Source organism: Erpetoichthys calabaricus, chromosome 14 (genome assembly GCF_900747795.2).
Source record: "Erpetoichthys calabaricus chromosome 14, fErpCal1.3, whole genome shotgun sequence".
In the NCBI taxonomy this organism is placed as follows: Eukaryota; Metazoa; Chordata; class Cladistia; order Polypteriformes; family Polypteridae; genus Erpetoichthys; species Erpetoichthys calabaricus.
In genome coordinates, this window is record NC_041407.2 from 76,721,260 (window position 1) to 76,865,438 (window position 144,179).

A 144,179-nucleotide genomic window follows, 5' to 3' on the forward strand; every position below is an offset into this window, starting at 1 on the left:
TGAACTCCGCTAGGGCTGCCCTTTGTCACTGATCCTGTTCATAACTTTTATGGACAGAATTTCTAGGCGCAGCCAGGGTGTTGAGGGGGTCTGGTTTGGTGGACTCAGGATTGGGTCACTGCTTTTTGCAGATGATGTTGTCCTGTTTGCTTCATCAGGCCGTGATCTTCAGCTCTCTCTAGATCGGTTCGCAGCTGAGTGTGAAGCAGCTGGAATGGGAATCAGCACCTCCAAATCCGAGACCATGGTCCTCAGCCGGAAAAGGGTGGAGTGCCCTCTCAGGGTTGGGAGCGAGATCCTGCCTCAAGTGGAGGAGTTCAAGTATCTCTGGGTCTTGTTCACGAGTGAGAGAAGAATGGAGCGTGAGATCAACAGGCAGATCGGTGCGGCGTTCGCAGTGATGCGGGCTCTCATCAGTCTGTTGTGGTGAAAAAGGAGCTGAGCCATAAGGCAAAGCTCTCAATTTACCAGTCGATCTATGTTCCTACCCTCACCTATGGTCATGAGCTATGGGTAGTGACCGAAAGAATGAGATCGCGAATACAAGCGGCCGAAATGAGTTTCCTCCGCAGGGTGTCTGGGCTCTCCCTTAAAGACAGGGTGAGAAGCTCAGTCATCCGGGAGGGGCTCAGAGTAGAGCCGCTGCTTCTCCGCATCGAGAGGAATCATATGAGGTGGCTCGGGCATCTGATCAGGATGCCTCCTGGACGCCTCCCTGGTGAGGTGTTCCAGGCACATCCAACCGGGAGGGGGCCCTGGGGAAGACCCAGGACACGCTGGAGGGACTATGTCTCCCGGCTGGCCTGGGAACGCCTCGGGATTCTCCCGGAAGAGCTAGAGGAAGTGGCCGGGGAGAGGGAAGTCTGGGTATCTCTGCTCAAGCTGCTGCCCCCGCGACCCGATCTCGGATAAGCGGAAGAGGATGGATGGATGGATGGATGGATGGATGGATGGATGTTTTCCTAGTTTTATGAAGTCACTTGTATAAGTTTCACTTGATTGTATGCAATGCAATCTTTGCAAATAAAATAAAAAAAGAATGCAGTGTCAATGTACAAAATGCTTTTCTGTCTTATGATTTAGCTGACATTACATTTGATATAAATTATTCTTATTGTTTCTTCAGCTGTTAATAATAATAATTAATAATTCTTTGCATTTATATTGCGCTTTTCTCACTACTCAAAGCGCTCAGCAATTGCAGGTTAAGGGCCTTGCTCAAGGTCCCTATTGGCATTTACGGGATTCAAACCGGCAACCTTCTGATTGCCAGTGCAGATCCCTAGCCTCAGAGCCACCACTCCGCCTGACTTATCTTGAGATAAATTATAATTGTTGGCAGGTAGTTTTTTTCAGTTGTAGCACAAGTAAATGACTTGCCTAGGGACAAATCTTGTCTTAGCCGCTGCACCATATGGACTGCCCTCTTGCTGTAAATCTAATGGACATTCATTTGCCAGCCAAGATCACTGTGTATATTTACAAATGTGTCCATCCGGCCATCTGTTTACTGTTTTCTTCAGGTTTACAGCCATGGAGGGCTATAGTTGGCAAAATCAAGCAGAAGGTAGGACTCAGCCGCAAACAGGTTGCTAGTCACCCTTACCATTAACCATCTGCCCATCTTCTTACTGAACCCATGTTATCTGATTTTACAGTCTTTGTGTCCCAGAATCTATAGCAGCAGAATCAAATGCAAGAATCAAGTGGAATCAGTCCTAGGTAGGCACCAATCCATCACTGGTCATCCACATAACAAACCTTAAATCATCACACATCAAGTTATCCATGCATTTATTAAACCTACTTTCTCTGATTCAGGGAAGAGGAGGAGAACCAGATTCTACTTTTTCAGCTTTAGGCACAGCACAGGAACTTATTCTAGGGAACTAATCATTTACTGGACCCCCTCATACACCCCTCTCACTGCCACCCAACAACTTATTTTTTTTAATTCACTTAAGTCAATGGTGGGTGATATTAGCTAGGTTCTACTACTGCATTATCCAGTACATTGCAGGGCACACACACATGCATGTATGCACCCTCACTCGCTGTTTAATCCACCTGCAAGGAGATGTGACAGGGAATAGGGAACCAGAGAAAAGTACTACACTGGCACAGGAAGAACATGCAAACTCCACACTAGTCATTGAATCCGGATGAGAGCCCAGTCTCCCATTAGTTCTGCCACAAATACAGCATAACATAGCACTATCAAACCAGTTTAATCCAATTCACAGTCACGGTGGACTTCAACCTGCTTTGACAGTATTGGCACAAGACGAGTACAAGCCTGGATAGGACACCCGTCCATTACACATCCCGTTCACATACACACATGGGCCAATTCAGAGTCATCGATTAACCTGACACTTGCATGATTTAGTTAGGAGGTATTGAAAATGACCTAAGAAAAAGCAGGGAGAACATGTGAGAGAGTGATCCAGCCAGGATGTACACCTTGGATGATGGATCTGGGAAGCAGCAGTGCCAACCCTGAACTTTATAGAAAGAAAGACAGTCTGGTTGTGTAGCGCATACATAGAAGTATACAAATATAAACACAAAACTGGAAACTTTCATATCTGATGTTCTTAATATATGTAAATAATAATAATGAAATAAAGGGCAACCAAAAATAGAAAAAAGGGAAATAATACTGCATTATCAACAGGCTGTGCTTGTCTTTGGGCAGCACGTTGCCCTTTTCCTCCACAGAGAATCCATCAATGTTAATGATCTAGGTAATGAAGTTGCATTGAATTTGAAATAAACTAGATAAGCACTACATGATAGATAGATAGATAGATAGATAGATAGATAGATAGATAGATAGATAGATAGATAGATAGATAGATAGATAGATAGATAGATATGAAAGGCACAATATAATAGATAGATAGATAGATAGATAGATAGATAGATAGATAGATAGATAGATAGATAGATAGATAGATAGATAGATAGATAGATAGATAGATAGATAGATAGATAGATAGATGTTCACTTTTTTGAATATCTTTTTTTATTCATTTTAATTTTCTGAACCCTCTTAATCCATGTTTAGGGCCACGTGCAGCCCATGATCCTTCTTTCTGATGTTTGTGTATTTGAAAACTATGTGAAGTAATTTAAACACAATCTTTGAAACTGGAAATTATATTGATTTTTAAGAATGTCAAATATGCCAGTGCTGCTCTGGACCCCCTAGAGATCTCTGATAGTCCCCCAGGTGGCCACAGCTCTGTGTTTGAAAACCATTGATCTACGTAACCATAGAGAATCACAGAAACAGTGACTTTAAAGGGGTTATTAAGAAGCTGAGCATTCCTTTGACATTTGGAGAAATAAAACACTAATTGTCATCCACACCATGAAGAGCGAAGGTTAATGTAGCATTCCAAATTGTGAAGTCAGTTCTGAAACCCTACTTCCTGGAACCTGAGAGATTAATCACAGTTTTCCAAGAAGGAAGAGCAAAGGAACATACCAGCAGTAAAGCGTTCTTCAGTCTAGGGTGCTTCTGCCATTTGTTTTAGTAGAAATATGACTCCAATGTAGTCCTAGACGATATCTTGGGTTACATGTTTGCCACCGTACTTTTAGGGAATGAGAGCCCTCCTGTAAGATCTGAATTTACACTGGTTATTAAAAAAAGGCAAGCCTTAGTGGAGAAGTAGAAACAGAAGTAGTGGAGAATTTAGACTCCTTATTCATGACACTGTAAGTGCTAAAAACGTCCCTCAAAGTTCTATCTTGTAGCCTTTGCTTGACTCTTTGTGTGTGTAACTTACAGCATGTGTCACAAGAAACAGGATATCATATTTTTTCTCCCACAACCCCTCCCAAAACTACTTATATACCGAGGCAAGTTCCTTTTTGCTTCTACAGACTCCTGATTTCCTTCTCAGCAAGGAAGACTTGAGCCTGCATACTGAAGATGTAGAAAACAACAAAAGCAGAGAAGAACTATAAATAACAGAGCACTTCCTTCAAGTGAGAAACTTTTCTTGAGTTAAGCGAAAGTCTGACACATCAATACACAAGTGGACAAATGAAGCACCACACCCATTAAATCCCACACTTTAAATAACAGGTAAACAGCAACCTGAATCACACCACTTTGGATTGGGTGCCACTTCACTGCCCTTTAGCTCTCCATCCATTTTCCTAATCGTTTTCCTCCAGTATAGCTTCCAAAGATGAAGTCTGTGACAGCTGAATTTAGCACAATACAGAAACAAACCAAAAACAGGGCGCCACATTACAATAGGGTACAATGACATACATATGCAGACTGATTCATTTACCTGTACATCCATCTTCTGTCCCGTTTAGTCTAATATATGATCCTGGAGTGTCAGAGCTTATTCCAGAATCATCAGGAGCAACCTTGACTTGTATAAACTCCTATTTGTGATCTACACATTTCAATATAGCTTGGTAAAGATTCATAACAGCATCAGGCATAAGACAGAAATAAACCCTGGAGGCGTCACTACCCACTTGCCAGGCGTGCTCACAAGCATATCCAAAGTCACTCATCCTTCCACCCATTTTCTTTACTGGCTTGTTAAATTTGTATGGTTGAGAAAGGAACTGCACTTCACCACTGGAAAATGTTGGGGCACCAACCCAGTCATATCCATTTAATTTCAACCAAAAATATATGAGAAAAATGCAACAAATATTATGGCCCTTATGCATGCCAATAGAAAGAACTCTTTAAATAAGATCTAAGTAATGAAAAGACTGTTAGGAAGGAACTCTGTCCTGCAGTAGGTTCGGTGGAAGACTGACCACCTCCTTCCAGCAGCATCAGCATTTACAGTTCAAGGACCAGAATGGATGGAGCCAGTTGCCCATACTGGTTGCCTTTTCTGTGCTGCAGAGGGAACAAGAGAGGAGAAGGTTAGTGTCAGTGCCCCCTCTTGACCCAGAGTGGTGTTACATATCTCAGATGAGCCTGGATAGTGGTCCACAGATGCACATGCATGACACTTGGTAGTACTGCATGCTACACAAGTACAAGCCCTAGATAGGATGTCAGTTGATTGCAGGGAAATGTACCCAGCACTGAATGAGATGCCAGTCATTTTGCATTTATTTGCTCAGCAGACACTTTTATCTAAAGCGGCTTACAAAAGAGATCAGTATAATCATGTAAACATCAGTCTGGGGGACTTTCTGGGAGCAAGTGCTACTAAATTGATGCACAAGTGAAGAGCTCGGGACAAAATAAAAGTGAGTTACACTTCACAGGTTATTAAAACCTAACAGCTGTTACCAGTTACGCATACAGTAAATTCACCAAAGAAGAGAATCTTTAAATGCTTCTTAGAAACTTCAAAGGATTCAGAATTTCTATGGGAGGTGGACAGCTTGTTCCATTGGCCAGGAGCAACACATGAGTGGAGTCTGGGCTGAGATTTGATACCACACCAGACATTGTTCATCAGCAGACCTGAGTGGTCAAGAAGGAGCACAGGACCTCAAGAGTGTCTCCATTTTATAGGTGCTCACCTATTGACTACTCTGTAGGCAAGCATCAAGGATTTGAACTTAATATGTGTCACTACAGAAATTCATTGTAGGGATCTGAAAAGAATTATAATGCACAGCATCCAGCCCTGGATGGGATGCCAGTTGATTACACAGCACATTCTCTTCCATACCCACAATTACATTGGGTCAGTTTACATGTGTCAATCAATTTAATTTGCTTGTCATCGGCAAGAAAATCAGAATTGCTAAAGATAAACCTTGTGGACACAAGAACGTTCAGACTCCACACAGACTTAATTGGGCCAGTGTCTTGAAGCTGTATGAAAGCAGCTGTAACAGTCCTGGCTAAGTGACATAATAACATCAACTTTTAAATTAAGAGGAGATCATTTGAAAAAATTGATGACTCTTAATGCAGCAAGTTGTTGATCATTGTTTCACCAGTGAACCTAACATGTCCATTGACACTGTGGCACCCGGACGGGGCTCATGCCCGGCCGGGATGCCCAGGAGGACCGGAGGAGGGCTTGTGCCTCCTCCAGACCACGAGGGAGTGACCGCCCTGGTTACTTTTGGGGCCACGGGTACTGGGCTTAGAAGCTCAACCCTGTAGGGGCCCGTGGTCACCGCCAGGGGGCGTCCCCATGCCTGATGGACCCTGGACCCCAGCACTTCCGCCACAACAGGAAGTGCTGGGGGGAAGAAGAGAGGGAACACCCGGAGTGCTTCCGGGAAGACAGCCGGCACTTCCGCCACACTGATTGCCGGTGCACACCTGGAGCACATCCGGGTAGAGATAAAAGGGACCACCTCCCTTCATTCAAGGCTGGAGTCGGGTGGAAGAGGACGAGGTCCGGAAGGAGAGAGAAGGAGGCGGTCTGAAGGAAAGGTGTTGTGGTATTGGCCTGGACTTTGGGGGAGTCTGTGGGTTGTGTGGCACAATAACTTTGTAAATAGTGTAAATAAACGTGTGTTGGGTGACAAAACAATGTCTGTCTGTCTGTGTCCGGGCTGTTCCCCACAACAACAACAACAACATTTATTTATATAGCACATTTTCATACAAAAAGTAGCTCAAAGTGCTTTACATAATGAAGAGAAGAAAAATAAAAGACAAAATAAGAAATTAAAATACATTAATTACAACATTAATTAACATAGAAAGGAGTAAGGTCCGATGGCCAGGGTGGACAGAAAAAACAAAAAAAAACTCCAGAAGGCTGGAGAAAAAAATAAAATCTGTAGGGGTTCCAGGCCACGAGACCGCCCAGTCCCCTCTGGGCATTCTACCTAACATAAATGAAATAGTCCTCTTTGTAGTTCGGGTTTTTCACGGAGTCACTTGATGCTGATGGTCATACAGACTTCTGGCTTTTAATCCATCCATCATTGTTGGAACATCATGGTGCTTTGGGTAGATGGTGGTGGCGCACGCCACCACCAACAGGACACCGGAAAAGGAAACAGAAGAGAGAGTAGGGGTTAGTACAGATTTTGAATGAATAGTTATTATAATGAATTGGATATACAGAGTATCAGGATTAAATTACAGTGAAGTTATGAGAAGGCCATGTTAAAGTAATGTGTTTTCAGTAGTTTTTTAAAGTGCTCCACTGTATTAGCCTGGCGAATTCCTACTGGCAGGCTATTCCAGATTTTAGGTGCATAACAGCAGAAGGCCGCCTCACCACTTCTTTTAAGTTTTGCTCTTGGAATTCTAAGGAGACACTCAGTTGAGGATCTGAGGTTACGATTTGGAATATAAAGTGTCAGACATTCCGATATATAAGCTGGGGCGAGATTATTTAAAGCTTTGTAAACCATAAGCAGAATTTTAAAGTCAATTCTGAATGACACAGGTAACCAGTGTAGTGACATCAAAACTGGAGAAATGTGTTCGGATTTTCTTTTCCTGGTAAGGATTCTAGCAGCTGCATTCTGCACTAGTTGCAAACAATTGATGTCTTTTTTGGGTAGTCCTGAGAGGAGTGCGTTACAGTAATCTAGCCGACTGAAAACAAACGCATGAACTAATTTCTCTGCATCTTTCGATGATATAAGAGGTCTAACTTTTGCTATGTTTCTTAGGTGAAAAAATGCTGTCCTAGTGATCTGATTAATATGCGATTTAAAATTCAGATTACAATCAACGGTTACCCCTAAGCTTTTTACCTCCGATTTGACTTTTAATCCTAATGCATCCAGTTTATTTCTAATAGCCTCATTGTATCCATTATTGCCAATCACTAAGATTTCGGTTTTTTCTTTATTTAATTTGAGAAAGTTACTATTCATCCATTCTGAGATACAAGTTAGACATTGTGTTAGCGAATCAAGAGATTTGGGGTCATCAGGTGCTATTGATAAATACAGCTGTGTGTCATCAGCATAGCTGTGGTAGCTCACGTTGTGCCCTAAGATAATCTGACCTAATGGAAGCATGTAGATTGAGAAGAGCAGTGGACCCAGGATAGAGCCTTGTGGAACACCATATAGAATATCATGTGTCTTTGAGTTATAATTACCACAACTAACAAAGAATTTTCTCCCTGCCAGGTAGGATTCAAACCAATTTAAGACACTGCCAGAGAGGCCCACCCATTGACTAAGGCGATTCTTAAGAATATTATGATCAATGGTGTCAAATGCGGCACTCAGATCTAAGAGGATGAGAACAGATAAATGGCCTCTGTCTGCATTTACCCGCAAGTCATTTACTACTTTAACGAGTGCAGTTTCTGTGCTGTGATTTGTTCTAAAACCTGACTGAAATTTATCAAGAATAGCATGTTTATTGAGGTGCTCATTTAACTGTATAATGACTGCCTTCTCTAGAATTTTACTTAAGAAAGGCAGGTTAGAGATGGGTCTATAATTTTCAAGAGCAGAGGGATCGAGATTATTTTTCTTAAGTAGGGGTTTAACTACCGCAGTCTTAAGACAGTCTGGGAAGACCCCCCGTATCTAATGACGAATTTACTATGTCAAGAACATTATCACTAAGCACGCCCGATACTTCTTTGAAAAAATTTGTTGGTATTGGGTCAAGGGCACAGGTGGAGGGTTTCATTTGAGAAATTATTTTATGTAAATCAGGTAAATCTATCCTAGTGAAAGACTTTAATTTGTTTATTATGGGGTACTGGGGTTTAGGAGGATCCTTAGTGTTGGGGAGATATACTATGTTATTTCTAATATCATTAATTTTTTGATTGAAAAATACAGCGATAGCCTCACAGGTTTTACTGGAAGTACTTAGGAGGCATTCCTTTGAGTTACCTGGGTTTAACAGATGATCAATTGTCGAAAATAAGACTCTGGGATTACTAGCATTGTTATTTATAATCTTAGAGAAATAGCAGCGCCTCTCAAGACGGACTGTGTTATTGTATTCTGTTATTTTAACTTTTAATATTTCATAGTCAATAGTTAGTTTAGTTTTCCTCCATTTACGCTCAGCTCTACGGCATGTTCTCTTTAAATCAGACACTCTTTGGGTCTTCCATGGTATAACAAAGCTAGAAGATTTTTTAACTGTCTTTTCAGGTGCAACTAAGTCAACAGCAGCCCTCACTTTAGTATTAAATCTTTCCACCTTACTATTTACATTCTCCTCGCTATTATAGTTGGCACTATAAACGGACTGATTGGTTAGAATGTTTGAAAGTTTTAAAGCTGCTGATGAGTCAAAGAAGCGTTTTTTAACAATATGCTTCTCATGAGTGTTTTCTATCATTATTTCTATATTAAAGAGTAGAAGAAAATGGTCTGATAGACCAATATCAATGACCTGCTTTACATCAACTTTTAGTCCTTTAGTAATTACTAAGTCTAACGTATGACCTGCTTTATGTGTAGGCTGATTAACGAGCTGTCTCAAATCAAAAGAGTCCAGGAGGTTCATAAATTCTTTTACTTTCTGGTCACATTGATTATCTATATGAAAATTAAAGTCGCTGACTATTAAGAGTGTGTCATAGTTCGTAATTAAGATTGACATCAAGTCAGAGAATTCCTCAAAGAAAGACGCGTTGAATTTTGGAGGTCTATACACGGATAATACTAGAACGTGAGAATCTCCCTGAATAATAATGGCGAGATACTCAAAAGACTTGAATTTACCAAAACTGATATTTTTACATTTTAACCTGCTTGAGTAAATGTTTGCTAGCCCTCCACCTCTCTTTCCTTGGCGATCTGCACGAGTAAAACTGTAATCCGGAGGCGCTGATTCGATTAAAACAGCTGCGCCATCTGAGCTAAGCCACGTTTCACTTAGTGCAATAAAATCTATTTTTTTATCACTAATAAGATCGTTGATAAAAAACGTCTTGTTAGTTAAAGCTCTAATATTTAAATGCAAATGTACACCAAAACTGTGTACTTATCACAGGCTGGAAACTGAACCCTTGTCCCTGAAGATGTAAAGTAACCATTGTGCCACAGTGTAGCAATACAGCAGATTTTAAGTAGAATGTAGTCAAAGGGTAACAGCCTAGTTGGCTTTATAACAAAGTGTTGCTGAATACGATGAATAACTATTGACACAGAGTTTAGAAAAAGGAACACACATGGTGCCTCCTACTGTATACCACACCATGACCTTGGATGTTTAAAGATTATATGAGATGCCAAAATCAAAATCCAGGCCTTTAATGACCGCTTGGGCACAGCCATCGGCAGTGTGTCTTTGCGGGGAGAGTGTCCACCTTACTTACATCGGCAGTGATATTCATGTCTCTGGTGACAGTGATATTCATGTCTCTGGTGATTATTTCTATGAAGTCAATAGACGGATTGGGAAAGCATGTGGGGTACATGAGATCATTGGACAGGTGTGTGTGGCTCTCCTGATATCAATACAAAAGGACAAAGGTCCAAGACTTTAGATTTGTGGTGCTTCCTGTCTTGCTATATGGTTACGAGACATGGACACTATCCATTGACCTGAGTTGAAGACTGGACTCCATTGGTACTGTGTCTCTTCAGAGAATCCTTCAGTACCACTGGTTTGATTTTGTGTCGAATGAGCAGTTGCTCATGGAGTCCCGAATGAGGCACATTATCTGCATTGTGAGGAAGTGTCAGTTACAGCACTATGGCCATGTGGCATGATTCCCCAAGGGTGATCCAGCTCACAGGATCCTCATTGTTGAGGACCCGAGTGGCTGGACCAGGCTAAGGGGACACCCACATAACACCTGGCTGTGGTATATAGAGGGTCATTTCCAGAAGGTGGGTCTTGACTGCTTGTCTGCCTGGTGGGTTGCCAACCAGGATCCCAAGCTGTTGCGTTGTGTGGTGGGTGCAACAATGCGCTGTACCAATGCATGCTCCCCAACCTGACCTGACTTGACCTCATGAAGATCTGACCATAAAACTGATGATGAGTTAGGAAAGCTGAAGGGTACATATTCTGGCAAGGATTAGAAGTACTTGGATTTGAAAAGACAAGAGAGGGTTTCCATTACTTTTTCACTTATTAACATTAAAATGGAGCCTGATTCATAGAATGATGACCCTGAATTAGGCAGATAAGTGGATACAATTAATGCAGGGTAGACAGGCCTGGACAGAATTTAGGTATCAACTGTTATACCCTGTCCATCAACCCAGTTAAGGTTACTAAGATCCAACCACATTAACAAACCAACCCTACATGGGACATCAGTTGTCACAGTATATAACAGGGGAATTGTGTTTACTATATCTGTGTGGGTGTAATTATTGCATGACAATGTTTGTCAGATGTCTTATGAAAAGATCAATAATGAATCTTACACTTGAATTTTCAGGGTTAGGTTCTTATATTGTCCAATTGGTCTTTCATTGATGATGTTGTTTACTTTTTTAGCTTTATTTTTGTTGTGACATACTGAATTGATGTCTACAACATTGCTCAACTATAATATTAAACTGCTCTTTTATGGTGGCACAGTATATAAATAAAGAAAAGTGAATTTAAAGTGTGATATACGGAAAGAGAAACTGTAAGATGTTGGTTTACAGGCAGACATTAAATGGCTGTGAGAGACCTGGCTGAATATTCACTTGTCTCCCAAGTTTTGCACATTGTATATTATTGTGCCTGACACTAGCTGGTGCGTCTATTGAAGCCTTCAGAGTAACACACCACTTTAGTATACAAAATCACTTTGTTTTTTGGGACATGGACATGAAACATTAATTAATTTGGGCTAAGGAAATGGGAAGATCCAACATCAAAGGCAGTGCCAGGGTGAAAGCAGCGTCCCCTCCATAGTTGTTACCTGCTTTGTGTCCAATGCATCTGGTAGTGGACCAAAAAATGTGGGGATATTGAAGATCTGGAGCAAGATTGCATGGAGCTCAAGAGCTCTGCCTCCCAGTTTCCTCCTAGTGTATACCCTAGAAAGATGAAAATACGGTCCAAGTACAGGAGGTTAATAGTAGACATTTCTCTTTTAGAACATTAAGTTAAAAAACATGTGAGGTACAAAAGAGTACCGTTGGAGTGCTTCAGGCTTACGATTACAATCTTCAAAAGTGATTGAGATACCAAAGCATTTGAAAGCTGTGTTTAGTACAAAAAAAAGGAAAATGCTGGTCCAAATTAGCTGCTAGGAAAATAAAAGAGCTACTTAGAGTCTGCATGACTCAACAGTGAGCAGACTGCCTCAGACACCTCGGTGATGTCAGCCAGCTGGCAACATCTGTTTTCTCCTTCTGAAAGAATCCCCTTCAGTTTTATAATTACGCAATGAAGGATAGTAAACATTAGAAATAATAAAAAAAGTACAGCTGCAGTGCCGGGACACCATAAACAGTCTCCTAGGAGTCACTTCAGAGAATTGTGAGAATGAGGTGTGGAAGACGTGACTGGAAAAGAAAAGGCAAAGGTGTAGTGAGGTGTATCTGAAAAATCAAGAAATTCATTTCATCAGATACATTCTTAAAAACACTGATTCTTTAATGGCACTTTATTGTTCTTTAGTGGGTTGTGTAGTTCCTCATACAGCCATTGCTTGAAAAAGAACCATTTCATTCTGGGAAGGTTTTTTTGCATATGAAGCTGGTTCTTTGTGATTTGGAAAGCCTCCTAATATGTAGTAAAAAAAATGGAAACCTTCAATGTATTGTAGGTTACCTAGCATGAAAACCTGGACTTAGCCATGTTGTTGTAATGCAACAAGAGTTTTTTTTAAATCATCAACCAGTTGGTATTTCACAAATCTGTTGCCATCTCTTCATGGTTACTTACTGTATGGAGTCCAATAGGGATCTAAATAAATAAATGGTTCTGGCTGGGACTTTCATGTGGATGGGTCATGTCCATCCATCCATCCATCCACTTCCACTTATCCGAGGTCGGGTTGCGGGGGCAGCAGCATGAGCAGAGATGCCCAGACTTCCCTCTCCCCGGCCACTTCTTCTAGCTCTTCCGGGAGAATCCCGAGGCGTTCCCAGGCCAGCTGAGAAACATAGTACCTCCAGCGTGTCCTGGGTCTTCCCCGGGGCCCCCTCCCGGTTGGATGTGCCCGGAACACCTCACCAGGGAGGCGTCCAGAAGGCATCCTGATCAGATGCCTGAGCCACCTCATCTGACTCCTCTCGATGCGGAAGAGCAGCAGCTCTACTCTGAGCCCCTCCCGGATGACTGAGCTTCTCACCCTATCTTTAAGGGAAAGCCCAGACACCCTGCGGAGGAAACTCATTTCAGCTGCTTGTATTCGCAATCTCGTTCTTTCGGTCACTACCCATAGTTCATGATCATAGGTGAGGGTAGGAACATACATCGACCGGTAAATTGAGAGCTTTGCCTTATGGCTGAGCTCCTTTTTCACCATGACAGACTGATGCAGAGCCCGCATCACTGCGGATGCCGCACCGATCCGCCTGTAGATCTCACGCTCCATTCTTCACTCACTCATGAACAAGACTCCGAGATACTTGAACTCCTCCACTTGGGACAGGATCTCACCTCCCACCCTGAGAGGGCACTCCACCCTTTTCCGGCTGAGGACCATAGTTTCGGATTTGGAGGTGCTGATTCCCATACCAAGCTGCATTCCGCTTGGCCTGCCGGTACCTATTAGCTGCCTCCAGAATCCCACAGGACAAAAGGGTCCGGTAGGACTCCTTCTTCAGCTTGACAGCATCCCTCACCGCCAGTGTCCACCAACTGGTTCGGGGATTGCCGCCACGACAGGCACCGACCACCTTACAGCCACAGCTCCGGTCAGCCGCCTCAACAATAGCGGCACGGAACATGGCCCATTCGGATTCAATGTCCCCCACCTCCCTTGGGACATGGTCGAAGTTCTGCCAGAGGTGGGAGTTGAAGCTACTTCTGACAGGGGGCTCTGCCAGACATTCCCAGCAAACCCTCACAACACGTTTGGGCCTACCAGGCCTGACTGGCATCCTCCCCCACCATCGAAGCCAACTCACCACCAGGTGGTGATCAGTTTACAGCTCCGCCCCTCTCTTCACCCAAGTGTCCAAGACATGTGGCCGCAAGTCCGACGACACGACCACAAAGTCGATCATCGAACTTAGGCCTAGGGTGTCCTGGTGCCAAGTGCACATATGAACACCCCTATGCTTGAACATGGTGTTTGTTATGGACAATCCGTGATGAGCACAGAAGTCCAATAACAAAACACCACTCGGGTTCAGATTGGGGGGGGCCATTCCTCCCAATCACGCCCTTCTAGGTCTCACTGTCATTGCCCACGTGAGCATTGAAGTCTCCCAGCAGAACGAGGGAGTCCCCAGAAGGTATGCCCTCTAGCACCCCCTCCAGGGACTCCAAAAAGGGTGGGTACTCCAAACTGCTGTTTGGTGCATACGCACAAACAACAGTTAGGACCCGTCCCCCCACCCAAAGGCGGAGGGAGGTTACCCTCTTGTCCACCGGGGTAAACCCCAATGTACAGGCTCCAAGTCGGGGGGCAATAAGTATGCCCACACCCGCTCGGCGCCTCTCACCGGGACCAACACCAGAGTGGTAGAGAGTCCAGCCCCTCTCAAGGAGATTGGTTCCAGAGTCCAAGCTGTGCATCGAGGTGAGCCCAACTATACCTAGCCGGAACCTCTCGACCTCGCGCACTAGCTCAGGCTCCTTCTCCTTCAGAGAGGTGACATTCCACGTCCCAAGAGCCAGCTTCTGTAGCCAAGGATCGGACCTCCAAGGTCCCTGCCTTCGGCCACCACCCAACTCACACTGCACCAGACCTCCTTGGCCCCTCCCATAGGTGGTGAGCCCATGGGAAGGATGGGTCATGTGGGAACCAAAAATGGTTCCCTTATGGCAACAGTCAGAAGAACAACTTTGGCACCTTTACTTTTAAAAATGTAGGAAGGCATTTATGTTAGCAAATCTTGGCTGTCATTTTTCATTTTTTTTTCAATACAATAATTGTTTTCCACTCTTCTTATAATTGGTATGGTAGTTTTGAGAAAACAGTACACATATTTATGATATTATCACACTCATATGTGAAGTCTAGAGTTTGAAATGACATTCATACAGCTAGTACAACCTGATCTGAGGTCACTTCAGTGCTTTATCAATAAATTATTTCAATAGTAGTTATGAAACCACTGTCCTGCTTCTTGGAAACCTACATCTGGAGCTGAGTATCTACAGCTTTTGACAGTTTCTTGTGGTGATCCTCTTGTAAATTGATCCTGATATATAACTTTTCTGTATCAGTGATATAACCTCTGTCCAGAACATTGTCCAGTATACTGATGAAATATAAATAGACTGCAAAGTCTAAAATATAAAATATGAATATAATAAATAAAAAATATAATAAATATAGGCACTTCTATGCATGGAAGGGGATGCTTGTGTTGTTCTTAAGTACCATGTTGATTATGCTTCAATTATCATACCACTACATTCAGTTTGCACACTTTTGAGATTTTACAGGTGGTGGCAGCTCTGGCTCAGCCAGACTTTCCTTATTTACGTCTTTTTTATGTTAAGGTTTAGGCCGCTTATTTAACATATAATAACTGTTCATGCCAAACTGACTGTTGTCATGCTTTTCAAACATTTTTAGTTTTGCTCTGGATTTTGGAATTGCTTCCTCGATTGACAGATACACGTTTCTGGTTTTCATCTGTACTGTATCTAACTGTAATGCTTCCAGCACGTCCTGCATGCTCAGCCTATGTATCTTTGCAGGCCAAGGCATCTAACTTTAAGGATGAAGCTGCCAATCCATGCAACTTCTCTGAGGCAGTTCCACGGTCCCAATGCTTGATAACGTTTAGTAATTTCATCTTGATACGCACTCTCCTAACCTGTTCTGCTTTATCAATTTATTCTTGGTCTATAAAATATGGTCCATATCAAACATCCAGAATGCTGTGTCTCCAGTGAACACATCAACAGTTTGCATTTTAGATAAAACACTTTTCGTTTGCCTTTTTCATGCCTCATCCATGCTCAATATAGACAACAGCTTCTCATTGAATGTGCTCCATATTTATTCAGGTTTCTTACTTTATCACAATTTACTTGATCTGTTTTCAGTCTCTCTATTTTTTCTTAATTCTAGGAAGATGAAGGGACTTCCTTTCAACGTCATCTTTAAGCTCATGTAGCAGTGAGTTGCTTTCTGATGACACTGTAGCACTGACATAACTACACTCACTCTTCATTGTGGTGGCCTGATGTCTGCCTTGTGGCATCATTCTCCAAGAATGCAGATTAGATGACTGTCAGCTTCATTACAATTGCAATAGTGATCACCAGAGCAAACGACTTTACTCCAATTTGGGAGTGTGTGTACAATGCCGGTCTATTGCTCTTTTGCATTTCATTCTGATTGGCCAATCAGCCTCACATACAAGCTGGTGAGTAAATAAGTGAGGCCACAGTACTTTGGATTGTCACCGTTTTATTGCAGATCCTTTAGCCCTTTCCGTTATATTAAGTTTTAGTGAAATGCAATGGAAAAGATGGTTCACACAAAAATTAAGAGAAAAACAGATAACGCACAAAGAAAATAACTTTTTGCTTGTGATGCTTCAGGTTCAGTTTGACATCTTAAGTTTCTTCATATTATTCTGTATTTATGTAGATCATATTGTGTACAGGCATAAAAAAAATTGTACGCCTCCATGCACCTACATTTTTAAGTGTATCTATGTGTCTGAACTACTTCCTCTGTTACATCACCTATGTTGTTAGGAACGCTTCATTAGCACATTAGCTTGTCTAGATATAGAAAACTGGACGCGAACTGCTATAAAGACAAAGAAGAAGATGTAGCATCCCGGCCGGGGTATAGCCTGAAGAAAAAAGAACTGTTGAGTCTAGCGAGGGGGGCGGAGCGACGCGGAGGACTGCCGTCGGGGATATGATTAACAACAAAAGGGAGAGATGGGGTGGTGCCTTGAGCGGAGGTATTGCTGAAAGGGGCGATAATTTCTGGACGTTTCGTCAGATTCTGTGGGGGGAACCGAAGTTTTTTTTTTCCTTAGTCTTTGATGGCGTTTGTCAGGGTCATGAGGGGTTTACAGATACTGTACTTGTAAATCGTTCTAATTCAGTTTCGTCCGTTTTACAGTCGTTTATTCTTCTTAGACGGTTACAAGTAAAATGTTCTGCAATCATTTCTTTGTCATGCGTGTCTTCCTTTTCGAACCAGTTACGATGAGGTCGCTACAATGATATATGAAATCATAATCTGTTTCATTGCCGGTTTCTTGCTTTTTTTGTTCACTAAGTTTTCCATGTGTATTGCAGTCGAGCCTTCTTAAATTATAAGCGATTAGGCTGTAAACGGGAATGCAGCCCAAACACCTGTGCCAATACGGGAATGACAATTCCCATCAGGCAGCAGGAGTGGACAGGGGATGATGGGAAGGCTCCGTTATACCCGCGCCCAAACTTGTGCACTGGTCAAAGCAGCAGAACCTCAGCTAATCCAGGTACGGCGTTTTCTTTTTAGCTAATTTGGGTAACAGTTTTATTCTCTTGGGTTGATTACATCTTGTGTCTAAGAGTAACACGTTTGGTTTACCCGTGTATTGTGTGTAGTCATGTCGAATTTCCAAAAGGCTAAATTGTGTAAGCCCGTTTAATAAGTTTTGCGGATGCAAAATTGCATGTGAAATGAAGTTTAGTATTGAATTTGCAAAACTGTGTACAAATGTAAGTTTGGCAGTTTCACTCACCACTACCCGTTTTTTTTTGTGATGTTATATTATAAGCAGGTTTAGAAAATGGATGGATGGATTTATTATAGATAATCAGTGGACAAGGCTAAAGCTGCCGGACAATGACACGGCCTGTTGTGCTTTGGTCAAACACTCAGATAGGAATTTCACTGTGTAGTCCTGGCAATAGTTCCGAAATAAATTGACAACATTACTTCCATCCAACCATCCATTGCCTAAACCTGCTTTATCCTGAGCAGACCATTGCCGAATGAAGACACAGACACACAAACTAGGGTTGCCACCCGTCCTTTAAAATACGGAATCGTCCCGTATTTGAGAATGAAATTGCGCGTCCCGTTTTGAATCAACACGTATGCGTCCCTTATTTTTTTGTATTAAAAGTGGTAACCCTAACACACACACACACACCATACATTTTTTTATCAAAGCAAAACCGTACATTTTTGAAAGGGCCAGTGTTACTGTACACCTGCATATTGTTAGTAAGTGCAGTAAACATAAGCCACAATGAAACAGAATTTGGTAGAAAGAGAACAACTAATGATGATGCTAAGTAACTTGAGCTTTCTTGTTGGTAGACATTTATTCCGTTCATTATGAATAGGCAGTTTTAATTTTAGGCTTTGACGCCAATATGCCTTTGAATAATCTGAATGCCACCAGTAGTGTTGTCTCCTATTATACTATGGAGACTTGCAGCAATGTGTGTGAACCCCAAACCCCCTACTGTAGATGCTTTCCATGGTCCATGGATTCAGTTATTCAACAATCATCCACCTTAATAATGTGAGATTAAGCATCTGTTTGTGAACTCACATTAAACCAGGAAATACAAAGCAGCAGCATTCATGGTTCCAACCCAGCAAGGAGATGCCACATTTTTGGAATCCAACAATACACAAAACAAACAAATTCTCGACTGGGGTGAGCAGAGACATTGATAGAGTGATCGTATAGGTGAAGGATGAGACAATAGCATTTCAGCCAGCAATGACAAAACGGTCAACTTTTGAAAACACAATAGCTTACATACTTATATAAATTATTTCTCCAGAGGCCTGTGTTCAAATTCAAGGCCACGTGGTCTTCTGTGTGGAGTAGTGATTTTCTCACTTTGTCTGTGTTTCTTTTTCTCTGGATATGGCAGGTTCCTCCTGCATTTCACCAAAACATAAAGTTTAGGTTAATCAGAGGGTGTATGTGTGAGATGTGTGCCCCGTGTTTGTCCGGTGTCCCATTCAAGACTGACATCTGCCTTGCACCTAGTGTTCCTAAGATAGCTAATTACTCCCTGTGACCTAAACCAGATTATAACTTGCTCATTATTTGGCTGATGCCTTTATCCAGGATGACTTATAACATTTGAGATACATTTTTTGTTTGTTTTTTTTTTCCAGTCAGAGAACAGGCAGATGAAGTGACTTCCTCATGGTTACAGTGTCAGTAGTGGGATTTGAACCCTCAGCCTCAGGGTTTGAAGTCCAAAGCTTAGCCACAATTTAAAATGCTCATATTTCATTAATAACACAAATAACCTTTTTTTTTAAAATAGTAACTCCCTTTATTTTAACTCATCTATCTATATAGGCGTTGTGGTTAAGCTGTAAATTTCTACTAAAATGCACACTGTAATATTTTTGTCTGTTTCCCTGTTCCCTTATTCTTTTTCTTTTTTTATGTATCCTGGGGCAAGTCAAACACTCCTGGTGAGTCATGGATGGTGTGTGGCCCCAGGTGCACTTTTCTTGTGTTGCTTCACCAACAAGCAGAAACACATGTAAGCCTTGTTTTGGCAAACAGACACCCAGGGTGGGTGGGGCGGGGTAGCAGATTGGGGAGGTGGGGGGTGCAGTCTGATTGACAGGTCCTCTCTTTTAGAAGCTTAATGTAAAAAGCACAGTGTTTGTTTCTGCTGCTGATATGGCCACCCACCCAAGTTTCCAGTGAACACAAAGTAACAAACCCCTATACTAGCGCGACTCACCACTCGATTACGACGACTCGTTCATTAAAGGGTGAAGTATCCATTCACAGACCAAGGGTTAATGTCGCCTCCATCTGTCCATTATCCAATCCCTCTATTGAAAAAGAACTGAAATAATCTGATCTGATATAAAGTGGCATGGATTCGACCAGGTGCTTGAAACATACCTTACGGCTTTTGGTATGCGTTGACTTGATAGCATCACACAATTCCTCTTTTTTCATGCCCCTCATTCATCCTGAGAACCTTCTGTTCCACTTCATCCCAGTGGTGCTCTACTGGATTGAAATGTGGGGACTGCATGTACCACTGGCCTAAACTAAAGTCACTGCCATATTTGTGGAGGTGGTTTGAGATGATTCATGCTTTGTGATGCCCCACTTTTACATGTGAAAAGGGTATATTGTGTCAAAAAAGGACTACACAACAACACTAATGTGTGCTGTAGTATTTGAAAAATGCTCAGCAGCTATTAAAATATACTCCCACAAGCCATCACACCACCAGCCTTCACCACTGACACAATGCAAGATGGGTCCATACTTCTCACCCAAAATTCCAGTCCTACTATCTGTATGTTGTAGCAGAAATCGACTGCAGTGTACCCCTCTTCTGATAGCTACTTTGTAATAAAAAAGGTTTTCTCTGTAACAGGAGAAGGGATGAAATAAAGGAGTAAGAGGGGGGATTGGTCGCTTCAGTGCAAAACCAGCTACAAAGATTGGAATGTTTGGGATGATAGCGAAAGAATGTGCAAAAACTTGCTTCTCATAAAGAGTTTCAGAATGTTATGGGAATACAGTCAAGGCCATGTACTTGTTTTTCACTTCGAGGGGCTTCATTGCAAGCAACGCTTGTTATTGTGTGTCTTCTGATACTAGGCACCATCTCAGTGAGGGCCAAGTAGAAGAAAAACAATACTGCGTCCCGTGGAAGGGTGTGTGCTGAAACTGATCACTTCTGTATACACTGCTTACACATAAGCCATTTTGGGTAAGGACACTCAATTAGTATATAAGGGAAGGTTCCGCCCTCAGTTTCTTCGGAAGCTCAACCGTGGGGAACGTGCACACCGCCCGGTATTGGACCAGGCTCACGAGTTGATCCTCTGACGAGACTGACACGTGGGCTCCCTCAGTCTACTGGTCTAGGATGATGGCTCTGGGTCTTTTGATATTACTGTAAGTATAGTATAATTCATATATCTGTATTACTGTAAGTCAATAGTACAATTCCTATATCTGCATGTATATTGCTATTATATTGTATGTAACTGATATTATATTTGAACAAGTAAACACAATTGAAGTATTGGACCTTTCCTCTCTGATTCCTGCCTGCTTATTTTCTCTTAAAACCTTGGAACCATTTTCCCAAACTAAAACATACTTCCAGCAGGATAACACACCGTGTCACAAAGCTCAAATTTTTCAAACTGATTTCTTGAACATAACAATGAGTTCATTGTACTCAAATGGCCTCCAGTCACCAGATCTCAATCCAACAGAGCACATTTGGGATGTACTGGTATGGTAAATTCGCATCGTGGACATGCAGCCAACAATTGTGTAGCAACTGTATGATGCTATCATGTCAGTATGGACCAAGATCCTTGAGGAATGTTTGCAGTGCCTTGTTGAACTTATGACATGAAGAATTATGGTAGTTCTGAAGCAAAAGGGAGTCCAACCTGGCACTAGCAAGGTGTACCTAATCAAGTGACTCGCAAGTGTATATATACACAGTATATTCTGAACACTTACCAGAATGACTATAAAGGAATACAATTTAAAAAGAAAGAAAAACGTATGACTTAACTGTTACAGTCCCAGTGAAGCATTTTGGAGGTGTATTGCTGTTGGTATAAAGGAGCCCCAGTCGTGTTTCTTGACACACTTCTACTGAATGATTTGTTGGCTGAAGTCCTCAGTGTTAGTATGTCAGAGAGAGGATGTGCAACATTGCTCATAATGGCACTAATTTTTGTATTTTTTCTCTCCTTTGCTATGGCCTCCAGGGGGTCCAGAGTGTGTCCCATAATTGAGCCTGCCCTTTTAATCAGTTTGTTGATTCGGTGGGCCACTCTTGAAGTGATGTTACCAGCCCAGCACACCACCGCATAGAAAAATCATATTGGCCATCAAAGAGTTGTAGAAGATGTGAAGGATGAAATTTCTCACATTAAAGGAATGCAGTCATCGGAGGAAAAAGAGCCTGCTCTGCCCTTTCTTATATAATTCCTCTGTGTTCTGAGACCAGTCGAACCTGTCATTAATGTGGACCCCTAAGTACTTTGGGCTATCTCTACATCCACTCCTTGAATAGTGACTTGATGTAGAGGTTTTTAGGTGTGGCAAACCAGTTCTTTAGTTTTGCTGAAGATAAGATGCAGACAATTTTCTTTGAACCAAAAAAAATAAATAATTGTGATAAAGGGGTTAATTTCCCCTTGGGATTAATAAAGTATCTATCTATCTATCTATCTATGAGTTTTCAGAGAGTGAGCATAGAAGTACAGTGGTTAGAACTTCTACCTCACAGTTCCCGGAGAGATTTTAAATCCTAATCTGGATTGTGTTTGGTTGAGTTTTCATGCCAAAGACATGTGTAGTTGGATAAACTGCCACCCAACAGTTTTTCAGTATGGGTGACCTCTACAATGGCCTGGTTAATGGCTTGTGCACAAAGCTTTCACTGATGCAATTGATCAGTCTGGTGCCATTGTGAATCTTAATTGGAAGAAATGGAGTTGGAAAAAGAATAAATATTAAGTTCACATTTGGTAAAAATACAAGCTATTATTAATTAGATACTTTTTTACAATCTTTGCAGCAAGATTGAAAAGAGTAGATAAAACAAACAAACAGTGGGTCCAACAGTGCCAACTCACTCTAACCCTGTGGGATCCTAATTGAGGCAACTAAAGTTGGCACTATTTTAAAAAATTGATTAACAACACTCCTCAGTGTTCAGCATCCTCCAACCCGGTCCGAGGAGATTATTGGGTAGGCAGACAGAGGGTCTAATTAATCTTGTATACTACTGAAATCTGTAAGACCTTTTAGGCTGTAGGGGGTCAGTAGAATAAATAAATAATAAAACATCCTTGAGGTCTTGTGTGCTTATCCACCAATAAACACAACAAGTTACATCCATCCAATTGGTAAGCTTTCTATATCCTGGTCAGGGCACATGGAGCCAGAGCCAAAGCTAGCAGCAACAGGTAAGATTCAGCCTCTGGAAGGAGTGCCAGCCTGTCATGGCACACATTCACATCCATTGTAGGATAGTTTCCAGATGCCAATCACCTTGGTAGCATATGGTAGCTTTGAGCTGTGGAAGGAATCCAGAATACCAAAGGAAATTAAATGTGGACATAGTGAGAGCATTCATTCTGCACATAGATAGGGGAAGGCCAAGAGATCTGAACCCTGAGGGTCCTGGACATATGTAAAGCAGTGCTATTATACCACTAGACCGGAAAACCATCAGACAGGAAAAAAATCTGTGATGTTGATTTAAAATATAAACAAGAACATTTAAAGGTAATTTTCTTAAAAAAACAACTTTATTTTAAAGTCATACTTTATATATACACATATCAATATATACATATATTTACTAAATAAAATAACCAACTATCTAACAAAGATTCTGGAAGAGTAAGATTTTTGTCTGCATACTAAAACCCGGAGCTTAGAGGCTCGGGATGGTGAGTGACTGAAACGCTCCACACTTCAGTCACTCTGTTAAACACACAGAAGGTCCACCGGAGAAGCAAATCGATTAGGGCGTGAACAATTTAAACTGACATTGTGCCCCCATTTGATGGAAAAAAAAAAAAAAAAAAAAAATTCACAGTCAAAAATGAAAACAAAACAAAAAGGAAAGTGAGAGGAGGTGCAGTGTGTGGTGTACACCACAATTACCGCCAAGGTTGCCATTCACGTTCAGCTCAGGTGGTGCTTCTTTCCTTCTGAAAGCGCTCAATTTGCATGCTGCCTCATTAATATACAAACCACACCCACTTCTATGAAAAGTGAAGACTGCAAGAGTTGACAAAGAAATGATCACACATAAAAGGCAAAAAATGTTTCAGAGCTACATGTAAATAATATTTCCTTATAGTGCATCTGTAAATTCAAATAAACATACAAATGTCATACTTAAATACTAATTCCAGATCTAACTACATTTACAGATTCAGCTTATCCAGCCATCACACTGTGGACTCTTTTGGGGTTTCTTTTGCTTTCCGGCAGCCGTAGAGCCACTTAATAACCCGAGCATTCCGCTCAATTACCGACACCACGGAGGGGATTTGTTCAGTCAGTTCTTCCTCAAACAGTCCTTCTCCGCTCCGTCGGGAAAACTCACTCATCTCCGAGCCATCCACACTGACACTACGCAGAATCAGTGAGACGGTGTCAGAGTTGGCAATGAAGAAGTTCTCCAGGCCCAGCCTGTCCACCATCTCTAGGTCCAGCCCACAGTAATTAAAGAAGCGTTCTTTCTCAGACAGTGCCAAGGAGTACCGCAAGCGAAGATCAGACTTGGAACGCTGTAAACCTCGTCGCCGTAAAATGGCGGGTTTGTCCGCCTCAGTGCCACTGGTGGTCTTAGAGACCTGCTCTGAAGACCGAATCAGAGGGCTGCCTGGTGGGGACTCAAGTATTCGCCTGTCCTCCTGATCACTTTTGGAGACTTCTTTCTCATTGGTCCAAGACATTCGAGAATCCTCTTCTTTAGCTGGGACTTTAACCTCGACTGTTGGCATCTTGGGGATCTCTGGGTGGTTCTTCTCTCTCATGGATCCCTGAAACAAGCGCCTCACAAAGCTGTACCCTTTAGTCTCACTGTTGGGAGTTTTGCACTCTCGCTTCTGCCTGTAAATGATCAAAGAGTCAGGCCTCAGCATTCGTTTAGCTGATGTCCTCCTCATCACAGGGACAGTTTGGTCAGTAGGAGTAATTGGGGAATTCTTTTCATTTTGCTGGAGCAAAACCCGATTCTCTTTTTTGGCAGTGAGGTCTTCAAAAATGTCACTGTCCTCAAAGAAGAAAGGCTTCCTCAACTGGAGAAGAGGTGTATCATAAGGTACAGTGAAAGGCCTTCGGGGAGGAGGTGGCGGTGTAGCACATGGCACTGTAAATGGCCTCCTGGGCTGGGGAGGTGGTGTTGCGCATGGGATGACCACTGGCTCCTGCTTATTGTTGATGACCTGCTGACTTTTGACATACTTGGCCTTGTCTGCCTCCAGCCGCTCCACGGCGCTGACAGAGCGTGCTCGGCTGCCACTGTCCATTTGCCTGCGGAGGTACTCTGGACCCTTGTTTAGGAGCCTCAGAGGAGAGGGAGAACCTATGGGTGTCAGAGGCTTCATTTTCAAGTTCTTGGGATAAATACATCAAAGCAAAGAGAAAAGTGGAGTTTGTAATCCTGCAAAAGGTGAAAATATGTAGAAGGAATATTTGGACTGCTTACATCCAAACCATCCAACAGCAAGCAGATGAATATTTTAAAAAATCCAGGATTATGCAGAGATCACACTCTTCTGTAACCTCCAAAAAACTTCTCCCAAATGTCAGACCTCAAAATTAAAGAAAAAGAAAAAAAAATAGAAAAAACAAACACATAAAAGTAGCAATTTGTGCAACCACAATTTCAGTGTGTCGTTTCTAAAATTAGTCTCTTTGTAGAGTGCTTGAACTGCTCTACAAATTGATATTTGTATCCAGTGACCAGAATAGCATTCTGTTAATTACACAACAGGTCTTTTTTCCTCCTTCCCAACTATTTCAGAAAATGAGCACTCTGTTTTCCACAAAAAAAGGAAAAAAAAATAAAACAGGAGTGTCTGGAATAACCAAATGTTTTAAAAACAAAAATCCACTTTTCAGGCGTTTCTCCTGCTTCCTTATGGTTGTGTTTTCTTCACAGATGAGTGATTTCCTTGAATTGGAGGTTACTGTCAATTACTTTAGTGCAGCGCTGCTGCTGTATGCCATGGGCCAGTCAAGGAGATGTGTGCAAGAAAGGGTGGTATTCTCTTTGCCTGTCCACTGCTATGTGTCCTTCCTACAAATAAAAAAAAGACAGCCATGTCAGGTCAAAGCTCTTCAGAGAAGTGAAATACAAAGAGGAAGGAGAGGCCCTTATGTTTACCTGTCCGGTAATGTGGAATAAAATGCAGTTTCACAGATTATATGCACACATATCTATCCTTTTACTTGACCTGCTTAGTAAATTTCTGTCCCAGCAGCATCACGAACGAACCATAAACGAAGCCTAAATGGGGTGCAACATGTGCACGGACATTTCGTTAATTTAAACGAAAGTACAATGTTTTTATTCAGATCTTTTAGAGCAGTACAGTTATCACGTTTATACAGTATGTGCTTCAGTATCTCAATTTCTAAAATGCCATGTAAACCATTTATTCCGAATAGGGAAATTGAGTTATTGGCCTTAAAAGAATCCTGATAAACAGTGGTAGATTTCTCTGCAAATAATCATATTATGTGGACATGCAAACTCGGTCAGCCTGTGCATGCGTTACCTCCACACACGCTTTCAGTAGCTACAGGTAGAAGAGTCTATAAAATACATTTCCAGAGGCAAATGTTTGGGCGATCGCATTATTTCTTCCCCTGGTTGAAATAATCTGTGTGAATATTTCAGGAATCACTAAATTTATATTTATGAACTGAATGTACAGTGCTAAGCTTAGCAACACGATTGCAGGGGCAGTAGTGTAACGTGTTACTTTTAATGTGCTATGTAGTCTGATAACTTTTTGAAATATCGAGTAACATAACACAATTCTGATCATATTGAAGTAAAAATACCTGCACAATTTGTATTCCAGCATCATTGGGTGTAAGGCAAGAAGCACACGTTCTGGGGTTCTTTGTAGGACTCAATCGCACAGCCAAGAAAAGAGTGTGCTGCATGCAATCCACTAACAAAAACCTATAAATAAAGCGCATTTTAGGTCAAATTGTTTTATTAGTGGCGGCATGGTGGCGCAGTGGGTAGCGCTGCTGTCTCGCAGTTGGGAGACCTGGGGACCTGGGTTTGCTTCCCGGGTCCTTCCTGCGTGGAGTTAGCATGTTCTCCCCGTGTCTGCGTGGGTTTCCTCCCACAGTCTAAAGACATGCAGGTTAGGTGGATTGGCGATTCTAAATTGGCCCTAGTGTGTGCTTGATGTGTGGGTATGTTTGTGTGTGTCCTGTGGTGGGTTGGCACCCTGCCTGGGATTGGTTCCTGCCTTGTGCCCTGTGTTGGCTGGGATTGGCTCCAGCAGACCCCCCGTGACCCTGTGTTCGGATTCAGCGGGTTAGAAAATGGATGGATGGATGTTTTATTAGTCAAATTGACAGGAAAATGATCACGTGCGTCATGCTTATTTTTCAATTCATAGTGGTCGATAAAAACGCTTAATTCTTTTTGCATAATTTAATGACGTTGGGAGTGTTTTGCCAAAGGAGGACTCCAGGATATTACTTTCCCATGTAAACACGGATTGTTAAGAATCCAGGCTTCTGCCTTAATTGGGTTATTCATCTTAACCTGATTATGTGTGTTCATGTAGACACACCACATGAAATACATCTTATTTTACATTCTTAAACCGAGTTGGTCCAATTCAGGGTAGTGGAAATCAGACAAGATGGAAACCATTTCCAGGTTGTTAAAGATTATGATTAAATTGAAAATACATTTATTCACTTTTATTTTTAGTATTTGGTACACTGTATTAATCCCAGAGGGGAAATTGTCTTTTCATGTGACTTTTGGAGGTCAGAGCACAATGCCAGCCATTGTACAGTGCCCCTGGAGCAATTTCAGGTTAAGGGCCTTGCTCGAGGGCCCAACAGCAGTAATAGGATTTGAACTGGCAACCTTCCAGATTCCAGTGCAGATCCTTAGCCTCCAAGCCACCACTCTGATCACTTCTGTGTTCAACCATTACCAAACCATTATTAAATCCAGTTCAGGGCTGTGGGGACCGAAGCCTATCACAGCAGGAGCCAGCCTAGGATTGATCCCCATCTGACATAGGGAACAGTCAAACACACACTTACACATGGGCATTTAGAATAGTCAGTTAACGCTAACAGTCACTCTTTGGAATATGGGTGGAAAACTCTTAATACGTAGAGAAAGACATGAAAAGTCACTATATAAAATAAGCATGGATAGACAGAATGTAGAGATACGCAGAATCCATGGACAATGAGTGGCCTGTAATGGTGATCACAGCATCACTATGTGGCATAATATACTAACAGAGGAGTCCTGGGGGCTTTAGGAGGAATGTGGATAATACAGTCCATCCAATGTGACACGTCCCTTACTGTACAGCGCCCATGTTGAGTTTTTCATAGCCACTGGAGCCCTAGACATAATGCAATTTCATTTGTCCTTTTCACTTACATCTGTGCCCATGGACACAAAAAAGTCACCGAGATTTGGAAACTGCCCTGAGGTAATCATCCTGACAACACACATTTCATTTGTGGTATGACATTGGAGTCCCAGGATAAAAGCCATGTGAGCACACGGTAACAGCGTACAGTTCAGCTAACATGAGGCAGCAGGGCTGCATGTTGTGCCTTTGTGCTGCCCAGCCTATCATGTCTTATCAAACTGTACGAGGAGGAGTTCATCCCTAAATGTAAAGTGGAAAAGGCCTAGGCCTGCCCTAAATGACTACATGCACACTCTCAAAGATGGCATCACTAACATGCCTTCACACTTTACTACAATATTAGCTAACCAGACAAGGTGGGTGGGCTGAGTGACCTCCTCTCATTTAAAACACTTCACATGCTCTTATGCTTTCTGTTAAAGTGCCTTTTTATGTTATTATTCTTGTGGCAAGTGCTGGTGTCCTATGCGGTATTGGTATCTTGTCTAATGTCCAGTACTCCTATTGTCCTCACAAATGTGTATTCGAGAAATACATTCAGAGAAGAGATGGATACCAAGATTAGGATAAGAGGCCACAGCAAAAAAAAAAACCAGCACGCAGTTCAGAGCAGTAACTTGCCTTGCACCCAGTGCCGAATTAACTTGTTACCTACTGATTTTGCCCAAATATAAAGCCTAAGGGATGTGTGAGAAAGAGGGGTTACCAATACAGCTGTTCCAATTTTTGTATCATCATTTTGACACACATTAGAATAGCTAGCGAGTTTTACACAAGTTTCCATTCATCATACTTGTGTAATAGTCTACTCACGTACCGATAAAGCTGTATCCATTAGCAAACATACCTAAGCCAGACTGGGGTAATGGGGTCCTGCCCGGGCAGTATCAAACAAAAGGACGGGCCACCTTGGGACACACTCATACGTACACACACCCACCCACAGTGGTCCAATTTTGGGATAGGTTAGGAAAACAGGAGCATCCAAAGAAAAATCAAATCAAAACATGGACATGGGGAGAATGGACTGACCAGCCCCACATTCAGGCATATTCTCCAATAAGGTAAGGCCATAGTGCTAACCACTGTGCCTCCTGGTTATACATAAGGTGAAGCACCATGGGAAGCACCATCAGTTTTAGTTAACTACATTCTAAAAAATTAAAAGTGATTATCTGCACAAAAGCCATTAGAAGATCTGGTGTCATGTATTAAGAGGAGTATTTTAATAAAAATGGACGTTCAACCTTATTAGTGCGTTTATGGCTTTTTAGTTTTCCAGAGTGCTGATGTTAAATAAAGCACACACTTGGACTTGATCACAGGTTTCTCTTCTTAGACTTTACCTACACTATAAATAACAGACAACAGGTTGAAAAGGCCTGTCCCATGACTGTGTTAGCTGGCATTGCTGAGCTCAGCACAGGTGGGCTTCATATTTCACATAGTGGGTATAGCGTGCCTCATGTTAATAATAAAAGCTGAGCAGTCGTGTTTTTTTCTTGGATTTCTCGAATGGACAAGTTCATTTCAGGCTGCTAAAAGGATTTTCCCCTCTAGTTTATAGATCTCAACCACAGAGCAATGTTCTTCTTTAATATTTACCTTTATAACATTTTGAAAAATTACAATAAGTTACCATAAATATTTTAATTACACTGCTGTAGAAACTAATGATCTTCAGTTAATCCAATTAATCTTAATCTTTAGTTAATGTAGTATGCATGTTTTAGATACCATAATGTACAATACTATTCTGAACCCCACTTAAACCAAATCAGGGTTCCAGGGCAAGAGTCTTTCCCAGTAGAACTGGGGTCAGTGTAAGCACCAGCCCCAGACAGGGTGCTGGGCACACTCATGTAATTTTGAACCTTCATTTAATTCAGTGTATGTGTCTTGGAGACCATACCATATCACGCAGCAATCATCCTGAAACCCGCTTAACCCAATACGGGTCTTGGCAGCATTGGATCAAAGGCTGTAAATCACCCTGGCCAAGGTCCAGTCCATCCCTGCGCCCACTCACATGCATAGCCATACTGAGGCCATTTAGAATTGCCATTCAACCTAATTTGCACGTCTTTGAGGACATGGAAGGAAAACCCACAGAGACAGAAGCAGAAGGTGCAAACTCTAAAAGGCCAGTGACCAGGTATGGGATTCAAACTCAGAATGCATGGCCGCCATAGGAAAAAAAAAAAAGAAAACAAAAACACAGAGGCACAGGGATAATGACTTGACACAGGCCTGCAAGTGGACATCAGATTTGAAACCAGGATTTTGGATTTGAGAAGCTGCAGTGCTAGTCACTTTGTCTTCATATTCAATACAAATTAAAAATCAATCCCTTCATTTTCTGAACAAGCTTAATCTAAATATTAGTCCAGAAGGATATGCATCCAATCCAAGCAGCATAAAAAAAGGAACCAGTCCTGCATAGGGCAGCTGTCCAGTACAAGGCAAAATTAACCAAAGCATTAAAGGGGCTAATGTTTCAGTCATTGAAACTTTTATTTTTATTACTTTGGGTCATTTTCTGAAAATGCTCCCTTGTAACCCGAGTGTGGAGTCATGCAGAGCAGCAATTTAAGAACCGGCCAGTCCGTCTCAGGGTATGCCGACACACACTAGTTTCAGTGCAGAGCAGGCAGTTTATCTTAACATGGCTCAAGGGTTAAAATCCACATGAACATGCAGAGATTGTGTGAACTGCATACAGACAGTACCCAGGCCAAATGAATTCAAATGGCAGGACTAAGCACTACATCGCTCCTTCACCAGGAATATTTCCATCTCTCCATATTGTTGAGCAGGTTTATTTCCATTTTAGAATCACAGAAGGCAAGGTCCTAACCCAGGAGCACAAAGTACAAGGCAGGATATCACATTTAAGTAAAGAAAGGACCTCCATTCTTCCTGGAGCCAACCAAGATGTAGGAAAATCCCATGTGAATATGAGGAGAACACTCATTTGAAAACTTCATAAAAAGGAACAACAATAATCCCACATAAACAACCCATTCATTCATTTTTCTTTGCCTTGTTGGTTTTTACTATAGATGATGTTATATAGAGTATATTATTATTTTATGATTTACTTATTTGTTTGATGCCTTTACTCAAGGTGACTTACAACATTTGGGATACAATTGGTTACACTTATTTTGGTTTTTCTAATTGGAATGCGGGCAGGTGAAGTGACTTGCTCATGGTCACACTGTTTCAGTAGTGGCTTTTGAACCCACAATCTCAGGGTTTAAAGTCCTAGGTCTATTTAGAGATGAAATTATTTAACACATGACTACGTATGGTGGCGAGTTGTCAGATTTTTATTTTTATAACCAACTTAGCCTGAGCTTTTTTTGGATAATGGTTCACAATTTCCCTTCCGACAGAGAGCTTATTTTTGTAACGCTGTGACCCTAAGAGGCATTGGACGGTAGATTCCATCTAATTGGTAATAAATACTGTACATTGTCAACTAAGTGCACTTTCCCATGTGATAGAAACAGCTTATTAAATAAAAGGCAAAAACAACACAGAACAGGACAAGGTGGGTGCTCAGAGACGGGAAAAGGTTAAGCACAGGATCTGGCACTAGGAAATGAGCCTGCCCTAAAGCTGCAACAATTAGAACACCAACACGCTAATCCAGGAAGAAGCTTCACTGGAAAAAGTCTTTCACATCTTAACAATAACAGCCGACTTGCACTGGATTGGGCCACGGGTGAACTTTGCTTTAGTGCCTGGACCTGACGGTCTGTCCCCACCCTTCCCATGCGGGAAGTATTCTTCAGGTATTACTGTAAGGCTTTAAAACGGAATCCTTTATAGATCTGGTTTTTGATAAAAACAAAAAAAAGATTGCAGGGTGCGAAAAACAAAAACAAAACAAGGTGTCCAGCTCAGTGGTTCCAATCTCATTACTGGGCACTCCTTGTGTCTGGAGGTTTTTGTTCCTACCACTTTCCCCAATCAGGCAGTCATTTTCCCTCTAATTCTTCTCATTGTTTAATTGGCTAGTCTATTTTTATTTTTCATTATTCTGCATTTAGAAAAGAAAGCAGTGCGAGATTTACATTCATTAGAAATGTAGACATTTTCATAGTTTCGACAGTTTTTTGCTGTCTTTTGTCATTTTCCCATTCACCTTTTCCTGTTGTGTTTGCTTCTTTAATTGGGTCCTAAAATTACAACGAACAGCAAGCAGAGTAAGCAAATGACACAGAATGCTGAAAAGCTTGACAGCAGAAACTTCAAAGCTGGGTCAGCAAAATGTTCTTGGACTACAGGAAGCATTAATGCGTGTTACATGGAGGAAGCTATCATAAGTTACATTCTGCTTTTCTAGGCAATCTGGTCATTTAAGTTACAGTATTTCCTTATGATCTCCTGGTAGGTCTGCTACCGATTTACAGCTGTTTGCCCCCGTGTCTACTATGCTCAATGTTAGGGAACAAACACAGCAGAAATAGGAGAACTAATAAAAAAAATGACAAAAGACACAGTTAAGAACTTAAAACTATGACAAATAATATTTATAAAATTTCTTATGACTATAAAACTTCACTATACTGGACATTTCTAAATGGAGACGAGAAAAAAAAAGACCAGCTAATTAAACGATGAGACCAATTTGAGGAAAAATGACTCGCCAAGTGGGAAGCTGGTTGGAACAAAAGCCTATAGCCATTAAGGGTGCCCAACACTGGACTTTGGGAACCAATGATCTAGAAGGCTCATCGTCTTTTATCTTGTATTCCTGGTTAAGGAGCCAGCAGCAATGGATAAAAGACAGTAGCCATCCCTGCATGGAATGGTGTCAGTCTATCACAGGGCTTATTACTGGATCGGGCCCAGGTTATCTTGCCTGGTGATGCAGCTAGAAATGTTGCACAGCGGGCAAATCCTTCTTGAAGTTTCACTCGTAATTGAGCAACTTAACAGGAGTCATATAGAGAGGTTGGGGAGGCAGAGTAGCCTTTGTGGCTTCGCGTGTGACTGATGTATCTGGAACTGAAGAGCAAATGGGGACTGGAAAGTGTTCCCGATTAGAATTTTGATTGAGCAGAAAAATGTATGAGCAATTGAGGAGTTGCCTTACCAGCAGCCCTCTAGATCCGGCCTTTCCACAGTCACTCACCAGGTAAGGCCCAATATGTAATTATTGTCCTGTGGTGCACAGACATCCCATCTAGAGCAGGTTTTAACAATATGCTCTCGCTCCCCAAGACCATGTAGTGAAAATATATCACATATAATTAAACACACAGTGCATATTGTACAGAAATGCTTATTTACAGAAGCTCAAGAAAAATAAAAACATTATTCAAAACTCAAAAAACTTTTGGCTTGGGTGGGAGCTGATGCGGACACAGAAAGATGTTCAGACCTGCCCAGTTGTGCTACAGGTTTATATTTAAAGGCATTGACATGTAAAGACCGGCTTGTTGTACTCACAAATGGAACATGCTGATAGACGTTTGTTTGTTCCAATGTTCTCCTGGTAAAAATGACCAGTATCCTAGGGTCAGAATGAATCACTCATTAGGGACCGTAGTGTCCATGTAGCCTATAGCATAGCCCGATGTGCACATTGATGAAGACCCTATCGGACTCAGATTGGCGACTACTTAATTTTCTGAAATGCATTTTCATCCATTTCTGGCTGTTCTGAAGTAAAAATGGAGCAGACTGAGGAAAGACTTGTTGAAGAAGCTTAGTAAATATACCTGTACATATTTGTGCGATACCTCATCACAACACTACAAAGACATTCAAACAACAGCCAATTTGTAGTGAGAAATATTGGCTAACATCAGCTTAGAAGTTGATGAATACATTTAAAAAAAGTGGAAAAATGTGAGGTAGCAAGAGGAGCAGTAATCCCAGTGGGCAAAAACTACCTGTATTTCAATGGATCATTCACTTTTCTTGTGCGCTACAAATACCACCAACTAGCATTCAGGCATGTGCCTTCAGTCTGTGCGATGCAGAAGTATAAACTGGTTTCGATGGCATAGGCTCAACACAGAGGTGTTTATATAAAAAAAATAAAATAAATAAATATCAGCCTCTTGAGTCTTGGTAGCATAGTGAATCATTTCTATTGCTACTTCAGTAAACTTTAACAACGATGATGTAACTTATCTCCTTAGGCAGTAACGTGGACTAATTCAGTTATTTTTTCAATGTCTGCATTACACTTTTTACGTAGAATTGTATAATGTCTTCCTTTACAGGACCCCATGACACATAGACTAACTGGTAACTTTAAATTAGTTCTAATATGCACCTGTTTAGAAAGTGAGAGAAACTCAAAAGCACTAGGAAAGAAATCCACACAAACATGGAAGAACTCCACCCAGATACTGGCGAGCCTGTAAATCCATCCAGCCATCCAATTTCTGAACCCACTAATCCAGAGCAGGGTCACGAGGGGGCTGGAGACTATCCCAGGACAGGATGCCAGTTTATCAGGGTGAACACAGCAGTGGTAAACTGTGTGCTACCATGCAGTCGGCCAATCAAGTCAAATAATTGTCAAAAAATATAGAGCTACCCTCCACAATGCTGGAAAAAATACTGCTCAATTTCGAGGAATTAAACACCATTTCCGCATTATATAAAATCCTATTAGAGTCCCTACCTTTCAAAGATCCAAGAGGACATTGGGAAGAAGCTCTCAATATATCAGAAAAGGAGTGGAAGGTAGCAAAGCAGAGAATTCACTCAAGCTCCATATGCGCAAAACATAGAATTATTCAACTAAAAATTATGTATCAAGCTCATCTGTCTCGCTTAAAACTGTCCAAAATGTTTCCAGGGCAAGATCCAACCTGTGAACGCTGCAACCAAGCTCCTGCCTCACTGGGTCACATGTTCTGGGCCTGCACCAAATTAACATCATTTTGGACAAAAATTTTTAAGTGCCTTTCAGACAGCCTTGGGGTCACAATCCCTCCTAACCCATTAACAGCTGTGTTTGGGGTTCTTCCAGACAGACTTGAAGTGGAAAAGGATAAGCAAACGGTGATTGCATTTACTACACTTTTGGCACGCAGACTTATTCTGTTAAATTGGAAGAATCCTCACTCTCCTCTGATAAGTCAGTGGGAAACCGATGTTTTATATTATTTGAAATTGGAAAAAATCAAATTCTCAGTTAGAGGATCTGTACAAAATTTTTTCAAAACCTGGCAGGATCTGATTAATATTATTTTAGAATAAGAGAAATAACTATTACCGCATTTAATTCCCGTCTCCATCTCTTAATTACATATATATTTATTTCTCCCTTTCCTTTGCTTATTGTTGTCTTATTAAAAAGCCCTAAGCAATTCTCCTTTAGCTAAGCTCTCCTTCTCTGGAGTGGGGTCTGATTTGTCTTTAATTTGTTTGGTTATAAATTGATCTATTTGTATGGAATGATTACAATAAAAATTAATATAAAAAAAAAAAAATATATAGAGCTGTATTATAGGATTTATTTCCAAAATAGCTCTAATTTCCTCCCAAGACTCTAGAAAGACAGACAGATTTAGAAAGGTCATACAAATGGAATATTCCACAGCCACCCACATCATATAGGTTGACCTTTCCAACTCTGTTTGCCCGCTGAAGTAACAAATACATACATACAATGTCGGAGGCGCATGACAGCAACAGGGGCCATTATGGTTAAAGGCTTGTCAGTGTGGTGTGACCGATAAAGACCTGGAATTTAATTCATTAGTTTACACTTGTTAAGTGCATTGGGAAGATGTTAGCTGTCGAAAGGTGTTTTATACATTAATGGGTATTATGGATTGTTCGGCAGCCACCTTTAACCAGGAAAACTTACATTTAGAGGACATTCAGATACATTACAACTATTTACTTTTATCTTTTAAGCACAGGCTGGTTAAGTGACTTGCTCGGGATCACACAGCAAGCAGAGGCGTGAATTGAACCGACAGCCTGGTATTTTAAAATCTAATGCCTTAGTGACAGCAAAGACTGATTTGTTACTTGATTTATGTAGCCTTTGAAAAACCTCCAGCGTCTTATTTCTCCTAGTTGAAAGGTGCTGCTCCTCAGCCTGTCTTTAAAGCTAGCAGCGACCCCCAAATGAGTTGTAATATTTGGAGGCGGGTCTCCAAGCCTGTCCATTGTTTACAATGCAAGGGAATCCCATCTCATCTGATAAACATCCAGACAGCGCTGACCGGGCTGCACCTCTGTCTGGGTGTCAGTGGCACCTGCTTAGAAGATCTCTCTTGGCCATCTTCGGATCAGTTTCTCAACCTGCCCACCTCTTCGGGACAGCTGGAGTCTGTTAGGGGCCGCTTCATGCCGCAGAGGCCTGCTAATGGATATTTGAGAGAAGCTGAACAGCTCAGTTGTACGTCACACTGATAAAGTGGCAGGGCCCCTGAATCGCCGTTTTAATGATTTTGGTATTTAGTGATTCCTGTAAGTTCAAACTTACATTAAACAGAAAATTGCACATTACCATTTGTGAAAATAACAACTAACCAGGCTGACTGCTCCATCCACGAAGGATTACTTGGTTGTGTTCATGTCAGGACTGAAATTCTGATATAAAAACTGCTGTCTGCACAACAATTCCCATTCAATCTTTCTCTTAATTCATCATTAAATTTACATTATCCATGTTGGCCAGGTGTGAGCGAGTGCGGCCTATGAAAGCTTGGCAGTTCCCAACTTGCTCCTAAATGCTGCCAAGATAGGTACAAGCCTCCTGCAACCGTGAAGTGGAAAAGTGGGTGTAAACAATGGACAGACGGATGTAGAGGGATGGTATGGCAGCCTAGTGGTTAGCAGCACTTCCTCACAGCTAGTCCTAGGAGACATCTGCATGTTCTCTCTGTGTTCAAATGGGTGTCCAGTTTTTTGGTACAACCTTCATGTGAAGACATGATATTGATGAGACTGGATAGGTGGGTGCCTTACTGTACAATTAATAGACTTTCCAGAATTGCCTGGAGAATGCTTTGTGCTTACTGGGCTTCAACCCACCTGAGAAACCAAATTGTAATAAAGGAGTTTTGAAAAAAGAAAAAAAAAATGAAAAAACTGTAATTAATTCTTAATATAAAATGTATTAACATGTTTACCATTAACTAATGCCCATTCAAGGAATGGTACTGGTCCTGCATTAAATACTCCCAGGATTGGCTTTGCCCCCTTGACCCTGAACTGGTTGAAGTGGGTTTGATGAAGAAGTGAACAGATGGGTGACTACAGAAGAAAAATGAATGAAATTTTATTTACGAGACATTATAGTTTACTGGTACCAGTGGGGTTCTGTCTTGCACTTGGTGCTTCCAAGATAATCTCCAACACTCTGCTTCTCCAAACTGAATGGATGCATAATATGAACACAAGAAGTCAGACAGATGAGAGGAGATCATTCAATCCATCAAGCTTATGTGGTTAGCTAATGGCCACGTTGTTCTAATATCTCATCCAGATACTTTTTCCATTCCATTCGAAGTAGCGTGGTGCCAAGGTGTCACCGATTGCACAGCTACACTTTGGTCCTAAGTTGGGATCCTGCAGTGGTTCATCGTGTGGTCGGTGCAGCAACGCGTTGTATCAATGCATGCTCCCAACCTACTGCTACTATATACTTTTTCTAATGTTGTCGGGGTTTTGCTTCAACTACAGGACTCCTGAGTCCCACAACTCTTTATACAATAACATACGGCTGCATTTGGGTCCTAATTTGGGATCCTGAGGTGATTCGTTGTGATGTGGGTTGCGGCATTGAGCTGTATCAGTGCATGCCACCCCCATCACATTCGTGTCATGCCAATTTAGACTCATCAATAAACGTAACATGCAGACGATTTGGATTTGGAATAAAAAAAAACAAAAAAAAAAAAAACACATGAACACAGTGAGAGCGTGCAGACTTCAAGCAGACACATTGAATGGGCTGGTAATTAAATCTGAGGGAGCATTGCTAACCACTGTGCCACCCTTTTAATAATACGGTTATATATTTTTTTCCTATTTATATTTTTTGTCCTATTTTATCCAGCACCTATTGGAACAAAATAATAATCAGTCCCAGGTGGGACATCTCTCATAGTCACCATCCAGATTTCATGGGGGGAAAAAAAAAATCCATATGAACAACAAACTCAGTCCATATTATTGGTGGCTAGGCAGGAACTGATATCCAAGGATAAAAGTGACTGCAGGGAGCGTGTGCCCACTCTAGACAGTTTCAGCTGCCAAGAGGGTCCTGAAGCATTAAAGGTGCAGCACTAACCACTGTGCCACCAAACAACATATTAGAAACATCTGTATTTTGCTAGATAGCAGACATGCTTTCACATCACAAGCTCCAGCACACATACAGAGGTGGCTGAAAAGGAAAAATAGACTGTATGTAAAAGCCCCTATTGACTCTAATGAGAGGAATTAGCAGAGCATTACTCAGGGCCTTTTACTGCCACCATAAAAGGTGTCCAAAACCTTCCCAGCCAAACTGTTGTGGGATCTTTTTCAGGCTGCAATTACCTCAGGACCCCCTGTTATTGTCTAGCCTTTCATTTGAGCTTAGCTTGCGACAAACGCTTACGCACTAGGTCCATTGCTGTGAAGTTCCCATATATAATGGAAGCAGATGCTTTCTACCTTTCAGGGCAGGAAACAACAAATGGTTTAAAGAACACCACACACTTCAAAAAGTATGGTTATCAGTAGCTTTAGGGCAAAAAAACAAACCACAGACTTTTGTTAAAGTGAACAAGTGCCCCAAGTCAGGTTACAGAGGAGGTCTCTATATAAAAATAAAATATACTTGAATAGGAGAAAACGGTACTTTTCCAAATGTATTACCCTTTTCTGGCAAGTTGTCAAATCTATGAAACAAATAAGAAAGGCTGGGTTACTTGGGACATAATAAGTTAAGGTTGGACTTCAGATGAGGCCATCTGGAATGCCTACTTAATTGTGACCTGCAACCAAGGTCGGTTTTTTTGCCTTTTATTCTGCACGTGTAATAATACTTTCTGAATATTTCTGATTTGTTCCTTTTTAAATTTTCACTCAACTTTTTTAAACAACTTTATTGGACTGAAAGATTTTTTTGTTATGCATTTGACTCATTCTGGGTCCTGCCTTGCCAACTCAGTGGCTGCTCGATTTTGGGAACCTGGAAAAGACGCAGCTACAGCACACAAAAACTGACTTGACTGTTGAAATTTCCAAAATATTGCCAGTTGCATTGGAAGTTAGTTATAAAAGTTTATTTCTTGAGATAACAAACGAACTTTAAAAAGCAGTACCAACTGCTGCTGTAATGGAAATGTAAATGTAAATCCATACATCAACTTTACAATTCAGGGCTGGGGGCACCAACACCTATCCCAGCAATGCCGAGTACAACCAAGGAGCCAGAAGCACCCTCACACACACACACACACCCCAAGAATCACTCCAGTTGGAGTCACCAATCAACCTAAAATAGGAATGTTGAAGAGAAACTGGCATACCTGGAAGTTATTATTGGTTTCAAGTTTAAGCCATGGTGTTTAAATCTAACAAAGCAATATCATTCTCCATTTTATCATGACTGAATGAACATTATTATGTGGGAAATGAGGAAGGAAAGGATTGGAAATATCAAAAGAAGAAAAATAGACTCTCCACTTAAAGGCAAATGGCACTCCGAGCACAGACCAGGCAGATGTGCTATCCATTATCTTGCAAGTTTGATTTGTTTATATTAAAAATTGCTCATCCAACAGACTGTATGGATTTGTTTGTGTCTTAAAGCCTATATGCATTACAACCTCCACAAATCTGCAGAGCTCAAAAAAAAATCCTCCAATAGTGGAAAAGCAGCTTTCCTTACACTATTGTTATTCAAATGTGGCGACATTTGATCTCACTCCACCGCTTTTAACACATTTCCAGTGCATAGGCACATGCAATTAAAGGAAACACTCTCAAATCCCAACATGGGAGTTCACAAGTAGACAAATAAGGAGGGTTCTGGAGTGCAAGGTACAGGAAAAAGGATGTTTAGCGATAAAGGAGAAAGCGATGAAATGAGAACACTGACAGCACAGGAGACCAGAACTAAGGAACTACACGATGATGAAGAAAAAGTCTACACAAATAAATTAGTTATAAAATATACACAAGAAGCTAACAATAAAAGAAGAAATCAAATGGAAAATGGTGCATTAAATAGTCTGCGACTTTAGTCCACTGCCAGCATTTGAACATACGTGTTTGAAGAACGCTGAATGTGCCCTCTTCTTTTCCGCAAGGTTTCAGGTAATGGAAGAATAGAAGCAGGTCAATGGATTATATCGGACAGGGGGGCAAATTTGTCCTCTCTGTTAATTAAAATAAATATTAAACGTAACAATATAATTACTTCTAATTTGCCCATTCTTGCTGCTCCTAGCACCAGAGTGATGACGAGTTGTGTGTTGGTCAGACATGCAAGTAAAAGTTTCACTGTACTCTGTACGCTGCTTCAACTACTGAATCCACTCGTATACAGTACCATACAGTACATCACACACAGTGAGAATTCCAGCCATTTCATTGGCCTACTTTACAATAAGGCGCAGCATTTTCACCCTTAAAAAGTTGACAGCCACTGTAAACAGAGATTTAGTTGAAACAATTTAGCACAATGAGCTTTGACTGATCCATACATTGCAGTTTCTTGCCAGAAGGCATGAACATCTGCTCAACAGGTGACTCCATCAAACAATATGGTGGCTCTGCTCACCTGACTTGAATTCCCTTTCTTTTAAAATCTCAAGAGGATTTAGCAGAGGTAGACATTGGCCCTTCCTATAATTGAAAAATGCTATTGATAAGAAGCTTAGGTGCACCTTACCCTACAGGCTGGCAGTTACTGTCCTTTTTCACAGGGCTTCTCATCTCTGCTCCTTTCAGCCTGTGTGTGGCTACCTAGCGCTAAACAGTGGCTACACTGGACAAGGGGTCACACCAGTAGGCCTGCCTTAATGGGTTTTAGACAAGACAAAGGTGAATTAAAATGGAACAAAACATTCTTCTATATTCTAAAGCACAGTTTGGATTGATAATATAGTGTGCAACACAAACATTGTGACATAAAATTCTGCTAAACTTATTTTTAAGCTTATTTTATGTATTTTCATACAAGTCATTAAATGATCATTTATACATTAGAACACTTTATAATGTTCATTAATATACTGCATCTCTAACTGATAGCATTATTTTGTTAATGTTGTCACGTATGTGCATCTGTAAACCACCTTCCTAACTCTGATTAGGTAAGCAACACCACCCCAGGATGACAGGAGGCACAGACGCTAACACGATCATCTCATTTCTGACCCCACCACCTGCCTGAGAAACTGTGCCCCTTCCGGTCCTCAGACTAGAAGAGCAGATTATAACCTGACAAACACAGAGGACGGAGCTCCCACAATTCAATTTCACAGCTATTCTTGACCTGCAATCTTTTTTGTTTGAGCCGTTATTGGCAGTCTTTTCAGTTTTGGATTATACGGGGTTGTAGCCCAACCTTTTTCTGGAATCTTTACCTTGTCTACCTGCCCAGCTGCTTCTTACAATGCACATTCAAACAGTTACAAATCATTAGTTGTAGAACTTTTGAAATATTTAATATAAAGCTGAAATTATTCATTCATTGCAATGTTATGTAAAGATTTATTAATAAATATCATGAAATTTTTTATAAAGTATCAAAATTCTTGAACCTGCTTAATCCAGCTAAGGGTGGAGGAGAGCTGGAGCTCATCCAGTGAGCGTGAGGGACAAGGGCTGCAACCCATGGCCAGGCTCACTCACACAGAGCCAATTTAGAGTCACTGATTTATCTTGCCAACATTTCTTTGCGGGTATTAGAAGAAACACAAGTGCTAGAAGGGAAAGAGTGCAAACACGTTGTGGATGATGACCGGGTAAGAGATTTGAACCCAGGACGCTGAATGTGAAGCAGCAGCATTTACCATAACATGAAAAAGTTCATATGACTAGACTCAGAATCTCAAAGTCTAACACAAGAGTAAAAAACATTTACATTTAAGAGTCATCTTCTGAAAACTTATATAATGATACTATCAATGGAGGTGCCATTGGATAGGCTGACGTTTTTTTATAGATTTTTTTTTATTCTGGTAATTTGCATAAAGGCAGGACAGCTTATTAACTAAAGCACTGCACTGTAAACCACATGCCTGCTGCTTCAGCCACCACCATCAAGTCAACGTGCGACTCGGAGCCCATCACCTCGCCCTCCGGTAGAAATGCTGGGATGATTGTATAGTTGAGAGTCCCTTTATGTAAAAGCATTAGCTAAATAAATAAATGCACCTGGAAGGCAGAAACATCAATATGAAAGAATCACAGTAGCTTCTGGTGGCCAGATGTGTGTAGACATGGGTATGCCAGTCCTAGCCTAATTTCAAACACCCAGCAAGGGTGCGTCGGTCCTCTCAAATGGGTTCACCATTAATGCTCACTGCACTCTTTGGACCCGTCTCTTCTGTATGGGGTCACATATTAGCTCATCACACTGACCTCCATTCTTCACATGAATTCATGAAACTCATACAGTATCGGGTCACTCAGAAGTACACCACTTCTCTCCAAAGATATTACATTTTTAATAATCACAATTTTCATTTTCGCAAAACTATCCTTGTCCTCCTCTCTTTTATACCAGATTCACATTCTGACTATCTTTACTGCTTTTTTCCTTTGTTTTATTTTGCCACATATTTTTTTTTTCATCATTGTGTCACTGTAGTACAAAATGGATTTATGACCAAATGCACAATGGGGTTAAAAAAAATAAAAATAAAAAAATTTATAGTCACACAACCAGAATGCCTTGTCGGTGGATGGTGAATCCCATCTTGTCAGTTGTCTGTCCATAATCTTTAACAGTGCAACAAATGCACCATGGGGTATCCTGCCGAATACACCAAAGAAACTCTAAACTTTGCATATGTAAACGTCTTGAAACCTTCTATAATGAAAAACACTTGTGATGTACTGTAAAAGGGTGAAGCAAAAAGTGTATAGAACCACGTAGCACGCAAGAAATTAAATTCTTTCAATTCATATGAACCACCTTTATAAAATATACTTTAATTCTTTTTTCTACCAAATTTGTTTAATACCTCTGTTCTACTGTCCCAACTTTTCAGTGTAAGTGCTGCTACCTTACAGCACCAGATGATCGGGCTAAAGCCCCAGCTTAGTTGATGTCTATGTTGCTGATTGGGGTGTTTGAATGGACTCAGAAAGAGTGTGTACATTATGTAATAATAATTCTTTGCATTTATATAGCGCTTTTCTCAATACTCAAAGCGCTCAGCAATTGCAGGTTAAGGGCCTTGCTCATGGCCCAACAGAGCAGTCCCTTTTGGCATTTACGGGATTCGAACCGGCCAGTGCAGATCCCTAGCCTCAGAGCCACCACTCCGCCTATGTGCTAAATTGAACTGAATGGTTCCTGCCTTTTGCTCTGGTTTGCAACCCTGAACTGGATTAGGTGGGTTTCATCAAGTGGTGGATTAATATAGTATGGTCTCAATTATGATTGTTAAAATGTATAAATTCATAATGCTGCCCTTGAATTTTGAATGTTGTGCCTTATTCACATGATGCAGGATTTGCAGCCAATGAACAGTGAGCCTTGAAGCTGATATCCTTGATTTGACAGAGGTTTGTCTGTCTGTGGGGATAGGGAGATGGACATGTACTGCCTATTGTGCTGCCTTTTATTTTATAATGTAGGACAGCAATGAATAACTAAAGATATGGATAGGAATAGAAACAGGCTGATGAAATTTGCAAATGGTACCAACCAGGTTGTGTTGCAGTTAAAATAAAACTTGATAGTACTCCTTATGAGAAGGATTTAGGAGTCATTAGGCACTTTCGTATTGCAGAAACCTTTTTCAGGGACCAGGGACTTTTTAGAAACTCGGATCTTTTGTAGCATTCCCACTGCAGGAGCTCAGCCATTTGTAGTACCTTTTTTTTTTAAAAAAAAAAAAATACAGGGCAACTACTTTTCAATCAATCGAGAACTATCATGGGTGGGGCACAGGCCATACATTGTGTTGATTGGTTGACCACAACCACTGGTGCCATCTTACAAATCTGTTAGTAGTTTGAACTGTGGAGTGTTCTCAGTGAAGATGCAACACCATACTTCACACTACATCCCTCTTCATAGTCACTGGTGCACTACGCCACGAAACACATCGGAGCAATAATCTCTACATGAAGTCGGGATTGCTTCAAAGCAATAAGAGGATGGGGTTGGGTAGGGGTCTCTGTACTCTCCCAAATGTGCTTCACTTCACACCACATCACTCTTCTTTGCACGTCACACATTTTGCATTCAGGTTACAGTTCCTGTTGTGAGATTGTGTGAGAGAGAAAGAGAGAGAGAGAGAGATTGTGAACACACTACCCTTTTTAAATGAAAAAACTATAGATTTGTCACAGAAGTCACTTGTTTAATGCCATTCATTAGTGTTACTGGCTTCATCTTTATTTGGTGTGGACTACCAGCTCAGGGCCCCACACTTCAGAGAGCAGGCAGGCTTGAACAGTGGAGTACAATGGACCTGATGGAAATGCATCAATGAGAGGATTTTCAGATCACCACAATGAAAAAGAGGCAAATTAGGAGCTTGCCGTTTAACACCACAATACCTCCTCCAGTGGAAGTGGTAATTTAATGAGCTTTGGCTATTGTTTAAAAAGGGAAGGCCTGGAGGTAAGCAAAAGGGAGTGATCCAGACAGACAGAGAGGGCAATATACTAAAGACTCATTTAGCTAATTAGGTAGACAGATAGCTGGATAGAGGAAAACTCTCTAGCAGCCTTAGAAGGCATGGTGGCACAGTGGTTAGTACCGCAGTCCCAATTCCAAGTTTCTCATTTGAATAAAATGTCCAGCAATTGTCTGCTTAGAGTGTACATGTTCTTTCCACATCCTAACATGGTGATGCTAAATTGGCGAGTGTGGTTGTGTTCATGAATGGACCCTCCAAATGACTGGCCCCTCATCCAGGATTGGTTTCTGCCTTGTACCCTGGCCATCTGTGAACCAGAACAACTGGAATAAGCTTCAGCTTCTCCACTACCATGCTGCAGATAAGAAGGTTTGAAAGATGGATGGGCTTGAGAAGGTTATGTGTGTTATGCAGCCATCTTAGACTGGCGTCAATAGGCCAACAGGTAGAGACATTCCTGTAGTTGTCTCTAACTAGAACTCGCCTACACTATTGGAGATGTCAATGCAAATCTATTTAACAAGCTTCGATAGATAGGAAAGGCACTAGATTGGACAGCTGGGCGAGTAAGCAGGAGAAGCACTATACTGGTCAGACATGAAAGCACCAGATTGGATTTGCAGACAGTTGAGCAAATACAAAAGGAACTACATTGGAAGGTTATGAAGACATGAAAGACATTATACTGGACTTAGAGAGAGATGGGCAGATATGAAAAGCACTTTATTGGATGGATGGACAAATGGGTACTATATATACGTAGGGTTATGGACACTAGTGGATGTAGAACAAGCCCCAAAATCCAGACAATTGCACACCAACAGTCTCGGGTTCGAATAAACTTATTTTCCTATCTAGTGAAATACCTTCCAACAATTATTTTCTTCCAAATTAGCACATTACAATGCACAATTCTTTTGTTCGTCTCTTTCCATTCCTCCCAGACAAGTGTTGTCCGTCTCCTCCTGCCTCTGACCTCTGATTGAGGCGAGGCGGCTCCCTTTATTTCGGACACTGGAACACTTCCGGTGCCACAACACTGCACAGAGGAGGCACTTTCAGGTCAGGCAGAAGCAAACCCCCCAAAAAGAAGGGGTACCTGTTCCAATACAGTTCCCTCTGGTGGTGTCCATGACACCCCACAGGGCTACCCAGTTGGGCTACAATTTACAGGTTGCACCACCAAGACGAACAAGGACAATCCATAGTAGGGAGATTGCTGCCTAATGCATCTGGGGATGCAGGCCTCCCCGGTCCATCCATTATATGGGCCCTTCAGCCTGGCATGGGCCCCTCCATCTCTGCCTTCTATTACAAGGACAAATCTGAAACTGACTATACTGAATGGATGAATGGGCAGATATGAGACACACCATACTGAATGAAAAGATACCTGAGCCGATATGAAAGACACTATATTGGTCAGATGATTGGGCAGATGTGAAAGGCACTATAGCGAATGAATGGACAAACAAATATGAAAGGCAGTATATTGGACAGATGGGCACATATAAAAGGAACTATTTTGTATTGTGAACTGTCAGATGAGCAGATATAAAAGACCCCAGGACAGAAGTGGTTGCTGTACCCAGCAAACATCAACTGATGGTCAGTTACCCATTTCTCCTAATTGTTACATCCAATTTTTCCCAGTTAGTGAACTTTTGTATTATGTTACCATGTCAAAGCAGATATCTACTGTGCTTGCACCTTCCCTCAAATATCACCCCAGAAACACCCCAAGTGTACTCTTATCACTTGTATCTGCTGTCTCGTCAGGTCAGTCTCACATAAAGTTGTCTAACAGACTTGTCTAACTGTGTGAGCCATCTAAACCTCTGGAGCGACCTTCGGACATTTTCAGTTGACACAAAATGCAGAGCAGCCAGTTGTTAACCAGACCTCATCAGTTCCTAGCACTTCCCTGCAATAAAAGACATACACTTGCCTAGAAGGAAATGCTTATAAAATTACCCATTAGCATATTATCAGAAATTCGGTTTGTTTACTCAAAGTGTGGCACTTCGAGGTTACAGGCGCTAGGGTTAGACGCACCCAGATTTCATATTCTTCAGAAAAAGCAACAAAACCTTTTACCACAAAGTGCGAGACGTGTTAGGAGATAAGCTGCCCAAATAGCAAATCCTTTGCCTATTCGTTATAGCCTCTATTGAAAAGAAAAGAACATTAAAAAATAAATAAATAACTAAAAACCCATTGCAGAACGTAGGCAGGCTCAGTAGCCAGAATCACGAGCGTGGCAGAGGGCTTTACTCGAGGACATTTTCCACTTCAGATAAATTAGAGCAGCTCAATATGCGGTTTTCCAGCTCTTAGCCATTTAGGACAGTTCTTCAAAATGAAGCAGCTGAGTGTATTTGTCAAAGTGTTTTATTTTTAGGTTGAACATTTAAAGTGCTGCAATCAGAGTGAAGAACCACAGCCTTTTGTAGCTTAAAAACAGTGGCATTTCAAAACACCTAGAGCTGAATATTAGGAAACTTTTAATCAGCTTCTTAAACTCAGGGTGAGCTAAAAATGACTGTCTTACACAACCACATCCCCTAGCGTAACTCAATTTACCTCACGCTTTGTGAAAAGAAAGAAGGAAAGATTAGATTTCCACAATGTGGCCCTGATGTCTGCAGCATCAGTCTGTCTGGCTGACACCGAGTATGAAGTACAAGGACTACCAAACAAGCAGTTTGTCATGTGTGTGTGGCTCCTTGAATCCACAATGGGATCAGGTCTCAAAGGTTAACCACAAATCAGGAAGGAGAGGCTCTATCTTAGATTCTGCTTTGGCTAAAGTCCAAATGCCATAAACCTGTTCTGTTGAGAGGGAAGAGCCAAGAAAGAATTTCTTTTACATCTAGAGTAATGTAAGCCACTGGAGATCCTGTGCCTTCCAAGGCTGTCATTATGACTTTGCAGCTCTCATATTTTGTTGGCCTAAGTGGCCATTGTAAAAGTGAACCCTGTCACCCTGTTTCTAATAACGCACTACTGCTAAACTTTTGTAAAGTACTGATGACATTTGCTTGGTTCCAGCTGTCCCCTCAGCACTAGTAGTGTTATAATAAATATGGAAGAAGATGGCAGCCATACCACCTGCACTTCAGAACAGGCAATCCACCTGAAGCCAAGTGTGTTTGGGCCCATCCAGTACTTGGATGGGAGACCATGTAGGAAAAAGCTTGGATTGTTGCTGGCAGTGGTGTTACTCTGTTGTCCGTGTGTAGTGATGGGGATGCTGTCAAAACTGGTGCCGTATTTCAGCCGAGAAGTTAAATGGAGATCCTGACACACTCTCTGTCATAAAAGATTCCTGGGCATCGTTTGATAGTGTAGGGTGTTTCCCAATGTCTTGGCGAGAAAAGCCAAGCAAAATGACACCTTTTATTGGCTAACTAGAAAGATTACAATATGCAAGCTTTCGAGGCAACTCAGGCCCCTTCTTCAGGCCTTTTCTCTACATTCATAATGGCTAACACGGTACAACACCCTAGTACTACCAATGTCTTGGCTAAATTGCTCATTGTGGCCTTGTCAATTCTGGCCCCACCAATCATTCCCAATGTCTATTTAGTGAGAGAACTCACCAAATATTGACTGCTGTTGCATTATCCAGGTGGATGCTACACATTGATGGTTGTTGAACTTACTTCTCATGGTCTATGTAAAGCACTTGGACTAGGTTAGAAGAGCACTATATACATATAAATATTAATTACTTGCAACACAGGTAGTAGAATAATTTAAAAATACTTGATATCTCTTGTTCTAGGTTTACCTTCAGTGCCTTTCCTTAGTATCCTCACATGTCACAGCCTCTCTTGCCTGGTGGTCGCCATCTCGAGTGCATTCTTGTAAAGCCTACTTCCCAGAATCTGTCATTTCAAGGCACCTTGTTTGCCTCCCATCCGCTTTTATATTTTGTGTCTTTAAAGGTGACTCTCAGCATTCCTCCTCCTCTTTTACACCTCCTCATGTGTCTCATCACTAAAGCCAAACTAACCAATCAGACTGCTTTGGGGGATAGGACACACACACAGACATTAGTGGTTTATTAAATAGCAGACCAGTTACATTACCCGTCTACAAAAGGTAATTGAATACATTTTAAAATATTTGGTATCTCTTGCCCTACATGTACCTTCAGCGCCTTTCCTCAGTATCCTTGTATGTGTGAACCTCTGCTAACCGTTGCTCCCTCTGTCGAGCATGTTCCCGTGTTGCCTGCTACTCGGGCTCTCATTTCAAGGCACCTTACTTGCCTCATGTCTGTTTGAATACCTTGCATCTTTGAAGGTGACTCCCCATGTGCCGCCTACATCTTTATGTCTCCTAGTTTGCCTTCACACTTCCTCTTGTAATCACATCACACAAATGGACCAATCAGACTTCCCTTGGGACTGGATGCACACACAGACCTTAACATTTTATTATATAGTAGATAATTATGTTTCTTAAGCCTGCAGGGTCAGTATCAGATCAAGCCAACTGCAGAAATGCTGCTGTATGGCCATGGTGTTAAAATTCAGAGGTTCTGAGTTTCCCCAGAGTAACATTGCAAGTTGAACGAGTGCAGAAACATCTGGGCCTTGATGTGTGTGTGAAACCCAGTAATTGCATTACAAGCGACAGGCAGAACAAGAGCACGAGCAGTCCCCGGAAAAACGTCACGGACTAAAGGCTAGGAACAATGAGCAAGTCCACTAAAAAGCCTGGAATTCTAAATATTTTCTGTAGCCATGTGAAACGCAGCATAAGGTACTGATTGAAATCGCAGCTCAGTTTACATTTATGAGGTACTTTAACTGGAAGGGAACTCCTGAGACGGCGTCCAGAATAATCACCGAGGGTCTTTAGACTCGTATAACTGGCTGCCCTAGAGGTGTGGGGGGGGCAGTTGGGTGGTGGTGGGTGTGGGGGTTTTGACTCCTGCAACTCAAACAAGAGGCGGAAAAGGAGACATGACAGCTGAAAGACTGATGCCAGACAGGTGATCAGCCGGCCAGGAAAAAAATATGTCTGATCTTTGCCGGGTCCTCTAGAATTTCATGGCTCATCTTCTGGGGGCATAACCTGCTATGCTCAATCCACTCCTGCTGGGCTCTCTTCCTGCTCCTTACCCACACTTCCTATTGTTACCGTGACCTTATTTAATATTTAAAATGTTAATAAATTATTTTCATGCTTCAGATACAGCTTAAATCACCAAGTGCTGTAAAAGCGTTATATAACAGATGTGGCTGAAGTGGACCCAAAGCCTGCTTGCTGATTATTCGATGGCAAGCCAGTGTGACAATGGAGAGAAATATGAAGAAACAAGGCAGAAAAATACAAGATGGAGGAACCTCAAAACAGTTACCTTAATGGGCGCCACTTTATGAAGAATAGATGTCAGCAGGTTCACAGCAGAAAAATCAAATTCTTATAATCTTAAGGTAGCCCTGTAATTGTGTGGAGATGTATGCATGTCCTTTCAGTTTTGCTTCAATGCCATTTAATGCACCATTCTGAATACACTACATAAATCAGCAATTTGCATATTTGCTTAATCTAACTGTGGGTCATGGGGGGCTGGAGGCCATCCTGACAGCAATAAATGCAAAGTAGGATTCAGCTCTGAACATGGCACCTGTCCATCACTGGGCCTGCTTGAACGTTATCTTGCTCATAAATCTATCCTTCTCACAAATCTCTTTTTTATATACCAGTGTTGTTTCTTCATTATCCACTCTGAAATGGTTGCTGTGAGGGGCACAAAATGACAAATATTAAATTGTACTATTAAACAGTACAGTGGTCTCACAGCTCTAGGCACTCCAGCCAGGCTTTCATAGCATCTATGTGGTTTATCTCAAGTTTTCTTTCAAACCCCAGAAACACAAGAATGATTGGGGGTACATGAAAATGCTCCCTAATACAGAATGGCACTTTATTCAGGATTGGTTGCTGACCGAGTTTGAGACTACAGGAACCCGCCACCTAGTGTTTGACATTTGGTTGCACCAACTGATACAAATGTGGGTCACAACTGCAGAGACCTGCATTCGATTCATAGCATAATCACAGGCCGTGTGGAATTTAGACACCCAACTGCATTTCAAAATTATATTAAACTAGCCTTTATGTTTGTGCAGTGGAGTCCCACCTACGGATGGTTCTTGCCTTACCTTCATACTACCTTGATGGACTTTAGTTCCCAGACACCCTGTATTGGATGAAGGTGGTCGCATGCTTTATCGATATTTGTTAGTATCATATAAATGAGTGCTGCCACTTCTTAACTCCACACACGAGTTCAGTTCCTGACCTAATTGCTGCCTCTCAGGAGTTTGCACATTCTTCTTGTGTTTACTTGCAACTTTTTACAAGTAAAGTATTCTCCTCCATTACCTAGTCTCCTGTTATATGACTCCTACATACTGTATGTCCCAACAATTCCCTTCGCTAGCCCAGACATACATGTCACCTTAATGGGGGACTCTGCAATAGCCTGATGTGAGCAAGTACACAGCACAATCACCAGGTTTAAATGAGGTCCTTAAGTAACCCTCAAGTGTAAATATAGAAAGGTTATGTATGGAGATTGTGTGGTGTATCCTGCATGGACTTTGCATGTTCACCCTGTGTCTGCTTCTGTTTCCTCCCAGAGTCCAAAGACATGCAGGTTAGGTGGACTGACAATGCCAGATTGGCCCCTGATGTGTGTATGAATGTTGTGCACCCTGTGAGCACAAAAGTGAGTGCTTCTGACACAGTCATGGCCTCTCTGGAGTTTGCACATTCACCCTGTACCTGCCTCCAGTTTTGCTTAGGTTTCCTCCATTCTACGGTCTTTGAAGAAGAATGACAAGGAATCATATATCCAAACTCAAATACTTCCTCCACATCCTAGAGACACATGTCACATTAACAGCAGGCTCTAAACTGCAGGTATGACATTCTGTCCAGAGTTGGTTCCCTCTTTGCACTTGACACTGCCACAATAAAATGCAGCCATCTTCTGCAAATTCTCACCAGACTACATTGTTAAGTTTTGCACAGCAAAAGTCCCAACTGCATACAATCAAAAACCTGTAGCGGTTTGTCATGTCCACACAAAACCGTGACTTGGAAATGGGAGAAAGTAAAAAAATAAAACACAAAAATTTCAAGTCTCACCAAAGCTTTCCGTCTGTGGCAAAATGCAGATGTTTTAGCCTGCAGGAATTCAAATGAGCACGTCATGTTGTAAAGTGCACAACCTGTGCAGCGAGTCAAAATGTTTACGCTCTCGCGTCAGAACCAAAAAAAGACCTCTGGCTATTGTGTCGTGAGACAGTGGTTCCAGGGGCGTTTCCTCTGTAATTAGAAGCCAAAACTATTCTTTGCTGCAGGATGATTTGGTCACTGTCATACTTCACATATACACAAAAAAAAAAGAACCACAGAGAAAACAGCGTCAGCCCTTATACTCAAATCCTGGGTCGCAGGTGACCGGAGCCTATCCTGGCAGCACTTGGAACGAGGAAGGACCCATTGTTGGATGGGACATCAGTCCATTGCACACAGCCACAATCACACAGGACCAGCAGACCCCCACGCCTGGCCATTGTCTATAGAATGTCCGCTGTAAACCGCAGATTCCAACTAGGATCAGAAAGGTCTATAGCCACCATTAGCTTCATAAACTTAGTTGCCAAGGCTGAGCAGACAGGCTGTAAACAGAAGCCATCATCAATATTGTTTACTGCGTGTTATGTCACTGAATTAAACGGTCTCATCAGTCTGGGCCTCCTCAAGAGGCTGAACACTTCCACCACCATTTAAAACGTGCCATTCTTCCTCCATTTTTATTATTCTGCCTCTTATTCATGCATTTGCGGGTTGCTCTTTCTTCTTCTGGAGTAATTATCGACGGCTTCTAAAGTACATTTTAGCAGTGCAATAAATAAAAGGGGCTATATAAAATGAACAGTGGGTTTTAAGTAAATGGACTGTAATCAATCTATTAGTTTTAACCCATTTAATATAACTGTGTGGCTTGAAGTCTATCCCAACAGCATCAGGCACATTGACGCAAATTTACAGAACAGAAAAGGCAGGCAGTTTGCATGGACGTCTCAGCATTGAGGGGGACACTCCACACCCCCAACGAGGGTTGAATCACTTTTGCAATGAACATCCATTACTAAAAAATAAAAAAGGGCCCCAGTAGTCTCTGGAGTCCCCATTGTAGACACGAGACAGCATCCAGTTCATCCATCACAGTGCATGGATGTTATAATCTAAGATTCAAAAACACACGCACACAATATAATATATATTATGTTGAATTTTCCATCCATTCACTTATCTAGTCATCATCATGGTGGCCAGGGCCTATTCCAGTATCATTGACAGCGAGGCAGTAGATGCATTTTTAAAATTGAGCTGTCAATTTAGTTGGGTCATTCTGAAATCAGTCCTAAAAACATCAGGCACAAAACAGGCAGCAAGCCTAGATAGGACACTAGTCCAGATCATTTCAGATGTCAATGGGGACTTACCCTCCTCACAAAAGGTCTAATGCTAAAGGTCGCACAGCAGGCTTAGTCATCAAAACATGCCATGACAGAAGCATAGAAGTCAAGCAATTACCAGGTTACAAGGCCCATTCTCTGAAGACACCTGGTGTTGATCCTGGCCACTTGACTCAATAAGATCTATCTGACTGGCCACATATGCTGTCAGAAAGTGGGCTGCCACTGCCGGCCTTGCAGATCAGGGTACTGAGCACAGATTATGACTTGAAAGAAAAGGGGATTTAAAGCCAAAGTGCATAAAGTCATCGTCTACAAAAGGTGCAGATTAAACAACAAGATAGCCAGGAAAGAAGGCAAGGCTTACACATCAAATGGACTTTGCTTTCGGTGATTTTCAAAAAGCTTTTAAAGATTTGTTTTTTTGGCTGATCTCCCTCTTTTCTTTCACAGAATTCAGCCTTCTGGCTGACAGAAACACAGTTGTGCACCACAAACTGGTCAGCAAAGTGAGAGAGGAAGTGGTCATGTAGATGAAAACATGAGGACCTTCTGGTCAAATCATTAAAGAAAAATAGACGGTCCAACACTGACAGGCTAAATAAATTACAGGCTGCTCCACCCCGAGAGCTGGGAAAGCCTCCATTCCAGAAAGCCTATGAGGTCATTTCAGATCACTTGCTTCTGAAGAGGAGGAACACCAGAATGTTTAGTTAAGCTGGCGAGTAGCTCACCGGAGGGTATGCTTGTAATTAAGAGACAATTGAGAGTTTTTATTTTCTTGAAAGGCAACATTCAAAAGAGTTTTAAATGTGGCATAAATTAAATGAAGGAGATAATCAGCTGCAATGAATCCAAACTTAACTCGGCCTATTCTTTCTGTACCTGTGCAGGTTTTTTGTGGGTATGACACCAAAATGATTTGTAGATTAATTAATTGGGGGTCACTGCATGTTGGCCACAAAGTAAATCCTGCAAAGTCCATCAACTCCAATTAGGTACAAGTAGGTTTTAAACATAATGTCTTGAAGTAACTAATTTGTACCAGAACTTTAACAAAGGATATTACAGAGATGGGCATGTTTATTTGATTGGCAACACTAAAATTGGCAAATATCAGTGGGCACAAATGCCTCCTGCGATAGACTGGCATTTTCTCCAGGGTGGATTCTTGTTACCTTAAATTGGCTTAAGTCAAATTGAGGATGCATGTAAAAGATTATACACTCTTAAAAATAAAGGTGCCAATGCAGTTCGGAGTGATGCCAAAGGGGAACCACCAACATGAAGGTTCCAGAAAAGAACCTTTATTTATTTAGATCCATAGCATGTTCCATACATCACCATGAATACATGGAACAGATTTGTGCAGATTAATGGGTCCATGATCTGAACAAGACTCTTAATACATACAATAACCCGGGTAAGTTCTGGTTTTCTTGATCAGTTAGTATCCTGTCTCCTATACATTTAAGATTGAGATTTACATATCAGGTACCTTTTCAAAGCTGAAAGAATTTCATATACAGAGAACCCTACTCAGAATGAGATGGATCTTTGTCAAGCAATGGTTCTGTAAGGAACTATCCAACCTACTAATGTGCCATTAAAGAACCAAACGTCACTTTTTTCATTTTAACTCTGATCACTTTAAAGTGAAGTGGTTTTACTCAATCTGAACGCAGTCGCGCTCACCGACTCCAGCCAAATGGTTGTTTCACTTCAACACGCACAAATGTACAGAATAGCGCACGAAGTCGTCTAAAGTAACAATTCACTCGACCGCGCTTTTAAATGGGCCACCAGTTAGCTGATCCTTGTCAGCACTTATGCAGATTTAATGGAATCTGGATATTCAGAAATCGACAGTATCCAATAACTCATGGTTAATACAATCAATGAGTCGGACCTTATGCTGTTGGCATCAGAATTAAGGAAGATCTCGTAAACAAATGGGGCACCGGTTACATGAGAGCGCATTCATTCAACCGAGGCTACTTTAGTGTCCCCCATAATACGCTGACTTTTTAAACGGTTAAAGATGTCATGGCCACACAAAGCTGAGGGGTGCAAAATTGTTGTACCTTTGACGTAAAAAGTGTAAATTGGCACGACAAATTAAATTAAAAACACCGAGAACTATCATACAGAGCTTTAGAAATGGCATAGCGCTACCTACACGAGATAATGATCTTAAGCCAAATGAAGCACACGCTCGCATTCACATCCTCAGAGCAGAATCGGCTGGAACCGCATCGCCGGGGGCAAAACAAGAACACAGCGTGTACGGGGCGCCACTTCACACCGACCCACGCACACATACAATCAGACAGGCCGATTTGGAGTACAGTAACCAGAAAATCAGATACGCAAGCATCTCAGGGCCGGGAACTTAAATCTCAAATATAAACACAGTGGAGACACTGCCACATGTGTGGGTCGTCATGTTTAGTTTTAAAAGGAAAAAGCGGTAATAAACAAATCTAAACTGGCGCAGGCTGCAAGTGCTAAACTTTAAATAACACTGTTACAATGCAATGCGGTTTCATTTTGAAAATATTTCAGCAAAGGAACTTTTCGATCTAGCTTGGAATAATGATTCGAAACGTTATTATTACAGAACGAAAAGGAGCGGATTTTAGATTGCGAGAACAGTCAGTCCGTTCTATTGAGAAACAAATACGGAAACATGATTTAGTTTTAATACTTAACTAATGAAGAGGTCAGCTGTGTTAAATGTTAAAACTCATTCAAAACGCATACTATAAAAGATATGAACAAGACCTAAATGAAAAGAGATTTTTTTTTCATTTATAGGCGAAGGTACAAATAAATGATTTAATGCGAAAAAGCGTCATCACCTCTCTTAGTACCCAATGACAACAATTTAGCAAACTGTTAATTACCGGTAATGCTCACCTTAATTTCCCGTCACGCGTCAGTACCGATCAGAGACAAGCCAACGAATTTCTGGAGCCAGTTTCCTATTAGCAGTCTTCCGTTAATCCCACTGTGTACGAACGTGAATCGCTTCTTCTTCTTTTAAACAAGCGGAGCGCTCGCAAACAAACAGACAATCTGGCACTCGTGAGTTTGTGAGCACGTCCAGTCCTTGAGTGAACTCCTCCTTCAAAGCGGCCACGGGGACATTTAAAATGTAAGCCGTCCTACGAGGCTGGAAGTAATCCACTGAGCAGCAGACGTCCGCATCGAGTGGGTCTTCATCTCCTCCTCCTCCTCCTACTTTTCCAAAGTAGCCCTGCCCTGCCCCGCCTCGCCCGGAAAGGTAGGATGGGCTGGGAAGACACAGTCCACGTGGGGTGGCGACGGACAGGTGTCCTCCGGGAGAGGTGTCACCGAGGAAAGCGATGCGAATTGGTGTCCACCATTAAAGACGCTATAGAATATAACTGATGCGAACTCAATAGTATCCAAAGCGACGTAAACGAATATTGAGACATACGTTGCATATATTTTGAATCACAATTATTATGAATTAATAAAGCAATACCGTATACTTTAGCTATTATTTAAAAAGTACTAAAAAATAATATGTTTGAAAGACAAAAGTAACTTCAAATGAGAAATAGAAACTGCATTTAGAAAATAAAACAGTTGTCACAAACATCATTAGAAAACAACTTTATATTAAACTAATACTGTGCAGGACATCAATGTTGTTAATTAAACGAGGGGTATTATTCTGATAGGTAGATAGATAGATATGAAAGGCACTATATGATAGATAGATAGATAGATATGAAAGGCACTATATGATAGATAGATAGATCTATCTATCATATAGTGCCTTTCATATCTATCTATCATATAGTGCCTTTCATATCTATCTATCTATCTATCTATCTATCTATCTATCTATCTATCTATCTATCTATCTATCTATCTATCGGGAATGGAAACTTCAGCTTTTATGCACTACGTTTCCATTATGCCAACGGTGATCACAAAACAAGCTTCTGTCCATCGACAGCAAGACCACTACCCGGAATGGATGCCGGACTTGAAACTGGAGAGTCACTTTTAAAATTATTATTTAATTACTTGTTTGCTTGTTTCTTTTTTTAAAGAGTTTAATTATTAATGACCCCAGATATTATTTTTCAAGGAAATTAGTTTGATAACCTGGGAGTGTCCTGCTCCAGCGGTGTCACGGCCATAACGACTCAGAGGGGTTAGATATGGATAGTATTAAAATCAAGTATCTGTGAAATAATGCAAACTAACAAAAAAGTATATGTCGACTTTCTTTATAATAATTTTAATTGTCTACTATAATAATATAAGGAAACAACGTTGTAAAACTAAATGAAAAGATTTTAACCGACTCTGCGAATAACGTGTCTAGAATTTAAATGTGTAATTATCTATCTGTCGATTATATAGTGCCATCTATCTATCTATCTATCTATCTATCTATCTATCTATCTATCTATCTATCTATTATATAGTGCCTTTCCTATCTATGTATAATTAAAAATTATGGGGTGTAGGAGAAGTGTAATGGAAGTAGTGGTGGTGATACAATGCTGTTTTTGTAATAATTACTTGATTTATGTGTGGAGTAGGAGAAGTGTAATGGTTAGTAGTGGTTGAGTTAATTATGAATTGTTTCTTTCTTGGGGCGGCACGGTGGCACAGTGGGTAGCGCTGCTGCCTCGCAGTTGGGTGACCTGGAGACCCGGGTTCACTTCCCGGGTCCTCCCTGCGTGGAGTTTGCATGTTCTCCCCGTGTCTGCGTGGGTTTCCTCCGGGCGCTCCGGTTTCCTCCCACAATCCAAAGACATGCAGGTTAGGTGGATTGGCGATTCTAAATTGGCCCTAGTGTGTGCTTGGTGTGTGGGTGTGTTTGTGTGTGTCCTGCGGTGGGTTGGCACCCTGCCCGGGATTGATTCCTGCCTTGTGCCCTGTGTTGGCTGGGATTGGCTCCAGCAGACCCCCGTGACCCTGTGTTCGGATTCAGCGGGTTGGAAAATGGATGGATGGATGTTTCTTTCTTGCTAAAAATGTAACTATCATTGATAATTATTTGCATTCATTTGTGGTGTAGGAGAAGTGTAATGGGAGTAGTGGTCGTGTTTTTTATATTATCTTATTTGACTTATGTGTGGTGTAGAAGGCGTGTACTGGGGTAAACTAATTTAAAAAATCTATATGTCTATCTCTGTCTGTCTGTCTGTCTGTCTAACTATCCGTTATAAAGCCCCTTTCATATCTATCTATCTATCTATCTATCTATCTATCTATCTATCTATCTATCTATCTATCTATTATATGGAGCCTTTGACATCTTTTTTTATTTTGAAAATCCCTTCATTAAACAAAATAAGCAGTTAAATATCAAATTAAATAAAAAATCAAGATTAGTACAGGGTAAAAGCAAAGAAATTTTGCCATCAAACAAACACAACTGAGTGCTGAAGATAAGCCCTCATCAGTCCATAATTAGTCGACCCTTAACCGCAGTGCACAACATTCCCCGTCACCCCATAAGCATTTATGTCATGTCATCCATAAGTTCATAACATGCAAATTCAGTTTTTAATCTGCATTTAACTAAGACCTTGCACACCAATAAAACATCAATAATTAAAGAATTAATTTCTTTATTACATCTTGTTTAGCTAGTTTAGCCTGTCCTTACAGAAATTTGCAGTCATACGGATAATTTTGATCTATCTATCTATCTATCTATCTATCTATCTATCTATCTATCTATCTATCTATCTATCTATCTATCTATCTATCTATCTATCTATCTATCGTGCCTTCTCCCTCTCTCTCTGTCAGATGTTTAGATACCCTTTAGTTCTTCAGAGCGATTTGAACTTTAGTTCCTAAAAGAACAATCCATATGAAGGTTCCAGAAAGAACCATTATTTATTTAGATCCAGCTGATTTTGTAAATAACCTTGAATCAATTGATACAGATTTTTTGAAATACCAATCGGTTTTTGATTTTAGAAGAACTCTTACTGCATGCATACAGCAAGTGACTCAGGCTAAGATCAGATTTTCTTTATCTATAGTATCCTGCCAGGTATTCTATTATATACATTAAAGATTTCTGTTTTGTCCACATATTACAAACCTTTTCCAAAGATCCGAGTTAATAGCAAAGAACAAATCTCAAAATGAAATGGTTCTTTGTTAATCAGTGGTTCAACACGAAACCACACAACCCAGTTACAGAGCCATTCATTTTACATCGAAGTTCTAAACAACACTTCTCGAGGTGTGCCATGACGCAATTATATTAAACCGCAGCCCCAAATAACATCAAAGGGGTAAAAACCCGAGCCTTCTTTTCCTGTTGTAATTTTCATTGTGTGTGTGGTTGCTGTGTGCCATCTCACACGTTAAAAGCCATGCGCAAATGCCCCAGCTGCGGTGCTGTCAGGAACAAAACTGCCATTCTAGTCTGAAAACGAGCGCAGCCCGCAGAGCCGCTCCAGGTGCGCGGTGTGCGAGACGCTTACTCAGGTACGACGACAACGTGTTATTTTCTGTCCCGTTCAGGTGAATGGCCTTTTTGTATTATTCTGGTAGAAAAGTATGTTGCTTGGGGATAAATACATTAAAATGTACGTAGGTACTTGAAATAAAAAACACACACACACAAAACAAGCTGCGTTAATATTTAAGAAGTCAGAAGGAGATTCGAATCGGTAACCTGTGTGATAAGAATGGAATTAAACGAACAGCCTTAACTGAAATGAACCTCCTTGTGTTTATGGACGGGCATCCGATCGAGCCTGGCAGCTGCCAATGTGATAAGAAGTATTCTTGTTTTTATTGAATGTTTTAGATACTCAACATGCAGATGTAAAACATAATATCTGATCTGTGATCCTTCAAGTGGGGAAGTGCGCCTGTGCCGGATATTAAACGGATATACGCCAGATTTTCAGTAAACTGCTCTCTTTTGAAGCTCTAAAAATGATTCACCACTTTTTTTTCTCTAAGCAAATAAGCATTAAGAGAAAAGATATCCATTTCTTTGACATTTTCCCCCAGAATAACAAGAGGCTAAGTGCACAATCGTTACTTTATTACGCTTTTCTCTCTCTCTCTCTACTTGCAGATGTGGATGTTTGTTCTCCAACACAGTTGACATTGTTTGCCATCTTTAACATTTACCAGCCTGCAGCTCACGTTTAACTCTTTGTGCTATCAGTCCCCAGATGCCATAAATGAGCTAAGCCGAGCCATCCATACCAGTGGTCAGATGAGAGATCTCTACCAAATGTCCTTCTCTTTGCTTGTTTTTGTTGTTGACAAGCATTCATCACAGGCACTTGCAAATGGAGCTTTTCAGATTTTTTTCTTGGCACTTGCAAATGGAGCTTTACAGATTTGTGTCTCAACTAAAAGTGTGCAATGGACGTTCAGCCATTTTTTGATCTCTAAAGAACCATCCGTATGAAGATTCCAGGAAGAAACTTTATTTATTTAGATCTGTGCAGACTCCATATAGTCAGGATTAATTTTTTTTTAAGGAATTGTTCCACAAGGATCCCAGTGAAGAGCCATTTTAGAACTGTTACTTTTCCTAGTTGTATATAAATACTGATTCTTTAATGACTCAATGTGGATCTTTATTGGGTTGTGTAGTTTCTCTTAGAGTCTTTGCTTGACAAAGAATTATTTCATATTCTGGGAAATGTTCTTTGCACATGAACTTGGATTTTTGTGCTTTGAAAAACTTCCTAATTTATGTAATAACCCTGAAATTTGTAATGTAATTAGACCGGACACTACTAGATTAATGTATTTAGCCTGTGTTATTGTATGCAGAAAGAATCCTTTTGAAATCATGAGCCTTTGGTATTTCACTTATCTCATGGTTACTCTGTTACAGATCTAAATAAATAAAGGTTCTTTCTGGAATCTTCATAAGGATGTGTCTTTTGTGAACCAAAAATGGTTCCCTTGTGGAATCACTCTGAAGAACCACTCTGGCTTCTTTATTTTTAAGAGTATATTTGGACATAAGTCATATTGTATTTTATATATTAATTGTGAACTGAGGTCTGGAATCTGAAACAGGGTTTGGCATATACCTTTCTTAAGTATACTGAAGCTTAACCACTCACCTGCATGTCGGACATTAGTATAGGCCTTGGTAAGCAGGAGGCTCTGGTCAAGACAATCTAAAAAGAAGCACTAAATATTCAAACACCAGCTTAGAATTTGACCTGAAGGGAAAGGGGGATGCCATTAGTGAATGTGTTCACTTGGGGTGGTAGTGAAAATCCAAGCAATCAGGACTGGATTACCATTAAGCAAAATAAGCACATGCTTAAGGCATCAAGGGAAGGTGTGTGTGTGGGGGGGTTATGGCATGGGGCACCACAGAAATTTTCCATTGCCGGATTTACCATGGTGCAAAACTGAAAATGGTGCAACTCAACAAGATACCAAAAAAAGGGCCTACCACATTAAATGAAAAAAATACACACACTCACACACACACATATATATATTTACATATATATATATATGTGGGTTGGGAGGTGCGTGTTCCGTGGTGGGTCAAGTGCAGACCCCATACTGACGGCGACCTGGCAACGGGTTCGGACCACAATGAAGCGGCAGTCACTGTCCCACTGAGTTTTCCTTAAATGATTGAATTTAACAACGGCTATGCCCTTCCCACAGATTTAAACTGTCGACTGTTTTTATTTTCAGGAGCTTAAATGCTCACCCATAGAACGGCTCGTTATGTCCGCTGAGTTACGGATCTTCTTTTTCTTCTTACTGGGTGTGTTGAACACCCGAGGCAGCATGGCCCTGGGTCATACAGAATTTAATTATTATAAACCGCGGTAAGACACTGGAATGTGTTTAATTGCTCCAGAGGGGTTTAAACATCACAGTTTTGGGGTCTCTGGGCGCTCAGTTCGTCGAGGACGGCATGCAGACAGACAGAGTACTAAATGCTGCAGCCGTATCACAGCGTCATCTTCGCCGTGTTTTTAGCATGTTGTGGATAAGCTGGTTCGGATGGATGTTTCTCAGTCAACCCGGCACGAGTGTCTCCAGGTGTGTGTATGATGGCGACACGGCTGCGGTTTTCTGGTCACGTTGGGCCATCTTCGTATGTGTTTTTTTTTGTATTTTTTTCACCCTGGTATTAATTCAACTTCTCCTAACACCATCATACCCGAAAAACCCCGCGTGACGCTCCCGATCTGAGTGAATGTCCTCGGTGCCCGTGGGATGACCGAGCGTCCAGTCCAAGATTGTCTCGTGATTTGAACCTTACGACATCAGGATTGATCGGTGGTTCTGATGCTATTTGTATAAATCACATACGGGATTGCACGAAATCGAAGAAAAAAATATTCAGTAAAATGGAAATTTTGCTCCTCACAACACGGCAATTGTCGGCTTTTGTTATCTGAGCCACACAATGAAAACTACAGTACAAGAGAACAAAAAGACTCGGGTTTTGCCCCTTAGCGTTATTTATTGTTGCGGTGTAATATCATTGTGTCTATAGGCGTAGTTTAAGGGGGAGCCAACCCCCACTCACAACAACGGATGCGCAATGTTACTAAAATAAATATTCAATAAAGGGCATTTTTCCTCAAAAGTCACAACTAATTATAATAATCAATGAACACGACGATTCAATGCATCGTTCTTAAACAATTCTTTCTTGCACGCCATCTAGCCTTAAAAACAGTTTCAGATTTAGCTTAACAGAGGTCAACTTGTATATTTTGTATTCTGGATTTTCCACGTTTTGCACCTCAGGTTGCCACTCCTGTCAGTAAAGCAGATTGAATTGTTTCGAACCTTTTTTTGTAAAACTTGAGTTATTTGTATGGAATGCTATTTGATTTTAATAAAATCAAAATAAAAAAAAAGCTCTTCAAGCAGTCAGTTCGAGCGACTGAAATGACCGCAAAGTCTCACGCTCGTGTCCGCGCCTTAAGCTCGAATGTCCTACCTGCACAGACAGCGCTGCGACAGTCTGAGCAAACTTCAGTGTCACATCACACACTCACCTCGTGACAAAATACTTCATAAACAAAAATATCTCTTTGATAAAGTAAAAAATGAAATATGCTCGAACTTTATATCAATCCATTAATTTTCTAAACCCACTTATTCAGAGAAGGGACGCAGGGAAGCTCGAGCCAAACCAGCAAGAATCCGGCGTAAGGCAGGAACAATTCATGGACTGGGCGCCAGTTCATCGTACGGCCAACACACACACACTCATCGGGGTAATTCAGCATCGACAATCCATGAACCCTGTATGTCTTTCAAAACACTTAGGACACCTGAAAATTACATTTTTTAACGTGTTTAAAAATGTGTTTACAAGCAAACAAATCAAAAAAATACTCATTGTTAACAGAGCTTGTGCACTTTTTCATAAATTCAAAGTTTTAAAGGTGTTAATGTAAGACAGATTTAGTGTACATTTTAATTTTATATTGCACAGTTTATGCTATGTGACTTGGGATATGATGTCAATATGTATCAGTAGAATTGAGAATCTAAAAGCTATTATTATTTTTTATGGTTCGTCTGCCACACACACAACCCCCGCGTAAACCCCGCCCATGACCCCGCCCATAATTAACACACACTGTTTAGGAAGTCGACGGATAGGCGCAGACTCCTAAAATGACTGCCTCTGAAATGGCACTTTACTGGGTGGTGCGGATCCTTGCAGAACCATTTCTTAACAAAGGGCCATTTCATTCTCAGAAGGGTTCTTTTCATTTGAATTTAGTTCTTTTGGCTTTACAAAAGTTCCAAATCAGTGGAGAAAATAGAAAAGATCTTTGATAGAGTAGGCTACCAGGATACTCATTTTCCAGAAAACCTGAACTTAGCTTGTGTGGTTGTATGCAATAGAAATTATTTTAAAAAACAGGCAGCCACTGGTATTTCACCAATCTGATATGACTCCTCCAACCCCCTCCACTAGCATGCCCCAATACAGCTGAACAGTGTCTGGCTTTCTTACATTTCTTTAATACGAAAATTGATCAAATCTATCACAGTTTCCCCTCCACGCCACAGTTACTCACTCATTCTGATCTGCCATCTCCATCATCAAGACTCGCTTGTTTCTCGCCTGTTGACTCTCTTGCCATCTCTGAACTTATTAATAAGTCTAATGCCTCCTCCTGTCTGCTTGATCCTGCCCCCATTTCTCTGCTTAAGACATGCTCATCCATAATTAGTATTCCTATTGCCTCATTGGTAAATGGATGCTTCATTTCAGGTTCTGTCCCTACTGTCCTCAAAACTGCTGCAGTTACCCCAATCCTTAAAAAACCTGAACTGGATCCTTCCTTTCTCTCCAGTTACAGGCCTATCTCTAATCTCCCTTGTTTGGCTAAGGTGATTGAACACGTGGTTGCTACACAATTCCATGCTTTTCTTCTAGATAATACACTCTATGAGCCTTTTCAGTCTGGCTTTTGTACACAGCACAGCACTGAGACAGCTCTTCTCAGTGTAGTCAATGATCTTCTCCGGTCTGCAGATTGCGGTTCCTTTAATATTCTCCTCCATCTTGACTTAAGTGCAGCATTTGACACTGTTAACCATGAAATCCTCCTGTCACGTCTCTCTGCTGTAGGCATCTCTGGCTCACATCATATCTTTCTAATAGGCAACAGTTTGTCACACTCGGCCGATATAAATCCTCCACCTCACCTGTGTCGCATGGTGTCCCTCAGGGTTCAGTCCTTGGGCCATTACATTTTCTACTTTATATCTTTCTTTTGGGTCAGATTATTCGCAGACATGGCCTTAACTTCCACTGTTATGCAGACGATATACAGTTATATCTTAGTACAGACTCCCCTACAGATTCACCTCCCAGCACACTCACGGAATGCATCACTGATCTTAAGCTATGGATGGAAAATAACTTTCTCAAATTTAATGCCAATAAAACTGAAGTGTTACTGGTAGGTCCAAAATCCCAGCTTTCTAAGGCATTCAGTTTTTCTATTTCTGTTGATGGTCCACTTGTCAAACCTGCTCCTGTTGTCAGAAATCTTGGTATTTTGTTTGATTCATCACTTAACTTTGAGTTACACATTAGGTCTCTTTCCAAAATTTCATTCTATCATCTCCGTAACATTGACCCGCCTCCGTCCATTTCTGTCCTTGCCTGATGCTCAAACTTTGGTTCATTGTTTCATAATGTCTCGTATTGATTACTGTAATTCCCTCTTAATTAGCCTCCCTGCAAAATCTATACAGAAGCTACAGTATATTCAGAAGTCCGCAGCTAGAGTCCTCACCCACACAAAGCGCTTTGCTCACATCTCCCCTGTTCTCTCCCAGCTTCACTGGTTACCGGTTCCATCAATGATTAAGTTCAAGATTCTGCTTCTCACCTTCAAAGCCCTACATAACCTTTGCCCCCCTCTACCTCACTCAGCTCCTAGCTCCTTACACTCCTTGTCGCTCTCTCAGGTCCTCGAGGAGTAATCTCCTTACTGTCCCACACACCAGACTCTCCACCTTGGGAGGCAGATCCTTCAGTGTTATGGCCCCTGTATCTCCGAGATTACTCCTGTTTCTGCTCTTTTAAATCACAACTGAAAACTTTCCTCTTCCTCAAACTTTTGTCATCTGTGTAATTTTTTTGGCTTTTTTACTCTGTATGTAAAGCGACCTTGGGTTTGAGAAAGGCACTCAATAAATGTAACCTATTATTATTATTATTATAATCTTTATTTATGGAGCCTGTTATGGATTCAAATAAAAGAATCTTTCTGGAAGTTTGGTGTGGGTGGTTTTTTGGGATCACGCAGTGGTTCCTCTATGGCATCTCTCATAAAGAACCACTTTGGCACCTTTATTTTTAAGGGTGTATATGGTTTATCTCCATTGGATGATGTTGCTTTGACCCTCTGAGTCTCATAACTTGCTCAATGCCAGGTCCACCACTGATATGCTATTCCGGGGGTCATTGTAAAAAAAAAAACAGCCTGAACTAATAAAAATTCCCTTTACTTGATTCCAAACACTATGGCACACAGAGTGTATGCACCTGCTACATTGAGATCAAAGTATACCCATTAAAGCTAAGACCATCTGGGTGTAATTCTGCTTACACACCAGAAAGTCAGTGAGGTGGCAGTGATCTTCCTCTAATAAATGACCATATTCTCTAGGGCAGTGGCCCAGTGGATAGCAGTGCTGCCTCACAGCTCAGGCACACAGCATTGAAAGCTCAGCCCAGACTAAACCCACATGAAGTCTGCAGGTTCTCCCCACCTCCGTTTCAGGTGTGTGTTGAATGAATTGATGAAAACTAAATTGGACTCTCATAAGCGTTATGGATACACATGCCCTGCAGTGCATTAGAAGCCCATTTTGGTTCCTGTCTTGATCCTGATTTCCCCCCCACATCCTAAAGGTGTGCAGGTTAGGCTAACTGATGACCCTAAAGAGTGCAGTGACTGTCGGCGAGTGTACCCAGCAATATAATGGCATCCCATCCAAGGATCGGTCCCGATTTGTGCCTGATTCCGCCTGCATGAGCTAAGCGACCTTCTTTTGGAATAAACTCGTTCAGAAATTGAATAAATCAACACTACATGCTTGTAGGATTTAACTAAATTCTTGTTTTTCCTTGAAACAGACTGGAGCAGTTTCTCATAAAACTCTCAAAAAACACCAATGTTATGTTAACTGGAGCCTCCATTTTTGAGGGAATGCGTATCTAAGCCTGTTTGCTTAGCATGAGACTGGTGGCCAGTCCATTAAGGCAGAGCAGTGGCTCTGAGGCTAGGGATCTGCACTGGCAATCAGAAGGTTGCCGGTTCAAATCCCGTTAATGTCAATAGGGACTCTGCTCTGTTGGGCCCTTGAGCAAGGCCCTTAACTTGCAATTGCTGAGTGATTTGAGTAGTGAGAAAAGCGCTATATAAATGCAAAGAATTATTATTATTATCTTACAGAGATGCCAAAGTGTCACCATGCCCAATGTTAACTCCTACATGGAGACACTGTTTCCACTTTTAGTGCAGATTGAACATTGGTGATTTCCTATGGCCAGAAAGACACCCTGGTTCCCTGATGACCCTGTAAACAAAGAAGTTAGAAATGTACAGTTCGGGAAATGTCATCTGTTTTCAGACATGGGGAAAGTTGTAACTTTTGTTTACTTACTTCATCAAATAGGCAGAAACCTATAAATACAGTATCCGTTTACTTTTATCTTGTTTTTTGTTGAAATGGTGTGATCTGGTGGCATAGCTGCTAGCGTCCATACCGTGAATCTTCAAGGGCACAGGTTGGGGATAGAAAAAGGGGGTGGATGTTTGTTGTTTACTTCACAGCATATGAAGGACTAAACGTATTTTCCTAATTGAGAAGGATTAGTGACACATTTCCTGTGTTCTGCATTAATAAAACAGGGAATTATATGCAGTACTGAATCAATCCATAAATGCACAGGGAGAACATGCATACCCTAAGCAGACCCTGGCACCACGAGGCAGAAATAACAGTTGTGTGCTAGGCTAAAATATTTGTGCTAAATTTTGTAAACTTTAACCTGATTAAACTTTTGTTCAGTTCTTGTCACTTGATTGAATGTTATGTGTGTGCCTAACATCTTCCTGTTGAAAATGATCACAAGCATAATAATAACTGCACCAGCAGGCAATAACTTTGTGAAACTTTGTGTCTTTTTTCTGTTTTGCGTGGTGGGAATAATCTCCCATAGTTTTTGAAATTCAGCGTGTTCTGTTTGAGATATCTTAATGAAACCTTAAATTTGAGGGGAAAGTTCCTTGAAGATTAAGTGCTGGAAGCTGAGTTGTTTCATGCAGACAGCCATAAGTGCACAGCATTTTATGTGAACGCACCTAAAAAGGCCCATTCTTGCAATGAATGACAAATAACAGAGAGCACTCAGCATTTTTGAATAAGGAATATTACCAGAATCATAACTACCTCATAGTTCCATAGCCGAATTCCCGACTCATGGTTTTCACGTGCAGTTTGCAAGATCTGTCATGTTGGCTGGGCTTTCACCATTGAAAGGCAACTGAAGCCGCTATGAGTGACTACATGCTGTAATGGACTGATGTGCTGTCCAGGGCCATCTTAACATATGGGCACAATGGGTACTGGCCGGAGGCCCCTGGAGCATTGGCTGCCATGTTGTTTCAGGTGCCTATGTATGTTTCTGTTTTGCTATTAAAACAGGGACCCTAGCACATTACTTTGCCCGGGGAGCCTTTGATGCTGTTAAGAAGACCCTGGCATTGCCGTCCACGGTTAGTTTCAGCTTTTTGCCCCAAACAGACTCCCTCCCCAGTTTGTTGCATGAAAAAGTGGAATTAGAAAAAAAAACAGAAAAATGTGAATCTGAAACTATAATTTTAAAAATACTGGTTCTTTAATTACATTCTTAAATTATGTGACTCCTTGTAGAAGCAGCGCTTGACCAAAAAACAGTTCATTCCAGTAAGGGTTTTTCTGCACATAAATTTGATTCTTTGAGTTTTGAAAAAGTACCTAACGCAAACAAAGTGAACATATTTAGGCTACCTAATAGGATACTGGCAGAGTAAGAAAATCTGACTTTAGCCTGTGTTAATGAATAGTCCTTTTAAAATCAGGAACTCATTGGTATTACACAAATCTGTCATCACCTGTTCATGGCTATTTCTTGAACCCAGACCCGGTTTAATCCATCAGGTGTCAAAGCGGCCGCAGTCATCTGAGGCATGCCATGACGGAACTGAGTGGGCAATGTTAGCTGCTAAAGCAGGGGTGTCCAACTCCGGTCATGGAGGGCCACAGTGGCTGCAGGTTTTCATTCTAACCATCTTCTTAATTAGTGACCAGTGAGTTTTGCCTTAGTTTTAATTAATTTGACACAGGCCCCTTAGTTGTTTGTTTTTCCTTAATTAGCAGCCAAACAATAATGAGACGCAAAACAAGCTTCCACATGACCAGCTCACCCGTGCCCGTCACCCAACATCTGAAACTAATGAAGGGTGAAGCTCTCAGTAAGGCTGATCTCTCAGGTCACCATAACATTTTGACAATGAAAAAAACTGAAAATGAACAGTGTTCGAAATGTCTGCTGTGGCAGAATGAGAGTAGCAATCAGCCATGGAATTAAATGATGGGATTAATTAACAACAAGAATTGGCTTTGTGTTAATAAACTGGTAGGAGTGGAGTTGGTTGGAGTCTGAAGCCCCAATTTAGCTGGTCATCTGCTGGCTCCTTTCATGTCTCATTTCTGTTTGGCTGCCATTTAATGGAAAAAAAGAATCAATTCAGAGGACTGAATCCTTAAAAAGACTAAAGAGCTATTAAAATGAAGGGAAAAGAAGTTAATTAGCAGTGAAAACTGGTCAGTGATTAGGAAGATGGTTAGAATGAAAACCTGCAGTTACTGCAGCAGACACCCTGCGCTAAAGTAAAAGTGCGCGCGCTCCGTAAAGTCTGTGGCATTTACACAAAGGGGCGCCATTTGTGCCACCCAATAATACCAACTGCATGCTGTGGAGAACGAGGGGCGACGTCCGTTCAGCCGTATGAGATTCGACTGGCACCGACTGAACTTATTTGGGATCTAAATAAATAAAGGATCTTTCTGGAACTTTTCATGAGGATTGTTCATTTAGTAACCAAAAGTAGTTCTCCTATGGCATCACTCTAAAGAACTACTTTAGCACGTTTACTTTTAAAAGTGAACACCTCACGTTGCTGCATAAAATGCGACCAACCACGGCGTCTGCATTCTGCGCCAATGCACTGAGGGCTTACCTATACGACGATTCAAATGGTCTTTAATCAATTGGGAAAAAGTCAGAGTAACTAGAGAGAAGCCTCGAGAGCAAAGGAGAACGAATAAAGCGCACACAGAAACTGAATCGGACCAAAGATGCCGCCAGCCTCAGCGTGCCGCCCTCTAAACTTCGCGACCCGCACAGGCTCCGTGCCTGTTAAGGATGCAGCGAAAGGTTAAGTAACAGCAGCATCTGGTCAATGTTTTTCTTCGATACGATCTAGAATGTAATACAATGCTTTGGAAACAAGTCCTCGATTCTCATTTGTCATCCAGTGGGTGTCGCCTTGCAGGGCCGTGTCTGTTAGCATCTCAGTTCCTCGGTTTCAAACATTACCTGCGGAAATATCAACTTTAGTCTAGACCGCATTTGTACAACCTTGTGCAAGCAAGGCATGTCAGATGTAAGGTTCTGGACAGCATCTGAGGCGGAGTGTGTTTGAAACAAACTGCTATTGTAATCGCAGGATAGTTTAGATTAATCCATACATATGGGATCATTTTAGAAATGTTCACATTTTTATTATAGTCCGAGACACCAATTTTTTATGTCACTTATGATTTTTCATCCCATATCACAAATACAGTGTACCAAACAGACAATTGTAATTCGCCCATACATCCATTATCAGAACCTCATAATCCAGTTCAGGATCTTGTATTGGCAGCACCGGGCGCCAGTAAGAAGCAACCGTGAAGGGTGCCAGGCCAACTCACAGACACTAATGTACACCTGGCCAGGTCTGAGTCAGCAGTGAATTGAACACGTCAGTCTTTGGAATGTCAGGAGAAACCAAAATGCCCGGAGGAAAAACCCACAGACTCGGGAGGAACGTGCCAGCTTCAGAAGTCCAACCCACTGCGCGAGTGTGCAGCCTTACCTGGAAAATCACATTCGTAGCTTTCAATGTCAGGTGTCATTTTTTAAACTTCAGTCAGTTAATCATTTGTTCGTCAGCTGCAGACGGTGCCACGGGGCAGCCAATTATTACCATCTGCTTGACTTCTTTTGGCACATAATTTGTTTTAAATTACAATTAAGTCTGACTCAATCGGTTTTCGTTGAGAATTACAAGAGTGTGCTCTTCAAGTGTACAGCGATGAGCGGGCCGCTTTACCGGTATATTTTAACTTATAGTCTATAAAATTATTATTAGGCACGTGTCCCCAAGCTGGTAAAGGGAAATTGCAAAAAAAAAAAGCACGAAGCGCCCCCATCCGCAGTCTTCCTTAACAATTCGGAGCGATGATGAAGGTAAATATCGGCGCCCCAATTCAGCATTAGGATCCCCAGCATTCTCAAATATATTGAACCCCAATTTAGAGACGCGATGGCAGATGCCTCAGGTAGCAATGGCACAAAGCAGCACACGGCCCTGGAGGTGAGGTTCACTCACGCAAACATCCGCAAAAGGAGCCAATTTAGAACTGCAATTGAATTACCAGGAAATCAATGCAAATCCTTAACAAATACTGTACTGGCAGATTCACTTGCAAGATCTCCCGTCTGCCCTGTGAAAAATGTAGAGAAGTAACCCAGACTCAAGACAAAAAAAGGTTATTGTTTGAAAGGGAAAATGTCTCGACGAAAACATCTTTCTTCTTCATGACTAATGTGTTGTCTGTCCCTGAAGAGAAAATCACCAGTTCGCATTTATGTTTCCTTGTACTAATAGACGTGTGCGGCTCCCTGATTGTGTTGTGTTTAAAATATTTTACTCAAACAAATTATTAGTAATGAAAGATTCCGTACAGTTTTATTACAGCGGTTATGGTCTGTTAAGTGGCCCGATTGGCACGTGCGCAAACGCTTATGCGCAGTACACCGGCGCTCCATTCTCCATTGGCTCCTGCACTGCGCCTGATGCTGTAGGAACAGGCTCCGCCCCCACGGCTTATCGCCTGTATCAGCATCCTTACATTGATTACCCATATCCTTTAGAGACTGGTTTAAAATACTATTAATTGTTTTGTGTGTTTTTTTTTACATTTTGGAGTATCTATCCCCTTCTTCTCTCAATCGTAATCTTAGATTTTCTAATAGTGGTGCCTATCACTTCAAGAGTGAAGTATAAAAAAAGTGTAGAGGCAGTCCTTTGTTGCTATGCATTAAAACTCTGGAATACTTTGCTGTTAGAGAGGTATGCTAGGCTAATATTGTGGAACATTAAAAACATTTCTAATTTGGCTTTCTCATAGCTGCATTTTAGTTCTGCTTCTAATAAATTATAAATGCATAGAACTAGATACTTAATGGATTTGAAACTACCATTGACCTCTTTTCTCTGCTTTCTGTTCTGTTTTGCTTTTTATCAAAGCACTGTGCAGCTGCCTATGATGTTGGAACAGAAGCAGTCTCACCAACTGTTGATGAAACCCACTACACCAGATCTTCAAGGATGAAGCTCGTAAGTACATTTATGTTAGGTAGAATGGCCAGTGGCGGCTGAGCCGTCTTTTCCCTTTGGAACCCCTTTGAATTATGTTTTATTCTCCACATCTCACCCTGGAGTTCTTTTTTATTTTTTCTGTCTTCCTTTGCCATCTGACCATAGCATCAAACTTATAATTAGGGACTTAAAAAACAAATCTACAAATAAGGAGTCTGCTTTTTCTATTACTTGTATGCCTACAGTATCTGATGTAATCTGTAGAAACGACAGAGACACACACATGTGCTTTTATTAAGGTTGGATGATGATGACGAACCTAACTTAATATAAATTTCATAAGTGAATTATCACATTGAACAAGTTTTTGATTTATATAAATGAAATGGTAATACCTTCTGTCACTCTTTTGAATACTGTGGCCTAATTTTATGTTGTTAATCTGTTTTGCACACTTAAGACCTCATCTCAGCCCTCAGATTGTGTCATCTGTATGTTTTTTCATCAATTACATAAAAACGACTGATTTAATTCTCATAAAATTTTGAATGTAGGTTGCCATTGCTCCGAGTGAAAACACAGGCTAGATGGTATTTCAAACATTTCACAAAGCAGTGAAGTTGGAAGGGGGCTGAAAAACTGTATTTTATTCCAAAATGGCTGAGTTGATCTTGATTACTTTTTGCATGTATAGGTGTGCAACATGGTGTGTTCAAAAACATCATCTGGAAGGGCGATTGCAATGTTGGAGGCAAAAAAAAAAAAAAATGCATCACTCAAAACAGCTCGGTTGAATTTCCCGAAATTTTGCATGGAGATTTCTGTTAAGACAACACAAAACATGGACTTTCATTGAGAAACAGGGTTGTAATTATGGGGGTACCAAAACAAACTTGCTTTATCATAGCAAAATGGTGCCGCTGATGGTAAAGTATTTTTCTTATTCTTTAGGTTTTGACGACCTTATAGTGAAAGTGAACGTTCCATGTCAGTGATTCAATGAAAATGATGGCAGTTTTGGTATGGTGTGATGATGGATCAACACAAAAATCCTGCATCACTCACTTTACTTTCACAACAGTTTTTATTTACATTATTGTTTGTGTAATTTAAACTACTTTATAGGCTTCGTGGAGATTCAAGAATTTCATTGTGGAGTCATAATAGGAGAACCAACACCCCAAAACAAAACACATTACTGCAAAACAGCTGAGTGGATAGTCATGAAACTTTGGGTGTATACTATAGTTAACTGAATTTATTGTATAACAAATTCTGGAGCTTCAAAAGTTTCTATCTATTCATTAATCCACAGTAAATCAAGAAGTACAAAGACATGGCATTCAAGAAGTTCAAACCTGCAAGAAGTTAGTGCAATTATAGAATCGAATCCCACACATAAAGACCAAACTCTCAACTTGGGTGAACAGAGCCATTGATCATTACCAGAGAGGTAGAGTTGATGACAGACAGTAATGATTCAACATTTCAAAGCTATGTAAATATATTTTTTTTCCCTTAACTGATTATGCAAATATACCCAACCAATGCCAGGTCCCTTCTCTAGTACTTAATAAAGAAGAGCCAATAAGCTGGCACCAACTAGTTCAGTGGATTGTGCGCCACAGGGATGCCAGTTCAATCATTACCTCTCACTTCCTTCACCTTCTTTTCCTTTGTTGGTAAGAAATACATCTGTTCTGATTTTGTAAGTCGCCTTTGGGTAAAACTCAGTGCAAATGATATAATAATAATACTGATAATGACTTAAAATATTCAAGATCTGTCACAACTAGTTCATTACGCTTGCTAGGATTATCATTACTTCATTTTTTGTTTAAAAAAATCAGTTTAATGTGTGTGAAATGCCATACTTTCAGGATTCAGCTTTTAAGGGTGTTTCTGCTTTTTATAGACATAAAAAGAATAAGATAAGTTTAAAGAAAAAGTGCACATCTTTAGGGTATACGATATATAATTACAAACTGTCAGTCACTCCTGATTTCAAAATGATTTAATCTCATTTATCAGACACTTTTCTTCATGAAGGAGGCTGCCTCTCACACAGGTATCATGAGACCACTAATCTCCTTTTCTGGGTCCTTAATGGTTTCCATCTCGTTTAACGTAGGCAAAGGGCTCTTTATATAAAACAATGCTCTAAACATGGCTCGTCCATTTCCGAGAGTGAGCGTGTAGACTTTGGGATTCTATTTTTGCCCCATGAAAGGCTGTCAATGTTTGAGTAACAATGAAGCCTGTCTCGGGGTCTTATCTCGACTGCAGGAAGCCATGTCATGGACTCAGCGGGGAGTGCCTTTGCTCCAAGCCCCTTTTTTTAATGTCCTTAGCCTGAATGCCTGCCTCCCCCTTTCCTGACGTTTTTTTTTTTTTTTTTTTTCTGAAGACACTGAGACAGGAGTGCTGTGTCACTCTTTTAAGTTATTTGCTGTTTTCTCCTCCCGTCTTATGTGCGGGAATGAGGCGGTGCATGTGAGCGGGTCCTGCAGGCGACTGGGACCCTGTTTAGTGACATTTCCTGCCTTGCACCCAGTGCTACTGGGACAGGCTCGGGTCACCCGGATTAAGTGGATGTGATAATGAGATAAGATGGGACAGCACAGAGAACTGAAGTGTAAATTTATGTAAGTACCCTGGGCCTGTTCACAATGAAGAGTGTTATTAAAGAAAACCTTTACTTGAAGTTTAATAACAGCTTATCCTGTGCCTTCAGAAGGAACTTTTTCCCTTATCAAACAACATTCAATACCTCCAGTAAGAGCGAAAATAGGATTTTAGAGTTTTTTGAAAATTGAATCAAAATAAAAAAAACTAAAATATGCCACGGGCGGCACGGTGGAGCAGTGGTAGCGCTCCTGCCTCGCAGTTAGGAGACCCGGGTTAGCTTCCTGGGTCCTCCCTGCGTGGAGTTTGTATGTTCTCCCCATGTCTGCGTGGCTTTACTCCGGTTTCCTCCCACAGTCCAAAGACATGCAGGCTAGGTTGATTGGCGATTCTAGATTGGCCCTGGTGTGTGCTTGGTGTGTGGGTGTGTGTGTGTCCTATGGTGGGTTGGCACCCTGCCCGGGTTTGGTTCCCTGCCTTGCGCCCTGTGTTGGCTGGGATTGGCTCCAGCAGACCCCCGTGACCCTGTGTTCGGATTTAGCGGGTTGGAAAATGGATGGATGGAAAATATGCCACTGACACCAGTATTTGGACCCTTTACTCAGTACGTTGTTGAAGCCCCTTTGGCAGCGGTTACCGCATGGAGTCTTCTTGATTATAACAAGACGAGTTTCCCACAGCTGGATTTGAAGATTTTCTGCCATTTGTCTCTGCAGAATCTCTCCAGCTCTGTCAGATTGGACGGAGACCATCAGTGGACAGCTATTTACGGGTCTCTTCAGAGATGCCCGACTCCCTGAGCTGCCCCTAAGCTACTCCTGTCTTGTCTTTGCTTTGTGCTTAGGGGTTTTGTGCTGCTTGAAGGTGAACCTTTGGCTCAGTTTGAAGTCCAGAGTGCTCTGGAACAGGTCTTCATTAAGGATATCTCTGTACTTTGCTCGGTTCATCTAGTCTACCAGCCCCTGCCATTGATGCCACCACGGTCCACTATTGGAATGGTATTGTGCAGGTGATGAGCAGCGCAGTCCAAACAGTTCAGTCTTGGTTTCAAAAGACTTGTTTTTCACAGCCTGTACGTCCTTTTGTTGCAAACACCAAGCAATTTTTCATTTGTTGTCTGTCCACTTTGCCATAAAGCCCAGATTAGTGGAGTGTTAACATGATGGTTGTCTTTCTAGAAGTTTCTCTGGTCTTCACACAGGTTCTCCAGAGTGACCTCTGCTGCTAAGGCCCTTTACTCCCGATTGCTCAGTTTGGCTGAGTCATGCATATTCCAAACTTCTTCCATTTAAGAATAATGGAGGCCATTGTACCCTTGGGAACCTTCAATGCTGCTGAGATTTTTGTGTAGCTTTCCCCAGATCAGTGCCTTGACACAAATCTGTCTCTAAGCTCTGCAGGCAGGCAGGTTTGGCTCTGACACACATCGCCAACCATGACACCTCATTTCAACAGGTGTGTGCCTTTACTAATCTTGTGCATTCAATTGAACTGACCACAGATGTGGAAACATCTCAAAGATGATCAATGGCCACAAGCGCTTTAGCAATGGGACTGAATACTAGTGTCAATGTGGTATTTCAGTTTATTATTTTTTATTGATTTACAAAAATTCCTAAAATTTTTTGCTTTGTCATTCTGGAATATTGAGTGTCATTTGATGAGAGAAAAATTAATTTAAATGATTTTAGCGTAAGGCTGCAACAAAAGAACATGTTGAAATGTGAAGGGGTCTGAATACTTTCTGAAGGCACCGTTCATGTGATCCCAATGTGCAGCTTTATGAGGTGCCATTACAATTTAACTCTTCTGGTAAACTTTTCCAATACAAGAAATGTGTCAATTCTACAAACATAAAATGTACCCAGGGTGGCACAGTGATTAGTGCTGCTGCCTTACAGCTCCAGGGTCCTGGGTTTGAATCCCAGCCTGTGATAAGTTCTCCCCATCTCTGCATTAATTCACCTCCACATTCTCCAGTTTGTTTCCATGTGCCATAGACATATCTGTTAATTGGCTACTTTTTAGGCCATGTCACATTACACTACTTCTCCTGTAGATTTTCAGGATAATGTTAGGGAGTCAGAGGCAGTCGTGGCGCATGCCAGTCAGTTTAAGTCATGTAGTGTGACATACCCAGTGAGTCATTCCAACCAGTTGGCAAGTCGCCCCAACAAAATCAAACAGGCTTTGTGTTAAGATGTAGCGGTGGGCATTGTGTGCATGTGAGAGCTGACAACCAATGAGCACCCAGCCGGAAGTACAATGGGTATACTGCAGCGACAAGGAATAAGGAATGCAGGTTTTTTGGACCCCCGCAAACAGAAGGAGAGGCTCATCTACTTGATGTCTTAAGTTTTATGTGCTTGATTGTGGATGAACTCTGCGTACTTGTCAAACACTTGCATGACTACCGGCTCCATCAGGCAGCATGTTACTGGCTGTTAGGAAACGCTTGTTACACTTTGAAATGTGAACTTATACTGGGAAGTCTTTATGCTGTCATCTATGTTGGCACACCCTACCGTATTTGTCTAAAATGAAATGCTCAGGTGACAAAACCACCCACTGAAGTCATCAAATATGACATACCCACTTGACTAGATGTGACATTGGTTTAAGTTGACTCCATAGAAGTTAGGGTGTATGTGTGAGTGTGTTTGCCCCATGTAGGGTGGGGCCCTGGCTGGCACCCAGATGCTGCTCTAGTTAGGCCCCAGGTCCTTGTGACTGTGAACTGGATTCATGTGTCAGAAGATGGATGGAAGGATGAAAAGAAACAAGCATGTGAATGATGTGAATAGAAAAACTGAGGAGTAAATCTCAGTTAATTATTAGAATTTATTTCCACCTTGAGGCAGCATCAGTATATCGGTAGACATTTTTATTCTAAGTAGCTTTCATCAGAATATTGCTGCCATCCTGGCCATGCCTCCATTTTCATGTCCCATGTATAGTGTCTAACACTGTAATGATGATCTCCCTGAATACTCCCCGTCAGTTTGTCTTACCACAATCCTTTGGCCCTTCATGGGACTTTCTTCTATATCTCGTATGCTTGCCTCCTCTTTTTGCTTGACTGCTCTTGCATCAGACTTCCAGTTTTGGGATTTGTTTCCAATATGGGTAACCAATTACACTCACATGACATTTTTGGACCAAAAGCAGAGTACACATGGAGAACAAGCAAATTCTTCATCAGACAGTAAAAGGCTGGCAGCAGATCTCTGGATCCAGCACTGCACCTCCTTTATTTTGTAGTGGTTGGAATTCGGGACATTTCAGTAGGACTCACTAACACTTACAGTGTGCCATTAGAGACTCTACTGGAGTCAATCACGTTAACATGAGTCCAGTTGATTTTTTATTGAATTATAGCTATCAAGAAGAAGTTCAAAGCAAATCTCTTGACTTTTTGACCACCCTGAATAAGAGAAAAGTGTCTTTATTTTGATTAGAGAGGAGAGGAATGAAGGTCAGTAGGAACAAGACAGAATACATGTGTGTGAATGAGAGAGAGGTCAGAGGAATGGTGAGGATACAAGAAGTATGAGTTGCTGAAGGTGGATGAGATAAAATACTTGGGATCAACAGTACACAGTAATGGGGAGTGTGGAAGAGAGGTGAAAAAGAGAGTGCAGGCAGGGTGGAATGGGTGGAGAAGAGTGTCAGGAGTGATTTGTGACAGACGGGAATCAGCAAGAGTGAAAGGGAAGGTCTACAGGACGGTAGTGAGACCAGCTATGTTATATGGGTTGGAGATGGTGGCACTGACCAGAAAGCAGGAGACAGAGCTGGAGGTAGCAGAGTTAAAGATGCTAAGATATGCATTGGGTGTGACGAGAATGGACAGGAGTAGAAATGAGTACATTAGAGGGTCAGCTCAAGTTGGACTGATGGGAGACAAAGTCAGAGATGTGAGATTGCGTTGGTTTGGACATGTGCAGAGGAGAGATGCTGAGTATATTGGGAGAAGGATGCTAGAGATAGAGCTGCCAGGGAAGAGGAAAAGAGGAAGGCCTAAGAGAAGATTTATGGATGTGGTGAGAGAGGACATGCAGGTGATGGGGGTGACAGAACAAGATGTAGAGGACAGAAAGATATGGTAGAAGATGATCCACTGTGGCAACTCCTAACAGGAGCAGTCGAAAGAAGAAGAAGAAGAAGTATTTTTGCCCTGCATAATAAAAAAAAAATTAACGAGAGCTCCATGCCACCATGTGTTCGAGGAGTCATTCACAGCGTGAAGAGGGGCACAGAGCAGCGTATTTCATTTCAGCTCACTGCTGAAAGTTTCTAGCTGTACTCTGCACTGCAAAGGCATGTATAATTTATTCGCGTAACTCCCATCTCCGCCTGGTATGTTTAAATATTCAGCAAGTCCCCGCCATTTACCGTGTACTCATTCAGCTGACCTTTCGCTTGTTGATAAAATTTCAGTCATCGCTGTTGATCCTGGGTTAGAAGCTAATGCTCCCCAGACATGAAGCAGACCCCAGCTAATGGATTTCGGCTTGTGCTCAGGCTCTGGAGGAAATGGTCTGTCCTTTTGAATTCAAACCTGACAGCTATTTAATTCATGAATGAATATAATCCATCCAAAAATGCTTTCACTTTTTCATTAAATATGTAAAACACATTTTTTTAACTTCTGGGAATAGTCTGCTAAATGCAGTTTTATTTTTGGATTAAAATAAGTTAAGAATGAAGAAAAAGTTAAGAGTACTGCAGCAATATGGGGGATGGGGTGGTCTTGACATACAGTGCCTTCAGAAAGTGTTCAGATCCCTTCCCTTCTGATACATGTTGTCAAAGTGAAAACTGGGTTTTAGCAATTTTTGCAAATTTATTAAAAACTAGCCATGTGCGCCCAACTACGTTGCACGTGTTAAAGTTGTCTATGAAGGGCTCTCTGTTTAAACGCGGCTGCCAGTCATGAACTGGGCCCTCCGTCGCACAGCATTATGATTTTTTATAAGGGAAACAAAATTACAAAACAAAACCCTTGGACATTGATTTGATAGGAACGGCCTACTCGGAATCACTGTCCGAATAGTAATTATGTGGTGGTGGAGGAGCATTTCTGCTTCTCTCCGTTCACAGTCCGTCTCGTTTTCACGACGCTGTCGTTTCCTCTCACGATCTCTTCTCAACCTTTCTCCAATCTCGCAGGTTGCTTTGTGGCAATCCAAAGAGTAAGGCAATATACACGGAGCAATGGTTATAAAAGGGGGACACATAGGTATCCAGGCTCTTTAAAGCATAAATAGGGATCACTTCACTGACATGTGAGCAAGCCACGGTACAACTGTGAGACGCGCAGCACTCGCCGGCTACAACGTAACAATAATAATTTCCGGAACGTGCTGTTACGTTGTCATTCATTTTACCCACTGTCTTTCACTCATATGTTACGTAGGCACGTACCTTTTATCTTCGGCAATCTCATTCTCTAACCAGGCCTCAGGAGCTAACCTGCGTAACACTGTCCACCACCCCTTTCGTTATTCCGGCACATTGTTGACACTCGTGAGTAACAACAACGTACTAAACTGGAAGGTGGTCTACGCATGCGTGGAATTCGCGGACAAACAAAGATCAAGATCCAAATTAAGATTATATATAAAGATTAAAAACTGTAATGTAATGTATTTTACAGCTCCAACCTGAACGGGGGCTCTGGTCTCCCATCCTGTGTTGGTTCCTTCCAGATGTTGCCAGGGTACGTTCCAGCAGGCTTAGAAAATGGATGGATGTATTGGGTGTTAAGAATTTTGATAAGAAAACCAATGCTGTCTGCATTCTTGGCAGTCACACCAAGATGCATGGAAGCAAGAGTTTGTTAGCCACTGGCACGTTCATTACATGCTACAAATCCTACTGACGAAGAACATCAGCATTTCATTTAAAAATGGCTTCCATTCATCTTTCTCCTGTATGTTTTATCTTCTTTAACCAGAGCCTTATGCACAGCAACTTTGGACTGGACCCTATTATAATGTGCTATCAGGTCACAGTCACTCCTCAACTGGATGCTATGCCTTTGGACTGGTAAGACCCACTTAACACTGGGAGAATACTGACAGCCCCCTAGCCAGGAAGTGAATGAGGGTTCCTGCACTGTAAAGTCACATTGGCATCTCACATTGAACTTATCAGAACAAAACATAACATTCTCAATCTCACGTAATAACGTTATGGGTAAGAGAGGCTGTTGCCTATCCCAGCAACATCAAGTGCAAGGCAGGAACTAACCATTGACAGCTTGCCAGTCTATCACAGTGCCCGCTGACACACACACACACACACACAGCCAGGTTACAGTTGCCAGTTACAATATTGAGGGCTGAAGAACTTGAAGGAAAATCCATAGAGACACGGGGAAAACATGCAAAGACCACAGAGACAATTCAATTGTTGGACCCAATACTCTGGATCCATGAGGTGGTGGGGCTAGCCACTGCACCACAGAAAAATATTTTAATTTGTAGTATTTTTTTAATGACCATTGCCTAGGCCTAAGTCATAAACTGAACTGGGAAGCTTATGATATGAAGACCACCGTCTTGACCTTTAGACCACAATCAATATCAAATAAAAGATACTTGTATCATTTACATTACTTAACATGTAGGTCTTGCAATAATGACTTTTCAAAAATTACACAGTTCATTTAACAGAAAACAGTTACTGGACCTGACTCACATCTGGACCACCGAGTCAAGCGCATGTCACTCGTCTGTTTAGATCACTCCCTGGATTTGCATTAGCAGCATACGTTAAGTTCAGGAGTATATAGAGGCACTCATGAGGTCCAGCGAGACTTGTATGCCCACTAATGAATGCCACTTACTGGTGCTACCTCCTCATGGCATTAGATCTCAGCCCAGATTCTTTTCATGTGTAACTCTCAGATTGTGGAATGAATGGACAAACCTCCATCCAAACTGCTGACTCCCTCACTGCATTTAAGAAACATTTGAAGACACTTGTTCTGTGAATATCTGTCTTAATTGATAACGGCTTTGGGCAGCCCGGTGGTGCAGGGAAAACTCTGCTGCCTCGTAGTAAGGAGACCAGGGTTTGAGTCCCCGCATGGTGTTTGCATGTTCTCCCCATGTGTGTGTGTGGGTTTCATTCAGGTGGTCTGGAGTCATGCCACTGCCCAGAGATATGCAGGTTAGGTGAATTGCTGTGTGTGTGTGTGTGTTCACCCTGCGATGGACTGGCACCCTGTCCAGGGTTGGTTCCTACCTTGTGCCTTATGTAAGCTGGGATAGGCCCCAGGCCCCCACTGTGACCCTGGTCTGGATTAAGCAGGTTAGAAAATGATGTGATAATGACTTTGATGTGAGGTTCTTGTCGCTAAGACAAGAGCAACTAATGTCATGTTTTTCTTTTTGGTTTTAAACTCTTCACTGTGATGGTCAATTTTGTAAACTTGTCTCATAACAATTCATCTCAAACAGTTCCATGGAATGATGTTTATTTGATTATGTTGAACCAGAGTATCTACAGAAAAGTCCACATCAGCATGGAGGATATAATGCAAACTCCAAACAGATGGTAACTGGGGCAGCTATTTGAACCCAGAAATTGAGTTTGGAAACAATTTTTGAAAGTCAATTGACAGACATTAATAGTATTCAATAATAAAGCTGTAAGAGTTGTCTAGAGGATAATATGTTGATCTGAAGAACAAAGGTGAGCACCTTCAACCTCTCTGCGGACTCCCACTGTGACCTTTAGCAGGTCACTTAACCTGTCTGTTCTATTGATGTATGAAGTCATACCAGTTGCATGGTAAGTGTAAAACATCTACCCAGTGCCATCTCCCTCTATATATATAAAATTCAATGTCTGTCTGTCTGTTTGTCCGCTTTTCACGAGAGAACTACTTAACGGATTTAGATCAGGCTTTTTTCTAGAATTTGCTTGAACATTCTGGTTGATTTTGCGATTTCTCTCATTGCATTAAGAATCATAGTTCGCTTGCAGGAGTGATATATTCACGCTAATCCGAGACAGAGGCTGTGGACCTAAGGGATGGGGAAGCATGACGTCAGGAGTAGGGAGCCAGACAGGGCCCTCCTCACTGTCCTGTTTCACTTCTACGCAGGCGAAGCCGCGGGAGACAGCTAGTATCAAATAAAGGTCAACTCAAAGAGAATTGCAGGGCTGGATTAATGATGAAGTAGCCCATATGAAAGTTTTCCTAGTTGACTTGTTCAGGTCCAGGCAACGGACTGAAGCAATGAGGGTACCAGGGTACTTATACTCTTGGTGCATTCAGAAAGTATTCAGGCTCCTTCACTTTGTGCACACTTTATTGGGTTGTAGATTTAATTTTAAATACTTTTGCAATTTTTGCCCATCAATCTACTCTTGATTACCCATAATGACAAAGTGAAAATATTTTCAGAAATGTTGGAAAATGTAATAAAAATCAAAAAATGAAATCGCTTATTCATATAAGTATTCAGACCTTTTTTTCTGTACTTTGTAGAAGTCCCTTTCGTAGCAATTACATCTTCATGTTGTCTTGAACAGATCTTTGTAAACCTGGATTTGGACAGTTTGTTCTATTCTTCCAGGCAGATCCACGTAAACTTCTTTAGATTGGATGGTGTCTGTAAACTGTCATCTTCAGGTCTCCCCAAGGATGAGCTTTGGCTGCGTTAGTCAAGGACAATCAGAGACTTGTCCCAAAGCCACTCCAGTGTTGTCTGGCTGGATGCTTCAGGTCATTGTTATGCCGATAGGTGGACCATCGCCCCAGTCTGAGGTTTCATGTGCTCTGGAACAGGTTTTCTTCATAGACCTCTCTGTATTTGGCCTCATTCATCCTTACCTCAGTTCTGACCATCCGTCCAGTCCCTGCTGTAAAGATGGACCCTTATTGAATGAAGATGCCACCACTGCTTCACCAGTAGGATGGTATTAGGCAGGTGATGAGCGATGCTTCATAGTGTTTGAAGTTCAGCTGAAAGACTTCAATCTGTCTTTTAACAGATCGGAGTCCTTTAAATGCAGTTGGCCAGCTCCAATTGGCCTATCATATACCTTTTACTAAATAATATATTCCTTCTCACCACTCTAGCCATAAACACCTGATTGATGGAAAGCTGAGAGGACTTCTGAAGCTCTGTCAGAGTGACCATTGAGTTCTTGTTCACCTATCTTTGCATGGCCCTTCTTTCCTGGTTAGACAGCCAACTCCTGGAAGAGTCCTGGTGGCTCCAAACGTCTTCCATTTTATGATTATTAAAGCCACTATGCTCCTGGGAACCCTCAAAGCTTTAGAAATGGTTTTATCCCCTTGGCCTGATCTGTGTCTCACCACAGTTTGGTCACGGAGGTGTACAGAGATATGCAGTGTGAATTGTGGCACCTTAAATGCACAGGTGGGGCATTTCTAAATGATGTCCAATCAGTTGCATTTACCACATGTGGACTCCAATCAAGTTCTCGACGCATCACAAGCACAACTAAAGCAAACAGGACACACCTGAGTACAATTTGGAGTGCCACAGTAAACGGTCTGAATACTTCCATGAATGAGAGATTCCAGTGTTTGATTTTTAATCAATTTGCAAGCCTTTCTGAATACATGTTTCTACTCGTTAAAGGGTGTAGACAGATGGGCAAAAATGGTACATTTATCCAGTTACAATTAAATATACAACACAATTAAGTGTACAGAAAGTGAAGAAGTCTGAATACTTTCTGAATCCACTTTAACGTGGAGTCTGGCACTGTGGGTATTGCAGATCTGTTGAGTGGAAGCTCATGTTGCGTACTGTAGCACTTTCAGTCCTGACCCCGATTCTAGTTTGTGGACCACAATGAAGAAACCTCATTACAAGCAGCACAAATGGCCTACTCAGATCATAAATGAAGGTGTAAGACATCACGAGAGGCTGTGGGAATGGGAGAAAGGGACCAAATTAAGGAAATGCCTCAAAAAGAGCTCCTGAGTGGAAACAGAGGCTAATTAAGAGTGGGCTTTACACTGATGCTGGAAAACACTTTAAACACTGAAAACCCCAAGTGTTTGACCTTGATAGAAATTGTGACTCTCACCTTACAATCTGTGTAGGCTTCATTCTTTTTCATTTTCTGCACAGCAGTAAACTATCCCCTTGTTGACTTGTTAAGTATTCTGCTTTCCATTTCTCATCCAGGATGACAGAGTTGCCTCATGCGTTTATAGTTCCAATCATGCACTTCTTTGTTGTCTGTAGGGGGTTTTCCTCAGGGTACTCCAGTTTTCCAGGCAAATCCCTAAAAATGTGCAAATTAGATTTATAATCAAATCCAAATTAGCCCCAGTGTGAGTGAGGTTGAGTTCCTGAGTGGACCCAGCAGTGGATCAGCGTCCCACCCAGAGCTGTTATCTGCCTTGCACCTACTGCTGCTGGGGTAGGACTCTGGCACCCATGACCTTAAATCGAATTAAGCAGCTTTGAGGATGTGATGATTTTTCACCCACTTTTTGCAGGGTTTTGAACGTTGTGTTAATCTTGCATGGTGATACAGTGGATAGTTTCTGTAATTGCTCCAGGATAAACTCCAGAAAAACTTGGAGACCTGCTGGAGTGTTTCATGCAGATTGATTAAGGCTTTCAAGGGTCACTTCCTGGACACGTCCACTTGCACATACTCCTGGAGGCTCTTCTCTCTTCTGCCGCTCATGTGGTGTTAATTTACATGAAAGCCTGCCTTTAATTTTGCAGTTTGATGTGTGATACACTTTATGATTTATCTGTAGCTTTGGGGTTAATACATGATGTCCATATGGAGCAGGAAACACACTTCTAAATTTGAAAGGGTAAATGCCTACCAGCGGGGTTGGAATTGTGATTATCACAAAAAATCCCAACATAGAGCAATTATTCTGAAGGCAAATGTTCTGCGTCAGTGATTTTTAACCCAAGGATACATAAATGACAGGGGATAACTGAATTCTCAACTTTATGGTGGTGGAGCTTGATCATACAATTTATAGAAACAAAGGAATCACTAGCCAAAGCTAAATATGACAGACTTGCAGCCTTCACCTATCCAAGAGACCCATAAAGAAGACTACCTGTGAATGCAAATTCTGGAATCATGGGCCAAACAATAAGCATAATGCAAAAAGTAAGGAGATAATGTCAAGAGATAATGTACATAATACTAAGTCACAGGTGATATAAGTTTATGAGACCTCTTCCCAAAACAAAGGAGGGTCACAAAGTGGTGAGCTATGGAACAGTTCATGCTATGTGGAAGGAACACAAACAGAATTAATAAGACCAACAGGTACAAAGATGGAGGAGTAACAACACAGGCACACAGAAGACGGGCCATTCTGAGATCAAAGACTAAATAAACGTTATCACTTCATGTGAAGGCGGCACGGTGGCGCAGTTAGGAGACCTGAGTTTGCTTCCCAGGTCCTCCCTGCATGGAGTTTGCATGTTCTCCCTCCGGGTGCTCCAGTTTCCTCCCACAGTCCTAAGACATGCAGGTTAGGTGGATTGGTGATTCTAAATTGTCCCTAGTGTGTGCTTGGTGTGTGTGTGTGTGTGTGTGTGCGCCCTGTGGTGGGCTGGCACTCTGCCCGGGGTTTGTTTCCTGCCTTGTGCCCTGTGTTGGCTAGGACCCCCTTGACCCTGTAGTTAGGATATAGCGGGTTGGATAATGGATGTATGGACTTCATGTGAAAGGAAGGTGTGCAAAGAGTGGCAGTACAGTGCCCTCCCATTAAGGCAGAAGAGTAGAGATAGGTGATGTGCATTCTGTCTCATTGTCATACCAAGGGTTACAAAGATAAAAAGGTCATCCTGTACCAAGACTGAGGGAGCACACCACCTCAAACTGAAGTCAAAAAGTACATGAGAGCTGTACATTACACCCCATAATAAGACCAAGTGATACAAACAGAAGGTGCATGTGAGATCCATAGTAGAACGGAAGAGTATAAGGAGAGGACTTCTATAATGCTTCATTATAAGATCAGGGATAAATAGAGGTGAGGTCCACATCGTCTCATGCTCATACCTAAGAATTCCAAAGAAAGATGGTATAAGACTGAGACCAAAGGGCACATGGAAGACAAGTATATTACACTACATATGGATAAGAGAATATATCTATCATATAATTGATCACTAAGGTCTGTGTGTGTGTCTGGTCCCTCTGAGCAATCTGATTGGTCAGTTTGGCTTTGGTGATGTAATCGCAAGTAAAAGTGCAAGTGTGAGACCCTGAGGTGGCACGCCGAGTCACCGTCACAGACAGGAAGTATAAAAGCAAACAGTAGGTGAACAAGGTGCCACAAAATGCGAGTCTGAGAAGCAGGCATTACAGGAAGAGCAAGCAACAGGCAGGAGGGGTTCAGAAACAAGGATACCGAGGAAAGGTGTAGGAGGAGCGCTGAGGGTGCATGCGCAGCAAGAAATTTCAAATATGTTTAAATGTATTTATTTATTGTAAATGACATGGCTTTGGCAGGTAACGTGGCTAGTGTAGAATAAATGTTTATATAGTTAAAAGCAGCCTCTTATTCTGTGATTACCATGAAATGTCCCGATTCCCTTAGGATGCTGAGTTCCACAAAGCCTAACTGTTAGTCACAAAGCTGTGCTGAAAGAGGTGCATTCAGATTCTCCTGTTACAGGGCCGAGAGTTAAAGCTTTTTGTCACGGATCGTGGAGCCAAACTTTGAACTGGACACTGAGTGACAATCAAAGGCATGGCATCATTCAAGTTCTTGTCAAGAGAGGTGCTGAAGTGGCAGTGAGTACAGACTTCAGACTGGTACAAGAAGGAGACAAACACACAGAAACATACGCAGTGGTCAAAGTAAGCGCGTCTAATTTTCATCTGTGAAGAGAAGACTGCTGGATTGACTGGGTGAATGGCAGTAAGAAAGCCATTGCTAAAATTGTCAATGGTTATAGAGCAACCCATTTTGTTCAGTTGCACAGTTTAATGTCTCAAAGTACTCCGAAATTAAAGCACAGACAGTGCGACTTTCTTCTTACAACCAATGTTTGACTACACTTGAAGCTGCTGTCCGAATAAGGCATCTATCACACAAGCTCTCAGAAACTTGTCTTCTGATTCTGTTGTGCTTTTGGACTCTAGTATAAATGTCCCTGCATCTGGACAGTCCAGCTTGTGGGGAGTCAGTATGGTGGCTTAACCTACACAATGAAGACAAAAGGAACACTCCAAGGTGATTGAATGAAAAGAACAAATCAAGGGATGAAGACAAGAAAATACCCAAGTCACTGAATATTCCTTGGAGTCCAGTTACATAAATCAGTCATTAAGAAACAGAAAGAGTATTACACCGCTGTAAATCTGAATAGAGTAGGCTGTCCATGATAACTGAGTGATTGGGCAAGAAGAAGGATTAGTGAGGGAGGCCACCAAGAGACCTAGGAGATCTTTGAAGGTACAGCGGTCGAGACTGGAGAGACTCTGCAGACAACGACTGCTGCCTGGGAGCTTCACCAGTCACAGGTATATAGGAGAGTGGCAAAGAGAAAGCCACTGTTAAAGAAAATACATAAGACATTGTCAAGAGGGAGACTCTGACATCAACTGGACTTGAAAAGGGCATTTTTAGAAAGAAGGATGGGGAAAACTGCAGGGGGCAGAAGTGTGAAATTCTGTGCACTCAGGCTGAAGGCTGTCATGGATGCCATTCTTATATATTTATACAATCAGTTAATTTTTGTTATCTATACTAATAAAAGGCAAAGCCCTCACTGACTGACTCACTGACTCACTCATCACTAATTCTCCAACTTCCCGTGTAGGTAGAAGGCTGAAATTTGGCAGGCTCATTCCTTTCAGCTTACTTACAAAAGTTAGGCAGGTTTCATTTCGAAATTCTACACGTAATGGTCATAACTGGAACCTGTTTTTTGTCCATATACTCTAATGGAGGAGGCGGAGTCACGTATCGCCTCCTACGTAATCACGTGAACTAAAAACAAGGAAGAGATTTACAGCACGAGTCAAACGCGGGAACAAAGGTAAATGACGTTAATTTTTGAGTGTCTTTTAATACTGTGTAAGCATACATATTAACACATGTGCAATTAAACGTGTGCATTTACGGGTTGATTTCTCAGGCTTAAAAGCTCGCCTTTTATCAAACGCAGGAACAAAGGTAAATGACGTTGTTGAGTGATCTCTTGTGTGATGTTGCGATGTCCAGGGGTTTATTTAATGTTAGCTAAGACCCGGCAGTAAAAGTTTCTCGCTACAGCAATTTTAACTCTGTCACAAAGTGATCCAAACTGTCGTTTATACCTCGTGTCTTCTCATTAAACTTGTATCTCGCGAATATGGCATTGCAAACGGCAGCGGGTCAGTTCACGTGCTTACATGGGAGGCGTGATGACGCGATATATTTTTGATATATATCAAAATACCCACGCTTTGCAGCGGCGAAGTACTGCTGTAAAATTACAGCGATCGGTTCGTAGCCTGCATTTTTGCAATGTTACTTTTCTTGGTGGTTTATTAAATTACGGATTTTTCAAATGTTCATTTTTCTCCTGTGCTTAAAACTCATTAAAAAAAATGTGTTTTTAGCGAGCGGCTCCTAGCACTATAGCACGAACTATTGCAGTGTTAGTTTTCTCTGTTGTTCAAGGTTTTCTCAGTGTTATTCAATGTTTTTACATTTAGTTTACTATTACGCTGTGCATTCTATGGTATAATTAACTATATTTGTGCTTAAAAATTAAAAAAAATATATATTTACATACAGTTCATACGGTCTGATTAATTGTATTTACATACAATCCTATGGGGGAAATTGCTTCGGTTCACAACCAAATTGGTTTACGACCAGAGTTTTGGAACAAATTATGGTCGTGAACCGAGGTTCCACTGTGTATATATATATATATATATATATATTCTTAGGTTTGAATCGCAATCTGATTGTTTAGGTATTTACCTAGCAGGTAACGCTTGTGGTTGCTCAACCAGTTGGCAGCCATCTGCCACGTCCTCTCAGTTGCGAGAAGCAGCTCATAGATATGTGATACAGTATCTGCCAAATAATACAACGAATACACAACACTCATCAGTTGAACACACTTTTGCATCCCCTTACGGGTATCAAACCTCAGACATCAGGGCCTGAGGTGACGCCTCAGATATTGCATCACAGTGGCTGGTTCGCTTATTTGACAGGGCAAAACACATGTCATGTACACTTGGTATTATTTGACAAGATTCCGTATAACATAAATATATTATGATGGATGCCCAGGGTCCTTACCTCCCCCAGAGTGCTAGCTGGCATCCCCCCCAGGCTGCAGTGATGCCTCGCATTCCCACAGGGCTGTACTGGAATTGGTATTTGTTAGCTCAGCTCTGTTGGGTTCCATGGGTGCCATCAGGGGGTGCTGCAGAGCCCTACCACATCGGGCTTCCACCACAACTGGGAGTACTTCTGGATCATCCTCATGGGCCACCTAGAGTTCTCCCGGGTGCAGCATAAAAGAGACCACTTCACTTCAATCAGAGAGCCTGAGTCAGGAGGAAGAGAATGAAGCTTGCCAGGAGTGGAGGAGGATGAGAGACAGAGAGAGAGAGGAAGAAGAGAAAAAGAAAGCACCGTGTGCTCTTTATCTGACTGTGCTTTTGTGCTGTGCAGCATTTCCCACAAGAAATAAAGCCATGTATGTGAAAAAACTTGTGTCTGTGTCGGGTTTGGGGAGCAGGAGTGATTCTTGCAGGCCACAATATATATACAGTATAAACATATATAGGTAGTATACACAGTAGTAAATAATTAAAACAAAATGGCTTTGTAAAAAGAAGCACAAATGGCTTGGATAACGCAAGGAGTAACAAAAAGTACAAAATAAACAAAGAACACAAATAACTTATTGCCCCTTAGGTCTGCCTACACAGGTTCTGTACCCCTGTCTACCACCTGGTGTGCCCAGTGCCCTTCTTGTCTCACCTCCAGTCCCTTCTTGTCTTCTTGCTGCCACCCAAAGCCTTTTTGCTGACTCCACTTCCAGCTCCAAGTTCATTAGAAGAGTTGGAGAGAAGCAGCTTTATAGCCGCAGCCTAAGAGCAGCTCTGGGTTAAACCAAGGGTGTATAGAACAGGGATCCAGAACGTTTTATTCTGAAATCAAAGGTTATATAAGTATAAAATGCAGGAACAGTTCTGGCTGAGGTTGAGCTGTATGAGGTTAGGTTGGTGGTGAAATATGGGGCCATACCATCTCATTTCAAGGGGCACAAAGAGATAACTGTGGTGAGTAAACGCACCTCAGACAGAGAGTAAATGTGCAGGACAGCTCATAATGAGAGTCGAGACCCACACAAGTTCTGATGTCGAGGCCAACGAGTATTCTAACTGAAAATGATAAAGAGGCCCTGTTGTCAATTTTACGAGACTCTTGCTTAAAACTGATCAGAAGTTATTCTTTGTGCCTTCCTTTTATGTTGTGTGTGGTATTTCTGAATTAATCAAAATGTTAATATATGTCCTTAAATCATGTAGTATATTTTAAAGGACTCTTGCTAAATATACTGTATCAAGAACATTAATGTGGCTGTGTATGGTCCATCTGATTTTGAACTCTGGAGCCCATCTTGACAGCGTTGAGCACAAGGCTGGCACCAACCCCGAGTATGGCACAAGTCCACTCACACAGACCCCTACAGTTAGCCATACCAGGCTAGTTTTAGAGTTAGCAGTTAACATAACATGCATGTCTTTAAAACTCTGCCAAGCCTTTTTTCCTCCCTAAGAATTAGATTTGAATAAAAAAAATAACAGAAATAAATAAAGTTGTCAGTTGACCTAATAGACTCATCTTAGGCAGGGGGAACTGGATTGCTTGGAGAAGAATCTACACAGAAGTGTTGAGGATGTGCCAACTCCACAGATACCAGGCTGGCATTTGAACCTAGGGTCTTTAAGCTGTGAGGACAGTGTGCCAACTACACCAATGTGCCATATATTTTTAAAATATTTTAAAACAATTCAGGGTATCTGATGGTAAGAGCTGAGTAGCCATCTGTCGAGTTCAGGATCGTGATAACTGGAGCCGGCCCTGGCCTGACGGAGTGACGTATGAATTGGATTATTGATGACTTCTGCTCCGATGAAAGACTACGGATTTTTAAACTCAGCACAAAGTCCTACTTCTATTGATTCATGTTTACGGATTGTTTAAAGTGTGTGGAGGATACATCCACTATTAGATACTTTGCAAATAAATTCAAGTTTTTACTTTGAAAAGCTGAAAATCGTGGGCAGTAAATCTGGATATTGTTTAGACCACCCAGTTTAATAGCCCCCTAGACAGGAGTCATAGTAATGTTATATATTTCCCAGGCAGCCTACTTCTCCTCTTCTCTCTTTGTCCAGGATGACAGGCTTATCTCAGCAGCGATCAGCCAGCCCTAATTGCAAATGGATTGAGTTGCCGAACCTTGAACCCCAGAGTGGGTTAGGAGAAGGCCGTGCTTTGTTTTACCTTTAATTGGGTTTTTTTTTTTGTTTTTATTAAGAATCCAAAGAGGTGTAAGACATGCCATCCATCCACCCATTTAGTATTATTTAGTGACCTGGGGAGTCAGAGCCTGTCTGAGCAGTACCAGTCAGAAGGCCTGGCACCAGCCTTGGATAGGGGTGCCAGTCCAACATAAGGTAAACTCACAACCATCCCTACCAGGTCTGCCTTAGAACTGCCAACCACATGGCAAACACTGCAAATAGACGCCCCTAAACTGGGACGCTTTCTGGCCTTTACTTTGTGTGGGGCATTTCATAAACATTATAAAACCATCTCTGCCCCCATCCATTTACTGGACCGTTTACTCCACCAGTCCATCACAGGATGGCATAATCCACACTCACTCCCTCACTCTCTCCACTTAGAGCTGCTAATATAAATCAATACCTGCTTTTACTTGTTTTTGAATACGTTTAAAGTTCACATCTTCCACTGTCAGGTGGCATAGTGGTAGAGCTGGGCTTTGCATCCCAGGTGTTCCCTGTGTCTGTGTGCGTGTTTCCAGTTTCCATCCAAAGACATGTAGCTTTGGCAGAATGTGTGTGTGTGCCCTGTGCTGGACTGGTGCCCTGTCTAGATGTTGTTCCTGCCTTCTTCCCTATGATTGCTGGGACTGGCTTCAGCTGCCCTGCGGCTTTGCCCTAGATAAGTGGTTTAGGGAGATGGATCGTGTCACACACGTGTGACTAGGAGCGAGCTGAATGGACCAAGTGGAGGTGATTACCTGCCAGGCCAGGGGGTGGTGGGGTGCTCTAAACCTGTTTCTGTTATTTCTGCAGTTTTCAAATACGGGAAAACCTGCCTGATCTGACATCACTTCCGGCTCTGGCTCCCAGACCGACGTCACTTCCGGGTTACAGACTATAAATCCTCCATATTGCCAAACCAAGGGCAGTTCATACTGGGAACTTAAACAAGCAACATCAGTTGTTCAATTTAAATCTTTTGCAGCTAGCAACAACATACGGGTGGCTGCCCCAAACCTTTTTTAGCGTGTTGAGACTCGTTCTTTCACAATGGATTGGTGGATCTTCTGGTGATCTTTGATTTGACCTGTGCTGATCAAAATACAGCTTCTTCTGTTTATTTCTACTGCTTGTTCGGGTGGTTGTTTCTGCCTCGCCTCTCATTTCCAAAATGGATTTTCTTCGTGCTGAGATCAACGTCCTAAGGCTTTGTGAACCACAGTAGCTCGGTGTTTCTCAGACCTCACCTTCTTTGCTTTTTCCCCTTTCCTACCATAACCTCTAATCAATGGGGGAGGTGCGAAAGCTTTAGATTTGTCAAAATTTCAATCTGTGGTTTTCGATGGGTCTCCGCATTTTAGGGTCCACTGATATTGAAAACAACGATATTTCGATGGTGGCTGTGTCTCTGTCTGTATGAGTGTCTGCATGCCTCAGTTTCTAGAGCTAAAATGCTGGACGGAAAAATACCGTTGAAACTGTCGAAAATCGAAACTGTTCTGAGATTAGTTTTTGAGCCAAATCATGGAAGTGAAAGAGACACATTAGAGGAGCCCTCAAATACCTCATTTCTGCAATTAATTATGAATTCTTCTCGTCAGTTGCTATCGTAATGACCTATTTTATGATCAGAAAGATCAGCGCTATATAATTACTGAAATGTTATAGAATAGTTTGGATAACTTGGTTCCTTGGGAGCAAAGCCTACTGACACTCACGTCTGAATTTTTCCTTTTTGAATTTTTTGGAGGCAGATATTGTATGAATGACGCAGATGCAAAAAAAAAGATGACAAAGTTAGCCTTGTCATCTGTTGGCTTGCTTTGTATATCCTTATTGTTTGGCTGCCGGGTTTAAATGATCAAAATGCACAAGGCAGGGACAACATCTAGACAGGGCACCAGTCCATCAGAGGGCAAACACAAACATTCTGCCAGATGGAAACTGGAAACACCTGGAGGGAATGGTCATTGTGGATCGTTTCAATCATCAGCATTTACAACTGATTAATAACAGAGAAATTGTCTGGAATGGATAACTGCAGCCACCGTGGCCCTCCATTAACTGAGTTTGACACCCCTGTTCTAGAACATTCTCTTATGGCCTCATTTTGCCCGGCAGTCACACATTAAAGGTCGTTCATCATAGATAAAATACAGTATTTCATTCATCGGCTGTGTGGGATTTCTTTATAACTGGTCCACTGTCACTCCATCACCGTTATCTACTGTAGACATCATGCACTGACGGTGCTCAGCTCTGTTTCCTTCATCCTGTTTTGCCCAGATTGTAACTTTCAAAAAACTTACACTATTTGTCTTTTATTCTCCTTTTTGAGGGTCTGTTGCAGTTTTTCTATAGGCGCTATGTGATTCTACGGTCTGTCAGCACATGTTGCTGCTTATCTCCAACTCTGCGCTAATAAGTGATGTGCTTCTCTGTTGTCAAGCTGACTCTTTGGTTGCACAAGACGCTGATGGGCACTTCTGAGTGGAAAGATCTTCACTTTTGCCAGTTAGAAGTGCAAGAGTCATATTCCTGTTTGTAAATATGACTGTACAATTTTATTCTGCCTGCACTCACCAGCAATCTTCTCACAGACTGATTTATTTTGTCTGTCAATTCTCTTCCAACTGCGGTGGGTTGGCACCCTGCCTGGGATTGGTTCCTGCCTTGTGCCCTGTGTTGACTGGGATTGGCTCCAGCAGACACCCGTGACCCTGTGTTCGGATTCAGCAGGTTGGAAAATGGATGGATGAATTCTCTTCCAAAGGCTTATGCAGAATACCTCAGAGAAACTGATGACAGCCGGCATGGCACCACATAACTTTTCCAGTGATTTGCACTTGTAGCCTTCATTTATATGATTTTTAGATATCAGGGGCAGTTGTGGCACATTTTTATTACCTGCAGTCACGTAGTGTGACATTCCCAGTTATTCAGTCATTAGACCATTAGAACAGCCTGGACGAGAAGAGGCCATTCAGCCCAACACAGCTTGCCAGTCCTATCCACTCAGTTCTTACAAAATAACATCAAGTTGAGTTTTGAAAGTCCCTAAAGTCTTATGGTCTACCACGCTTCTTGGTAGCTTATTCCATTTGTCTATGGTTCTCTGGGAGAAAAAAAATTCTAATATTTGTGCAAAATTTACCCTTAACCTATCTCGAACAGTGTCCCCATGTTCTTACTGAACTCATTTTACTGTCACAAGTCTCGATCCACTGGATTAACTCCTTTCATAATTTTGAACACTTCAGCCATGGCTCCCGTCTTGTAATCTTTTCCTCATAACTCACCTACTGTAGTCCTGGAATCAGCCTGGTCGCTCAGTCATAGTGGTGTGAGGCTCTCCAAGACAAAACCAAGCAGGCTTGTCTGCTGTCTTAGTGGTGGGCTCCTGTGTGTGTGACAACTGAGCCACCAGGGAGAACTCAGCTGAAAGGACAGCGCGCAAAGTGCGTCCGCAAGGAAAGGAAACTGCAGCTGAGACACAAGCAAATCATGGGGCGTCGATTTCAGAAATAGCGTATATCTTCAGAAAACAATGCAGATGATTAGGTGAAAAAATGAAAAACCTCGCATTGTGCAGTTTGTGTTTGAATACAAGTCAAAGTACACTTACAAACGTCTCCTTTTTGTTTTTATTAGCATTTTCCATATTGTCCCAACTTTTTTTGGAAATGTTATTTTCTTCTGTGTGTGTATTGGAAGGTTTTAAAAAATATTCCTATTCATACGACTGACTAGTGTTGGCGTTTGATGTTGCCTGAGAAACTTCTAAATTGCATGTTAGAGACATGAGAGACTGTGACTTTCATAGTTTACTATGAATAAACAGCCTTGATTCTAAAAAAAATCCCAGTAGAATTTATATTGGTGGTTACTATTTTGAGTGATTCCTTTTATATTGTTTCATTAAATACACTGAATATTGTGAAGGGTGGCATGGTGGCACAGCGGTTAGTGCTACTGCCTTACTAATCCTGACTTTGAATTCCATTACAGGCTTATTACACATTGAGGAAGGAAAACATTTCTTTACCCATCATGCTCAATTTTGCATTGGATAGCTTAATAATAAACATTGTATTTTAATATATATTGTCCTTTTTTAACATATTCAGTTCAGGGTCACAAGGAGCACTGAGCAAAAAGCAGGAACCATCCTTTGACTTGCAGCATTAAAACACCAATTAACCTAAGATACCACTTTCTTTCTTTCTTTCTTTCTTTCTTTCTTTCTTTCTTTCTTTCTTTCTTTCTTTCTTTCTTTCTTTCTTTCTTTCTTTCTTTCTTTCTTTCTTTCTTTCTTTCTTTCTTTCTTTCTTTCTTAAAGAGTTCCCACTTTCTCATGTCTCATCAGACTCCCAGATACTGGCGGAGAGAGTTCACGCTTGCTTCTCTGTGATTGCACTTGATGTTATACATACAGTGCCTTGGAAAAAATGTATGGACTCCAAACCTAGCACACACGTTTAAAGACTAAACCTACTGCCCTGTCACCAGCACTAGAGACTCAGCTGGCAAAGTCATTAGTTTCAGTATCAGGTCATTGGCCTGAGTTTAGGAAGAACACAACCTGTGATGGACACAACTCAAATGTGTTATATTGGTGTCAGCAGTGGGATAGCCATAACAAAGATGAATTTAAAATGGTAAGGAGTGCAAAAGAGTTCAGGAGTGGTACTATTGTAATGCGGTGGAGAAGCTTGCCAAGCTACAAATTATTTACTTTAATTCAGTAGGGTAGACTACTTTTGTTTTCTCTCAGTGGCTGAACTGATTAGTATGAGGTTGCAAATCTTAGCTCTGGCATAGGCAAACCCACGACACCCAAGGCACTGGAGGTGATTAGCTCAGCAGGCTCTTTACCTCTATGTTTAGGGTTATCAAAATAAAGCTGTAGACTCAGTTTTAGGAGTAGATGTTTAGATATGTGATGTTACATCGGTGTCAGCAATAGCATAGCTCTTTGTCGAAGAAAGCAAATTGAAATAATGACATTGATGCCAAAGTAAAGGAGTGAACTGGCTACATTTGAGCAGTGTGGCAGGGGGTCTTTGCAAGTTTTTCTTTAATTAAACAGGCTGGGCAGCCCATTTGTCAACTCTGATGTTGGCCCGTTCAGTACTGGGTTGTGGGTTCAAGTTCAGGGGGCTGTTCAATGATCCCAGCACTCAATACTTTGAGAGCTGCAAAAAAGTCTTTTAGTAAAGTCAGGTTCTTTCCTGATCATTTCCATTCCTGGGAACGCAGATGTATTTTAGTAAAGAGCACATAACATGAAAAAAGTAGCTGACTTGTTCAGCAGTGACCCTGTGGAGCCACAGATCAGTTTTTGGTTTCATGAATGTCCGCTTCCCGTTGCCCTGTGCATCATATTCCAAGGGGTCAAGATAATAACTGTCATAACTGAACGTTGAAGGGGTGGGAACTCCCAGGAATGTCGGAGAGCTCCACAATTCAAGCCAATGCCCGCCACGGCCTGACAGCCCTGCAGCTGTGAATCCAAACATCTTGACTGCTCATCATTTATCATCTGACAGAAGAAAAATTTCAAGGATTTTTTTTCCTTTCTTTTAGCTTTGGTCTTCATTGTCAGCTTTAGTCTGAGAGGAATCATCAGAACATTATTGTGTCCAAATATAAATACCGTGCTGACATTTGATCAAAGTGATAAGCATGTGGCCACACAGAACAACAAACGCCTGGAAGCCGACCCGGAATATAAGAAGGGGGTTTGCGTCCTTTGTGACATGCTGACAGCTTCTTTGTAAACACAGGAGACATGTGCACAACACTCATTAGCGTCCCATAACAATGATAAGAACATCAGGAAAATACAGAGGAAAGTTGGACTCTAAGGTGCCTGGGGTGGGGCGGCAGGTGATTTGAGAATCAGTGAACCTGAACCTCAGAAACTGCCCTCGGCGAGGCTCTCCACATACCGCGCGCATTTCCCAACGCGTCATGACAGCTGTCACCAAACGGAAGCCACTTACCACCTGCTTCTTCCTGCAGTGGTGGAAATTACACTCTTGTGTGCATGTGTGTGCGTAAGTGAGGGTATCAGAGCCCCCTTTATTCTTTTCAATGAGCATGTTTTCTCAGTCCGCTTGGCCTTTTTCAGGTTTCAGGTAGCTTGTAAGCTTTGTAAAAGAGTAAATGTGGAAAGGGTCACGAATAACAGACAAGGAATCCATAAGCTAAAAAAGAACGTCACCACTTCACCTTACGTAGCTAACATCCTTAAAAGCAGTTTTTACATTTCAGTCAGAGATTCTGAATGGATTCTCAGACAGCCATGTGATGGCTTTTAAGAAAGCTGGCAAAAAAGAAATGATGGAACATCTTGTCAGGAATCCTTTATAAAAAATATTCAATTAATTAGAGCTCTAGACACTCTCTTTAGTAGATATTTTTCTTATACGTCTCTATACAGAACATTTACTGTAAAATAAGTGAAATAGAAAAATAATGTGTTATTTAGGACAAATCCGCATTTAATAGGTCAATGATGACTTTCCTTAATGCACATAAATACTCCGTTAGCAGCCACCTCAGGTAGTTTCTCTTCTTCTGTACCATCAAGCCTCTCCCTTCTTCTTCCTGTGTTATTGGACTGTTTCCTGGCTGTCTGGGAATGGATATTATAGATGCATTGGTGGGCTGGGACAGGTCAGATATATGGAGGATTTTATTCCCTCCAATGTCTTAATGAAAACTCAATGTTGTGATTGATGTACCATTGTGGTTGATGTGCCATTTAGATAGATAGATAGATAGATAGATAGATAGATAGATAGATAGATAGATAGATAGATAGATAGATAGATCGATCAAATTACTAGGAACACTCATACACCTGCTTATCCATGCAATTATGTAACCAACCAATCAGGTGAAAGCAGCACAATGCAAAACATCATGCAGAAACAGGTCAGGAGCTCCATTTATGACAGCAGAATGAGGAACAAATGTGATCTCTGATTTCGACTGGGGCATGATTATTGGTGCCAGATAGACTGGTTTGAATATTTCTGTAACTGTTGATCTCCTGGGATTTTTACGTACAACAGTCTCCCGAGTTTACTCAGAATGGTGAGAAAATCAAAAAATGTCCAGTGGATGGCAGTTCTGCAGACGGAGACACCTTATTCATGAGAGAGGTCAGAGGAGATGACCAGACAGGTTTGAGCTGACAGAAGGGTTATGGTAACTCAGATAACAACTCTGTATGACTGCAGTGAGCAGAAAAGCATCTCAGAATGCACAACACATGGAGCCATGAGGTGGATGGGCTACATCAGCAGAAGACCACATTAAGTTCCACTCCTGATACCCAAGAACAGAAAGCTGACCTTGCAGTGGGCACAGGATCATCAGACCTGAACTGTTGAAGACTGCAAAAAATTTCCGATGAATTTCAGCTGAGACACACAGATGGCAGTGTCAGAAATTGGTGCCAACAGACCTGCCTTTTGTCAAGAATCCTGGCTGCTGCTGGTGGTGGTGTAGTGGTGTGGGAAATGTTTTTGTGGTACACATTGAGCCCATTAATGCCAATCAATCATTGCTTGAATGCCACGGCCTGTTTGTTTATTGTTGCTGACCATGTGCATCCCTTCATGGCCACAATTTACCCATCTTCTAATGGCTTCGTCCAGCTTAATGATGCACCATTTCACAAAGCAAAAATTGTCTCAAGCTGGTTTCATGAACATGACAATGAGGTTGGTAATCTTCAGTGGTCTTAACAGTCACTGCATCTGAACCCAATAGGACAGCTTTGATGTGTGGTAGAATGAGACATTTGTAGCGTGAATGTGTAGCTGAGAAATCTACAGGAATTTATGCAATCATGCCAACATGGACCAAAAGCTTAAAGGAATCTTTCCAACATTTTGTGGAATCCATGCCAATAAGACCTGAGGCTGTTTTTAGACAAAAGAAGGCTCTACCCAATATTAGTATGGAGTTTCTAAAAATGTGTTCAGTGAGTGTAGATAGATAGATAGATAGATAGATAGATAGATAGATAGATAGATAGATAGATAGATAGATAGATAGATAGATAGATAGATAGATAGATAGAAAAGGCACTATATAATAGATTGCAGGATCGATTGAACAGATGAGGTGGCCTTTAACTCATTATCGGGGTGAGCTGGCATTTGCTTCCCTGTGCCAAGTTGTTACACTTCTCAAACAGTGATAAAGAAAGTTGCCACAAGTGTAATTTAAAAAGTTCAAGGTAAGCATTAAAAAGTACAGACTTTGATCTCCACAGTAAACTGTTCCAGTAAGCCTTAGATATGAAATCAAAAATGAAGATTTTTAAAATAAACACTGAGAGAATGTAAATGTACAATAAAAAAGAAACAATGAAAAGAGCTAACACCCCAACTGGCCTGTCTAGACATAGGGATGATCCTAACTGCCATGAGGGATGGCTGATTCACTTGCCCTCAAGTTCTCCACAGCTACTTTCTGTTCCCTTTTCCACAAGTGCACTTCTTCCACACACCATTTCCACATTTTTCTCCTTCCAGCTGAGTATTTGCCAGCAATTGACCACATGACTCCAGACCCACAAGTCTTACTGCCAGAAAGGGCCTTTAAGCTCTGGCCACTCACATGTTGAGCATCACTTCCATATGCCATAAAGAAGTACTGGGGCCAAAAGCCTAGGGCTTCCTAAAACTCTTGTGATTGGTATCTTCATTTAATATATATATATATTTATTTTCTTTGGCTTTCTCTATAATGTTCATTTCCTTTCTGGAGTTTTTGTTCCTTAAGGATTTCATTTCTGTTGTTGTTTATTTTCTAGACGGTGTGGTTCAAAAGTTGAAATTTGTTCACGTTATGACCTGATGCCATTTACAGTAGCTGTGACTTTGAGTGCCACCATTTTAGCATTATAGCGTTCACAATCCTTCGGGAATGTATACCCCCTGACACCCTCAACGTGACAGTACTTAGAGGTCTGAATATGGACCTGAATTGTCTGAGACCGAATACAAAAGAGCTTTACATGCCATTTACCTGCTTAGTGTTTTCTGGCTTTTAGTTCCTAAGCTTTGCTATTTAAAATTTTGAGTTACAAATCTTGATTAGGGTTTGAATCTTCTCAGAGTATGACCTTGGCATGTAATTTTAAACATGTCTCTTTCTCCCAGTCCTTTTGAAGAACATCTTTTTCTGTCTCGTTCAAGACTGAGCAACCAACACAGACTTAGACGGGTGAATCCCAAACAGATTGCCCTCCATGAATACTACTTTCTAGCATGATAGGGACTTCCCATATTTTAGTTGAGATTCACTGCTGACTAAGAGTTTTGTTAAGTTTCTCAGATCATCTGGTTGCAGCCCTGGGGTTCTTCTACAGACATGAAACCATGACAGTGCACAGTCAGTCAAACAAAGCACAAAATGAACACATTTAGTACCACAGCTTCTCTCATTATGGGTTGGTGAGTTCCTGCAGAGAGCGCTGCAAGAACTTGGCTATCATACAGTGCTAACGCAAACATTACTGCACATCTCCGCTTAGCTAATGACCACCTCGATGCTGCCGAACACTACTAGAACAATGATCTGTGGACAGATGAGACCAGAGTGAAGCTTTTTGAGTAAAACTATACAGAAAACCAAACACTGCATGTGGACACTGACGTCTCATCACAACTGTAGGGCTTGATGGAGTAAGCCTCAGGGCCGGGAAGGAGCCGTTCATTCCAAGTTAATGTACATCTGGACCTTCAGGGGACTATCAGGGTAATGATCTGCGCTGCGATGCCCAGCAGAAAATGGGAGCTTGCACAATGGCCCCATCATCTACAGGGGGCTTAAACAGAAGAAGTGCCATGTATTAGAATACCCAAGACGTACCTAATCTCGGTTCAATTTGAAGATAACAGAAAAATAAAATAAACTGAAACAGTCCTGTAAAGAGAAATGGGGACAAATTCCTCCGAAATGTTGTCCAGGTCATGTTAGCTGTTCCACAAAGTGGTTGGCTGAGCTCCTAGGGGCTCCCAGCATTTACTAAACTGAAGTGGCATATTTATCCACACTTAACCTTTAATATTTAAATAAAATGTTCAATATGTCAAGAATATTCAATATTGTCATATCAAATATGTTCAATATTCAATATGACAATATATTTTTTGAAAAAAAAAAGTGACATGTTTCTCAATAATTCAACAATTACAGTATATTCAGCAATGAAAGACTGTAATCCAGAAGAAGGGGAATCAAGAAATGCAAATAGAAAACATTATTAAAAAAACAATTGGGAAGAAACTCAGATTTAAATAAATACAATCAGGAATTAAATCCAACCTCCGTACAGAATTGTCTGTAAATATCCAATACAGTTAGATGAGTTACTCTCATAGCTCTTATAAACAAGGAAAGAGAGAGCTCAGCTTCGACTTTAAGAAAGCGCCATTCCTGCCACAGACAAGGATGTGCTCTACTAGTTTGGCTGAGACATTTAAGGAGTGCAATATGGCTAACAATACACACGTTAACATATGAATAGTGCCGTGCTAGACAGCTGAAGAGGCCTTTCTCACTTTGAATGAGACGCTGCCTATTAGAACGGGATTCAGTCGTAATTTATGCTCTTTACTTTTGAAATGTAAAGTTCTCTACATTAATACTTTTGCATATGAACGATTATTAAAGAGGTGCAATGATATTACACTGGAGTTAAGTGGCATTTATTTCATATGTGCAATGTGAAAATGGAGAAGAGTGAACTTTAAAAGAATTTATTCATTCATTTATGGAATTAAATGTGCTGCTGATAAAGTTCAACATTGATACATTTGCTCAAGGCAGTCCTTGTGTGTATGTGTGGGAGGACGTTTGTGTGCACTATCAGTGTGAGGAAACATTTCAGACAGAATTGTGTTGTTGTGTAACACTCTTCAAGATATGAAAGGGGCTATATGAAGATAGATAGATAGATAGATAGATAGATAGATAGATAGATAGATAGATAGATAAAGGCACTATATAACAGAGATAGATAGATAGATAGATAGATAGATAGATAGATAGATAGATAGATAGATAGATAGATAGATAGATAGATAGATAGATAGATATGAAAGGGGCTATATAAAGGAAGGATATATAGATAGATATGAAAGGCACTATAAGATAGAGGGCGGCACGGTGGCGCAGTGGGTAGCACTGCTGCCTCACAGTTAGGAGACCCGGGTTCACTTCCCGGGTCCTCCCTGCGTGGATTTTGCATGTTCTCCCCGTGTCTGCGGTTAGGTGGATTGGAGATTCCAAACTGGCCCTAGTGTGTGCTTGGTGTGTGGGTGTGTGTGTGAGAGCGCCCTGTGGTGGGCTGGCGCCCTGCCTGGGGTTTGTTTCCTGCCTTGCGTCCTGTGTTGGCTGGGATTGGCTCCAGCAGACCCCCGTGACCCTGTAGTTAGGATATAGCATCCTCACAGGTGGCGCAGTGGTAGTGCTGCTGCTTTGCAGTAAGGAGACTGTGGAAGATTGTGGGTTCGCTTCTCGGTTCCTCCCTGTGTGGATAGCGCTTTGAGTACTGAGAAAAGCGCTATATAAATGTAATGAATTATTATTATTTTAGCAGGTTGGATAATGGATGGATGGACTATAAAATAGAAAGACAGACAGACAGATAGATATGAAAGGCACTATATGATCGATAGATAGATAGATAGATAGATAGATAGATAGATAGATAGATAGATAGATAGATAGATAGATAGAAATGAAAGGCACTATATGATAGATAGATAGATATGAAAGGCACTATTAGATAGATAGATAGATAGATAGATAGATAGATAGATAGATAGATAGATAGATAGATAGATAGATAGATATGAAAGGCACTATATGATAGATATACAGATAGACAGATAAATAGATATGAAAGGCACTATATGATAGATAGATAGATAGATAGATAGATAGATAGATAGATAGATAGATAGATATGAAAGGTACTATATGATAGATAGATAGATAGATAGATAGATAGATAGATAGATAGATAGATAGATAGATAGATAGATATGAAAGGTACTATATGATAGATAGATAGATAGATAGATAGATAGATATGAAAGGTACTATATGATAGATAGATAGATAGATAGATAGATAGATAGATAGATAGATAGATATGAAAGGTACTATATGATAGATAGATAGATAGATAGATATGAAAGGCACTGTATGATAGATAGATAGATAGATAGATAGATAGATAGATAGATAGATAGATAGATAGATAGATAGATAGATAGATAGATAGATATGAAAGGCACTGTATGATAGATAGATAGATAGATAGATAGATAGATAGATAGATAGATAGATAGATAGATAGATAGATAGATAGATATGAAAGGCACTGTATGATAGATAGATAGATAGATAGATAGATAGATAGATAGATAGATATGAAAGGTACTATATGATAGATAGATAGATAGATAGATAGATAGATAGATATGAAAGGCACTGTATGATAGATAGATAGATAGATAGATAGATAGATAGATAGATAGATAGATAGATAGATATGAAAGGTACTATATGATAGATAGATAGATAGATATGAAAGGCACTGTATGATAGATAGATAGATAGATAGATAGATAGATAGATAGATAGATAGATAGATAGATAGATAGATAGATATGAAAGGTACTATATGATAGATAGATAGATAGATAGATAGATAGATATGAAAGGCACTGTATGATACATAGATAGATAGATAGATAGATAGATAGATAGATAGATAGATAGATAGATAGATAGATATGAAAGTCCCTATATGATAGATAGATAGATATGAAAGGCACTATATGATAGATAGATAGATAGATAGATATGAAAGGCACTATATAATAGATTGCTCGATCGATTGAACAGATGAGGTGGCCTTTAACTCATTATCAGGGTGAGCTGGCATTTGTTTCCCTGTGCCACGTTGTTACACTTCTCAAACAGTGATAAAGAGAGTTACCACAAGTGTAATTTAAAAAGTTCAAGGAAAGCATTAAAAAGTACAGACTTTGATCTCCACAGTAAACCGTTCCAGTAAGCCTTGCGCATGTTTGTAAACGTCTTCTGTAATTAGGTTCTGGCGAGGGGGACTCTACCATATGAAGTGTGTGCAGCTCTCTGCTCTATTAGGGCTCTGATTACGGATCATTAGTTATCATTTAAAAGCTCTGAACTAATGAGAGAGGAGAGCTACTGTGAGACGCTAAATTACAAAGAATGACCCTCGATGCCTTTTTTCAGGTTTTTGACACGTTTTTCTGAACTGCGTAAGGAATTTTAAGTGCCACAGCAGAACACAAAAAGAGAGGCTTTCAGAAGAGCCGAGCACCCAGGAGCTCACAGAGTTCACACCACTAAAGCCTCCAAATCGGAATTTCACACCTGTTTGTCAAACATGACCAGTTAGCAGTTCTCACACTGAGGAGCATGGTGTGCCTAATGAGAGACATTTACACACGTTTGTGTGCCAGATTGAAAGCTCGCTAAATTAAAAGTTTGTCCCAGAAGGCTGTAAAATAGGTTAAAGCATACATTTATAACAGTTACGCTAACAAGGCCCTGACTTGGCAGTATTTATTCTCTTTATGGAGGGTGTAGTACAAATCTGGCAGCAGATTTCTGGGAGGACTTATTCCGATTGTCTGGGGCCTACAGAGTACGGTGTGTGCCTTGTTTGAACAAATGCCTGGATGATAAAGGTGTGGGTCAAAAAGGCACAAAGAAAGAGAAACAGAGAAGCAAATATTAACAGACCATTTGTGATAAAGGATGAACAGTGCAAGTTTAGAGAGTCAGTCAAGAACATTTAAGAGCAAATCAAAAGTCTGAACTATGTTTTCATCTCAGCATCATCCATTTTTATGCTCAAACATAGCAATCTAGGCTCTTGATTGACTTGAGGTTACTTTATAATGATTTATTCTCTTATTTCTTTTACGTGGTCCGCTATTAAATCAACTTCTAGATGATCAGCACACCAGTGTGAATGGAAGCTAATGACTCGGACCCCTATTTAGGAGGCATTGTCATTTGTAGCACTGCCTGCTGTGCGTTAATAGTCATTTTTAATGGAAGTGCGTTAGAAGCAATTAAAGGAGCTTACTATTAACAAGGAAGGCAATTCTAAAAAAAATGGAAATAAAAATGAACAGAACTTCAGGGAGTCCCTCATGGTAAGGCTATTATTGGGCAGACTGGTCCATCTATTTTCCCCACCTGCTAATGCTAGCCAGGGTGGTAGAAGAACAATATTTGGTATTCCAACTGAATATATTGTGGAATTCAAGTAAAAATGAATAAGTGAATGAACCCATCAATCAACCTTTTAGCAGATCACAAGGTCTTACAAGGTAAATCATAAAGCAAATAATTCAAAATAACAACAAAAGATCATTTAATACCAGATATACTAGAGGGAATCCAACTTTGAAGGAAACATGGACTGACGGTTCACAGTTTATCTTGAAAATATAAGATAAATGAGGATTGGGACACTGAGGACAGGAAAGACCACTTGTGAATAAACTTACAAGCATCGGCAATTACAGCGCAAGGGAGAACAGGCGAGTTTCTGTGTGACCGCTTAAACTTGACCACCAATGGAGCTTCACAAGAGCACCTCCAGAGAGAAAAATAATTAATCATTATCTGTCCAGAAGGCTGGAGATGGCCTCTAATTAATTCTGGCAGCCAGAGTGGATCTTCAGGGCCATGTCTGAGTACCACCTAAGAGGTACGGTGATATGTATACCTCATTTTGAAGAAGAAAACACACATGGTGGTTCAAATGCTTCTGCTCAGCTCCAGAGTCCTGGGGTCAAATTCTGGCCTGAGTTGTGTCGATGTGGGGTATGCATATCCCCCCCTGTGTTAGCACAGATTTATCTTGCCACTTTAGTCTCAATGATGTGCACGTAAACTGGTGCAAGAGTAGGCGTGAATGAGCCCTGCTGTATCCCTAGTTAACGTTGGTTCTAGCGTTATATTCATGGCCTCCATGCGACCCTGAATTGGTTCAGAGAAATGGCTGAATGTCTGGAGCACAAACAGAGTGTATGGCGTAGACAGCCGACTGAGTGTGTCTTGGACCTCATGGCTTGGCTGTTGTGCCACGTGAAGTGTGGGAGCTGCGATACACAGGTGTGTGTGCCCCTCTAAACTGTCCAGCCGATTCAGTGTGCCACTGGTGGACTCCAACCAAGTTCTTGGCACATCTCAAGGAGAATTTAAGCAAACAGAAGGAACCTGACCGCAGTTCAGAAGGTCACAATAAAGGGTCTGGAAACTTAAATGAAGGAGAGAATTCAGTTTTGGATTTTTAATACATTTGCAATCTTTTCTGGACACCTTTTTTACTTTGGTCATTATACGTTAATGAGTGTAGACTGATGGGCAAAAATGGCGAATGTATCCATTTAAAATGAAATCTACAACACAATAAAGTGTGCAGAAAGTGAAGGGATCGGAGTACTTTCTGAATCCACTGATGTACGCCTTAATCATTTTCAATTTTGCTCCTATTGTCCTGAATCTTTGTTTAAAACATCCTATAGTTTTGAATAAAAACAAAACTATTGTGAATGAATGATACATGCTCCTTATATCTGTGTTTAAATACTATACATCTACTCTATGTATATAAAATCCTAAGCCTAAAAGTGCAACGATTTTATGTGATGTTTTTGTCATGCTTTAAATCGGGCTTATTTTAAAACCTACATATATATGTTTGGTACCACTTTTCAGAATTTATCAAACTTTAATGTGATGTTGTTAGCTTTTCAGATTCTTATTCCTTTTTTAAATTATAAACTAACAAATATCAAGAACTCACATCCCGCGAGATGAGACTTTGTGCCAACAGATTTAACCATGTCCTGGGCCAGAAATAAAAGACAAAGAGTAGGACAGCTGCTGTACAGGCTTTTAAATGTTCAAAGTGCCGCAGCAGCAGCAGCAAGCCAGCAGCTGATCGAGCAAAGAGGAGGTAAAATAAAAACTGTATTTGTTTCCCATTGTATCACCATTTAAGAGGGGGTTTCAGAGGAACGACCACATCTCCTTGGGGTGTGTTCAGCCCCCCTCTTCACAACACGAGCGGCAGAGACTAGAAGTGGCTGGCACGTAGCACAGGCAAGGGGTAGGTTGGCTTGTGAAGCGAGCAGGGGGTAAGCCCTCCTAGTTAGACATATATAAAGGAAAGACCTGTGTGTGTATGGAGCTGTCCGCTCCACGCTGCTCACGCTCAACCACAGCTACTAGATGACGGATGCATGCACTTTTCCATTTTTTCGGCTCTTCTCACTACGAAAAGACCTCTGTGCAGGAAATGCCACCACGCAACAACAACGTCATGCTAATGACACAGATGAAGAGACACAACGTCAAAACGAAGCCAACGCCGCGACTCAACAACTTGCAAGTGAAACACCTCAGCAACAGAGGGCAAGGCTTGACGTTTTCACTAAAAACATTGTCTATCTGGAGGTACTTTATCAAGATAAAGATCAATAGGACTCATGCCAGCGATACAGCTAAAATATGATATCGCCAGTGTCTTCCTACAAAAGCCAGAGGGCATCAAGCACAGGTGGCTCTACGTCTTCTGCACTGGGTAAATCTTAACAGTTAGCTGGCCCCTCTCCAAGCTCACCAATATAGTAAAAGCTGGGGAAGCAGCTTTAAGAAGAGGGACGCCTCACGCCTGGACAAACTGGTGAGGAAGGCAGGCTCTATTGTAGGCATGGAACTGGACAGTGTAACATCTGTGGCAGAGCGAAGGGCGCTGAGCAGGCTCCTGTCAATAATGGAGAATCCACTGCATCCACTGAACAGTATCATCTCCAGACAGACTGCTGTCACTGTCCTGCTCCACTGACAGACTGAGGAGATCGTTCCTCCCCCACACTAAGCGACTCTTCAATTCCACTCGGTGGGGGTAAACGTTAACATTATACAAAGTTATTGACTGTCTGTATACCTGCATTGTTATTATCTATCTATCTATCTATCTATCTATCTATCTATCTATCTATCTATCTATCTATCTATCTATCTATCTATCTATCTATCTATCTATCTATCTATCTATCTATCTATCTAAAACTGCCAGGGAGTCTTTGGGTTGTTTTTTGTCCTGAAGAGCACACATAGCTAGTATATACAGTACAGTACATATTTAAAGACAGAGAGTTATACCGATTTGCAATATGGGTTTGAGTTGATGAAGAATGGAGGTGTCAGCTGTTTTGTAATGATATGGCAAGCAACCACCATTTCCAAATGGTGCTGGGGCCTGTGGTCCTGCACATTTTCTTGCATTCAAATTTAGAATATATTTAGACACTGCTTGCTTTAAACAAAATATAAATGCATTTTTGTCTTCAAAAAACAAAAACATACAAAAAAAAATAAAAAAACAAAAACATGATCAGCTGGGCTTTCCCATTTGCATTCCTTGGACTGGCCGTCCCCATCAGGACAGCCGGAGTTTTACGTCAGCCTAACTTTACACAACATGTCACCGCTAACAGACAAGGTTTTTGTTACAGGGTTACTCAACTCAGCCAATGGTGGGCCGACTGTGGGCCGGAGTGGCAGTAAGTTTCAGTTCCCTGCAATGTTGAAAGCAGCGACCCACAGTGCATCTGTTGTTTAATCAGGCCTCTTGTTTCCCACTTTCCAAATTCTTTTGGAGATTTCCAAATCACCTCACAGTTGTGCTTTGCTGTTGTAATTCTTTTGGTACATTTGGTTGTATTCAGTTTCACAAATGGCCCTGTTCTTTCCAAACAGTTTTTAATATCTCTGTTGCAAGTTGCTTTGGGTAAAAGTGTAGGCCAAGCAAGTCAATGAAAATGTAATACTGAAGCGTAGAATTTCATTAATCAGAATCGGGATGAAATGATGATTTCAGAAGAGAAATTAGCCTGCTTTGTGCAAAGTGTTAGTTATGTAGATATAATAAAAAGACAGCACTTAGAGGAAAGGCCCTCTCTGCTTTAAAATATGACGATGTTAACTTTCACACCACAGGCTACCACTGAATGTGCTGGCATTGAGACGCTAAGTGAAGCATGGAGTTAAAACGAGGTCTTGACCTCTGACTAATAGAGTAGTGGAAATGGTAAGCTGCTACATTAGTGAAGCCATCGTGGAATGAAATTAGAAGATCTACTTAGCTGGGAATTTAGAGAACACATTTTTTTACATTTAACACATAAAAAGTGTGCATGTTAAGCACAAAATTATAGAGCAATTTACTCTGCCTTGTTCTGCTCCAGTGCCCACCTATCCCATCTGTGTCTCTCACCCTGTCTCCTTCTTGGCCATTCCTCTTCTTCATAATGTACACCACATTTCTGTTCCTATCACAAGGCTGCATTGGTCTGTTCGGAAGCATCTTCTTGGTCCAAGGACCACCCAAAAAACTCCTGCCTTCTGACAGTCTTTGGGCATATTGTTTCACTGATCCCTGCATCCCAGTTTTAACTAAGACCTCACCCTACAGAAAATGGGTCCGAAGCCAAATTGACGCGCGACTAGCTTTGCCTGAGTAAGGATTTTGTGAAGACCTCTGTTGTAAAGACCCCCACTTTGTGGACACAAGCTCTCTGCAATGTTTGTGTCAGACGGATCCAACAAAATTTATGGCTGAGAGTGCTGTGCAGGCTGGAGTTTCTAAGAGGCAGCCCTACATGGTGGTCTCACACCAACTGTTAACCCCTTGACCCAAATCACAGGCCAGTCTGCCAAGACATTTCTGACAAGAGATTAGTGAGATGTGAGCAGGTACAAGGTGTGATGGCTTACTGGCTGAAAGAAAATAACAAAAAGATGATAGAAATAGACCTGTGAGTTTGAGAGCTGTGTAGTAACACCGGGTGGGCACGACTTCTCGTATATCATGCTCAAGACTCTCCACTTCCTTCTTTTAAATCTTGTAGGGTTGGAAAGTGAAAGGAAGCTGAATGTTTTTAATTGTGCTCTAAACTAACCACAGGAGTCATGCTACAGAAAATAACAGGGTTTGATAAGTGGGCACTTGCACTAAAATTTAGACTTAAATTAACTGTGACCACAAGGGGGCACCACTGAGCCTCAACCGCCAGACACAACTGCCTCAGACACAGTTCTGGGGTAAAATAAAGCTACGTAATTTTATAATAATAGCTAAACAGGCTCAGTCCAGCACAGAACAATGTAACAAACACTTCTGTCTCCCTCAACTCCTCCTTAGGGAGCACTGTGGGGTAAGACGGCACTTCCAGAAAATACAGAACCTGTACCAAACAGGGTGGTCCATTCCGGGCATCGCCCCCTGGAGGCACCCAAGGACTACAGCATGGCCACCATTCCAAACTACAAGTCCCAGGTAACCCTTGCAGGTATCCAAACTGGGAGAACCCTGAACAGCATTGAATCCTCTCATCCTGAGGGGTGAATCGCTCTTGATAGAGGGTCTCACCCAGTCCATTCATTATCTTTCACCTTAACTGGCATAAGAAACCAAAGCCATCTGGGCCAGGATGTGCCTCTATCTGTATAGGCCTTCTATTATGGCTTCTTGGCCAGGTAAAGAATCACTGTCCATTCCAGTTGGGATGCCAGTCCGTTCTCCATGGCACTCACAATTCCAAAACTTTTTTTTGATAAAGACACACAAGGGGGATGTGGGGATCTTCAGAAGGTTACATGCATTTGGTACTATTTCGTAATTTTAAAAAGTAATTTTGTTTATCCATAAATCTGTTCGTCACCACCAGAATGCTGTTTTCATGTCTCATGTTGCATACAGTTTGTTGTGTATCAGATTTTGCCAACTTAAGAGCCAGGCTTCAACAACACACTTTGGGTGTTTCCATGACCAGGCCTTCTAGTTTGCCCCAATAATGAATGTTTTCCAAACCGACTTACCCTCAACATGTTCAAAGACTTTCATCACTACTTTAGTGTTTTAAAATGTCTTGACAATCCAAAAACAAACTGAACTGACTACACATATCAGCATTCATTTTGAACAAAGATGGAATCAGAACTTGGCCCATCAAAAATAACTGACCAAGGTCAAAACTGTTCAGTCAAGGTTTAGCCTAGAATGTGAGACAAAAATCACAAGTAGAGAACTGTAGCAAGAATGTCAAACCCCAAACCCCAACCGGGTGAACACCGGACACACTGGAAGCTGTTGTGGAGAAGAGGATGGTGATTAAAAAATGGATGCCATCATGAAAAATCCCATCCAGGTGGTAGTCTCTAGAAGCACTTTTAACCACAAGCTCATTTCACCATCAAAGGAAGGTGTAAACAGCCAAAAACGCTAACTAAAGTCAAAGCACTAAGCGCAAATGAAGAAAAAAATCCTGTTACAGTACTAGCTTTATGTAGTCTCACTTAGCTGGCACTAGAGTATCTAATACTTGGATAACACACAGTTGCCACAGTCTTAAATAGGAGGAACATAACGACATAACGCTTCAAATAACCTCCATGTCACATGGCAATGGGTTTGGTAGCTGTACACAACATGACCACAGTCGTGCAAAGACAGATAGAAAATGGCAGGAACCGTTGAAAAAGCAAAACACACACGATGGCATCGCCAGGATAACCACTGACTAAATAGTCACAGAGAAATAAACATACATATATTCCATAAATAACTAACTAAGGAAGGTGTAACATGTAAATTCATCACATAAAGCAGCTTTAAACCCCATCTTGGGGGTCACATGCAGGAGGAAGTGCAACAGAAAAATCAGGCTAGAGCTCCGTGTGGTCTCTCCTGCACCCCTCAGCCTCCAGTTACCCTCTCACTGCCTGACGTCTGCGCTCACATCCTGGGACCACAAGCTACTCTCCCAGACCTCCAATTCAGCCCTCCGGGTCTTCACACTCTCTCTGTAAGGTGGTGCTCTAACATTTCTTGAGTCACTTCCCCGTTTTTGCTCCCAGGCTGCATCAGCCTTTCAAGCTTCTGGGTGTATAATAATAATAATAATAATTCTTTACATTTATATAACACTTTTCTCACTATTCCAAGGGCTTTTACATAGTGAGTGGGGTGCCAACTCAACCACCACTAATGTGTAGCACCCACCTGAATGGTGCAACGGCCCCCATTTTGTGCCAGTAGGCTCATCACACATTAGCTATTGGGGGGTGAAGTAGTGAGAGAGAGATAGCCAGTTAGAGACAGGGGGAAATTAAGGGGCCAGAATGACGAGGCTATGGTGGGCAATTTAGCGAGGGTACAGCCTACTCTTTACGAGGGTTGCCAAGGGGGGGTCTTTCATGACCACAGAGAGTCAGGACCAAAGGACTGCACCATTTTTACAGCACAGTGTCCCCGTCACTGCACTGGGGCATTGAGATCCACATTCAGACCACGGGGTAAGTGCCCCCTGCTGGCATCACCAACACCTCTTCCAGCAGTAACCCAAGCTTTTCCTGGTTGGTTTCCCATCTAAGTACTGGCTGGGCTGGTGGTATGTGGTTTATGCTGAAAGTGCCATTTTTCCGTGAACTGACATGGCTACATGCTTTGTCATTGGCAGTGATTGCTTGTCTCTTCTTTTTTGGACCTTGTTAGGCTTGCTTCCTGCCAGCACACTTCTTACTCGTCTTCTTCCAATGGTTTTAAATCTGTTGCATTTTAGCAGGGACCTGCATTATATTTTCTCAAATGACAAAAGCAGAGTTGAATGTGGAACATCTTTGGGCATTGCGCTTCTGCAGTGGGATGGCATCAATGAATCAGGATAAGCAAACTCCTGAGCTTTCAGATTGTCGCTTTGTTTAAAATGAAGAGATCCATCTTTCCTCACCCATTTCCTCAGGCAGCTGTGCTTCCTGAATTGTGAACTCTCCTGGGAGTATTAACTTCTCACCAGCATCAGCAATTTGATGGAGTTTAGGAGGATTTTGAGGCGTAGCACTGCAGATTGGACGCAGCCCCGACTGCTCTCCTCATTTCCTGATGTTGGCACCTCTTATCAGTTTACGGCATTTTCATCATGGCTCACGCTCTGACTATGCAAGTGTGAAAAACAGAGAATGAAACACACAAAAAAGGAAATAAACTGTTATTCCTGGGAAGAAAAGGCAGAATGCAAAACAAAGAAAAAAGTGCTGGACCGTGGATGAAAGAATCATCAGCATTTTTAATTGACTAGAATCAAAACTAAAAGTCAGAAAATACCAAACAACCAAAGCCTGATATGTAAACCAAAAATCAGGTCAAAAACATGCAAAAGTCCCAACTGCCTGAAGTGAGTAACGCATGAAAAGTGACGTTTTTGAATCCAGAAACTCATATCTGGGAAGAGGGCTTTACAATCAGGGTGATCACACTGCACTTCTGGAGCCACATGGTAGCAGTTAGGGTAACTTGGCTAGCGATGAATCGCACGATGTGGTGGGCTCCATCATCAGAAACCTTAAAATAATGTCAAAAAAATAACAACAGTTAATACCATTATGGAGCTAATAAATAATAAGAAATACAGGTAAGGCGGCACGGTGGCGCAGTGGTAGTGCTGCTGCCTCGCAGTTAGGAGACCCGGGTTCGCTTCCTGGGTCCTCCCTGTGTGGAGTTTGCATGTTCTCCCCGTGTCTGCGTGGGTTTCCTCCGGGCGCTCCGGTTTCCTCCCACAGTCCAAAGACATGCAGGTTTGGTGAATTGGCGATTCTAAATTGGTCCTAGTGTGTGCTTGGTGTGTGTGTGTGTGTCCTGCGGTGGGTTGGCACCCTGCCCAGGATTGTTTCCTGCCTTGTGCCCTGTGTTGGCTGGGATTGGCTCCAGCAGACCCCCGTGACCCTGTGTTCGGATTCACCGGGTTAGAAAATGGATGGATGAAATACAGGTAAACAATTCCCAAATCCCAAAATCACAACCTACGTAATGTTTGTTTGGTCCAACATAAATCAGACTTCAAATAGGACACATGAAGCAGTGTGTGAATTTATAAATGGCGTGCTAAATGCGACCCTATTCTCGCCTGGTGTGATAATGAAGTGCCCTACCAAAAGTCAAAGTCGTGGTGTAACCGCACATTCTATGAGGTGTCTTTACATGTACAGTTAGGTCCATAAATATTTGGACAGAAACAACTTTTTTCTAATTTTGGTTCTGTACATTACCACAATGAATTTTAAATGAAACAACTCAGATGCAGTTGAAGTGCAGACTTTCAGCTTTAATTCAGTGGGGTGAACAAAAAGCATTTTTTTAAACACAATCCCTTCATTTCAGGGGCTCAAAAGTAATTGAACAATTGACTCAAAGGCTATTTCATGGGCAGGTGTGGTCAAGTCCGTTGTTATTTCATTATCAATTAAGCAGATAAACGGCCTGGAGTTGATTTGAGGTGTGGTGCTTGCATGTGGAAGATTTTGCTGTGAACAGACAACATGCGGTCAAAGGAGCTCTCCAAGCGGGTGAAAGAAGCCATCCTTAAGCTGCGAAAACAGAAAAAACCCACCTGAAAAATTGCTACAATAGTACGAGTGGCAAAATCTACAGTTTGGTACATCCTGAGAAAGAAAGCAAGCACTGGTGAACTCAGCAACGTAAAAAGACCTGGACGTCCATGGAAGACAACAGGGGTGGATGATCGCAGAATCATTTCCATGGTGAAGAGAAACCCCTTCACAACAGCCAACCAAGTGAACAACACTCTCCAGGGGGTAGGCGTATCGATATCCAAGTCTACCATAAAGAGAAGACTGCATGAAAGTAAATACAGAGGGTGCACTGCAAGGTGCAAGCCACTCATAAGCCTCAAGAATAGAAAGGCTAGATTGGACTTTGCTGAAGAACATCTAAAAAAGCCAGCACAGTTCTGGAAAAACATTCTTTGGACAGATGAAACCAAGATCAACCTCAACCAGAATGATGGCAAGAAAAAAGTTTGGAGAAGGCGTGGAACAGCTCATTATCCAAAGCATACCACATCATCTGTAAAACATGGTGGAGGCAGTGTGATGGCTTGGGCGTGCATGGCTACCAGTGGCACTGGGACACTCGTGTTTATTGATGATGTGACACAGGACAGAAGCAGCTGAATGAATTCTGAGGTGTTCAGAGACATACTGTCTGCTCAAATCCAGCTAAATGCAGTCAAATTGATTGGGTGGCGTTTCATGATACAGATGGACAATGACCCAAAACATACAGCCAAAGCAACCCAGGAGTTTATTAAAGCAAAGAAGTGGAAAATTCTTGAATGGCCAAGTCAGTCACCTGATCTTAACCCAATTGAGCAGGCATTTCACTTGTTGAAGACTAAACTTCAGACAGAAAGGCCCACAAACAAACAGCAACTGAAAGCCGCTGCAGTAAAGGCCTGGCAGAGCATTAAAAAGGAGGAAACCCAGCATCTGGTGATGTCCATGAGTTCAAGACTTCAGGCTGTCATTGCCAGCAAAGGGTTTTCAACCAAGTATTAGAAATGAACATTTTATTTCCAGTTATTTAATTTGTCCAATTACTTTTGAGCCCCTGAAATGAAGGGATTGTGTTCAAAAAATGCTTTAGTTGCCTCACATTTTTATGCAATCGTTTTGTTCACCCCACTGAATTAAAGCTGAAAGTCTGCACTTCAACTGCATCTGAGTTGTTTCATTTAAAATTAATTGTGGTAATGTACAGAACCAAAATTAGAAAAAGGTTGTCTCTGTCCAAATATTTATGGACCTAACTGTATATTTATTTACTAAAGCAGATTATTACTTATTTACTTACTTAATTCTTTTTCTCCCATTATCCCTTCTGGTTTCGGGGTAGCCATATTAATTGGGGGTCCTTTGTGTGGATGTGGTGAGAGTGGGCCAGGCAGTGGACTAGCAGCCTGTCAGGGTGGGCTCCTACAGAACAAGGCTGCGGCCCTCCAATCCTGGAGCAGATTAAGAGAATTTGAGTAAGTTATGTTCCTGAACATTGTTCTCATGTTCTAATCCGAGTCTGTTATGTCCCTGAGGTGACATCTTTATCAATCAAAGTGGTTAATGGCTGCTGCCTCACAGGTCCAGGGACACAGGCTCAATTACTGGTCTTGCGTTATACATTTTACATGTTACAAAGTATGACATTTTACAAGTGAAAGAAAGCTTTTTAGTTCATCAAGGTCATTTGATTATCAAATAGGTACTGAATATTCCTTTAGTATCTCTTCAATATGCTTTTTAAAAATCATCAGCGTCTCAGTCTCTGCCACATCACACATAGTTTGCAGCAGATCCTGGCCATGTATCTGTTAACAATTGCTTCAGTGAGTGCTTTCATGAGTGTTTTCCATGTTGTTGTATTGTCAAGACCCCCAGCGCTTCTCGTGTTTACATAAACCTGCGACAGAGACTCAAGTTTTCTCCAGACATGCTGTCCAGTGTTGTCCTCAAGTATAGGATTTGTGTTCTCCACATTGCCCGTGAAGTTTATCACAAGTATGTTAGTTTTCACCCACATCTGTAAGACATGTTTTTTTTTTTTTTGGCTGACTGACTGAGGGTCTAATGATAAAGAAGCTGTGTCTCTGTAGTGGTCCGACTCATTGCAATCGTCAAATCTAAATGGTCTGCGAGTAAGTGTGATAGTGTGCCTTGTGGGGGACTGGCAATGGCAGGGGCCTGCCAGGAGCGCAAAGCTGAAACAAAAGACTTTATCTCTCCTCCTGACCATTTAGTCTAAACGTCTGTTTATGAAATGGAGGGAAGGTTTAGACTGCATAGAAGACAAAAGGGAATTATAAAAATATGTATTGATTTTCATTCAAGGCAAATAATACAATTAAGCTTTAAAGTACTGTATATTCTACATCTGTTACCCTCTTTTTAAATGTTGCATAAATGCTGGACATTCAGTTCAGGGTTTTCCCTGCCTTGTACCCAGTGGTACCAGACAAGGTTTCATCTCCAAAATTCTGAGCTGGATTACGGACAGGACTCGGTCTTCACGTGTAGGTAGCTAACTTGTTAATAAAGGCTGCTTGAGAGTCACACCTCAGTTTTGGCCGTGTTAGGGTATTTGTCAGCATTGCCAACGAAAAGAAATACTTTAATAAATAATTCAGGAAGGCACACATTTTGGTTAGTTAGACAGCTGGCATTGTGGGGGGGATAACGACACAGCATCTGTCCATGTTGTCGTATTGTCAAGACCACCAGTGCTTCTCGTGTTTACATAAATTCCAACAAAGGCTCTGGTTTTCTCCAGACACGCTGGCTGCCTGATTGGCAGTACTAAATTTTCCCCATGTTTGTTTACATTTGGCACCATACTGGCAGTGAGCAGCCGTCCCGTTCAGACGGAGCATCGCTACAAGGACAGGCAGCCTGAAGGAGGAACATGTGCGGTATGAATCTTAAAATGCTCAAAAAGACACACTTTAATAGGAAATGACCATCAAGGCTCGAAATATTAGGTCTAATTTGAATATATAAATAATATTGTAAAATATTGTTTTTATGTATTTAATTATTCTCATCACCCTTAACTAGATTAAGAGGGTTGTAAATGGCTGAATCATATAAATAAACACATATTTATTTTCTTATTATTATTAGACATTCTAATGTTTTGCTGACAACTGTCTTGTTTTTTTTCTTACAATCATACGGGGTCACCAGGTGGTATCCCCAACTCTTTATCGTTGTTTGTCCTTACATTACTATATTTACACACACAAACTCCCCTAACTCTATCCCGTGTTCAAAGGATGTTTTATTTTTAAATAAATACCTCTGAACAGGCTTCCTCACAATCACCCCAACTTCCTTTTCCCTCCATTGTTCCTCCCAGAGAAGCTTTGTCCTCCTCCTCCTCCTGACTCTAACTCGCTGGGTGAAGTTGAGGGCTCCCTTTAATCCTGACCCAGGAGTGCTTCTGGTGTCAAATCATTGTCTCCAGAAAGCACTTCTGGGTCAGGCAGGACCACCCATGTCCAGTGGATTTTTCCTTCCAACAGCCCCCCCTAGCTGCCCCATAAAGCCAATAGAGAAGCCTAACAGAACAACTGTAATGCTACCCTGCGGGTATCCAAGAGTGATGCTGCCACCAATGACATGCACTTGGGTCCCCTCACTTCTTTCAATCTCCCAACCAGGAACGGGAATGCCAACCAACCTCACCAGAATGCTGCACCACTTGTACAGGCTATCCATTATACTGGCCTCCCAGCCAGGTAAGTGAATTCCATCTATCCCTGTTGGAATGACAGTCCATATATTTCCCACACCACATTGGCATCCTATGCCAGCCTCCTGGATGAGCTAGGGAACACCCTGCCTATCTTCCAGACTATCCATCAGTCCAGAGTCCATCTCAGCCAGGATGCCAGTCCATCCATGACAGTGTACATCATGTGTCATATCTCATGTATATACTGTAAAGGTATACTGAATATACAGAAATCTTATTTATATTGTGGCCTGTAGTGCCACTGAGTCCCAAACCCCCAGATGCAATTGCACCACAACAGTCCCAGGTCAACTAAAGTGCTTTTAATTTGAACAACACCTTCATAAGGCTTCTTTTGTTGCAAATACAGCACAACTCCTTCTCTTCTTTTCTCTTACTGTCCTTTCTCCGCACTAAACTCCAACTCCCCTGAGTTGAGTGAAGCGCAGACCCAAGAATACTTCTGGTGCTTAATCTATTGACCTATGAAAGCACTTCCAGGTTAGGCAGGACCACCACAGTCCTTGTATTATTACTGTCCAAGAGCTCCCCACAGAACTCAACAGAATAGGGCCATTAGACCACAACTCCCATGCTGCTTTGCAGGTCTGGGGCTTGCCAGACAGGAAGCTGCCACCCATTGTACAGGGGGGAGGGGCAATCTTCCCATAGCAGGAAGTCACCCACTATGCTGACCTTCCCAGTTCCCAAGTCCATTCCAGATGCTGCTCAGTGTTGTTAGGACACCAGTCCTGATGTAACATCCTTTAACCTCTGGATCCTGGCATGGAAAGGAGATATTAACATTCCCTCCTTGAGCTTCCATTATCAAGGCCTCCTGGCCAGGTAAGGGAGCAGTGTCCATACTGGCTGGGACACCGGCTTGTCTGTCATAATATATATACACAAATAATATACTTTATGTGTATTGTATTTATTTTAACAAGTCAGTAAGTCAGTCAGTCATATATATAATTGTTAGACAAGCTACTATATTTGCTTTCTTAATGATAGAATAATTTATATAAGTATTAGCAAAGCTTGTACAAAATCTAGCTGGAAGCATAATGCCAAGCCTACGCAGATTCCTTGGCATTTTACACACTGTACTTGGCGACCTAATGAATCAATGACTTTAATTGAAGGCATTATCTAATTACAGGAGAGGATGTGGTATAAAACAGCAACTCTTGAGGCTTGAATGGACCTGTTGGAGACGTAACCTCAAATTCTCAAAGTTGATTCATTTGATTGAGCCTCATAGGGGAGTGGAGTGGAGTCTACCTCAGTATCACCAAGCCACTAGAGGCTGAAGAATGCACACACCCAGAATCACATTTTTACCAAATTTTCAAAACTCCAATTAATGTAGACTTTATACATCTTTGGGGATGTATAGAATCAGAAGAAAACTCCACAAAGACACGAGAGGAAAGTGTAAACTCCACACAGACAGCAATCTGGATCTAAGGGGCAGCAGTCCTAAGCACTGTGCCACCATGATACTGACTGAAGCATGTTAGATGGTGTAAGTGCCCAAAAGGAAGTACAGGCATCCTGACCAGGATGGAGGATAATCTCTTGCTCAGACTGGATGCCTTAATGGAAGGTCCGCTGGGATGGAGACACAACCCAGCCAGAATGCCCTGTAACCATTGCCCCAACTGGCATCGCTCTGTAATGGATGGACTGGCTCAATGTGGATTCCAGGAACAGTTCATACCCTAAAACAGAAGGTGGCAGTGTTCCTCAAGGCCGATCCCAATCAGAACACTCACAAGGTTGTATGGGAATTGAATTCCGGAAATGCAACGTCCTCAGGGTCCTTGGGTATTGTCAGAAGTCATTGTTGGGGTAAGGACAATACTGGCTTCTGCACCTGGAAGTCCTTCCGAGCACCAATGCAGTGACAATGGAAGCAGTCCTGCGTTTTCTTGAAAAGAAGCCCACCACCTCACATTAGGGAGTCAGAGTTGGGAGGCAGTGAGCAACGCTCTGGGAGGAGGAGGAATATGTTTCATTTATTTGTATTGTGGATGAATAAATAGCTTTTATTAAAATTCAGAATCGTGTTGGGCATTACTGTGTCTGAAGTTTGGGGCTCAGTGGTGCGCCCTGGTGGTTACAATACATAAAATATTACATAAACATGTGACTCTATAACTATGTTTATGATGTTAAAACTCTAATGTAAACCAAGACATAATCTGTTTAGCAATAAATACAGTACATGTTACACTATCTTCTTGTCCTATTTTTAAGAAGTTAGAACTAGAATATTTGACAAGAATTTATGCAGGAATTGTGAACTGTGTAACATAGTTTTCTGAAAAAATGAAACTCATAATAATTTGACTATGAAATTGTGAAGCATCCGCACATTTTACGCTGCTTGTTAGACTACATAAGAGCTGCTATGCCGTATAGGCCTATCGGTGTTAGTGTTACTCTTCTTCCCTCACTGCCTGGCCAGACAAGTGTTGGCAATGTCCACAGCAATGCCCGGGCACACAGCAATATTTTGGATATGTTATGTAGCTGGCACATAAAAGAAAAGGTAATTGGTCCAGTGACAAATTAGCTATAGGCTATCATCACAATCAGCATTCATAAGTGTCCAAAGGTTCGGGGTTAGTAATGACTGCACTCCACCAGTCTGTGCTCGTTCACCATGGCCCTCCATCAACAACAATATCTATAAAGACGCCATGGCCTCTGCTGCGTTTATACTCCTTCAAGTGAAAGTCACAGCAGAAGGCAATTACACTGAACAGTGTTCTAAAACTGGTGACATGCAACATCTTGTTTTTATTGAAAATATCCATAAGTAAATAATTAATGCATAAGTATAAAACTCTAAATTAGAACAGCAGACCACTCAATTTCATGTGTGTTTCAAATGCAATATTGTTTCTGGAAAATACAATGCAACGCAGGTGGTGAAATACATGAAAATACAGTACATAACATTTCTTGGTCAGAATGCTCAAGCGCTGATCTGCCTGTTCTGAGATGGATCTCTCATTGTGGACGTTCTTTTATCACACCTGCCTTTTATCAGATTTTTCCCAAACTGACAAGTTCGAGTTTGTCACGTTCCTTAATACAAGGTCACCTCCTTTAATAACACGTATCTATAATTATAACAGATTTCAGCACTTTCACCCAACTTTGTGATGTGAGAGGCAGTCTGGTAGTGCTAAAGTTATATTCATTTTGCATGCCCATAAAATATTTTCTGCTATCAACACATTAATTTTTAATTGGTCAAAAAGAAGCACAACACTGTTTAGATTTGTTCATAATTCTTATTAAACTGTCATGAGTTGCCACAGTCCTCCAGCATTCCAGGCAGCAGTCTTTACAGTCACAGGCGCCATTCCTTGAGGAAGTCTGTGGTTGCTGGCCACGTACCGCCTTGTAAGTGCACTGACTGCATAGGCCTCTTGGCATCTTTATTCATTTTGGCTTGCGCTTTTAATTAGGACATTCCATGCATACATCCAATAAACCAGAGCTCAAAGTAGCACCCTCAAGAGTAATGCTTGGTCTCCCCATTCACACATGCCTACCAGGCGCATGAACTGCCGTTTCAATAAAGTACTGTTGTGCAACACATTGTAATTTATGAATCAAAAATGAACAATCGTGTTTGTACTTGAATAATTATAAACTAATATTACACACTGACATATATATAAATACATTTATTCCAAGGGTATGGTGGCATAGTGGCACTGCCAATGTGGCGTCTGCATGTTCTCTTAATGTCTGTGTTGGTTTTGCTCCCACTTCCAAATGACCTTTGTTAGGTTAACTCTCAATTGACCCAGTATGGGAGCGTCAGTGTGGATGTGTGCATGAATGTGCCCTGCAATGGACTGGCAATCTCTCAAGGGAGGCTTTCTCCTTTGGGCCCAATGCTGCCAGGATGGGCACAAAATTGCCCGAACTGGAAAAGTGGATTAAAAAATAAATGGATGTTTAATAAAAGTCCCATCCCAAACAACACAAAGGAGGGCATAATACACAAAAATTGTGCGTTTATTAAGTAACTAGCTGTGCTAACCATTGTGGTGGTGCGGGTCAGCCACACACTACCAGGTCCCTCCAGAACCTGCCACCACTGATAACGTTTCTGAGGGACAAGCCAAGCAAATGAGGACATCACACAAAGCAAGGGGAAGGTGAAACAGTGCTCAGCGCTTTTATTTAAAAAAAATTAATATTCAGAAATCCTGTGCAAAATCCATAATAAATAATTCAATAAAAGTGAAAGTGGAGGTTAAAATTGCAAATACATAAATCCATTAAAAATGAGGTCTAAAAACCATCTGGCAGGAAACTGTCCTTTTCTAAAAGCCTGGTGCATCTTTCTTAGAACTGACGTCTCCTCTGCTTATCCCACATGGGCCTTGCAGCTGAGGAGTTGTCAGACAACCTTCTACGGGTCCGGGTCCCTGCCTTTCCATGGCTCCCTCTCTGGACCTAGGCTCAGGTCCTCAAAGGCCATGGCGCTCAGATTGGGCTCTCCTCCCAACTGCCAGTCTTCTCTCTCTCGAGCCCGCTCTCTTCTTCTTGCTCACACCTGCATCAGTGCGCTCTCTCCCTTATGTCTTCCTGCCCTCTTCTCTTTCATTAACCTCCGCTCTGATGTCTTTTTTCTTTTTCCAATCCCTTGCTCTCCCCTTTTATATGCAGAGGAGCAGTTGCATGTGCGATGAGCTGATTGCTGCCCTGGGCTGTTAATGAGACAATCAGACCGTCCACACATGCCAGTCAGCAAGGCAATGCACGGTCGGCTGACCACATCGCAACAACCCGGAGACAAGCCATCTTCTCAGAAGATCACTAACATCTGCTGTACTCCCCAGAATGAGCGCATCCAGTTATTTATTTAAATTTTTTCTGAGCCATGGACCTGCTATACCACACCCATATAAAAAGGGGTTAAATCTCAATAATCGACATAGACCTCAGTAATTAACATTTGCACAGCACCATATATTGGAAATGTATTTTATAATGCATGTAGTAATAAAATGCATTGCATTTGTCACTCCAATGGATGGCACATCACACACACATTTATGGTAATAAAATGTATTACTACAAATGCTTGTGATGTGCCATTTGTTGAAATGACAAGTGCAATGCATATGTATCCCTTACTTGCCATTTGGTATGGGATTCATAAAAGCAGTGTTAATGTTTGTGATGTACTACCTGTTGGAATGACAGAGACATTGCAACTGGAATGGATACACAAACACATCTTTACTAATGTGGATTAATCTCAAGGATAGGATGAACAAAGAGATTAAATACAGACAAAAAATAAAAGTCTGAATTAGCATAAGGCGCTCTAACTTGGGGTGTTCATAAGAAATATAATGATTACTTCATGAGGTAGAAGTACATAATATCAATAGATAGTGTGTCATATATTTGAAACAATAAAATGTATGCTTTAATTTAAATGTTTAAAGCCTAAATATTCTTGATTCTTATAGAAATATGTCATTTTTCACTCTATCATAGAGGTCAATAGAGGGCTAGAACACTAGTAAAGGACCAAACATAAAAAATAATATCATATTTATAATCACTGACCTTGAAATAACCCAAACTGATACACCACATGCTTGTGTTTGAAATCATCTAGAAGTGGCTGTTAGAGGGTTAGGACCACCAGGAAAATATCAAAAATATTATCATATTCATGATCAGTAACTTTGAAATAGCATAAAATGACACTCTGCATGCGTACCTTACCGGAGTAATGATTAGCAATGGAGCATTGTTCCATTTCACATATTAACCCCAATCACCAGAAAAGAGCCCAAAATGGCAGTGCCCATGAAAATACTAATAAACAACATGGCATTGCCATGATATCTGTAAAATAATGATAAATATTAACTATATAAATGTTTTAAACAGGACAAACATATTTTCAGTAGCCTGAGTCTGCACTCTATGACCATCTGCAGAATGGGTAATCCACCTCAGGCTAAGCATGTCCAGGCCTGGCCAGTACTTGGATGGGAGACCATCTAGGATATGCTTCGGTTAGTGCTGGAAGAGGTGTTGGTGAGGCCATCACTGGGTGCTTACCCTGTGTGCAGATGCCAATGCCTCAGTACAGTGACAGAGACACTGTGCTGTAAAAATTGACACAGTTCTTCAGATGAGGCTCAAAACTGAGGTCATTAACGATCCCTGGGCATCTTTCAAAAAGAAAAGGGCATTCCCAATGTCCTGACTGAATTGCCAACCACAGCCATGTCCATTCTCGCCACTAATCATCCCCTGTCCCTTATTAGTTAACCGTCTATCTCAGCCCTTCACCACCTAATAGTTTAATGTGTAGTGGTGTAATTCTGCAAGAAAGGCTGCATCATTCAGATGGATGCTACACATTAGTAGTGGTTTCCCCACTGTCTACATAAATCACTTTGAGCAGGTTAGAAAAGTGCTATATAATTATTATTTTTATTTCTGTTTCACATGAGGCCTGGCCTCACCTATTCTATGCTGCCACCTATTGCTGCAGACAAACTTTTCTGGCTGCCTATCATTCCCAATGACCTCTTTCTTAAAATATTATCCAGAAAATAATTAGTTATGAGGCACTCATTAAATAAACATGCCATGCCACACACTGATAGTGCTCTTCCTTTAGGACTACTGTAGTATCTCTGGTGCCAGCAAATGCCCCTTTCCATCTCCTCAGGCCTTGCCTTGCTGCCTTGTGTCACACATTAATGCATGCAGACTCCTTCTTCACGAAGCCACCTATCTTACTGTTTATTCTAATACAGAATTGCCAGGAGACACAGTAAGGATAGCTGTAAGGCTGAAAACCTTATGCATGATCAGACGTACACCCACTCTTAATTATGTAGAAGTAATCCATGTAGACATGATGTCAGTGTGTTCAAATGACCAAGGGGGAACCCCTGCTCAATAAAATAATGAAGTCTCCATGTACCAAAATCATCAGTGGGAAATATTGCATTGCATTAAATGACTGATTGTCCATGGGCTGCATTGTTAAAAGTATGATCAACTCTCTGATAAAGAGCTAAGTCACCCAGGGGCCTGTGGGGGTCTTAATCCAGGCTTGCATGAATGTCTTTGGAATGTGGACAGAGTGCTTTTCTCTGCTCCCCACAGCATAGTACATAAAGCACAGCACAGTCCTCCTTTCCTCCTCTTCCAGAAAGCTTTGTCCACTTCTTTCCGACTCTGGCCCCCCGAATGGAGTGAGGTAGCTCCTTTTATTCAGCTCCTGGGAGTGCTCCAGGTGGCTCATCAGTATTACCTGGAATCACTCCCAGGTGTGGTGGATATCCACTATAGGGCACTGCAGCTCCCCTTGCGAGGCCCCGCTGAACCCAACAGGTCTGTACGAAACTCCAGCTCCCAGCGTGCCCTACGGAAGTCTGTGGTGCCACAGCCACCCTGGAGGGCTGCCCTCTAGTATCCCAGGGGAGGTATTGCCTCAGTGATGCTCTCTCCCCTGGTGCTTCCATTCCGTTGGCATCCCTGCCAGGTAATGGCTGTGGCCGCCCATCACTATGTATATATATATATATATATATATATATATATATATATATATATATATATATATACACACACACATACACATTGGATTCAGAAAGTATTCAGTGTTGTACATTTAATTTTAAATTGATACTTTTGCTATTTTTGTCCATCAATCTCCAATAGATTGGATAGGAAGCGTCTTTAAACTGCCACTTTCAGGTCTCGCCAAGGATGTTCTATTAGGTTTACGTGTGGGCTTTGGCTGGGCCACTTAAGCACACTCAGACTTGTCCCCAAGGTTGTCTTGGCTGTGTGCTTCAGGTCACTGTCACCCATTCTGAAGTTGCGTGCACTCTACATCAGGTTTTCTTCAAGGACCTCACTAAATTTGGCAGCATTTCTCCTTCCCAGAATTCTGACCAGTCACCCTGTCCTTGCTACTAAGAGGCACCCCCATAGCCTGATGCTGCCACCACTACGCTTCACTGTAGGAATGGTGTTAGGCAAGTGATGAGCAGTGCCCGGTTTTCACCATAATCAGACCAAAGAATCTTTATTCCTTATGCTCCTTTAAATGTTTTTGTCCTGACATGCAGTGTGAATTATGGGTCCTCGTATACACAGGTGTGTGCCTAATTAAATGATGTCCAATCAATTCAGTTTGACACATATGGACTCCAACCAGATTCTAGAAACATCTCAAAGATAATTAAAGCAAACTGGATGCCTCTGACCACAATTTGGAGTGCCACAGCAAAGGGTCCGAATACTTGTACGAATGAGAGATTTCTATTTTTGATTTTTAATAAATTTGCAAACCTTTCTGAAAACGTTTTCACTTTGCCATTATGGGGCATTGAGTGTAAACTGATGGACAAAATGGCAAATGTATCAATTTAAAATGAAACCTACAGTACAATAAAGTGTGCAGAAAGTGAAAGGGTATAGTTTCTGAATTTGTATACTGTGTGGTCCTGCTATTCTGCTAGAGGACAGAATGCAGCAAAAGAGAATTCTTAACACTAGAGGGCAGAAGACAAAGAGAGGGCTGGGAATTCATGATCTCCATTTAGACTAGTAGAGGCCTTGTAAATTTGGCATCATACTACAAGACATCCAAGCCTCAACTGCAAGAGGTTTCTGCTTGGGAAGCTTTTCAAAAAAATGCACCCATTGGTGCCTTTCTTCCGTTAACATAGCAAATGTTAACAAAATATGGTTTTCACAGCTTGCCATTTGAACATCACGGACCATTCTTGTAAAACTCTGTTCTAATATTCCTCTTAAGTAAGGCAGAGAGACCAGTCTGTGTTTTTCAATTTGCTCAAAGACTATGTTTATTTGGAAATGGAGAAATGGGCGATCCCAACCTTTGTCTCGGCTTCCTGCAGTTCTCTCCAAAAGATTCCAGCACTGGTGAAACCATGGCCGGTATGACGAAGGCAGCCATCAGTTAATTTCCTCTGTTTCATTTCATTTGTATTGTTCCAATGATGACAACATAAAGAAAAACAACAAAAAGAAAAGAAAAGAAAAATAAACAAAAAAAATTGCACCACTTACTGCAGAATATGCCAATAGCCGATCAGATGCCCAGATGGCAAGTCCTGGGATTTACCTGATTTAACTGTAATTTACGTTTGCCTCATTTTGGGACTCTTCCATTTCTAGCTTTTAATTATTTTTTAATTGTATTTTTCTTTTTCTAATTGTAAAGCACTTTCAGCTACACTTTTGTCTGAAGATATGCTATATAAATTAAAATTTCTGGATAAATAATGACCTGTCTCTAGACAGTACTGAATTAACATGGAGGAATATTGACTAGCATGGCTGACTAAGCACAAACGAAAGTAATAGAGGCACGTGTCCATATAGCTGCAGATGTAATGCTGTAAACCATTTTGTTAATTTGTATATACAGCATATTTCTAAGGGTGGTGCAGTGCCTGGCATTGCTGCCTCATAGTTCCAGGAGATTTGGCTCAAATCTCTGTCTGCGCGCTGTCTCTGAGGAGCCTGCACATTCTCCATTTGTCTACATGGGTTTTCCTCTCTCATTCCAAGATGTGCGTGTCAGGATAGGTTTGGCTCCAAATTGACCCCATGTAAGTTAGTGTCTGTGTGTTTGTGTCACTGTACTCTGGGATGCACTGTTGTTCGCTTCGTGGTAGCCCCGTCTTATTTCCGATTCTAGCCGTACAAGATTTGGCTCTCTGTGACCTCAAAATTGGAAGAAATGGGTTTAGCAAGTGAGTAGATGGATGGATGGATGACTGTATATTTTTGAAATTCCATTTCCAGTGTTTCTGATTTTTATTTCTTAAAGAATTATGTTCCTTTTTCCATACCACACATATATAATTATATAAATGCATTAATAAATGAATTTCTATTGAAACTTTATAACATCCGATAGCTTCTCACATTAAATTTTTCACTAGCCCAAAGGCCTGAAATGCAACTTTAGTGAACGCTCATCTAGCTCTGTAGCTTCATTGTTGTGAAAGTGCCTGATAATAAGATTTAAATCTCATCTGAAAACACCACAAGCTTCTTTTCCTGATCTCATTTTTTTCTAACTCTAGTGTGCTGAATTTCAGTTTCCTCCAATTGTTTTTATGTGATCAAATTTTTATCGAATCCATCAAATTCAGGAAATGAAAAATTACAACTAAATTGAAAACAAATAGCAAGAAACTCCCACACCCCAGCCTTGTTAGAGATGTGAAGAAAAGAAAATGAAAGGTGCTATGACAGTCCAATGAGAGGGCAGCACTCCAACAGGTTTGTAAGTATAAAGCAAAAAAATTAGGAGATTGTCATTTCATGGACCAGGAGCAATCATACAGCAGACAGTCTTTTTTCTTATATTAAAATGGATGACCGATAAATTAGCAACACCGAGTTCAGAAACAACCAAGTTATGGAAAGCCAGAAATTAAATGAATGAAATTTCCAGTGATTTGGGTCAGTGCCAGCTTGGCAGCAAATGTGAAGAATGAGAAAAGCCTTCACTGAATGCAACTGCGAGGAAAAGCAGGAGGAAAAAGATATGATGTGATAGAAGGGTATCAATGAAAAGGACAGAAAAAACAGTGAAAGGAAAATAAGTAGGAGAGGGACGACAGTCCCTTGTCCACCTTTCCAATATCCAGATTCACCCAGTTCAGGATTGTGGGGAGGTTGACACTTTTTATCAGCAACATGAGGTAGAAACCAACCCTGGATAGGCTATCAGAGCATAGCAGGTACCACTCACTCCTGCGCTGGGCCAAATGAGAGTTGTCATTTAACCAACCCTGTGTCTATAGGATGTGGGGAAAAAAAATGAGCATGCAGAGGAACACACATGTAGTCATGAAAGAACATGCAAACTCCACACAGACAGTAACCAAACTAGGACTGTAGAGCTATGAGACAAAAGAGCTAACAAATGTGCCTTCCAGACTTGGACTGAGCCATTTGAGAACTGACCTGCACACATTTGGAATTCTGGAGAAAAACTGGAGCACTTATAAAAAATAAAAACATTTAGATATAGAGAAAACATGAAACTACAAGTGAAAATGACCAGGGTGAGGTCTGAATTGAAAATTCTCTAGGCATGAGGAAGCAGTGACAACCACCACGCCACCCTGCCCTGAAGGTGCCAATACAGTGCCAATAAAAAGTATTCACCTCCATTGCAAGTTTTCATACTTTACTGTTGCTCAACATTGAATCACAGTCGATTTAATTTCAGTTTTTTGACACTGATCAACAGAAGACTCTTTAATGTCAAAGTGAAAGCAGATCTCTGCAAAGTGACATCAATTAATGGCAAAAATAAAACACAAAATAATTGATAACATAAATATTCACTCTCTCCAAGTCAGTATTTAGGAAATAGCAGCCATGGCAGCCTCTGTCTGTGTGCACAAGTCTCAATCAGCTTTGCACTTCTGCTCTTTGCAAAACTGCTCAGGCCCTGTCAGATTGCATGTTGATTGTGAGTGAACAGCCTTTATCAAGTGCAGCCACAAATTGTAAAGTTGGATTGAAATGTGGACTCTGGCTTGGCCACTCTAGGACATTAACATTGTTTTTTTACATCATTCTTGTGTAGCTCTAGCTGTATGCTCGAGTAATATCAAATCTTCTCCTAAGGTGCAGGTTTCTTACAGACTGCATCTGATTCTCTTCCAGAATTTCCCTATTCTGTATTCATTTGCCTTTACACACCTTCCAGGGCCAGCTGCAGAGGTGCATAACCACAGCATAATGCTGCCACCACTATGCTTCACGTGGTGTTTTATAATGTGCAGTGTAACTTGGCATTAAGTGTGATGGCCAGAAAGCTCCATTTTGGTCTCATCAGACTTTAGAACCTTCTTCCAGCTGATGCCAAAATCTCCAATGTGCCTTTTAACAAACTCTAGCCAATATGTCATGTGCTTAGTTTTTAACAATGGCTTTCTCTTTCCCACTTACCCACAACACTGTAGCTGGTGAGGCACTAAAGCACAATTTGTTGTCTACACAGTATCTCCAATCTCAGACACTGTAGCCTGTAACTCCTTCAGAGTTCTCATAGGTTTCTTGGTGGCCTTGCTCCCTAGTCTTCTTCTTGCATGATCACTTACTGTTTGTGGCAGATTAACGGCTGTGCCATAGTCTTTCCATTTCTAATTGACAGCTATAACTAAACTTCAAGGGAATATTCATTGACTTGAATATTTTCTCCTCTCAATCTCCTGACTTGTGTTTTTCATGGAGATGCCCAGAGTTTTCTTATGTCTTCATTGTGTACATTAGGTCACCATACTGACTCGCCATAAGTTGGACCTTCCAGGTAAGGTGCATTTATACTACTGTCATTTAAAATCCCAGACAGGTGAACACGACTGAACTAATTTTGTGATTTCTGAAACCAGTTGGCTGTACCAGAGATGATTTAGGGGTATCATACCAAAAGGAGATGAACACTTATGTGATCATTTATTTTGTGCTTTATATTTGTAATAAAGTTATATCACTTTGACATTAAAGGGTATTTTTCAGTGTCAAAAGGCCAAATTAAATAGACTGTGATTTAATGTTGTATAACAATACATTGTGAAAACTTCCAAGAGAGTGAATACTTATTTATAGGCACTTAGGATAGGCATCCCGGCCGAGAGAGTGAAAGGTTCCTTTCCTGGACGGGAAGCTCCAGGTGGTTGGACAGGAGTCCTGACCAGATATATTCACAATACCTTTCCTGGCTGGGATAGAAGAGCAGGGAAGAACTGTCTCTAGGGGCTGTTTATTCCCCCAGGATGTTAGATGGCAGCAGCCCTGGATATTGATACCTGTTCGGTCACCAGCAAGGAATGCCAGGAATTGTAGTCCAGTAGCACAGCCCTGCTGGGGTCCGTGGGTGCCACAAGATGGGGCTGCAGGGAGTTACACTACCTACTGTTAGGGATTTCCATGCAACCCGGAAGTGCTTCCAACAGGCAAAGCCCTGGCACCGAAAGTATTCCTGGATCCTCAATTAAAGAGACCGCACTGCCTTCTCCATTCAAGTCGGAGCTGGCAGCGGCGACAGGCAACACTGGAGAAGTAGCAGTGTGGAGGAGAGAGAGAAGGAGGAAGAGAAACACAGCAATTAATTTTTAGTACAAGGTATCTGTAATAAAAAGCCCCTTTATCTGAACCGGAGGTTGTGTTTATATGTTTGTGTTTATATGTTTGTGTTTGGGGTTTGGGGCTCTGTGGCACCCCCTAGCCTTCACAATATATATATATGTTTGTTTTATTTGCCTTTTTTGAACTATAATACTGATTACTACTCTCAGGGAAAGGTTTCAAATAAAATAAAAACTGACGCAGCATACCCATGATGGATTGGCTCCCTATTCAAACTCTGGCTCTTGATAAACCTGAAAAGGAAGCATCGGATTTAGTAAATTAATAGTGATTTAATTAAGCAGAAATGAAAAATGTATATATCATTAGGCACCTGTGATCTAAAAGCAGATTACGCCTTCAGAACTGATTAGCTGACGGACTGCTAGAGTTCTAAAATGATCCACATTCAGTTTCCATTTGAAAATGGAAGACATAGTTCAAACAAATCTTATTATTGCTCTGTCTGATTTAAATGGGACAAAAGTGCACAAAAAAGATGTTAAGCCCAAATAACTTTACAAGTTTAGATGCTAGGAGTCACATTCCTGGTTTTTGTGGCACCGTAGGGGCGCCTTTCTGTGTTCCTTCCCATTCCATGATGTGGCATTTCACTTCAATTTGGTCATCAGCTCCCATTTCCTAACACAGTTCTGTAGTGCTAAAATAAGTGCAGAAATGTCCTGATGTCATTTGTCATTATGGGTTAAGAAAATCTCCTGGTAAGTTTGTTAGGATCAGCACTCCGAGCTTTATTTAGAACTTGTGGTGGTTCCACTTTCTAATGTGGGTGTTTAAAAATATCCATACTCTTATCCGTTTTGTTAACCTCCTCCACCGCGGAGCACACAGCGAGGGTGGGGCTTTGGTGGAACAGGCTGACATGATCAGATTAAAGACATCGTTTTCTTTAATTAAAGCTTTGCCATATTATGTTAATAATCTCCTATGCAGACACAGCACAGGAAAAAACTGTCAGACATAAACATAACTAAAATTGAAGTTAAACTTCTAAAAGGTATGTTACAGAAATCAAAATCTCTTGTCTTATCAAATTATTTAGTGTAAAATAGAATACACAAAAAATACCAATGATGTCCACTTACCTCCTTGAATTAATCCAGCACGTTCTTCTCTGAAGGTGATCACATCAAGCCCACCTCGCCAGGATATGTACCAGCTGTGGACAGCACTTGACACCATCACTGGTTACATACCGATGCAGCCACACTGAGCTAATTTAGAATCGCTCATCATCCTGACACCATATGCTTGAAGTGTGGGAGAACTCTAAAACGAAGACAAGGAGAACACGCAGCCTCAGCAAAGTCAGGGCCCACATGCTGTTAGGCTGCAATGTTACCCTACTATCTAAACTGAGAACATCAGAGCAAACCAATAAAACTGGATTTTTGCAGAAAAGAAACAAACAATAAAACTGAACTTTTGCAGAAGGGTGGTCGGTCTTGACTTTATGTGAAATAACTGGAGCAAGACAGTGACCGGTCCTTACAATGTCCTAATGAAGAACCACAATAGGCTTGGGCAATATACCACAGTAAAGAGTAGGATAGTGGGAGTGGGGCAGTGTCTGTGTATTATTAATGAATTCCACAGGCCTAGGGGAAAGGGGGGTCAAGCTGTAGTTTAATAAAACTCTTACAGGTGGCAGCAGGGAGGCCTATAATGTTACATACAGCTCCTTACTAATCATTATTGTAGATTGGCTCCCTGGAGGTTGCCTGCCCCCTTACACGAGTTCTAGAGCTAAGAAATGCAAAAATACTGTTCACTGGACCAGCAGACAGAAGTCTAGGAGGAAGGCCTCAAGATTTCCAAAGGGCATGCCTAACCCTAGAAATGGTACCTGGATATGGTTTTAAGGCTCATCCCTGCTAGAATTCCAGTGAGATTGACATCAGGAGGTCAGTCAGGACAAGGAATGGCTAGAGACCAGTATTTGAAGACAAAGAGATGGGAGTGTAAATTGGTGTGGTAGTAAGGTGGGTAAGTGTGTAGCCACACTAATGGGCAGACAGAGGCTTACCTCTTTAGTTAGGCCTAGAAAAGGCATCAAGTATTTGTTAGTTTACTGTGCACTTACTCCCTGTATTCATCCCTCCCTCTTATTATTTGTGCAACAAGCATTTAATTTGTGGCCTTTTAACCACCTTTTATTATTTTGGATAACATGCCACCCGCTGTCCAAATTTTATATATTGCTTCTCAAAGTGCACACTGTCACAATTTACAAACCATTATGAGCAACCAGATCAAAAAATAAATCTGTCATTTAGTCTGGCTGTGGCCTGTGAGGTTTGAGGTACCATCAATGATTAATGTAAATTAATGTAAAACAAGGAGGAGTGTGAGGGTATTATTACAGTAGTAATAATAATCTTATTTATATGGCACACTTCCTGCATAAAAATGTAGTTCAAAGTACTTTCAATGGATTATAAAAAATAATTAATATAGTAATAAAAATACAAGATACGATCAAAAATAATAACATTAGACATTGCATAAACAGCTTATACAAAATATGATCAATCATATGTACTGTAAAAATAAAAACAAGAAACAGATAAAGGGTTTCAGTACCACAGATTACCCCTTTAATGTCCAGTGTTGCAATCAGTGAATAAGTGGAAGACAAAATGCTGTAAGTGCTGCTCTTGTTGCATAGGCTTCTCATAGCCTGATCAAACCTACGGCTGCAGATTCAGGCCACTGATCAACAGATTTAAGAACTCTTTTATTCCTAGCGCTACAAGCATTTTGAATTCTCTTACTTGTAGAGATGCTGATAAATGCTTAATTCTGAATTTACATTTGAGTTCTGTTAAAGGTAATTATTCTTTTAATATTGAGTGTGTGCATTTATGTTGTCTGCTGTTGTCAGCTTTGCTTATTTTTTTCTTGTATCTGTGTAACAATGTCTTGTTTTTGTACTTTCCTGCTGCAAACAAAAATCCTTCTGTGATAATAAAGTTTACTTAACCTCATCTAACCTTCAGAACACTCCTTTCCAGAAGGAGATCCTTTCCAGTCAGCTATCTGATCCAGAATAATGTTCAATTTTCTGTGCCAATGAAAGTTGTAGTTGAAGGAACTGGAAAAGGCGGGCTGATGGGTTGAGACAGGAAGTGACTTCAACAGTCTTCCGGTTAGTTCTCCACCATTCTAGGGCTAACAGAAAATACGTTAAATGCGGTGTCTCACCCAAAACCATGCAACATGCTTGATACTCACATGCTTGACAATATATAAATTAAATCATCTTCAGTAAATTATTGTTTTATATAGCACCTTCAAGGCTAGGGCTGCACTATGAGAGTGTGCTTAACATTGCTGACTCACAGTTCCAGCAGATCAGGTTTGACTCCAGGCCCCAGTCATGGTATGTGTGGAGTCTGAATGTTCTACCTGTGTGTCTGTGGGTTCTCCCCACAAAACATGTTATGTTAATTGGTGACCCTAAATTAACCTCATAAGGTTTTGTGTGTGACTGTGCCCTGTGATAGACTGGCAACCTTTACATGTTTGTTTTTATTTTTGCACCAGATGCTGTCAGCAAAGATTTCAGTCCTGCAACCATGAGCTGGAAGAAGTGAGTTTGAAAAATGGATGGTCCTTTACATGCTGCTATAAAAACAAATGAAGAACATGCTACAATAAAGTTCTACACAGAAACTCACAGTGAAGGCATTATGAAAATAAATCAGGTTTAGCTTTATAGTCAGATTTTGTTTTGGACAGCATCTTTTATAGTTGTCAAGGGGCACAGTTCTCAAAGACTGCATATGAATCATTGCTTTACTGCAGATACTCTGGTGTCCCTTCCCTTTCAAAGTATTTGCACATAACACAGGATTATTTGGTTTGAGAATGTTAGGTGGTCTGGTGAATAACGCTTAAAATAGCTTGAAGATTAATTCACTCGTTTATTTACTAAACTCAGTTTTCAAAAATAGTGTTGCTGGGGTCCACAGCCTTTCTATACAATATTGGGTAGATAACATAAACCAAGCCAGGATGAATCCAGATCTGTGGATCTACCTCCTACTCCTAAGTGCAGCTTTCCTCTTATAAAATAAAAATAACTTTGACAAGTTTGTTGTACATATTCCCGTATTCCTTCATGGGTCAATGAGGGCTAAAGCCTGAGAACCAATGCATTGCCAGTACATTGTAGGACACCCTAATATTTGCTCCCACCAGGCCAATTTACAGTCACAAGTAAAATTTTATTTTTTTGGTATATGGAAGGAAAACTGGAACAAGCAAGAAAACACACAAGCATTTGACATTTCCATGCAGACCACAGGTGAGCTGGTAATCAGCAGCAGTGATAACCTGTGTAAAAATTAACCATCACCCTATTATTCAATTTAAAATAAATTAAAAATGAGTATGTTTGTTCTGTTGAGAGCTGGAGTCTAACCTGGTAAAACTGGGTGTAATGAAGGAACCAACCCCATAGAGGGTGCTGTTTCATCAGAGGAAATGCAAACACACAATGACCCCCATTCTCATCCAGGGTATTAACAGTCAGGTAATCTAACATGTGCATTGTTGGAATGTGTAAAGGAAATGGAATACTAAATTAAAAAGCAAGTTAGAAATTAATGTATGGTTGGAATGTATAACCTTTTTACAGACAGTGGCTGGATCTGAAATGGCACCCAGATGCCTTGAGATGTGGGCCCATAGGAAAACTAACAATTTCTGCCTTATGTACCTGGGAGAGTGGTGGCATGTTGATAGGCACATGCAAGTACTCTGTATACATGATAATAATTCTATAAATATATGAATGAAAATAAAACTAATAACAAAAACCCTACATATCTTATTCAACAGTTTTTCTCTTACACAAAATAATAATACCCACCACATCATGTTGGCACAATGTTTAATCCTACTGTCTCTAACTCCAGTAAACTGGGTTTAAATACCAGCCTGGTCTTAGACTGTGTAGAGTTTACACCTCCTATTCTCGTATGGGTTTTTCTCTGGGTACTCCAGTTTTCTTCCCATGTCCTAAAGACGTGTGTGTTAGGTTAACTGGCTTCTATAAATTGGCCCCATATGAGTTACAGTGACCTGCGCAATGTAGTGTTTACTCCAAGGTTTGTTCTCTTCTTGTGTTCAATGCCACCATGGAGAGGCTCCAGTCCCCCTTGATCCTGAATTCTATTAAGCATGCTTGATAACATATGAATTATTACCGAAACATGTCTGACCCTCACAGCAAAGACTGAAAGGCTAAAGTCATACGAGATTTAAAAAGTGCCCAACTTAAACAGGGACTATGCTTACCTTTTATAGTATGTGCATTGAAAATACAGGCACAAAAAAATCAAAAGGAGAGTCAAAACTCAGGCAAGAGCTCATTAGCGGTAGTCAAAAAAGAACACACACTAAAACCAAAACACAAGTCATAAATTTTAAAAGGCTGTTAACAACAGTTCAAAAACCAAAATGCAAACTGATATAGGTTTGTTTTGAAAATCCAAAAACTCTGACACTGTGAGCTTGGTGCTGCCAACCTTTATATGCCACTGCCATGATGTCATAGGTCACATGCCTAACAACAATCATAGCAACTTTAAACAACATGGCAATGGCAGTAAAATATCAAATTGGTGTTGAAGTAAATCAAAATATTAAAAGAATATTCCACTCACACCATATGATACCACTTGTTAGCTTAATCTTGAGCATGGTTGTGAGGGACTATAGCCTATCAAAGAAACCAAACTGGGTGCAAGGGGGAACAATCCTTGGACAGGGTGCCAGTCCATCACAGGGAGATCCTACAGACACACACAACACACACGCTAGGGAAAGTTTAGTGTCACCAATCTACCTAACCAAATATTTCTTTATATGTTACTTACCTCCTGTAGATTGAAGTGATAGCTGAGAAAAATTTTTAATTGCATGTTTTCATACAGCATGAGAAAAATACATCTATAATAATAAAAGGCAAAGCCCTCACTGACTGACTGACTGACTCACTGACTCACTCATCACTAATTCTCCAACTTCCCGTGTAGGTGGAAGGCTGAAATTTGGCAGGCTCATTCCTTACAGCTTACTTACAAAAGTTGGGCAGGTTTCATTTCGAAATTCAAAGCGTAATGGTCATAACTGGAACATATTTTTTGTCCATACACTGTAATGGAGGAGGCGGAGTCAGGTATCGCGTCATCACGCCTCCTACGTAATCACGTGAACTACAAACAAGGAAGACATTTACAGCACGAGTCACACGCGGGAAAAACGTTCATTACACAATTGACAAGGCAGCGAAACAATAAGAAGCAAGTGAGTGACGCATACAAGCATCTTCATAAGACACGAGGTATAAAAAAGCACGGTGTAAACCGTAAGTCTAAATTAACTTTATAGAAACGCTCCCGCTTCCGTTTGCAATACCATATTCGCGAGATACAAGTTTAATGAGAAGACACGAGGTATAAAAAAGCACGGTGTAAAGCGTAACCTTAAATTAACTTTATACAAACGCTTCCGCTGCCGTTTGCAATGCCATATTCGCGAGATACAAGTTTAATGAGAAGACACGAGGTATAAACGAGAGTTTGCATCACTTTGTAACAGAGTTAAAATTGCTGTAGCGAGAAACTTTTAACTGCCGGGTCTTAGCTAACATTAAATAAACCCGTGGACATCGCAACATCACACAAGAGAGCGGCTCACGTGAAGTGACTGAACGCAGCAGGAGTGATCACTTCCATAAATCAAACCTGTTCAAAAAACACATTACACAATTGATAAGGTAGGAAAAGAATATGAAACAAAGCACGGTATAAACCGTAACTTTAAATTAAGTTTATAGAAACGCTGCCGTTTGCAATACCATATTCGCCCCTGCGAAGCGCGGTGATTTTGCTATATATATTAAACTATTTCAACCATTGTATGATCTGCTTCTCGCAACTGAAAGAGGGCACCGCGGCAGAAGTTAGCCGACTTGCTCACCAACCACAAGCGTTACCTGGTAGGTAACCACTCATACAATCAGATTGTGAATCAGACTACGAATGCCTGCAATGTAATTTCCCCGATCTACATGCTGTCAAATGAACGAACCACACGCCGTGGCACAACGTTAGGGGCTTCGCCTCTACGTCCGAGGATCGATTCCTGTAAGGGAGTGCAGTGACTGTGTACTCCTGATGAGCCCACAATTACGGCGAAACACGTGTCACATACTATGCATCTTCAAAGCACGGTGTAAACAGTAAGTTTAAATTGAGTTTATAGAAACGCTCCCGCTGCCGTTTGCAATACCATATTAGATGACTTTGTAACAGAGTTAAAATTGCTGGAGCGGTAAATTTTTAACTGCCGGGTCATGTCGCGTGTTCTTGGGTAGGTACACCAAAAAATGTATACATTTATGCATGTAATGGGCAAACAAAAAATGTACTATACCCGAAAGCACTACAGTAGTACTCAATGTATCTTTACTTCTTAAATGTTAATGTTTTACTGTTTAATAATTTATACGCTTCTTATATGTTATTCAGATTCTTTTATCAAAATACCAGTAACAGCGCACTGCACGATAACGTGGAGTGAATACACTTGACATGACCATTCATAGTATTTATCCCCTTTCACTGTACGTTTACCATTCGTTTGCTCAGAGGTTGATGCGCTTGCTCTTCACCCTAGCGTCCCGCTGCTTTCTTCTTTCGTCGGCATCTTTTCCCGTTAAAACTGATTTTTTTTAAAACTTTGTATGTTTTCTTTAATTTTTCAGTTAAGCTGGCACTTAAGTCTTCAATCTGCCGCAAGAATAATTAGCGAAGGTGGTAGACAATGAAAACGTCAGCCGTACGCATCCGCCACGCACGCACTGGTGCGCGCAGCTGTGAGTTGATTCTACAATAAAATAAAATAAAGATAAAAAGAGTAATAACTTGCAGCACCGCTATTCAATTACACTTGCCTAACGCCTCTCCTAAGGGGAAATACTGTGGGATCTGGGCATCCGTCAAAGCAGCAATCACAAGCCCGATTAGAAAGCAGGAAGCTGTGATTTGTCCTCTCCCTCCCATGTAACAATCACAGCCCGTGTTGCAACGCACTATGTATGTATATGTATATATGTGTATGTGTGTATATATATATATATATATGTATGTATGTTCATATGTGTGGGAAAGCGAATAGTAGACTTGACGTAGTATATGTGTACCAAATTTCAAGTCAATAGGTGAAACGGTTTGCGAGCTACAGCTGATTTAAAATCCTGGACAGACAAACGAATAGCCACGGTAGCGTATTATAGAAGAACATTTTACTGTTTAATAATTTATATTTATATGCAATGTGCTTCTTTTATATTACTTCATATTCTCATATGATAATGATGTTAATGTTGTTTATATTGATTTCTATGTTATTGTAAGTGCTCTTTATTTGTGGAAAAATAAATTTGGCAATTAAACTTATTTTATACATACATTTTATGTTTTTCTCTTGCACTCAGTGAGCGAATCCACTGGGTAATCAGCTATATATATAATATATATATATATATATATATATATATATATATATATATATATATATATATATATAATATACATAGATAGATAATATACATAGATAGATATATGTGTATGTATGTAGATATACAAATATGTATATGTATATATGTGTATATATATGTACATATACAAATATGTATATGTATATATATGTATATATGTGTATATATATATGTAGATATACAAATATGTATATATATGTAGATATACAAATATGTCTATATATGTGTCTGTATGTGTCTATATATATGTATATATATATATATATATATATATATATGTATATATATGTGTATATATATATATATATATATATATATATATATATATATATATATATATATATATATGTATGTATATATATGTGTGTATATATATCCTATATATATCTCTATATCTATGTATGTATATATGTGTATCTATATATATATATATATATATGTGTCTATATATGTGTCTATATAGATATATATTATATATATATATATTATTATATATATGTGTATCTCTCTCTATATATATATATCTGTATATATATGTGTATATATCTCTCTATCTATCTCTCTATATATATATCTGTTGTATATATATGTGTATATCTCTCTATATATCTATCTATATCTCTGTGTCTGTCTCTCTATGTGTATATATCTCTATATATATATCTATCTGTCTGTATATCTATGTATATCTATCTCTCTCTGTGTCTCTCTCTCTCTGTCGCTCTATATCTCTCTCTCTGTGTCTCTCTCTCTCTGTATCTATATATCTATCTGTGTGTCGCTCTCTCTATCTCTCTCTCTTCGTGTCTCTCTCTCGCCTCTCTCGCTCTCTGTGTCTCTCTCTGTCTATATCTATCTATATATCTCTCTATGTCTATATCTCTCTCTCTATCTGTGTGTGTGTCTGTATGTCTGTGTCTATATGTATGTGTATATATATCTGTTGATATCTGTTTATATATGTGGCTGTGTCTCTGTCTCTCTCCTGTCTCTCTGTATATATGTTTATGTATATATATATATGTTTACATAACCTCTTTAAACACACTTCTTCTCCGCTGCGAAGCGCGGGTATTTTTCTAGTTTATGATATAACAGACCCTAATGGTGAACGATGCTGCACAACGGCAAATGATGTAATGAAACACCAATGGAAAAAAGGTAACAGTTCTGTGCTTTGGAATTAAACACAGGATTCTTGATCAACTAATGACAGGGAGAGGCACATATTCAATTCAAAAGTGCAAGACTTAGGAATGCACCTTTCCTATTTAATGTTAATGCTTCCCTTTTCAGAAGTGACTGTTAATAATAATTTACGAAAATAAATATTTTTTTTGCATATTTTGAGCATATGACTATATAACGGATATATGGATTATGCAAAATATGTAACCTGAAAAGTTTTTCTTTTTTCCATGGATGTTATTTTACCTCACTAACTGTTGTGCAACACTGGTTGCCATTATGGTCTAATATATCATAAACATGTTTTTCTCATTCTGCATAAAAACATGAGATTGAAAATTTTCTCATCCATCTCTACAAACTACATGGGGTTAAGTAAAATATTAAAAAATACCATTTCTGAACGGAGTACTTTAAGAAAGTATTTAATAATACATGTGAAGAATTAAAAGGGCCAGCCCGTGCTTTAACCACTGAATTGATTCTTGGAATTTGAGGTTTTTCACCAGCTTAATGCTAGACCTGCAACATCACGGTCTGTTCTTTTTTGGCAATTTATACGAAAACAACTGCATCATTTAATGCTGAGATTTTTTGAAAGATCTCACATAAAGTAATAATTTTTGCTATTAAAAGATAGAAGAACAAAACTGTTTTTTTCTAAAATAATTACAAATATCCTATATAATAATGACACCTTTGTACTTAGGACCGCAAAAGAACATCCTTCTTACAAGTACATTTAAAGTTTCCCTCTGTTTGACTCAGCTGGCATTTTTCTTTTTTTCCCATCAGCAAAGCATGAAAACAGCAGAAAGTTTACTTGGCTGGCCTATCGGGCATGCCCACGGTATAAGAGGGGCCAGGATCCCTTTGTTGCTTTGGGGTTGACTATGTTGCTTACCCTTCCTCTCCATCTTCTCTCTTTATTTTCTTTTCAGTCCACACCACCTTTCTCCATATCAGGAAGCCCTTAAACTCTGGTCTCTTTTTGGCTGACTTGGGGGGAAGCCCTACCCAACATATCTTGGCTGGGGAAATTCGAAACTGCCCACCATGTTTGCACCATGACAGATTCCCCTCAACTTCTGACCAGTAGGTGTTGAACAAAGCATATGGTTAGTAAAAAAAACCCTTACAT

General features: G+C 41.1%; 1 protein-coding gene across 2 annotated transcripts; it reads right to left on the reverse strand.

The window, feature by feature from the left end:
- Positions 1-23,231: 23,231 nt before the first annotated feature.
- fam110d (family with sequence similarity 110 member D) lies at positions 23,232-71,215 on the reverse strand. 2 transcript variants are annotated; one of them, XM_051919097.1, is made up of 2 exons: positions 71,142-71,215; positions 23,232-25,753 (listed from the first exon to the last, which is right to left on the reverse strand). In XM_051919097.1, the coding sequence occupies exon 2, from the start codon at positions 25,056-25,058 to the stop codon at positions 23,895-23,897; it is 1,164 nt and encodes a 387-aa protein (XP_051775057.1). In that variant the 5' UTR covers positions 25,059-25,753; positions 71,142-71,215; the 3' UTR covers positions 23,232-23,894. The 2 variants fall into 2 exon arrangements, with proteins under 2 accessions (XP_051775057.1, XP_028675250.2); XM_028819417.2 differs by lacking the exon at positions 71,142-71,215 and adding an exon at positions 56,356-56,646.
- Positions 71,216-144,179: the final 72,964 nt, after the last annotated feature.

Coding starts and splice junctions, on each gene's coding strand:
- fam110d (XM_051919097.1), bottom strand. CDS start 25,058: ATGAAGCCTCTGACACCCATAGGTTCTCCCTCTCCTCTGAGGCTCCTA.